This window comes from Dreissena polymorpha, chromosome 15 (genome assembly GCF_020536995.1).
Source record: "Dreissena polymorpha isolate Duluth1 chromosome 15, UMN_Dpol_1.0, whole genome shotgun sequence".
Classification (NCBI taxonomy): domain Eukaryota; kingdom Metazoa; phylum Mollusca; class Bivalvia; order Myida; family Dreissenidae; genus Dreissena; species Dreissena polymorpha.
In genome coordinates this window covers 54,401,350-54,545,528 of record NC_068369.1, presented here as the reverse complement: position 1 = coordinate 54,545,528, position 144,179 = coordinate 54,401,350, and the positions used below count along the sequence as shown (strand labels likewise).

The 144,179-nt window shown below is 34.3% G+C and overlaps 3 protein-coding genes and 2 long non-coding RNA genes across 5 annotated transcripts in view; all 5 read left to right on the top strand.

The window, feature by feature from the left end:
* LOC127861092 (uncharacterized) overlaps positions 1–4,714 on the top strand; it is a 7,247-nt gene extending 2,533 nt beyond the window's left edge. The window contains exons 3-12 of the mRNA XM_052399469.1: positions 384–713; positions 911–1,213; positions 1,336–1,644; positions 1,803–2,105; positions 2,304–2,570; positions 3,156–3,287; positions 3,542–3,569; positions 3,757–3,788; positions 3,941–4,044; positions 4,362–4,714. Coding sequence (XP_052255429.1) covers positions 384–713; positions 911–1,213; positions 1,336–1,644; positions 1,803–2,105; positions 2,304–2,570; positions 3,156–3,287; positions 3,542–3,569; positions 3,757–3,788; positions 3,941–4,044; positions 4,362–4,562 — 2,009 coding nt within the window. The 3' untranslated portion in view covers positions 4,563–4,714. The remainder of the gene's footprint in view (positions 1–383; positions 714–910; positions 1,214–1,335; positions 1,645–1,802; positions 2,106–2,303; positions 2,571–3,155; positions 3,288–3,541; positions 3,570–3,756; positions 3,789–3,940; positions 4,045–4,361) is intronic.
* Positions 4,715–29,027: 24,313 nt separating this feature from the next.
* On the top strand, positions 29,028–38,685 carry LOC127860978 (uncharacterized). Its single transcript, XM_052399311.1, has 12 exons — positions 29,028–29,131; positions 30,685–30,984; positions 31,397–31,726; positions 31,938–32,237; positions 33,259–33,564; positions 35,456–35,761; positions 35,937–36,209; positions 36,445–36,570; positions 36,768–36,795; positions 36,956–36,987; positions 37,179–37,456; positions 37,959–38,685. The coding sequence occupies exons 1-12, from the start codon at positions 29,068–29,070 to the stop codon at positions 38,124–38,126; spliced, it is 2,511 nt and encodes an 836-aa protein (XP_052255271.1). The 5' UTR covers positions 29,028–29,067; the 3' UTR covers positions 38,127–38,685.
* Positions 38,686–51,463: 12,778 nt separating this feature from the next.
* On the top strand, positions 51,464–72,740 carry LOC127860979 (uncharacterized). Its single transcript, XM_052399312.1, has 11 exons — positions 51,464–51,596; positions 53,066–53,368; positions 53,783–54,112; positions 54,328–54,621; positions 56,479–56,784; positions 69,431–69,703; positions 69,934–70,059; positions 70,275–70,302; positions 70,465–70,496; positions 70,689–70,966; positions 71,504–72,740. Exons 1-11 carry the CDS (start codon positions 51,533–51,535, stop codon positions 71,669–71,671), a joined length of 2,202 nt encoding a protein of 733 aa, XP_052255272.1. The 5' UTR covers positions 51,464–51,532; the 3' UTR covers positions 71,672–72,740.
* On the top strand, positions 64,896–67,419 carry LOC127860980 (uncharacterized). Its single transcript, XR_008039995.1, has 3 exons — positions 64,896–65,680; positions 65,989–66,082; positions 66,472–67,419. It is a non-coding gene; the product is annotated as an uncharacterized LOC127860980 (long non-coding RNA).
* A 34,559-nt stretch (positions 72,741–107,299) lies between the features above and the next one.
* Positions 107,300–109,490, top strand: LOC127861279 (uncharacterized). The gene is made up of 4 exons (XR_008040149.1): positions 107,300–107,433; positions 107,886–107,957; positions 108,144–108,281; positions 108,958–109,490. It is a non-coding gene; the product is annotated as an uncharacterized LOC127861279 (long non-coding RNA).
* The last annotated feature ends 34,689 nt before the right edge of the window (positions 109,491–144,179 follow it).

Genomic DNA, 144,179 nt, shown 5'->3' with positions numbered 1-144,179 from the left:
TTTAATAAAAAAAAAATTAATAGTAGCGGGTTTTGCAAAACGTATCTGTATTGTATATGCCAATGGTCGCTTGCTTGCCATCAATAGATGCCTTTACAGGGGTCCCTTTCCAAGTTTATGTCTCAGAACTTTTATATTTCAGATAACATGTGTAAGCAGTTTACTACTTTTGCCACCCTCATATCATTCATTTACGCTGAAATGATATTTTCGTGTTTTAGCGACGTACTTTTGTAAAGAAATAATTAATTAAATGAAAGCATTTACTTAATCTGCTGTTTCAATTTACATATGTTTGTTTACCGTTTATGTATATATTAACATCAAATGTAAGTTTGATGACATAGTATACATTAGTATAGAAATAAAACATATGTTTTTAGAGCTGACAGATTGCGGACACTTGTACATGCGCACACCCTGTGTCTTGGTAGGCAGTCAAGCAGAACTCGTGTTCATACCAGCACCAGCGGTAGTAGGCTTTAATAAAGGTTACGTTCTGTACTGGCTGGAAACAAGGCCTGCATCAACCGAAAGGCGTATTTTTCCTGGTACAGGAAAGTTGTATAAACAACAAAATGAAAGTGACTCGACATATGTGTTAATAATCAGCAACACCCACAAGGCCATGGATGGAAATACGTACAGAGTTCAGTGTACCTATAACACATCCAGAAACACATACACAGATCCGATCACCATGAATGTTTTTCGTAAGTTTTTCTTTCAAAGTTTGAATAAGATTGTGACTAAATATTGTTAACATTTATCATTTATTATGGAAGTCACCAAGTGTTATAAAAATAAACACAATATTAATTTCGCATCGCATATATTGTGCTCACCTAAAATGTCAATATAGCTCACTGATACACTCATTTAAAGAATTGTGATTATTCTGTTATAACAGAAAAACCTGATGCACCTGCCCTAGGTCCGCTACATGATTTTGATAACTGCAAAGGATGTCTCCTTCTAGAATCTAACAATACATCGAGAGAGATTTATTGCAAAACATCAAAGACAGACCGCACAAATGTTTCAATTGAATTAAACGGTCAACCGTACCAGAATATCAAGCACACTGATGAGATGTACATCCCGATTGTGAAGATGGTAACGGACAAAGATCATTTGACAAACGTCACCTGTTCAGTCATAAACTGCGCTATAAAGGAACCTTTGGTCGCTTCTGCTCAGCTATATGTTGCAAGTATGATAAATGATATGAAAACATGAATTCTTATATCATGTTAGTATCGTTAAATGTGACATCCCGTAATAACACCTTATTTTAAAATTCAGTTTGATTTTTTATTATTATTGTGTTTCCAGAAAACCCCGGAAAATTGCATCTGAATGTTCCAGTTATATATAAAGGAATGGAACCAAACATTACGTGTACCATTAAAGGAGGCCGACCAAAGTCCAATCTGACGTTTCACATGTATTCACATTCAGATGTTATTTCATCAACTCAAATAGACACATTTGACAACGAATCACGAACGTACGAAAGTACTGCGACTGCAACGTCGGTCACAAGCAATAGCTGGAATGGAAAAGAAATAATGTGCCTCCAAAAACAGCCGTATAATCTCTCAGAGTTTGTTTCAGAAATGAAGACTACAGTTCGATATATGTGTAAGTTTTGTATTAGTATTAACAACGGTACCATTTTGCCCTTAGAGTATTAAGTTACTAAATTCACCTTTATATTTCAGTATGTTGTATACGAGGCATTTCAATTGTTTTATCATGGTCAAAAAACGTTTGTAAATGTAGTGATTTTTAAAATTTAGATCCGCCATCAGAATTGTTAATCCAGCTTGACAAATCCAGCTTTTCAAAAAAGAAGGACTCGTATATCATCGATGTGTCGTGCAATTCCACTGAAACAAATATGCCATGTACCATAACGTGGTCACCAACGCAGGACGAGTTGGTTTATCTCAAACCGCCTACAAATGTTTCCAAAGGCAGCTTCATCACGTATACAGCTCAGTTAAATGCAACGCGTCAGATGAACGGTCGAACTATAACGTGTGCCATGCATTGTGCGCCTTTCGAGTCTAAATCTGTTTCCGAGGTGCTTTATATTCCATGTAAGTCGGGCGATTATAAAAAAAGGATAAATTTACATTAACAGTTTGACAATTTAAGATGTTTTAAACAAACTACGTCTGTTTAAATTGTAGTATTCACTGAAACTTTATTTTGCATTTTTCCTATTCTTGTAATTGAATCTACTCGATGTGTTTGAAATTAATATGTCTTAACGTATTTATATATATTTTGAACAGTCACACCAATGGTCCTCATAAATTCATCTCAAGTTACGCCGAGAAAAGATGGTTCATCGTACTCGATTACGTGCTATGCCGACAGTTACCCACCGCCAAACATCACATGGAGGTACACACAAGACGGAACTGAACACACGGAATCCTGCAACAAAGTCATTAAATGTCCTGTCCTAGTCTCTGGTTTGCTGCAAGGGGAGAAACGGAATTATGTGTGCATTGTGGAACATATGTTTGGAACGCTCAATGCATCTGTCATTGCGGACGGTATTTTGAGCTTTTGTTTTATGATGAGCAATTTAAAGGAAACTTATTTACTATCGCTTTTATTGTTGTAACCTATGATATGTTTTCCTCCATCCGTTTTCATCCGTTTTCCTCTGCAGAGAATTGGTTCTGAAAATGTCTCTTAGGTCATATCGATATTGAAAGAACTTTGTGTTTAATACGGAGATATCGGCATTTAGATTGACGTTTTATTTGTAGACGAGATCAAAATTTTATGTTTTTTCCCTGAAACGGTGAACGTCGTTTTACTACTTAAAAGTCTATTAACACAAATAGTTAAGAGAAGTTAAAATATAGGTTTACTAAAGATCTGTTTCTCAACCATACTTTCCGTAATTCTATATCTTCATTCGCCAAACTGAAAATACTCGAAAATAAATAAAATATGAATATGAATTTATAAGATGAAATGTAAGATGTATGCGTTTTTGCGAGATTCCTTCACCAGAGGTCAAACATCTTTTGAAAAACTTGAGAAGTGCCATTACAAATGTAAGCTTTACACCTATACAAATAAAAGGTACTAAAATTAAGTTATTACGATTTATTTAGTTTGTCTTTCAGGAGAAGAAAGTGCTATGGTATCGAAAGAAAATCGGCCCTCTTCAACAATTTTAGTGGTATCTATTGTGGTGTCGTGCCTCTTTCTGGCTGGGCTAGTAATCGGTATTGTAATGTGCATCAAACGGAAGAGACGTACGTATTCATGTAAAAGAAAACAGATTTTATTTGAAAATATTATGCAAAAGGAAAGGTAATTTTCATGTCATGCTTTTACCAGATATGCACTATATTAAAGAATAATTTGGTTCCATAAATCCCGACTATGCTCAATATAAAAATATTGTTCATATACGCAACGAAGTTATTTTCTATATAGCGGAACCATTTGTTGGAGAATAGTGACTATTACCGAAGAAATGTAGAAAAACAGTATTCTTTATTTACAGGTAACACGTCATCAATACCAAGCCGTCGGTAAGCATGCAAATTGTTTGGAAATGCGTATACAAGATTCAAATCATTGCAGCGTGTTGAATACGATTATTTAACATGAGAAAAAGTTCACTGATTCGTATTTAATCTAAACCGACTCTTTCATTTAACAATTTTTACCAACGGAACTGCTCACGTACATATATAGGCATATCTATATTTTTTCCAGTAACGGTGATCCTTCTACGAATGACTTACAAGGTAGGCTCTTTATCATTTCTATTAGAAACATTGTAATAACTGCTAAATTATAAAACCATGATTACCAAAAAAGCAAATGTGTAGAAAAACTTTGTTTGATTCGTTTTGATTTTAAGGTGAAAACTTACTGCCATAGTGCCGTTGTGTTTCAGACAAGAATCGCGAATCTTCCGTAGAATATGCTGTTGTTTCTAAATCACGGAATAAACAAACACCGACTCAGTCAACAACAGAGATACACCCATCACAATCAAACGTAATGTTATTATTGTATTCGCATGAACATACACAAATATTTTTTTTCTATTTGTTGCTTGTATTATGTTTTTAAAAAATAAATATCCGTTCTTTAACATTTATTTTTAATATTGGGATTATGCAACTCGGTAAACATGATCAGGACCGACACTCTGGTTATCTCCAGCTTGTAAATTACGACACATAACATACGACACAAAATTTAACATCAATTTGATTCAACACTTAAAATCAAAGTGATACAACACTGAACAACAACGTGATTCAACACAGTACGGAAGTAATGATGACTACTAAACAAAGTGCATTTTTTAGGAATGTGCTGAGGGACAGCTTGTCTATGTCGAACTTGACACTGAGTTATTGGAAGCTCGCTCGACATCGGGGTCGAAAGTGAGATCTCGACAAGAAGACACAACTCGGCAAGAAGAAACGATCGAATATGTGGACATTGACTTTGCAAAGAAATCGGAGCCTCCAGCCGATGATAACATTTATGCAAATCAAGTTTCATAGCATTAAATATATGAAGTATTGACCTTTTGACGAGATTCAATGATAAAATTTGCAAAGACAAGGATTAAATGTTAAATAAAATGTTTGGTAAAAAAACTTCTATAACTTTCTGAGTGGAAATGTTTGCAATGGAATAAACCTTATGACTTTTTTTCATTCGTTCAATGATTCATGCAGACAATGCTGAAATGAAGCATGATATATTATGATGGGGAACAAAATAAAATCAAGATGACGCGTAAATGGGTCTATATCTGTTGAAGTAGTTCGTGCCAAATGTTTATATATAGTGGTCTCCCTCTAGTGGTAATCATCTTATTGCGATGAGTTTACTGTTTTACAACGACGAAGCGAAGACTTTCTTCTTACATATACTTTTCATTAGTCGGTCTTTAACTTAATAGAGGACGTTTCTAGTTCACCAAACGCTCTGAAGTTAATTGTATATACACCTTAACGCCACTACGTTCTTGTCGGTTAGACCCGGTGGAGAGTGAAATACTGCTTTAAATATTATTGAGCATCGGTCTAACGTGTTACACGGCCTAGGCACGAAGGCAATGTGAAAATCGTAAGACTTCCGGTTGTTCTGACGTTTTTACGGTCCGAAACCTGTATGATTTATTTAAAAAAAAATATGTATTTAGGGGGGTGGGTGCCTATACGGGCGCTTACCGCGTTTAAGTGAGGTGAGTTGGAACTTACTTCCAAGATGACGTCGTTTTCGTGTTTTTTTTGTGAAGGAGTAGCGGGTATTTTCACCAGGTAAGCCACTTCATATGTATATTTCGTTAACATGAATACGTTCGTTCGGCTTTACAGTGTTTGCGCTTCCCTCGCTTCTTTTGCTTCAAGATCATAGGCGTCGGGATAAAAAAGTTATAGAAGGAAAACCGTCCACACATATGTTGTGTGCTTACGTGACGTTCGAGAAATTGGATGTATTAATAGCATTTTCTCTTGTAATACACAGTATTGACGCATGTGTACAGTAAAATATACCTAAAATCACTTAAGCGATTTGGGATTTTAATTTGCTTTTTCAAACAGAAATGCCGATATCTCAATAAGGGAAAAGAATATTCCAGCCGATTTCCTAACCTTAGCAGTAACAGCATAAGAACAGAAATACAATTAAGATCCGCTATACACTACTTCCAACAAACACATTCAGGACAAGTGATCACTCGCAATTGGTATTACAAACCAGTAAAATTCTCTTTAGAGTCGGAGTAACAATATATAAAGACAAATCATATTGCGCTTAGGTAAACGTAAATTAAGGAAGGGATAGATTGATTTCTATTTGTTTAAACGAGGTTAACGCTCAACTTGAGATTGTAAATTTGTAAAGTGGATGGCATAATGAAATACTAATTTATCAAAAATATTAATACATGTATTGTATGATGATCGTGAGATTAAAAGAACATATTTAAAGAAAGCAACAAATAAAATGTTTCTCTTATATTACACTTTTCTCAATTGTCATTCGATTTAATTAAACTGTAATTTTGTGACCCCGTTAAGAAATTTCGAAGCAAGTAAAGTCGTTAATAATTTTTTGGCTGTTATGGCTGGAAAGAGAACGGCATTACACAAATAATAAAAGTAATAAATGGTATAAAACGTCGAAAAATACTTGTCTCGACATTGACGTCGTCATTTTGATCGTCATGTGATTGCCCCTCTGTGCCGATGTTGATGCAGATAAGCTGTTTTCTTCCACTTACTTTTAATAATAGAAATGTACAGGACTTATCTGATGTTGATAGCGATAATATTAATTTTGGTAATGAAAGTAATACTCCTTTTAATAATGATATAAGTATTGCAGAAGTTAAGAAAGCAATATGGAAAGCTAAACGTGGGAAAGCTTATGGGGTGGACGAGATACCATCTAAAGTACTTTTTAATGATACATCCATTTATTTTTTACATGTGTTGTTCAATTTATGTTTTGATAATGGAATTGTACCATCAATTTGGAGTAAATGTATCATCAATCCTATCCCCAAGTCTCCTACGCTAGATCCTAGAGACCCGGTGCCATATCGAGGAATTGCCCTTGCGTCTGCAATCTACAAGTTCTACTGTAGGATTCTTGATGATAGATTAAGCTCTTGTATTGAAAAAAATAGTATTTTAGTAGATGAACAGAATGGCTTCAGGAAAAAACGTAGTACTGTTGATCACTTATCTTCTCTAACAAGTATTATAGAAACCCGTAAACAGCATAAATTAGCAACATTTACTGCCTGTATTGACTTTAGAAAGGCGTATGATTCAATAGATAGAACACAACTTTGGAATAGATTACTTAGTAATGGTGTGTCAGGAAAAATGCTACAAGCAATCAAATCTATATATAATTCTGTATCTTCCTGTGTTAGAGTTAATTCGCATAGAACAGATTGGTTTGAAGTAATATGTGGTTTAAGACAGGGGTGTATTTTGTCCCCTATTCTGTTTAATATATTTATAAATGATTTAGCATTGCTTTTGAAATCGTTAGATATTGGTGTTAAAATTGATGATGAGATTGTATGTGTTTTATTATATGCTGATGATATTGTACTTCTGGCTGATAATGAACAAAACCTACAAACACTATTAAATGTATTAAATGAATGGTGTATTAGAAATAGCATGGATATTAATGTAGGAAAAAGCAATATTGTTCACTTTCGTACAAAATCTATGCCGAGATCTAATGCTGTGTTCACATGTAATGACCAAGTGATAGAATATGTTAATCAGTATAAATATCTGGGCTTAGTTTTGAATGAGTTTTTGAATCTTGATGTTACTGCTAAGATGGTAGCTCAGAGTGCTAGTAGAGCTTTAGGCTTACTTATTGCCAAAGTTAAAACAATTGGTGGTGTACCATACGATGTCTACACGAAGCTTTACGACTCAGTTGTTTGGCCTTTCATTGCTTACGGGGCGGCTGTATGGGGGCATAAATCCTTTTCATGTGTAACAGCTGTCCAAAACAGGGCAATGCGGTTTTATCTAGGAGTGGGTAAATACACTCCAAATCTTGGTGTTTCTGGGGAAATGGGTTGGACTCCAGTCCCTATCAGCCAATGGAAAGTGGTGGCAAATTACTGGGCCCGTCTTTCCACTACCAATTCTTCTAGATTAAACAAGCGCATAGCACTCTGGGCTAGCACCAAATCAGAAAGATGTAAAAATTGTTTTTTCTTTGTGCGAAAGCATCTATCTCATTGCAATCTTAGACATCATTATGATGTTTCTAGACCTATATCCAAAGGTGTTCTTGTTAAGAACATTGAACAGTTTATGTTAAATGAATATAAAGTAGATTGGCTACAGAGAATTAACTGTAGTAATGGTGTATCAGGTGGAGGTGGAAATAAGCTTAGAAGCTACTGTACATTTAAGCAGAACTTTGATGTTGAGAAATATTGCAAGTTAATAATCCCTAAGAGTCATAGATCGGCCCTGTGTAAATTTAGATGTGGTGTTGCTCCGATTCGCCTCGAGACAGGCAGGTATGAAGGACTGCCGGCTGACAGACGCTTCTGCCCATTTTGTAGAGATAATACAATTGAAAATGAATGTCATGTATTATTAGAATGTAGCATGTATAATGATATCAGATATAATCTTGTGGAAAAAGCTGTTGTTTCTACTCCAAATTTTATGAACATGTCGAATAGCGATAAGCTGAAATTCCTTTTTTATCAATGAAGGATTAACAAGAATTTTAGCCAAAACCTGCTTTTTAATTTTACAAAGAAGACAGTTCTACATGTGTAAATAAGTAGTAGTGTTGCTTATTTTATGTAAATAGCAGCGATAGTATATTTATTATCTTTGTTATATTATGTACTTGTGTATAGTAAGAAATTCTAGTCATAAGTTGATGGTATATTGAGCGTCTTTGTGTATAAAATATATTATATAGGATTAAAGATGATAAATTCTCTTTAACGCTCAATTATAGTTTTTTAGGTTTTAATGTAACTAGTGGTTTATAACACAAATGTTTCTTATTTTTTAACCATCTTAAATAACTGTTTTATTAAAATACAGAATGCCGCTGTAAACCAGTTCACTTAGGTAGTCGCTCTTTTACATCATTTTTCACTATGCGCATTAGTACCCAGTTTTACAATCACTAGTGTTTTATCAACTACAATATTTTATTACAGGCGTTTAACATAAGGTTAACAGGGGCAATATGTTTTTTTTATGATGTATGTCTATGAAACATATATTTGTAAAACAGAAAAGAAAAAAGCAATAGTTTTAAGTGTAATATTACACACTTAAATGTCTTTTACAAATCTATAAGATTGGCCATGCATGTTGGTAAATTGTGTTATTGTATGTATTATTATATTGTACATGTCATGGACTAGACAATTAACTTTGAAACTCCTCGTCCATTGGTGGTTACAATTAAATCTGAACTTTGCCCTATGAAACCGTTGTCCCATAATGCACTGTTAATTTTACACTTCCGAAAATTATTGTACTTAAAGTGATCAAATATTTACGATGCAAAACTCTTGAAACTTTATTGAAAACTGACCAAACAGTTTGCTAACACTAATTTTAACCAAAAATCTTCGCACCTTCTATAATTTGGTCCGATAAAGGTAAGATTGTTATTAGTTTGGCCATGATAATAAATGAATAGGACCAATTGGCAACTGGCTTCACTGTTTCAAACCCGGGTTTCAAACACTCGTTAACGGTTATTCGGTCCCACTAATCCGCTAATCATAATAATGATACATAAATGGGGGCAAATTACTGATCACCTGATAACAAAAGACTAGTATATTGACATGTGACAAACAGGACCCACCTCATGCAAGTGACTCTCAAGTGTCCTCCCTCTTTCCCCACTACGATTTTTCGCAACCGCGATATATTTCAGATATTGACTGAAGCATTTTTTTTCAAAGTCAGGAATTGGCGAATTTAAGTGCTGACGAAATCGTCATTTTTATAAAAATGACGAAATTTCGTGCTGGCGAAAATAAATGATTTCACAGTAGTTAGAATAGATTGAACTACTTGTATCTAGCCGTAAAATAGAGCAGAAGTAAATATTAAGTCTCAATATTGAACGCGGAGAAATGCAAACACATTTAGGTCATATAAGAAAATGCACAACAGAGAAGAGATTAGAACGATATCCGCTTTTTGGTAATTATTTCTTGCAGTTAAAAAATCCACTGCGCTTTGCTGTTAGCTAGTTAGTTAGAATTGATTGAGTTTGTTAAGTACTGAGTTATTTATCAGATGATTCGTTACTTAGTTAGCTAAACCTGTAGTTAGTTAGTAACTTCTATATTTAGTTATTAGTTTATTAGTTAATTTTAGTAATATAGACACGCTTGTTCCAATATCTATCATTAACTTTTTACATTAATTGTTGCTACATATTTTCCACATGACCATATGATATCTTTTATACATTGTGCGATGGAGAATAACCTTGCGAGACTTTTTAACTTTTTGTTCTGTTCCACGTTAAAACAAACCATTTTATTGATCGCTGAATAACTTTACGTATCGGGTAAATACCCCGACAAATCAAGCTAATTGATATATAAACGCAGACTAAACTTACAACAAACTCAACATAGGAAACTGTATGCCGTTATTAACTACGTCAACATGGTTGTGAGTCTTTATCTGTCGTCGATAATTACAACCCTCTGAGAACATCAGAAAATACGACCGCCATATGGTTCAGATACACGTTAAATTTGACTAATTTTACTATTATTTTACTAATGAAGTTACTAATGAGACTTGGGTGTGCAAAGTTCTAATCGGGTAACGTTCTTGTTTTTGTTTTGATGATTCCAATTTGAGATGTGATCTAGACGATTCATACTTCGCGAGCAACCTTGTCAATTAAGGCGAACAATCTCAGCTTATGTGATGAGGCTTTCATGCACAGTTTACGATACATTTACTAACCGCTCCGCCAGGAAACACATGGAACAGTAGCTGAGGGGTTTAGGACGCTGTTTCTCTGATACCATGCAGCTCAGTGGTCATAATAGCGTACATAGCATAATTAACTGCAGCATCATATCTCTCCAAATATAAACAACTTAAAGTATTTTTTCTGGCACTCAACTTTCAAACAGCAATTAGTCCATGAAATCATCCGGCAAGTCAAAACACCAGGAAAAACGAAAGTACCATCATTTTGACGTCTCACATACAAATGGAAATGTCATGGAACACCTCACAAAAGCAGCTCTCTCTGGTAATCTAAGCACCTCGAAACCCAGCCGCAGTCACGTTCTCCGCCCATTTTGACGTAGCACGTGGCAAGTGTTAACATTTTCAACCTGAACGTATACCACGGAATTGACAAGTTGAAAAATAAATAAATATTAATAAAATGTTAAGTGTGCGTATTGCGTTTAAATTCCGTTCTATTTTGTAATAGTTTTTTGTTGTTTACATTTTTACACTAGACAATTGCTTCGAAAAGTAGTTTAGTGGTACACAGCAATAAGAAGTACATGTCTAATATATACATGTATATATAACTATTGTAAATTTATTTATAATGCATAATTCGTAAATTTAAGTCACGATTTCTCGCTACATTATTTTTATTTTGTTTAATTACGTGCGATAAAATATTCTTGTTTGTTGTTTATTTTCGAAACTTTTCTTTTATATAAATATTCCCAGACTCTAGCGGATGTTATATGGTCATGTGATATCGGACTCGTCCGATATGGCATGTGAAAAGGCTCGGCAAGCTTTGTCTTTTCGAACTCCATATAAGCGTCGTCTGATATTACCTGATGTCAACAGCCACCAAACATGTATGCTCAATTTATTTAACGGCCACGTAGTCAGAATTAATAGAACTGATTTAATTATATAAATAAGTATATAATAGCAAATGAAATCGGCATCATAAATAAGAAAGGCCTTAATTTTCTTATTGTATTAAAGGGGCATATTGCCTTAAATTCACCCTAAAATGATAGATTCCATGTTTTTAATCCGATACTTATTTAGAAGCAATATTTGAAGGATGAAAACGTTAAGAAAAAAACAACAACGATGCCACAACTTTCGTTTCGATACGCCTTCAGTGGCAAACAATGGCCTACCTTCTGTATTGAGAGTTTTCGACTTAAGTCCCTATGTTGGCAGTACACACAAGTACTTAATCTTCCTTTCATTCGTAACGTGCCTGCTGAGAGTATCCACGAAGCAACTTTTTATCATTTGAAAAAAATTATTTATAAGCTTTTCAAAAACGTATATTTAAGCAACCACTTACATAATAAATAATTATACATTTTACACGATAATAAACTTTTTGAAAATAAATACCGTATAAACGTTTGATATGCATCTTTACAACCCTTTTTTTAATTTGATGGATAGGTCATTTTTCAGATGCGCCATATATCAAAAGCAGTTGTCTTTAGATGTGCGAATATGCAAATTGAATTACGTTTTACTTTGGAGACAACACTCACGCCGGGTATGCGAATACTTCGTTGACGGATGGCACTTCACTAACAGAGAACAACAAAAGCCACGCGCGAGAGGTGAGTTATTCAGCTTTTTTGTATTTATGTTCTGTTTATTTGGTTTTTAGACACAGAACATTGTTTGGGTGATTAATGGTTTAGCACTTCGTATTGCGAAGAAAGAAATTCGCGGAAAAACGGTGAATTATTAAAAAAAACGATAAAATTCCATCGATAATCAGCATGAATTGAATGATCAGTACATATTTTAACAAAATAAACATACTTGCAAATAAATCAAGAACGTGCTTACTATTCGAAATAAAAGATCAGTATATCCAGTAATGTTACAACAGGTTACATTTTAGTTTACTAATGTATTTGAGAAAATTCAAATGTTTTAAGAGTCGCATGCACATTTTTCATCTGCACTTCGTTTACCGATCATCTAAAAAACAATGGCACTTCGTTTCCCGACATCTAGACACTTTTTTACAGATATAACACACTCGTTTTTTGTGAATCAAAAATGCAGAATTCGCTGTGGAATACTGTTAAAGTAAGCAGACAATAAATAAAAATATATGTACTTAGAACGCAAATAAAAAACGAATTACCGAAGCATGTTCTTATCCCTTTAAAATATGATTATGATTTGGTACAAATGTGAAAGATAAATGTTAAACAAATTGGATATGTCCAATGAGTAAAATCTATATGACCATATATTTTAAATTACGTTCTAAACGGTTGATCTAAAGCATTTATCTTTATGTCCAAATGAAGGTACTAAGGCGATTTACTTATATATTAGATAGCATGTCATGAATAATCACTCTGCTTAAACTGCCTCTCAGAGATTAATATCAGCAGCGATGGAGGTCCGAAATTCTATTGGAACTTTTTGGCTCAATGCCAGTAAACGAAAATAGCAATAAAAGAACGGGCGGGGTCGATTTAATCACACGACAGTGGTGTAAAAAGTTATGCAGACCCGTCTTTGTTTTTAATATAAACACAACACATGCTGCATATGAAGTTGCATATTAGTGACACAATTATTTATTACATGATGAGTGAATCGGAGCTGGCCCGGCATGGCCCATGTTCAAACTTGGCCTAGACACCATCTTAATACAACTTCTTACCAAGTTTGGCAAATATTGGATGAACACTACTTGAATTAGAGAGCGGACACCATGCTGAATGTTTAAAACGCACTAAGTGACCCCGTGACCTAGTTTTTGACCCGTCATGACCAATACGGACCGACCGACAGACAGACCGACAGGCAGACAAGTTCTATCCTATAAAGCACCCTAAACTTCGTTTGTGGGGGTATACTAAGTACTGACTCCATAATATGTCATTTAAACATTTTATGTACGCATTCCTTTTTTCCAAAATCAGTTGTTTTTACGATTTAATTTTACCCGTGTTTCTTTAAACTCAACCAATACAGTGATTTAGGGTCAGGTGAATCGCACTTCGAGCAAACGTTAGCGTTGCGTAAAGGGAAGTGCTCCCTATAAGCAGGGCTCAAAATTAATGTAGTTTTACCATTCTCTTTTTAATTTTGTTGCTACGCATAGGTATCGTCTTGATGATGCGATTCAAATAAGCACAACCGACATAGGATTTTATGAAGAACAAATGTGTATTTGCCTCATCAAGACCCCTTCACTACCGTTATCTAGAGCCCTGCTATAAGTAAAATTAAACACGATTGTGTTGATCCGCATTATCCGTTGTATTTTTATTTCTCTGAATCTCAAGTTACCAATAAAAAACAAGTTCATTATGTACACATTTATTTAATAATAAATATTATCTTATTTGAAAATTGCAATTATAATAAACATAGTATAAATTAATAGTAATGTGATTTTTGAAAATTATATTTTCAAAATGTTTCGTATGAATAGCCGTAATATAAATAAATGCATTAAAGGTAGAAGATAAAACTCCGTTATTAGAGTGCCCGCTTTGTTGAAAGTCTCCGTAATCTGAAGTGCCCTTTATCGGTAAACAAAGTGCCTGCAACTTTATGTATGCCACCTATTACAACATGCACTATCTTTGTTTATATTTCATTGAATACTATTCAAATTTCAGTATTTGAAGCACAGTGATTACTCTACATGCTGGAATAGCAAACAATTTCTTGCAATAATTATAAGTAGTTTTATTTTGTTAAAATGTTTACCGTTCATCCAGTTTATGCTTTTTTCCGATCGAATTTTCTATTTTTTGGGCAAAACTGTACCATTCTTCCGTGAAATTGTGTATTCCCAATACAAAAAGGATACACCATTTATCAACTCGACCACGTGTCTTGTCTTAAAAACTAATCTTTAGGATATAACTTTAAATAAAACAGAGGAACTTACCTCTCGCGCGTGGCGTTTGTTGTTCTCTGTTAGTGAAGTGCCATCCGTCAACGAAGTATTCGCATACCCGGCGTGACACTTCTTCTTCGAAGTGCGATTTCATGTATTTTAATACGCTTTACTTTGTTTGTTCAAGTTCGAAATCCGACTTGTAATACTCTATTTGTAGTCAACTCTGCCTTCATATTATTCATATGATATTTTATGTGCCTGTGCAATCCGCAGAGACTAAGGGGCGACACTTTCCGCTTTTATGACATTTTTCGTTTAAATGAAGTCTCTTCTTAGCAAATATCCAATTTAGGCGGAAAGTGTCGTCCCTGATTAGCCTGTGAGGACTGCACAGGCTAATCTGGGACGACACTTTACGCACATGCATTATGCCCAGTTTTCTCAGAACGCGACTCATATGAATGAATGCTCTTACAGTAATCACGCGTAAAAAGGATACGATGGTTTTAAAAGCGGATAACACTCAGTTGCAAATAACGTCTCGAAAAATAAATACAGATGACCTACATCTAACAGAAAAGGGACATATAAATAACAAACTTTGATAAACGTCATTGTTTTTTTTTAAATTTCTATTTGTTACCTCCGAAAAACCTTAATACATGTAGAAATCTGCTGGTTCCATCAAGTTGTAAAAAGTATTGACCACGCCTCGTGTCCGGTAAATTATCTTGGTTGTGTTCAACGCATAGATGCCATATATCTATATAAAGGCGGCATGAAACATTTGAAAACACTGAACAGCAGGACGCGTTGAAGGCAACATAGATTACTGTTATAATATACGTATATTGCTTATGTTATAACTGAAACATATTTTAAAGTCAATTAAGAAGTCTAACGGGCAAAGCAAACCAATATTTACGCAAAAATATATCAAATAAATTGCATCGAACATTTTAAACCTAAACTAGTGTAGCAGATTCGGCCTCGGATATCCAAGTAGAAGCAGTGCCATGCGGTGTGTGACGCTGCTGCTTTCATTTTGTGCATTGGGACGGCCGGAACACGAAAATATTCGCACGAAAGGCATGTGTTGCCCTGGTAAGTTTAGTACATTGCATGATAAGTTTTATGTTAAATATGGGGCAAAAATAGTTTAAAATCGCCATTGTAAGATTTTTTAATTGAGATAAGGTAGATTATATGTGTATATTTTCATATTTTAAATGGTTTTTATGATACATAAAACTATTTTAACTTGAGACCGGTGAAAATGCACATGCACATCAGTAAAGCTATGTTTTCATTGTAAAGATTTAATAAAATTAAATTTTCAACGCATTTTGCTTTTTTGTGATATATACTATATTTACTTAATTGTTGTGCAATGTATTATAATGTTATCATATTTTCACGTAGCTAAAGAAACTTCAGCGAACAGTTTATATAGTACATGTATTGACAGATAGTCGCGCCAGTAAAAAAAACATCATAAAAAGCGACACTTAAAGTTATGGTAGCCAGAACTAATTTCCACGAGGATTAAATATTTTAGAAAAACAAATAGTTGTAACATACTTGTTAGAAATGTGCCTGTTCATCAACAAACAAAGAGGGCGGAGTCTAAAGCAACGAATTTGAAACCAAAGCGTGTAAAACGTTTTTTATTAACGTTATCGGTTTTTTCGCCGATCATATGGTCGCGTTTTTATCTAGTTATCACATGATGTCTTCTATGAATAACAATACGGTGCAATAATATGTGAACAACATCAGCTTAATTAGTATACCTTATGTCATTTATTGAAAAGTAAGGTTATAATTTGACTAAAGTCATTAGTAAGCGTTCCGATATTACCGCGTACGTCCGAGTCGGATTATAATAGAGCAGTTAACCCATTTATGCCTAGTGGACTATCCCATCCTTCTATATGGGATCAATTTATTTCCAAAATTAGGGATGTCTAGTATATTTATTTCTATATTTAGAATATTTCTTACAGAAATTACTTCAAGCAAACAGCGCAGACCCTGATGAGACGCCGCATCATGCGGCGTCTCATTTGGGTCTACGCTGTTTGCCAAGGCCTTTTTTCTAGACGCTAGGCATAAATGGGTTAAAGTTCGTATTAGAGGGACACATTTTGTCTGGAATTATATGTTTCATATACCTGTTCGGCTTAGCTTGATAGTTTAAAATAACCGGACGAAAATAGCTTAAACATGCAAAAACAGTGATTCACATAAGGGATCGCTGCATGGACGTGTGGATTTAATAGCTAAGTACAACATACTATACTTTGCCTGCATTTATTTAGTGTATGTATACGAACTACGCGTTGTGTAACAAATTCTAAAGAAAAAAAAACAACATCAACTCTCCAAACTGTTTCCTAATTAAGAACATGTAACTTTTTGTTTATAAATTGAAAATAAATACATATTCCTAATGGAATAATATTATGTTCGTATGAATATTACAGTCCAATCTAGGCACTTTTAGTTAAACATACATGTGTGTGACAAAAATGGAGATTTTTTTTCAAACTATTTGCCATTCTATAACAATGTTCTTTTTTAAACAATTTATTTTTAAATGCAACCCTTTAATTTTGTTATATACAACGAGTTTCTGCGACATATTAAAAGTGGACATACTTAGAAAGACATTCGGCTTTTCCGAAAAAGACACGTCCGTTCATATATACTTGCAGACAAAAGATGCATTTTCACGAACGTGTGCTGCGATGTCGATCTCAATATAGACGACGACACGATGAGTTGCGTGATGCCGACGACCAAACAAGATAAGACAGATAAGACGACAAAATTGGGACTTTCCATTGCAAGTCCGTCGTTTTACATGGTCGACAAATGCCCGCAAGATGTCAACCACACGGTCTGTTTCAATTTGTAGCCTTTTAGACTTTGGCTGTACTTGTTTTGTTTTCGGTTTCTTAGTTTTATGGCGTTTGCAAACCATTAAATCTCCGTTTCACGCTTGCAATATTGACGTTAGTTTTGAATGCCGATCCTTTAAAGTCATAAAAACATGGTCAATCGTTTGCAGTAAACATAAAAACACGCCATCGATTTATTAAATTGCGAACGGCTTTAAAAGGCAGATTGAATAAAATCAAGAGTTTCTGCATTCCGTATGCACATTTTCATTTTAATAGTATATCAAATATCAATTGAAAGCACTATTTTTCCGTCAAAACGACATCCCTACTGACTTCTGGCAGAATTGAGGAATCAAAACTATTTTGTTTTTGGGCTTTGCAAAACTGATATGATCGGCATTGTTCTAACTTCTCTTAAATTGTTTGTACTACACCTTTATGCATTTTTGAAAGATACGAACCATGTCTGCGTAAAATAAGTTCTTATTATTAAAATGTTTATTGACTGAAGCAATTTTGGCGCCTCAGCGGATACCTTCGTTTTATTAGACTGTTAGGTTAGATAAGCATACAAGATTGGTACCGTCATGGTCGATACAACATACGTCCTTGTACGCTCGGCATTTTGATGCTCGACGGTTGCTTCCAACTTATTATTCCCAATCAACCAATGTCATACAACATGTTTACTTCAACTTATTTGGATTTAAGAACTATTCAAACTCGTCGCAGCTTTAGTTGAGTTTTTCACTTCGTCCAAAGCTATCACCGCTTGTTTTTGATTCTTGGATTGTGATTGCTTATATCTACCACACTACTCCGTTACCGTTATAATATTTGATAAGACACATTTCTCGATACTAAACAAATATTTTGATAACACCTTAATTGAAAAGGAATTGGCTTTATTAATAACTTAAAGCACAGTTGTAATACAATAAGATGCTTATAACCACAATCCTCGTCAAGTTTTGTGTCAAATTAATAGGCAAGGTGTTGTGGAAAATGCGACTGGATGAAGTGTTTCACAGATCAGTATGTGCCGTTCCACAATGAACTAATTATAAAACAAATCTTGTGTAGGCGGACAATTTCAACCTGGTTTGAGCGGTACAGACAGCCCATTATGAAATTGGAGCACACTTTACACTTATGAAGTCTGGTGTTCTCACGCCCATGTTGTGTTTTAAGTTGATAGTATGCTTTATTCCAAATAGGTTCATGGGGAGACTCCGTTAGGAAATCAGACTTTAGCTGACCTAGTTTCAGTGTGGTCACCGAGCCGACGTCGTATACATAGGTCGCAATACTTCAGCAAGTGTCACAATGTCTCTGACGGCCAGACTTGGTCGGTTGCAATATCATGTCGATTACCCAGGACTTACGATTCCCCACAATCCGTGTTCGATTCCATTGATAATTATTTTGTAGCTAGCACCGATAAGGACTGCGATGTCATCTTTGAATATAGCGGCAACTAAACTGAGCTTGAACCTTTGCTTTGTTTTAACTTCACAAACTATTCGCCCGAAGGATCTTGTACGCTCTCGGACGCACAGTTAATAGAACACTATAACCAATCAGACGACAGAGCGCGTTGTGAACGAGGCCTAATTGCACGTTATGGTGCTTTCAGGAATATTGCATGTGCCCGATGAAGCAATCATTCCGAAATTGAAGTTTCCAAGAATATATGTCTAGACATCCCATCAGCAATTTCCAAATCGGCTGTCGACAGTTTCATGGTTGTCCGGGATTTTAAAGACGTTCGCCAGTCACAAGACACAGACGATAACAATACAATAATGTTCAATGTTCAGATGTTGTATATATATTTTTAAATTGGAAGATTTCTTCTTCCGAACTCCGAAACCCATTATAACCCCACAAACAAAGCTTGAATCTGGCTGGGTAACTTGAGTCACCATCACGGAAAGAGTAAATGACATCTTGTGTTTCACGATTGCATTAAAAAATGCGTTTGGTATCTAACTTGCTTACAAGTTCAAATGTTTGTTCGATTTATACAGCAACACAATATTCAAATCAGATTTCTATGTATAAAATGAATTAAACGTGTATACTAAATATATATATATATATATATATATATATATATATATATATATATATATATATATATATATATATATATATATATATTTAAATTATATACATGCGTTGTCAATAATGATAATGGAAGTAAGATATAAAGATTAATATAATTTGGGCATATTCAGATCAGTGTTTTGACAGAAGTCGAAAATACGGAAAAAACATCAAATGCACACATATTAACCGCCTGTATAAGTAAAAGGATGTGAATATGCATACACTAGGTGTGCTAGAACTGTATAGAGAATATATAAACACGAGACAAAATTTATATATAGAGTGTTCCTTTTATCAGAATTGACAACCAACAAAAACTTAATTGACGTTTTAATAACTTATTTTTTATAATTTATCTTTTGTTCAGGGCTTTAGAAAGTGCAAGCTCTTTAAGTGTCCCTTTGGATTTGATAGTTATGACGGAGAGTGCGTCATTCGTAACAACATGCATTTTGGTAGAGTAAACGTGGTTTAGGTTTTGAAACTTCAAGCAGTAGACGTGGAAGCAAACTTTATTGATCATATCGTTACATACGTGAAAACACAACACATGATAAAATTTCCAAATAACAGTTGGATTGAAACCTGGAGATGAATTACAATAATTTTATCAACGCAAGATAATACTTACAACAATGACCGAAATGGCTCTTGCATTTTGTCGTCTCATTCAATACTATATTAAACAGCCTTAACTATTCGCATCTCATATTTAACATTACACATCTTCTGAGGAAACCCTTGGTGATGTATGATGCGAATGGTAAAGCTCAAGTGTTCTATTGCTCATTGTACCCGTTTGATCGTTGGCAATTAAAAAGTGACAGTAACAATCTACACGTTCCCGCATGGGACCTTGCAGAGATGCGCAATACCTTGTGTTGTAGACATCCTTATCAAGGCATCACGTACTCGGATATATTAGGAAACAGTGGAGACGCAATGCTTCCTAGTCGACCAATGTTTTTTTCCGAAGCTGCTGCTTTGTAAGCAAATTGACTTAGACGAGTCTGAGATCAGCATTCTTGCTCCAGACAACGCTATTTCGGTCGGCGAAACAGTGCTTTCCAAGCACGAACTTCGAAAATACATCGGCGAAGATGGACATATCAGGTACCGAGTTTGCATCAGTGACGCTTCGTTTCTCATATATTATGATACGTCATCGTCGTCGTCGAGCAATGTACATAATGTTTGCTTGATAAGGTTTGTACCTTTTTTGTGTTTTATTGGGTTAACCATCCTCTTACATAGTTGACGTAGGTAAAATTAAAAAAATGAGATTAAATAACTAAATTCATAGTGGACATAAGAAGACAAGAATGCGCTTGCATAGAGGATGAGTTTAAGTAAACGTTAACTTATTTATCAGAATAAGAGTTAACATCAAAGCAGTTTATTAATGTGGAACAACAAAACATTCCAGCAAATATTGAAATCTATTCTTAACACGAATGACCAGTCGTTACAACAGTGGACAGCATTTATCTGTTGATAATCTTACTAAGTTATAATGTATACATATCGTGAAAGTTTAGCTTAGTTTCTCGAACATAGATGTTGTTTAGTTATGTTTTGGTATGTGTTAATTGCTAAATTATGATGTCTTTTTTTGTATGCGACATATATCAAGTGTCTTGTTTGTATGCCACAACTGTATGAGTACATTTTGTTACATCATTGGCTTATTGTTTTTTAAATAATGTTTCTACTTAGTTCTTAAATAGAGTAAGATGAATACTGAATACAAATATTTTAGATTATAACGAACTACAACGCAACACCAGAGAAACGTTATGCTGTGATTAAATTATAAATTAAATATATCTTATACAACAGTTTTCATACCATTGATTAAAATATTTAGTATCTGTTAAAAGGATCATGGGTATACTATTTTAGATTGGCTAATACTGCGTTCATATGTTGATATCAAATTCGAATAAATCATTAACGTTAACTTGTATAACATTATCGAGAGATGCTGTATTTATGCTGTCTAAGTCAATATTTTTTTTATGAAGCAAAGTTTATTACAATGTAACAATACGTATACTTAAAGAATACAAGCTACTGTTACATGTATTGACGAAGACTTTACCATTCGTGGGCGATCAAGACTTTGTTCCGAGAAAATAAACTTATCCGTTTAACAATCCGTATTTTATTTTGCCTATCTTTTTTCATGACCAGGGTTTGGAAGAATATTAATTAACTTTCTTGTAATTGTCACGTCAATGCAGATTGAATTTAACTCTAGACTGTAGAATGTACATAATTTGTTCATCAGTCTGCGTTAGTTGATACTGTAATTGATGTTGGTTATCGAAATAAATGCATCGCAAACAACACACATTCAATGGCGCGACATTTTGAAATAATTGTTTTTGTGACAAAAAACATCACGTCCGAGTGAAATTGTTATTTGATTTATACATGGTAGAATGTATTTTAGCAAGTTTGTTATCAAAACAAACTTTTCGTATTTACTATAAATTGTATATGTCACATATTACACAATGTGTATCCACTTGTAAAAGAATTTGTCCGGGTTTCACAATGTTTAATATAACGGATACAACATATGTAAACAGTTTATTAATTCGCATTCATATTTGAAAGGAGTCGAAGGACAGTTCTCAACTGGACAACTATCTTTAGTAAATGCGTTTTGTGTAACGTTTTGTTTATGGATTTATTTAATGTTTGTTTTCCTTACGTAATACGGTTGAATACCACCTGTTGGTGTTCCACAGATATTGCTTGAATTGCATCTACAAGGTCATGGTCGTATTAAAGTGTTGTCATGTATGCATATTAATTTATTGGTATGTAAAATATATTATTATTATGATGTCAATACTTTTATAATTAAATGTAATACAATTGCACTTCAAACAATGCTATTCTTATAGGTTACATAGTGCAACGAAGTGACGGCATAGAAGATGAGTTTTAGTTTTTATGCAATAAATGGATGTCATCAGAATAAATGAAATATAATAACGGTATATTAACTTGTAACGACAACACCCGAACACATATTGCAATTTATTAATAACACAAAAGATCAGTCGTCACATCTGCAAACTACATGAATATATATAAGTAAAATGTTAAAAAATTATTATGTTTACATATTTGTTAAGTTTCGGTTAGTTTTACCCAACATAGATGTCGTTTATGTGATTTGATTTAACATATTATATTGCCATTTGTGTATGCGAAATACATTTAGTGGCTTGCGTATTTATATGTAACAACTGTTTTAGTACTTGTTGATCAACATTGGTTTCCAGTTTTTGAAATAATGTTTATATTTCGTGATATCAAACATGTAATGGATACTTTTAAACATTCTTTCTGTTACAAACAACAACTTAACTAATATGAACATGCTTATTACAACGTTGGTAATACAACATTATGTATGCCTTCCATCGGTGTGAATATTTTATTATATGTAAACCAATGAAAATAAGTATAATAGTTAAAATTATCTTATACTGAATAAACATCTAATAAGACATACTCGAATTAATAATAACAATAACATTTATTCCATTCTTTAGATATATAATGTTTTTCATAATTTTTAAAACTTATTTCTATCAAGCAAGATTTATTACAATCTAATTATACATACTTTTCAAGAACACTTGGTAATTGTTACGTTGACTTTAGAGAGACTTAACCACTCTTGAGCGATTTCGATTTTTGTACCGAGCTCATTAATATCCGTTTTTTGACGGTTATCTGGTATAATATTTGCCGATCATTGTCTAATGTTCGCATTCTAATAGCCAGGGTGTTTAAATATTGATTTATTAACGTCTCATTTGCTGTAATCTTATAAGATCAGAATGTATTTATCACACTCAATACATAACGTGTACATAAATTCTGTATCATACTGTTTTAGTGGATTCTGTATTCTGATAAAAATTATGAAAATGAAATGAATCATAAACAGCAATTATTCTTGAAAAGCACACTTACTGTGGAGGCATTTTTAAGGATTGTTTTCGATACATCTTTCCGTCCTACTGACATGGTTGATTGATGTTTACATGGTAGAACGCATCAAAAAGTAAAAATGTATTTTAAATATTTAGTATTGCTTGAAATTCTCAATTTCAAGTCATATCAAGACGGCAGACAGATTACACTTTGTTTATCCGCTTGTATAATGAGTGTTTAAATGTTAAATCAAACCGATAAAACACCTTAAAGCAGTTAATTTAATAGAATTTATAATCGCCCGAAAGTTTAACAACAGTTCTAAACTGAACAATATCTGTAGACAGGGACCTATATATATACAAAGTTGTTTGTATAGGTTTTATTAAAGTTATTTCGTTTTTATAAAACGTTCAATATTAAGATTGTTTGCAGCTCTGTGACTATGTTATCATTTTAACACAGTATCATTCAGAAATGTGCTTAGACATGTATAAATTAGTGCCTTTTGAAGTCTCATGAGCTTGAATTTATAGCAAAATGTCTCATTCTTTTAAAACAAACCGCTTACACGTTATGTTCATTAGACAAACGTTATGCGATTGCATGTAACACATTTCTTTCTCCCACCTATTATTTAAAAAATTGTCAATGATAATGTTCTTATTAAAATGTTGTCATGTACTTAATTATTGTAACATCTAGATGATCCTAATGATGTTGATTTTCGTGTAATAAAATGTAGTTTTGTAGCACATATGTTGTTGATCGGCATTCCAGTATTTAAACGATCATCATTAACTAGCTAAACGACAACACACCATACCAATAAGCGACGGCGATTATTCAATGAAATTTTTATTCACCAACGCCTAATCTCTAAAAGTGAAATGCTATCACGAAGTGGCCAATGCAATTGATGCAACCTGTGTCGACGTAAATTGTATCTCGGAAAAATAGCGTGGATCGAGCTGTATTTGTTACTAAAAAGGTAAATCAATTATTTTAGTAAACATGAAGGTGCTAAAAAAAGAAGGTTTCTGCTCTACCCGCATTGATTTGACCCAAAGGAAATGCAAAATTAGGAGAACATTAATCACAAAGACTACTTCAACAACAACAAAAAATTATCATACGAACACTCACTTCATTATCATCATCTAGAGATTACAAATACGCATGCATGAAACATGTAATCCTTTTTGTATGAAATATCATGTACAATTTGCTCTTATGTTTGCAGTAAACTACACAATGTTGTTTTGATTTGTTTCGGGCAGCCATCGTTAGCCGCGTTAGTCTAAGCATGATATATTTCACAAAGGCATGACATCATCTGGAATGGAACTATCGTCTTGACTAGACGCATGCGTTCAGTGGTTTATATCAATTGCCATGTATCCCCGATGCATCGCTTGGCGCTCACATCATCTCGACAGATATTGTCTCCATAGATCCAACCTTTGAGTATCTTCATAACGTATCGGTTACTTCACGGTTAGATAAATACAAATTTCTGAACCTACGTTGCTCAGGGCAGATGTGAATACACGAAGAAAATCGACCTGTACACAACGTTTGGATGTTTCAACCAAAATGGTATCGCAATGACAAGTACGTAGACAACAGAAAAGAACAGTGCTTCCTGCATGCCCCATTTTTGACTGCTCAAACCTCCATTCCCGCCAGTTCAGCTTGTTTGTGACGATGGGTAACGTTACACCAACGAAGCTATGAACAACATGGGCACAGATGCAATGAGATGCAAACGAGGCTAGTAGCCTTTCCTTTCTAGTTTATCCACGTTATTCGTTCTGACTCAAACATCAGACTCGCGGGAATCTTTACAAGGTTTTTGTGGTACTAAGAACAAAAACGTACGCGCCATGCCTCAGCAGCGACAAGCTGACATTGACGGTAATCAGCAGATAGGTAACTAGAAATAAGTGCATTCGTGTCTTCAACTATTTGTTTAGCCATCGAGCGAAACGTTGGTGTTTTGTTCCTCGTAACGTTTCAAAATCGTTTCATAGCAGCTGGCTAAATACGTCCTTGACATCGTTGTTATTCGTGTTGTGCACACAGCTTCGTTGATCACTTTCACAGAAATCTGTTCCTATTTGTACACGGATTCATACATGTAGTAGATATAGATCAGGAACATCATACATCCGATATAGAATCTTTAATTAAACACATTCACAACAAATATTATGGGAAACCGGATTTTAAACAATTGCCTAAGCGGGTATTTGTTCAATTCTACAATCGGAAAGCTGAATCCCAAATTCAAGTGGTCAAAAGTTCATATTATTTGCAGTATCGGCTACTATCTCCCTAGCTTTCCTGTTGTTGCCAGCGATGAACACATGTTTGCTGCTTGTGTCGTAGTCATTTTGCATTGAGTAGACTCATATGAAGTGTACTCTTCGGAAAACATTTCTGGATTTATTAAGCCTGCGATGTTAGCTCTCTTTGATTTTTTTGACGTTTTATTAGAATATTTTCTTTAAGCAGCGTAACGTCCATTAGCAACACGTGTACGTTTTCGAAATGAAGTGATGGATTTATATAGTATTGATGAATTCCTGAAAGGATAAAATATCACAAAGGAATTCGTTATTTGCCGAAATCATATTTATGTCTCTATACTATCGAGTACGACCTCTTATCCGGGGAAGAGACTAGGCGCTTAGCAAGCTCACTTGCAAAATATCCGATTCCAACTATGATCATTCGTCTTTTTGCTCTGTGTCGACCATTTCTGAAATAATGACACATGGTTTTGTTCTTAAGAAGTTTAACCATTTTCAAAATCGTTTCGTCAAACGAAGAATTTTGCTGTAGCTTCTCATACTGAAGCGCCATATTAAATTAGTATAAATAACGAATATAAAAATACTGCTATTACTATACTACTTTACAACAAGAACTGCTACTTCTACTCCTACTTCTGCGATGACGAACACTACAGACACTTCATCAAAAACCACAACAAAAACCACACCCATTCCATAACAACAATAACTACTACTACTACTTATGTTACATGTTTACAATTTAAGTAATATGCTCCGCACATTTACAAGAATGTGAAAACTTAGAACGAGCAAGTAGAAAGACAATACTCAAACTCTATAGGAACACGAATATTTTTAAACTAAAAGCTATACGATTCGATGTCAGCTAAATTACAGTGGTACGGGGGACAGAAAAAAGAACTTTGAAGTGTGTATTCGAATCAATTGGTCAACTAGTATTGGTGCAATTTAATATAATAAGTAATCAACTGTGACTCACATTACGATTATGTTGTAAGTAAGGCTTAATATAACGAATACTGTAACTCTTGTTACTGTTTGTATTCGCCTGGTTTGTTTTCGAAATATTCTAAAATTTTGTATATGAACGTTATAAATAAAGCATGTTCATCGGTTCTATTCATTTACAAATACAAAATTAGGTTGAATTAGGTTGAATTTGAATTAACAGTTTCTGCCTCTTTGTTATAACGAAAGACTATACAACTATATAATCAAATGTATCACTATATAATTTGAAAAAAATAGAGTACATGTGTTACATTTTTTTTCGCAAACATTTAATTTAATTTAGATGACCGTTTTGTGTTAATTGTAGTCATAGAATTGTATTGATTGTGTCAGTTGAAGCTTATTTGCTACAATAAAGGATTGTTTATTACAGACATAGCCTATTTCAAAGTCCTAAAAATATTGTATGGCGACATAGACTTTGTAAGCTTCGTAATTTTGCCTTTTAAAACTGTATTTCGGCTTCTGCCTGCATTTCAACACGATAATATGATTGTTAAACTATGGGAGGCTATGTCTATATGTAAATATATTTAAATTTATAATATGCTTGATTCCATTTTGAGGATTTTGACTTGATTTGATCTGATCTACCTACAGTTAAACATTTTCAAATTTTTGCTGGTCATCCGACCCCTCATTCATGAGGAAAAATGTTAATAGGTGCATACTATTTGATACTATTTCATAGTATATAACGTTGTTTTAATTTAGTATTTTTGTAATATAATGGATAAATATCATGTATGTGCGTTCAATTATATTATTTTGTGTAAATCTCGTGATAATTTCAATTAAAAATCATGATAAACGTTTATCAATTTGCTATTTTACTATCAAGGCACGGTGGAATAGCTTGAAATAACAGTATTTTTTTCTCGTTGATTAAGGTGTGTTTATATAAACGTTTTAAGCAAAAGAAAGCGTCTTCAATAGAACGTCGCCTATGTATGATACATCACATCAGACAAGTGTTATAGGTTAAGTATATGTATGAATTAAAGGAAATTGTAAAGTGGCCGAAATAAGGAAGTCGAATTGTTCGCTAAGTGGTAGGATGAAATGCAATATGATGGAAGGCATTCGCAGTGGCAGTGCCTTCATCGTAAACGTTTGAAATAAACCTAATCAGCCCACAACACTTGTTATGTAAATGGGATGGAACTGTTATTTATGACTGGACAAACTGAGTGAAAAGCTGTAATTGGCAGGAATATTCAACTTTTCTGGGTCATGTTAAATGTTTTCTCAAAGTGCATAGTAATCACTTTTTGTCAACATAAAAAGGAATTTTGTCTAGGAAACGACCCATGTTCATAGTAAGTGAAAAGGTTCTAAATACAAATTACCGTTAAGACAAAAAGTAACTTCTATAACAATAGGTTGAACTTATATAATAATATTATTGCTATGAATTTTCACCCTTACATAAATAGTGTAAATCCTCGTTGTTCATAGTCAATCATGTTACGTTATTGAAATAACTTATTGAATAAAACGAAGTTTTATGCGACACAAAATATCATAGCATAGAACGACAATGCATAGCATATCGAATCACATCAAAACAAAGCATAGCATAACCTAGAATAATTTTAACATGAAATCGAATTTTAAAGCTTAGCGTAGCATGACATAACACGAATAGCATAGCATTGTGAAGTAGCCTATTGTAGACCCCAGTAAAGAATAGAATGTTTCACCGCATGTTGGTGTCTTCACAACTGTGGTTTTCAACACCAAATTACGTTACGCCTATACACCTATATGGGTATGTGTATTTGTTGTATTTTTATGGATCAAAACAAGCTTCATGATGAGTGTTCATGGCTGTAATTGATTTTGATATAAATGATTTATTTATTTATTTTTGTTTGGGGGGGGGGGGGGGGGCGCTGTTATGATGATGAGGGTTATGATGTGACGGCGACGAAGGTGGCGACGATTTAACGACAACGAGATGATGATGATGATGATTATGATGACCATTATTACTGTGGATAATAGTGGCGATGATGATTATGAGTGATTATGACGTACTTAGTTAATGAACACAATAGTTGTTTTGTAACCAAATTGCAGTAGTACATAGTATAGCATATCACGTAACAGCAAAATTCACCATGCCTGTCTATGTGTAAAAAAATGTGTTTGTAACTCATCTCATTCATGTTAAAACGTACATACGTTTACTGATGTTACTTTCTTCGCTGGCTACGCATCAAACTCTTCCCGCGTTAACCAAAAGATCCGGAATCCATCAAGTGTATACAAACCGTTCCGCAATTATGCATTGTTAGTTGAAATGTTTAGGAGGATCGTCAGAATCTAGAGGTTTTTATTTATTAAAAATGAATTCAGATAAAACCGTGGTGTGTGGATTTGTGGTTCTTGCAGTGATACTACAAAATACCGGTATTGTTTTTTAAGATATTTTAAAGTAAAGATTATGATTTCGTTCAGTACATAATTGTCTCGAAATGTTCGTCGAATTTATCAATAAAAAAACATGACATGGTTCACTAACGATGTACTCATTTGGCAAATTTACTCTTTTTGTTTGGAAACTGCTGTCAATATAAGACTTTTTTGCAAACAATGAACTATATTGATGTAAAGTTAGTATGTCTAATAATTTAATTAGAATAACATTGGGTATGGGAAATGAAGTTGTATTTACTAATTCATAATTTTTAATTAAACTGAATAGTTATGAAGTATATTTTATTGGAACGCAGCTATACATTTTACATTTCCATCATAAAACGTTATATTTAGAAAAAAATCTTATCGGCAAACGTATTTTGCCGACTCTGTTATCACGTTAACGGAAATGAATTTATGTCAAGTGATTTCAGAACAGCTTTTTCATTAATGTTTTATCTTAAGTGAGTTGTAACTACCATGATACATACTGTTTACTAGTTATTTATCGTTTATTGCGCACTATGTATTTGTAGCTTTATATTTAGCGCACGTATTGAAAATGTAATGAACAATTATGTACCAAACAGGACAATACCTGTGGTTGTTTCCGATATTTAGATTGGCGAAGAGAATACAACTATGAACTGCAGATTAAGCTATACGCCGCAAACATGAGATTGACATTCTACATCTTTATTTTTTTTGTTTTGTATTTAACATTGTTTGTAAATTACTGAGCACACGATGTTTATTGAATGAAAATTCTATAAAGCTATTTACTTATGTCGGCGTTACATATTTGAGCGACTGTCCCATGGAGGCAAGAAACAACCTTATTGGAGGAGCCTGTGAATGATTATTCTTAAAAAAAACACGAACTATTGGTTATTTCATATATTGCTTGACTGATATATGGTCTAAGAATGCTAAACCGAATTTCGAATAAGTATACATTTGTGTTTGAATTAAAAAAAAAATATGCTCCCTTCTAATCACATCTTTTAACAGGTTATATTAGAAATAATTGGACTACGTCACATACCCGAAGAAGAAATCTTTCCTCGTCAGCAAAACAAATATAATGTATATGAAAGAAATGTGTTTTAAATGTCAATAAAATTGTTTACACAGAATTTATGATAAGTATTTCAATGGTAACTTTATATAGTTAACACTTTTGCAAAATGATCAAGATTTGTTCGAAGAATTATTAAGAAATTGTGTATTTACTAATATTATTTTGTATAGACCAAACTAATAAAGAGGCAACATAATAATACATGTAAGATTGTACTATATATTTTAAAACGAACATTATATAATATATATATATATATATATATATATATATATATATATATATATATATATATATATATATATATATATATATAATAGAATGTGAGCCATAAATATTATAGTTACTCCAACAATTTTACAAAGCTTATTCGTTTGTTCATAACCAGAAGCTACGTTTAACGTATTTTAAGCTCAGTTTCATTTAAACATACACTAGTAACTTTGTTACATTGCTATTTCAGTTGCAGTACCTATGCCAGGAGATGAAGTAGAAAATGAATGTGGGCATATTGAAATTGAGGAGCCAGATAATCTGTACATAGGAAGAAACGTCACAATAACTTTCCGCCCCCAAAAAATTAAGAACGAAAACCCGGTATTGCTTAACTCAAACACTAAATATTTTAAACACGAATGTTTAAATGGATGTAAAACGTCACCATTCGTATTTGTTCTCTTCGAATGTCCGGACACCCTTAACAACGCAGACTTTTATGTGGCATATGGCTGTCACTCTGGTTATGTTCGAACGCGTTTAAAAAGTATGTTCGTTGCATGCAATGAAAACAAGCATTTATTTTATAATAATATTCAACTTAATATTGTTTAAGTTGTTATTCTTTTAATTTTGAATGAATGGTCATAAATGATATATATATATATTATATAAAATAGTTATTTTAAGCGTGTTTCATTCATAAACGATTTTGTTTCAACGTAATTCTAACGTAATTATGAAACACAAACAATCATTTGCGAATAATTACAAAACAGAGGAAAATCATGAAATAAACATGATCATATATTTGTATGGTATATAATTCTTACAGCAACTAATAGTGAACAATAACTTACAAAACAATTGTATAATGTTCATTAATCATTTTCATTTTGCGTATTGTTAAATGTTGCCCGTTTTTGTGAGTATTATTATGTTTTCTGATACTTGTGCAGCACTGACGGATTGTGGTGCCTCGTACATACGGACATGCAATCCAAAGATCGGTCAGGCAGAGTTTGTATTCATTCCAACCGATGCTGTAAAGAAATTCACAGATGGATACGTCCTGTACTGGCTTGAAACTAATCCCAAGACTGGTTTTGAATTTAGAGTCAACATTTCGGAACATAATTACGAACAACGCAATGAAAGCAATTGGGCATACGTGTTAGTAATTCATGACGTCATCAGAAAAAATGGATATCAATATCGTGTCCAGTGCACTGACAGGCCCATAAAAAAAGGTCCAGTAAAACACACAGATATCATTACCCTAGACACACGTGAGTAACATTTAGTACATACATGTATATCAAGTATAACATTAGGGAATGTATTAATAGACACTAATACAAACACTAAAATGCTTTAAACCGTGGTTTCTTCTTCACAATAAAGTTCAAATGACATAAATGGTGTATGATCATGCTAGAAATAAGCATTTACTTATATATACATGTAATATTTGCCTAAAATACCAGATTTTTTTCACAGGTTCACCTGTATCTCCTGTCCTTGGACCTCTCGTGAATATCGATGACTGTACAGGATGTCTTCATGTTAATACAAGTCGCAATACTTACAAAGACATATTTTGCACAAGTCACGGGGCAACCAATACAAGAGTCACCCTTAAAATAAATGGATACACATACCGTACAGAAAACGATGCTAACGGAACATACAGGACTATCTTCACATCCTCTTTTGATGAGAACGATCATTTGAAACAAGTTGTGTGCTCTGCAGCAACATGCGGGCAGCTCAACACAAGTGCCACACTTTATGTTGCAGGTAGGATTTATTATCTCGACAATTCTAAATTAGGGAAAAACAAATTATATTAAATTAAAATAATGGAACTACTTGTGCTTTTATTTTGTTATGCGCTTACGAAAACGTGCAGTTTAAAAGAATTTAAAAATGATCTTGTTTTTGTATCGCGTTTTAATAATGTTCTTTATTTCATGAAATGTAAAATAGACCTGTTTTATAATGTGTAATCTTATAACCCTATCCTGTGTCTCACATTTTTAAATAACGTAAGAGACGATACTTCAAGGAACAAAACTAAGTGCTTAGCACAGACATGAGTGAAGAATTCCAACAACAATTACTGACGTCATAGAACTACGTGTACACTTGTTTTACTTTTTATTTGCGTGTATCGTGTATACATTATCACCGCGAGTATGCCACTTGCAGTTGGTTATTAAGTAGTCTGAAAATTAAATGTCAAATGGTTAAAATGTAACTTTTGAGTTCATATGCTGTGATATAAATATATGGTGTGACAACAGGATAAAATGATCATCTGCACATACACGAAATCTCTTCTGTACGAAATATTATTGCTTTTTAGAACACATATTCTCAATAAAAACAATTTACTATCGGTTTTACGGTGGGGTTTAATAAATATATTAATACAAAAGTGATTTAAACAGCCATAGTTCACTTTGATATTTGCAAAAAGGTTTATGCCAATCAATGGTAAACGCGACGAGGTTATTTGCTCCTTAAAAAGGTGACCTCTAATGAGAATTCATTCGATCCAGTCCTTAACTTAGGTATAGTAGCTGGAGTATTTCTTTTGATTTTATTAAGATTGTTTACAACCTATAATAACTTTATTTACGAGTTTTTCATTTGTATATCAATGTAAACCCAATATTAATCATACTGTATTATAAATTGTGAATATCTTAAGTGGAATATGATGACTAACATTAAATTAACATAAAATTAGATGTGACCGGTTAATAGTGAAATGTAGTTAGGGACAAAATTAAGATTGAACTATTTTCTATTTTAGTTCAGTCAGATGGACCGAAGCTTAACATTCCTGTATCTGTCTTATACAAAGGAGTTCAACCAAACATTACATGTTCGTCTAAAGGAGGACGTCCAAAATCAGTTTTGACATTCTATCTCAACGGCAATGAAATATCGTCTACCCAGATAGATCAGTATGACAACACTAAGCGCACTTACAACAGTGTTGCGACAGTAACTGACGTTCCCGATAAAAATTGGGATGGAGCAGAGATACGCTGTTCACAAATTCAAATACATAACGTATCTTCGAAACATACACGCCCAATTAAAGTGACATATACATGTAAGTGACGTTTTTTTAAAAATAAATGTTATATGATAATGTACTTTAGCATAAGCTTTCTAATAATTTGACATATACTGACATTTTAAATCAAACTATTACGGTGGCGGCTGTTTACGTCGTGGGTGCCCTTATCGCTTTAAACATCTCATATACAAGTCTAGACATACTTTCATGAAACTTTACTGAAATAAACGCTCCAGTGGCCAATTTTCAAAGTGTTTGAATTCAATTTGCTTTTCTGTATATATTCATAACACCACAACTTTAAATAGCAGATAAAAGCGTCTAAAAATCTAAAACCGATTTCTCTGTAATTGCAAGGCTTGGGCCATGGTTATACACGTTTAATGTAAACACTTGCTATGGACTAAAATTAAATATATATACAATGAGATAACTTATGAATAAATGGTCAATTTACAACATCGATTTTATCATAGTTGCGTTTGTTAGCAAGAAATAGTGTTTCTTTGTAAATACCAGTAAGTTGTAAATGTAGGAATGCATCATCTGTAAATGATGAACCAAACGAAAGAGAAATTGCTGATATATTTACAGTAACACTTTCATTTTTTTAAATTGATGTTCAAGTCCTAATAAATCTTGTTTTTAGTTTGTAAAATGTGTTTTTGCTGTGAATCAATCATACAATTTCCAGCAACTGTAAATTACTAGATCAGCTTTAAGTAGTGCGAACACAGTTCCCATCAAAGACTTTCACTAAAGATCAACGGGATCTATCGCAGCTCGATCATTCCTTAACATTAGTTTGCGAATTATTCCTTTGGTGCCTCTGTGCGGGAATCAAATTGCTTTTTAGGCGACATCTCGGAAGTTAAAGAGCATGAAATGAATTAAACGTTTGGAAAAAAGGTAACATACCACTTAATCGAAATGTATCCCCGCGTGAGTTTTTTTGAGGAAGTGCTTATTACTAACGAGTTGTTTTAATCATCTGGTTTAAACGCAATTTAACAACAGCATTTTTGGTTAGATTATTTTATCGATATCCTGTGTTTCCTAGTAACATATTTGTGCTTTTTATTAGCGACTTAGTTGAGAAATTAACTTATTCGTCCAAAGCATACTGCCACAACCCTGTTATTTGTCGGCATTCCGAAGAGATGCATTTTCTAAGAAGTAACATGGCATATCATAGCGATTTTCTGAAGACGATATATTCATCGTTTTAATCACTTAGTTTTACACTAGTTTAACGTTGCTGGTCTGCTCTGATCATATAGAGCACAATAAACCCGAAACTATAAAGACTCAGTAACTTTAATATTATACAAAACCTCTGTTCGTACTAGTGAAATCATGTTGTACTATGTTCGATTTATCAAAGTGGTGTACGATTGTTGGTGTAGTGAATAATTTTTTTTATTAACTATACAATATAACAGCACAATAAAAGAACTGGTCAATTAATATAACTGTCTCCTTATTATAAATTTTATAAGGAGATTTTGCCGTTCATTTTTGTAAGAATGTTCGTACTCGAATATACGGAAAAAAATTCGGTATGGTTCATAAAGATACTGTTCGATTAATTGCGTTTGCTTTTTAAAGTCTGTATTTTTCTTCCATTTGTTTTAGAAATTTGCACAATTTGCTTATTATTGTAAGATGAAACCAACGAGATTCGACTGGTGTCACAAGATTAACTGTCGATCGTGCAAAAGAGTATGCAAAAAAGACGCAAAATAGACATAATTTCAGAATATTAAGATATTATATATATATATATATATATATATATATATATATATATATATATATATATATATATATATATATATATATATATATATATATATATATATATATATCATTTGACAATCAACAATCGTATTCTTTTTGTATATCCCCAGATATTTTTGTTTAGATCCACCATCGGATATAACAATAGTGGTTGACAACTCCAACCTTATACGCACAAGCGGGAAAGACTATCCAGTTGAGGTTGCATGCAAGTCAAGTGAAACAAATGCGAAGTGTAACATGTCGTTGACAACATCCAGTAATCGTCCAATATATCTCAAATCACCTAGAAAAACTTCAGAAAATCCACTCATTATTTATAATGCGACGATTAACGGATCACTTGGAGAACGTGATGTGACGATAACCTGTTCATTATACTGTGATCACTTTGAAAAAGTTATTGCATCTACGATCATAAACCTACCACGTAAGTTGTCGCCACCATTGTGTGACCAGTAAAAAATGTTTAATATTCGACATTGGAAACACTTCTATATATCGTGACTTTGGAATAAAAACAATTCGATATTTGTTTCTACACAACACTTACTTAAACGATTGTTATCTTTTTAATCTGATTTAAATTATAATTCTTTGCACAGATCCACCAAAAATCCAGATTAATACATCAAGTCCACTAATAATCGAAGAAGGGTCAACACAACAGACCACGTGTCTTGCGGATAGTTACCCACCTTCCAACATCACGTGGAGTTACACACAAGATGGACGAGAAGAAACGAGCTCTTGTAACGGAGCCACTTTGTGCTCTGTTCTTGTGTCAGGTTTACGGGACGGAGAGAAACGGGAATATATGTGCTCCGTGGTGCATATGTTACTTGCGTCAAACAAGTCCTTCGTTGCTGAAGGAAGAGGTTGCCTACAGTTTATTATTTTATGTTATATTGGTGTATTAATATTTTCTTCAAGTAATCAATAAATACACTTACATAGTTGAAATAACGAGATTGTCATGATATTTTAGATATAAAGGGTGAGATCAAATTTATTGAGAGTGAAAACAGGGAGTTCAAAATGAAAACTCATATTATTGATCGTATGCAAACACTTCTGTATTGACTATAGAAAACAACTTATTTTATGACAAAGCCCGAAAGTCCGAGATCACACAGGACGAACAAGGCGGAAGCATGGCATTAGTGGGCGGCTTAGTTGGATCCTGTGTGTTACTGGCAGGAGTAGCAGCCATGATCAAAGTGTGTTACTGGAAACGACGTATGTTTAAATGCATTAAATAATGCGCTATTTGCTAGTTTACTTGCTCGTTTATGTTAAATATTTGACAATATGATATTTAAAATATACAGCTTCAACAAACAAGATAAGCAAATCCCGATGGAAAACTGTCATTTGCACAAATTGTGATGTTGTAGTATGTCAACAGTTGTTGATGTTTCATGTATATTTTCTAGGGCAACATAAACGAAGAACTCATCGAAAGTATGTATTAAATAAGAAAAAACCCAGAATGCCTATATATAATTTAAAAGATAAACCAGCTATTTTGATAAATCAACAAAACCGCGTCACATATTTTAAACTCATATTTTAAACACATGTGCAATTGAATTTTGATAATAGAACAAGTACCCTATTTCAGTGATACAGTGCAGAGGTCCCATGAAATACACGGTACGCCTGCTACAATATTTATGGACATCACTATTTTACCTATTAATATTCACCTGATTTATAAAGTAGTTTTTACTATTTCCTACGGATGGAATGCTTGATATAGCGCTCTAAAATTAAGCCAATTGAATGCCTTTGCAATAATTATAATCGCTATGCAATCTAATATGCAAACACGATTAATGTTCTAGTTTCTGGCACCAATGATGACCAACTCGTTGAGTACGCTGTTGTGTCGAAGACCAGTAAAAGCACTGTCTCCGAACACGTGAATGCTTCTGTACAGAAGTCTATTGTTTCAAAAGCAAACACAAACATTCCGTCTGCTCACGTTGGCCGTGCCGGTCCAAAAACAGTGGTCTCCACGAATACCCTTACCGTAAGCACGGCGGATGAATACGCAGTCGTCTCGAAGACTTGTCCAAACCCAGCTATTGTACGCGCAAGAGGCAAAGCGCCACCGAAAACGGTATGTTATTTTTTATATAGAATTGTTATGGAAACGTCAATATTTATTTAATATATTATTGTATAATTACGAATATTATTATCATAATGAAGCGGTACACATGCTCTGTGCAAATGGGTAAGATTATAATTGTGAAGCAGAGTCACGCATAGAGTAAGGTCTTTGATAATGATGTCAAATATCTATGGCCCCCGTTCTGAGAAAACTGGGCTTAATGCATGTGCGTAAAGTGTCGTCCCAGATTAGCCTGTGCAGTCCGCACAGGCTAATCAGGGAAGACACTTTCCGCCTTTATGGTATTTTTAGTTTCAAGGAAGTCCCTCCTTACCAAAAATCAAGTTTAGGCGGAAAATGTTGTCCCTGATTAGCCTGTGCGGACTGCACAGGCTAATCTGAGACGACACTTTAAGCACATGCATTATGCCCAGTTTTGTCAGAACGCGACTCCTATATAGATTGAATTTCTAAATACGCACTTTAATAAGACGTTTATGGTGAAAAGGATGCGAGCGGTGATCAGCTAGTATACGTGGAGTTGGACAGAGATGTGCTGGAAACAAGACCTTCAGCGGCCAGACCTGTGCAGGAGGAGGCTGTAGAATATGTGGGCATTGACTTCTCAAAGACGGCGACAATTGAGAAGGACGACAACATTTACACAAATAAATGATTGGTCTGTATGGCGATATTGCATTATATTCGGAGTTGAATGAAGGGGAATAGAGTGTACGAACGTGCTCCATGAAAACGCGAGGATAACTATAGATATGTTTGAATATTTTTTACTTCGCACATCGTTCGTTCTTTGTTTTACATGCCGTTTTTCAATATGTGAATAGTCGCATATACCATAACTTTATTATAAACTTATGTGTAAATAAGCTCATCCATAAATAAGAATTGCTAAATAAAAAGGGAATTTAAAAAAATAGAATACAAGTAAATAATATGAAAAAGAAAATTCAGCCTATTTTGTTCACTTTAGATACATACGTTTTAGAATGTATATGTATGCTACAGACGTATTTATAACTGAACGGTATGTTATACGTAACATTAAATCACAGTATGAGTGGAATTAATAAATGGCAGAGTTTGAAAAATATATTTAAACATTGTAAACATGTTATCAGCATAACATACGTAATCAATGTAAAGCTTTTATTATCATATTGATTTAAGTTTGCATATTGCACGTGATCATTGCAATAAACAATCGTTTAATTTGATTCATACGCTTGCTTGACTCTTGCAGTGTGTTTGTTGACTAGCGTAAAATACTATGAAGTCCAGCTTTGTAAACTGAGGATACTGTGCGCAAAACGAAAATTAAAATGTTACTCGCAGTAAAACTGTTTTACGCGGGAAACAGAGTAATAATAGTAATAATGTTCCATATTGATATTTTGTCGCATTCATTTGGTTTTTATAGATTGCTGTGTTTGTTGGCAAATTGATTGATTGTAGGCCAGATGTGGTTATTGAAAGGAAATCAGATTTTGTCTAAAAAAATATGTCGGTCAATAATAATATATTTTACAAATGGTATAGCACAGCCGAACAAAACCAAATCTGTCTAAATCGAGTTCATGTCTCGACCGAATGGCTCGGTCGGTTCCGATGTCTTTGTTTTTTGTGTCACTGTATACACAAAACAACAAAAGCAACCGAAACGAAGGCTTAAATGACACATTTTGTATTATTCAGTAAAATATGAATTAAATTAACCGAACTTCATATAGAGTCGTTTAGTACGGAATACCGTTAGGGCCTTCGTGGTTACACATAAAATCCAGAGGGCGACAATGGGATAGTGCGATGGCGACAACGCGATAGTACGATGGCGACAATGCGATAGTACGATGGCGACACTGCGACAACGCGATATAACGATGCCGACAATGCGACAATGCGATAGTACGATAATACGATGACATCAGTGCGACAATACGATGGCGACAGTTCGATAGTACGATGGCGACAATGCGACAATGTGATAGTGCGATAATACGATGACGACAGTGCGACAATACGATGGCGACAGTGCGATAGTACGATGGAGACAATGCGATAATACGATGACGACAGTACGACAACGCGATAGTACGATGGCGACAATGCGATAGTACGATGGCGACAATACGATGATACGATGGCGACGGTACGATATGACTATCGCATTGTCTCCATCGTACTTTCGCATTATAATGTGTCACACGGTTAAACGCAAAATGCATATTCGTCGTGCTTCTAACGGTAAGTGGTACAATCAACTATTTTTAGTACACCTTTTTAGCAAGCACTTACATACAAGTAAATCTTAAAAATGCAAAGTATTTAGCGGCGGCGTTGTTTTAAATTGATATATTCATCCCGGTCTATGTTGAAATGAAGTAAAATGCGTTAGTTGGGAGAAAGTCACTGTTTACCTCTGTAAATCATAGGTATGTGAAGTTGGCTGTAAGATGTTAGCTCTTCATCAGCTGTTTAAAATAGAAATGCATAGCTATGCATTGGGTGTTCGTCAGATATTAAAAAGCAAAACACAGCTATGCTCCAGATCTTCACCAGCTTCTCATGACATAACGAATAGCTATGCATTGGGTATTTGACAGGTTTTCAAATCAAAATGAACAGCTGTTCACCAGAATTTGTCAGGTATTCAAATGAAAATTAGTGTTTGCCGCCAACTTGAGCCGGGCTGTCAAACATCATAACGCATAGCTATGCACTAGGTGTTCGATACGTTTTCAAATTACAACGAAGAGCTGTTAACAATGTGTTCACCAGGTATTCAAATAAAAAATGATGATAACCGCCGTATTTAGCAGTGTTTTCAAGTAGCGTAACGCATAGCCGTGCACTGGGTGTTCGAAAGGTTTTAAAATCAAAATGAAGAGCTCTTCACCAGGGGTTCGCCAGGTATTCAAATAGAAAATGATGATCACTGCCGTATTGAGCAGTGCTTTTAAGTAACGTAACGCATAGCTGTGCACTGGGTGTTCAAAAGGTTTTTAAATTAAAATGAAGAGCTCTGAACCAGATCTTCGCCAGGTATTCGAATAATGAAATGTTGTTTGCGGCCGTATAAAGCCGGATTTGTAAGCATCACAATGTATTGCTATGCACAAGATGTTCGATACGTTTTCAAATTAAAATGAAGAGATGTCACCAGGTGTTCGACAGGTATTCAAATAAGAAAATGGTGATTTCCGCCGAATTGAGAAGTGCTTTCAAGTAGCATAATGCATAGCTGTGCATAGGCAGTTCGATAGGGTTTCAAATTACAAGGAATAGCTCTGCATCAGATCTTCGTCAGGTATTCGAATGATGAAATGCTGTTGGTGGTCGTAAAAAACAGGACTTTCAAGCATCACAATGTATAGCTATACACTAGGTGATCGATACGTTTTCAAATTGCAATGAAGAGCTTTTGACCATGTGTTCGCCAGGTATTCAAATAAGAAAATGGTGATTACCGCCGTATTGAGCAGTGCTTTTAAGTAGCGTCATGCATAGCTGTGCACTGTGTGTTCGACAGGGTTTAAAATTAAAATGAAGAGCTCTTCAACAGGTGTTCGCCAGGAATTCGAATAATACAATGTTGTTTGCGGCCATATAAAGCCGGACTTTCAAGCATCATAATAAATAGCTATGCACTAGGTGTTCGATACGTTTTGAAATTTCAATGCAGAGCTGTTAACCAGGTGTTCACCAGGTATTCAAGTAAAAAAATTGTGATTAACGCCATATTGAGCAGTGCTTTCAAGTAGCGTAACGCATGGCTTTGCACTGGGTGTTCGATAGGGTTTTTAATTAAAATGTAGAGCTCTTCAACAGGTGTTCGCCAGGATTCTAATATGAAAATGGTGATTCCCGCCGTATTGAGCAGTGCTTTAAGTCGCTTAATGCATAGCTGTGCACTATGTGTTCGATAGGGTTTAAAATTAAAACGAAGAGCTCTTCACCAGATTTTCGCCAGGTATTCGAATTATGAACAGTTGTTTGCGGCCGTATAAAGCCGGACTTTAAAGCATACCAATGCATAACTATGCACTAGGTGTTCGTTACGTTTTCAAATTACAACGAAGAGCTGTTCACCAGGTGTTCGCCACGTATTCAAATAAGGAAATGGTGATTGCCGCAGTATTGAGCATGACTTTCAAGTAGCATAATGCATAGCTGTGCACTGTGTTTTCGATCGGGTTTCAAATTACAATGAACAGCTATTCACCAGATCTTCGCCGGGTATTCGAATAGTAAAATGGAGTTTGCGGCCGTAAAAAGCCCGGCTTTAAAGCATCACAATGCATAGCTATGCGCCAGAAGTTCGATACGTTTTCAAATTAAAATGAAAAGCTATTCACCAGGTGTTCGCCAGGTATTCAAATAAGAAAATGGTGATAGCCGCCATATTGAGCAGTGCTTTCAAGTAGCATAATGCATAGCTGTGCAGTGGGTGTTCGATAGGGTTTCAAATTATAATCAACAGCTCTTCACCAGATCTTCGCCAGGTATTCGAATAATGAAATGTTGTTTGCGGCCGTATAAAGCCGGACTGTCAAGCATCATAATGCAAAGCTGTGCATCAGGTGTTCGATACGTTTTCAAATTGCAATGAAGAGCTGTTAACCAGGTGTTCACCAGGTATTCAAATAAAAAATAGAGATTACCGCCGTATTGGGCAGTGCTGTAAAGAATCGTAACGCATAGCTATGCACTGGGTATTCGATAGGGTTTAAAATTAGAATGAAGAGCTCTACACCAGGTTTTCGCCAGATATTCAAATAAGAAAATGGTGATTACCGCCGTCTTGGGCAGTGCTTTCAAGTAGCTTAATGCATAGCTGTGCACTGGATGTTTGATAGGGTTTTAAATTAAAATGAAGAGCTGTTCAACAGGTCTTCGCCATGTATTCAAATAAGAGCAGTGCTTTTATGTAGCGTAACGCATTGCTGTTCAACAGGTATTCAAATTATTCCCAGTAAAAACCACGAATTCCGAGAGAACCCCTTTCTTTTGAGTTAAACATGATTATAGTCTTAAAATACATCATAACTGTTTATGGTGTACTTAATAAACTACACGTTTGGTTTATAAGTTTATTATACATCCATAATAAATATATTATCAGGCAACTTGATAGTGCGCGTGCATGTGGTGAGCGCTAGCAATAGACTAAGTAGACTGCGTAGGCTTGTATGTATATACTAACAGAGTGGCACTGGGTATGACTCATGCATTCAATTTAAGACCTATACTGTTACATCCTTTTGCTTTACAAAAGATATAGACATGATCTTTAATGTACTAGTAATTTATAAAAGTCATTATTATTTGCTTAAGCATATGCACATGATAAGCAGTATAAATGATCTCAAGTACCCTTCATTGTTCATGCACATGATAAATAAAATACAAGTAACGCAAGTGTAATGTCAAACGTCTGCACCTAATTACAGCACACTATTTACAAAGGTAAACCATAGTCATTGAAACGTCAGGTGGCTTAACTTTTCCACCTAGTCTAGTTTTTGTTATTAGTGGTTCAATAGAAGATTTTTTCTGTTTCTCTGGGCCATTATCATTCGGAAGTTCAATGGGAGGTAATTCTGGTGCATTAAAGAATTGTTCATTTTCTCGCTTTTTCCCCTTGGAGTGTAGAGTTCTGGTGTCTTTCTCAGATGTTTGCGATTTCTATTGATGACGCCGCCAGATTCTGTTCTTACATCATACGAACGCATTTGGGGGGGGGGGGGGGGCTGGGGGGGGGGGGGTCGGTTGCCTCAATTGTTCCTCTTTTCCATGTTGTGTTCCGTTCCATTCGTTGAATGCGAACGGTGTCACCGAGTTGTAATGGATTTATGTCACGTGCATTGTGGTTGTAGTAATGCGCTAGACGTTCTTTACTTTCCTTGAGCATAACCGCCGCTTTTGGTGTACGTCATTGGGCACTGCAGGCTGAAGCTTTGAAGACTTGATGGGTAACAGTGTTCTTGTTGCTCGATTAAACAACTGTTGCGCTGGGCTATAGACAGTAGATAATGTTGCAGAGTATTCCGGAAATTTAGCAATGTATCATAAGATCAGTGTTTAAGTGTTTCGCTTTTTTCATTATGTTCTTGGCCAGTTGTGCAGCATTTTGGCTTTTCCGTTACTATGGGGAAATCGAGCTGACAAGTATGAGTGAGTAATATCCCATTCATTTTCAAAAGCTTTGAACTGCTCAGACTTGAACACTGTAGCTTGATCTGTCACGTTTTCGGTATTCCATGTCTTGAGAAGTGTTTCTTAAGCTTTCTGATAATAATTTTGACGGGGCTTGTTCCAAGTAATCGATTTCAAAGAAATTGCTGAAAAAGTCCATTGTTACTAAGTACTCTTTGTTGTTGAATTTAAACACGTCCGTTGCTACTTTAGCCCATGGACGATCTGGTACGTCGTGTCTGATAAGCGGTTGCTTACACTGCTTACTACCGAACGACTGGCATGCTTCACACTTGATGTCGTAAACCTTTATTTCTGACGTCATATTCGGCCAATAAACACTGTTGCGTGCTCTTGCTAGACATCCTTCAACATCAGTGTAACATTGAATATGTTCTAGCGCGTAATTTCGCATAGATTTCGGCACCACTAAGCGATCTCCACGGAATATAATTCCATGTTCGCATGTGACTTCATCGCGCACTGATACATATGGCTATGCCTTCGTGGTGTATTGGACCATCCGTTGCGTATTTGATCAATCACGATTCTAAAGGTCGGGTCTGCTAGTGTTAGCTTGCGTAGATTGTGTTGTTTTGCTTGAGAAAGCACAGGATATTCCGTCATTTTTGTACTTTCAATCTCTTTTTCGTACTCCGAGATTAGAACGTCGAGTTTCGTTGAACCATGACCATGATAAGCTCTTGAAAGCGTATCCGATATGTACACGTGTTGGCCTTTCTTGTACACAATGTCATAATCGTACATTTGCAGTTTGAGTAGCATCCTCTGCAAACTTTCGGAGCTCTGATCAACGGCTTTTTGCTCATTATTTCAAGCGGCTTATGGTCACTATCTACAGTCACTTTCCGACCATACACATATTGGTGAAACTTTTCAAATCCGAATAGCACAGATAAGAGTTCCTTTTCGGTTTGCGCATATTTTATCTCCGTTTTTGACATTTTTCGACTTGCAAATGCAACAGGTTGTCTTCCTTGAAACATCACACACCCCAATCCGGTATCGGATGCATCACATTGGATTGCAGTTTCGAGCTTTGCATCGAAATATCGTAGCACAGGGGCATTATACACTGCTTGATTGATCGCGTGTAGTGCTTCGTCATGCTCATGGGACCACTGGAATAAGTTACCCTTGTGTGTAAGCTGGTGTAGTGGCTCACACATGTCACTGAGCTTGTGTACAAACTTTGTCAAATAATTGACATTACCTAATAGTCTCTGCACACCCTTCGTGTCTGTTGGTTTCGGCATTTTCATGATTGCTTCAACTTCAACACCTTTGTCCGTTAATAAATGATCAACAAACGGCATGCTTGTCTTATGTAGCAGCAACCTGTCCTTGTTTAGCTTAATGTTGCGTTCTATGCATCATTGCAACAACTTTTTCAAGTTGGTATTATGGTCTCTGACGGCTTCGTCGTATGAAGAGCCTTTGCCGTAGATTATTATATCTATGGCGCATATTCCACTGAGACCACTAAGGCTTTATTGCAAATACTGCTGGAAGTATTCCGGTGCTGGAGATATTCCAAACGGCATGTTGAGCCAACGGAACTTTCCGTAAGGCGTTTCAAATGATGTTAAATAGCTTGACTCCTCATCTAACTTGACATGCCAAAAAGCATACGTTTTCTTGTGAGGGCCCTGGTAATAAATTTTAAACCACTGGCATCAGGTAGTGGCTACTCTTCAACGCTTTGTTAAGGGGCTTAGGATAGATGCATAGACAAATCTTTCAAGAAGCTCGTTTCACAATTACAGAACTAGATAACCAGTCAGTGGGTTGTCAACTTTCGCAATTGTCCCTTTATTCTCAATAATCCAGCTGCTTTTTGAGCTCAAGTTTTAATGATAACGGCACGCTCGTACAGGCATTTTCACTGGTTGAACATTATCATCAACGTTCAAATGAAATGGCTTAGAAAATTCACCTTCACTAATGAAGACTGTTGAAAATGTCTGTTCAATATCATGCATTGACAAACAATCAGAGTTGTCCACAGGGCATATGTTTTGATATTGAATTTTTATCAATTAAATTGCATTTTTTGGATTGCTTCTGCGCCAAGTAGCGGGGTTACATCTTTATCAATCACTCAAAATTCAACATTGTACCTAGCATGTGTCGTTGGATTTTTTATCATTAATTGGCATTTCCCTTCAGCTTTGAATACTGATTTGTCATACATCCTAAATTTTGAGTCAGTGCATTCAATTTCAACTCTTGGGATTAGAGACCGTGGAATGATATTTGTTGTCGCGCCCGAATCTAATTGGAATTTAATTGTTTTTCTGAGTTAAACTAGTAACATGTTTCCATAAATATTGTTCTGAAAACAATTTCCTGCGTTTCATTTTATATGTCATCGCAATTCCCATCATCTGAAATGTCACATTGTTTCACATTGCTTCTGTGTTTTGATTTCCTGGCGTTCTGACGAATAATGATTAAGCTTTCCACATTTTCGGCACTTTACTCCAAAGGCCGGACACTTGTTTGGCATGCAATTTGTTCCACAATAAGGACATTCTTTATGGCTGACTTTGGTCAACTGTGATTGCTTTGCCTTTGTTGCGGCTTCGATTTTGTTTTGACAACATGCACATCGTCGGACACAACTGACGCACCATAACTAATTGTCTTGATTTTTGCACTTGAGACTTCTGCGCCCCTGAACATATAAATGCATTTTGTCTTCTTGTAAAAGACGTTTACGCACCTGTATGTCGGGTATTCCGATAACCAATCGTTTTAGATTACGTCATCGTTTAATTGTCCGTATTCGCATGTCTTGACAAGTTGGCGTATTTTTGACAAAACGTGTCAAATGAGTCCATCTCATCTTGTACGCACGTATAAAACAGGTATCTTTCGTACGTAACGTTGGTCTCCGCAACACAGAATGCTTCGAATTTCTGTAGAATGACGTCTGTGTCTTCACGGCTTTCGTCCCGAATGCGAATCCCTCGAACACGTCCATAGCTTTCGGTCCAAGGCATGTAAAGAACGTAGCGGCACGTAAATCCTGTGCTTTGGCACTTAGTCCTAATGCTTTTTTGTAGTTAATCCACGAGCGCTGATTTTTTTTCCAGTTTGTGGCAATGTTACCGTCCATGTTGAACTTTCCTAGAAACGATATTAACGATGGCATTGTCGCTGGCGATGCTATCGCGGCTGCTGAAGGTGCTTCATCACCTATGGCGTAGATCCAGATAATTGGCACAGATAACAAAATGTTGTGTTTTTATGAAACTGTCCGACCGGATTTATCCAATAATCAGCTACTTTTGACACCATGTTTATAGTGTACTTAATAAACTGCACGTATGGTTTATAAATTTTATTTGATGCTTTCCGGTTGTTTATAGAAAAATATCAGTGAATTAAAACTAATAATTTCACTGTTTCAAACAGTGAAAATTAACAGTAAAAATTATCGATAAGTTTCACTGTTTAGTGTGAAATGACGTCATTTTTTACGAAATGACGTCATTATTCCAGCGAAATTGTTTAGTTAAACCTTTTAACAATGTATGTAAACTGTGAAAAAAAGCATAAAATAAAAATAAACTTTGATGGATTCGGTGGAATATCGATTTTAATTCATTCGTGATCATAGAAAAAATATATTTTCACTCGTGTCTGCGCCACTCGTGAAAATATTTTTTTCTACGATCACTCGTGAATTAAAATCAATAATCCACCGAATCCAACAAATATCCTCTATATTATACATCTAATAAATATATTATCAGGCAACTTGATAGTGCGCGTGCATGTGGTGAGCGCTAGCTATAGACTGAGTAGACTGCAAACGCTTGTATGTATATACTAATAGAGTGGCACTGAGTATGACTCATGCATTCAACAGAAAGGAACAGTGCTGCATGTCCCATATTTTACTACACAAGTCTCCACTACCGCTAGTTCAGCTTGTTTCTGACTAAGGGTAACGTTGTAACGCTAACGATGCTTAGGAAAACATGGGCAAAGATACCAACGAGGCTGGTAGCCTTCCCTCTTTAGTTCATCCACGTTATTTACTCTGACTCAAACATGTTTGCCAGATTTGCGTGGAGCTTAACAATGGTGTTTGGTACCAAGAAAGAAAAAACAAAGGCGCCATGATCAGCATCGATACGCTGACATTGACGGTAATCAGCAGATAGGTAACTAGACTACAGTGCATTCGTGTCTTCAGCAATTTGTAAAGCCATCGAGATAAAAGTTGGTGTTTTATTCCTCGTAACAAAGCAGCTGACTTAATACGTCTGTGACATCGTTGTTATTCCTGGCGTGCACACAGCTTTCTTTATCACTTTCACAGAAATCTGTTCCTATTTGTACACAGATTCACACATTTAGTATATATTGATTAGGAACATCATAGATCAGATATAGAACCTTTAATTAAACACATTCACTGCAAATATAATGGGAAACCGGATTTTAGAAAATAGCCTTAACGGATAGTTTTACAACTCTGCAAGAGGAAACCCCAAAGTCAAGTGGTCGAAAGTTCATATTATTTGCAATATTGGCTTCTATCACCCGAGCTTTCCCTGTTGTTGCCAGCGATGAAAACATGTTTGCTGCTTGTGTCGTAGTCATTTTTCATTGAGTAGACTGATAGATCTGTACTCTTCGGAAAACATTTCTGGATTCATTAAGCCTGCGATGTTAGCTTATTTAAATTGGAAACGTTTTATAAGAATCTTTTCTTCAAGAAGCTTAACCTCCATTTGCAAAAAGTATACGTTTTCAAAATAAAGTGCTATGATTGACATAGTCTTGATGCATTTCTGCAAGGATACAATAGCACAAAGGAATTTGTAATTTGCCGAAATATCGAGTATGACCTTTTATTCGGGGAAGACACGGCGCTTGCCAAAGTCTCTTGTTAAATATCCAGTTCTGAGTTTGAACATTCATGTTTTGCTCTATCTCGACCATTTCTGAAATAGTAACACAGAGTTGTGTTCTTAAGAAGATTTACCTTTTTCAAAATCGTTTCGTCAAAAGATAAACTTTCGTGTAGTTTCTTATACTGGCTCGCCACAATAAATGATTATAAATAACGAATGTAAGGCATAAAAATACTGCTATTACCATACTACTTTAACAACAAGAACTTCTACTCCTACTACTGCGATGTTGAAGACTACAGACACTTGATAAAAAAACAGAACAAAAACAACTCCAATTCCATAACAACAATAACTACTACTACGACTAATGTGACATGTTTACATGTTTACAATGTTAGTAATATGCTACGCACATTTACAGGAATGTGAAAAAGTAGAACGAGCAAGTAGGAAGACACTACTCAAACTATATAGGAACACGAATATTTTTAAACTAAAAGCTATACGATTCGATGTTAGTTAAATAACAGTGGTCTGGTCTACTAGTAATGTTGCAATTTAATATAATAAGTAATCAAATGTTACTCACATTATGTTGTAAGTAAGGCTTACAATAACGAATACTATAACTTTTGTTACTATTTGTATTCGCCTTGTTTGTTTTCGAAATATTCTAAAATTGTGTATATGAACGTTATAGATTAAGCATGTTCATCGGTTCCATTCATTTAAAAGTATAGAATTAAATGAATTAGTTGGAATTTTAATTAACTGTTTCTGCCTCTGGGTTATAACGAAAGACAATGCAACTATATAATCAAATGTATCACTATATCATTTGAAAAATATAGAGTAAATGTTTTTAAATTTTATTCGCAAACATTTAAGTTAATTTAGATGACCATTTTGTGTTATTTGTAGTCATCGAATTGTATTGAATGTGTCAGTTAAGCTTATTTGCTACAATAACAGATTGTTTATTACAGACATAGCTTATTTCAAAGTCCTCAAAAACATTGTATGGCGGCATAGTCTTTAACAGTATAGGCCTTAAATTGAATGCACGAGTCATACCCAGTGCCACTCGGTTAGTATATACATACATGCCTCCACAGTCTACTCAGTGTATTGCTAGCGCTCACCACATGCACGCGAACTATCAAGTTTCCTGATAATATATTTATTATGGATGTATAATTGATAAATATGATGCATGTGCGTTCAATGATATTATTTTGTGTTAATATCGTGAAAATTGCAATAAAAATTATGATAGTCGTTTAAACATTTGATATTTTACGATCAAGGTACGGTGGAAAAGCTTGACACGTTAAAGTACAGTTGTTTTTTTTCTCGGTGATCGATGTGTGTTTACATAAACGTTTAAAGCAAAATAAAGCTTCTTCAATAGCACTTATCGCTTATAAATGTTACATCACATTAGATATAGAGCGTTTCACACTAGTGTTATTGGTTGCGTATACTGTATGTATGATTTTAAGGAACTTGTAAAGTGGCCGAAATAAGGAAGTCGAATTGTTCACTAAGTGGTAGGATGAAACGCAATGTGCTGGAAAACATTCGGGATGTTCAGCCTACAAGCACGAGTTATTTATATGGAATGGAACTTTATTTATGACCGGAAAAACTGAGTGAACAGCTTTAATTGGCAAGCTGTTCATCTTGTGTGGGTCATGTTAAATATTTGCTCAAAGTGTATAGTATTCACTGTTTGTCAACAAGTTATTTTGTCTAAGAGATGTTCATAGAAGCGAAAAAGCTAAAAAATTAATAATTGCCGTTAAGACAAAAAGTAACTTCTATAACAATGGGTTGAAATTCACAAATAAAATTATTGCTACGAATTGTCACACGTTCATAAATAGTGTCAATCCTCGCTGTTCATATTCAATCATGTTAACTAAATGCCTTTAACAATGACTTGTGCGACACACAATGTAATAACATAGAACGACATAGCAAAACACATCCAATATTATAATAGCAAAGCATAGCATAGCCTAGAACAATTTAACATGTAATCAAAAGTCAAAGTGTAACATAGCATTAGATAACATGAATAGCATAGCATTGCACAGCAGGCTATTGCAGACCACAGTTAAGCATATAATAGTTCCACCGAATGTTGGTGTCCTCCCAACTGTGGTTTTCAACACCAAATTGCGTTACGTCTATACACCGATATGTAGGTTGGAGTTGTATTTCATATATTTCTATGTAATCACACAGTTATAGGCATGTGTATTTGTGATATTTGTATGGATCAAAACAAGCTTTATGATGCGTATTGATGGCTTAATTCGATTTTGATATAAATGATTGCGGGGATGGTGTGGTAGTTATGATTATGAGGGCGACGGTGATGTCGACGATGTAACGACAATGGAGATGATGATGATGATGATGATGATGATGATGATGGTGATGATGATGATGATGATAATGATGATAATGATGATGATGATGATGATGATGATGATGATGATGATGATGATGATGATGATGATGATGATGATGATGATGATGATGATGATGATGATGATGATGATGATGATGTCAATGATAAATGTAGATAATGATGACGATGATAATACTGATTAATAATGGCCATGATGCTTATGAATGATTATGATGTACTTTGGTGTTGAACATCATAGTTGTTTTGTAACCAACAGTAGTACATAGTATAGCAAATCTCATCCCAGCAAAATACACACTGCCTGTCTATGTGTCAAATAATAGTGTAGTTTTAATTTATCTCTTTTCTGGTAAAACGTTCATACGTTTACTTATTTAAATTTATTCGCTGGCTACGCATCAATGTTAATGCATTCTGCGTAGAAAATATCTCTCTTTCCGCGTTTGACAAAGAGATCCTGCATCCATCAAGTGTACACATACTGTTTCGCAATTTAAGTTGTGGTGTCAGTATCTAGAGGATGTTGATTTGAAAATGAATTCAGCTAAAACCGTCATATGTGGATTTGTGGTTCTAGCAGTAATACTGCAATATATCGGTATTGTCTTAAAATTATTTTTACTGTTAAGATTATGATTTCATTCCGTACATACTATTCTTTAAATGTTCGTCGATTTAAAAAAAACAACAACAAAAACATGTGATTGTTTACTTACGATGTATTAATTGCACTCATTTGGCAATTTTACTTTTTTTGTTTGGAAAATGATGTTAATATAAGCGTGTATTGCAAACAATGAATTATATTGATATAAAGTTAGCATGCGTAATATTTGGAATAATTTATCATCATTTTTATCTTAACTGAATTATTATGCCGTTTATTTCATTGGAACGAAATTACACATTTTACTTTTACATTATAAAACGTTTAAGTTACCGTTCTTTCACATCGGCCAACTTATGTGTATTGACTCTGTAATCACGTAAACGGAAAAGGATTTATGTCATGTGCTTTCAGAGAGCTTTTAAATTAACGTTTATTCTTAAGTGGGATATACGAGTATGCTTGATTCACCATATAGTTTAACGATGTTGTTATGATTCTTGTGCAGTATATGAATATATTATGTTTAAATTTTTCACTACCATGATGAATAATGTTTAGTAGTTATTGGTTTTATTGCGCACTATGTATTTGTAGCATTATATTTAGTGCCCGTATTGGAAATTGAATGAACAATTATACCAAATAGGACATAAGAAATGATTGTTTCCGATATTAAGATTGGCGAAGATGTTATGAATTAAATTAAAATTAAATCAATCAATCTGTAAATTAAGGTTAATTACGCCGTAAACCTGAGCATTTAAATTCTGCATTCTCTTTTTTTTATATTTAAGATTGCATGTATATTACTGAGCACACCATGTTTATATAATAAAAATTTAATAGCTATTGGCTTAAGTCGGTTTTACAGATTTGAGCGACTGTCCGATGGAGGCAAGTAACAACCTCATTTGAGAAGCCTTCGATTTATTATTCGTAAAACACAAACGAATTATTGTTTTTTTTTTACATAACCGTGTTGCTTGACTGATAAAAGGTCTATATATCTTATACCGAATTTCGAATAATTATACATTTGCGTTTGAATCTTGTATATAATATTTCTCCTATCTAATCACATCTTTAAACAGGCTTTATTCAAAATAAATGGACTACGTCACACATTCGAAGCAGAAATCTTTCCTCGTCAGCAAAACAATATGATGTATAGTATAAAATATTATATATATGTAATATAAATATATAAATATTTTGCCTCTTTATTAGGTTGGTCAATACAAAATAATGTAAGTAAATGCAATTGGTCTAAATAATTTTTCGAACAAAGCTTTGTCATTTTTAGATATATAATAGAATGTGAGCCATAAATATTATTGTTACTCTATCAATATTACAAAGCTTATTCGTTTGTTTATAACCAGACGCTACGTTTAACGTATTTTAAGCTATTTTTCATTTAAACATCCACTAGTAACTTTGATACATTGCTATTTCAGTTGCAGTACCTTTACCAGAAGATGAAGCAGAAAATGAATGTGGTCATATTAAAATTGAGGAGCCAGATCATCTGTACATAGGAAGAAACGTCACAATAACTTTCTGTCCCAATATTTTTCAGAACGAAAAAAAGCCGTTGTTGGATAACTCAAACAATAAACATTTTAAACATGAATGTTTAAATGGTTGTAAAACCTCACCATTCGTATTTGTTCTCATCGAATGTTCGAGCAACCTTAACGACGCAGACTTTTTTGTGAGCTACGGCTGCCGCTCTGGTTATGTTCGAACTCGTTTAAAAAGTATGTAATTTTTATGGTATTCGAAGAACGCCAATCGTTGTTTTGATAACAATTCGACTTTGAACATGTTCATTTAAACAACCAAGAACACATGTATTCTTTTTAATGGTATTTAACTAAGCAGCTCTAATCCTTTGACGTATTGATGTCACGAACGATTCCTTTTGAAAGATATTATAACGTTATTATGAAACACAATTATTAGTGTACGAACAATTTACACTATAAAGGAAAATCGTGAACACAAACATAATAATGTATTTATATTTCAGCAAAGAGCATTTAACAGTAACTTAATACACAAATGTATAATGTTATAAATTTTGTAATTTAAAATCAAACATTCATCTTTGGCGTAGTGTTAAATGTTGTTCGTTTTTGCCAGTATTACTATTTTGTCTGATACTTATCCAGAACTGACAGATTGTGGTGTCTCGTACTTACGGCCATGTACTCCAAAGCTAGGTCAGGCAGAGTTTGTATTCATTCCAAACACTGCTGTGACAGGATTCAAAAATGGATACGTCCTGAACTGGCTTGAAACTAATCCCGAGACAGGAATCGAATTGAGAGTCAACATTTCGGAACATAATTACGAACAACGCAATGAAAGCAAGTGGGCATACGTGTTAGTAATCCATGACGTCAACAGAAAAAATGGATATCAATATCGGGTTCAGTGCACTGACAGGCCGATAGAAAAAGGTCGAGTAAAACACACAGATAACATTACCCTAAACGCGAGTGAGTTACATTAAGTACATTTATACATATATCAAGCAATACAATAGGGACTGTATTAATAAACACTAATACAAATATTAAAATTCTTCAAACCGTGGTTTCTTCTTGACAAAAGAATAAAACGACATCACTGTTGTATGATGATGTTAGAGATAGGCATTTACTTATATACATTTACATTTGTGATTTGCCTAAAATACCAGATTTGTTTACAGTTTCACCTGTATCTCCTGTCGTGGGACCTCTTGTGGATATCGATGACTGTACAGGATGTCTTCTTGTTGATACAAGTCGCACTACTTACAAAGACATATTTTGCACAAGTCAGGGGGCAGCCAATACAAGAGTCACCCTTAAAATAAATAGATGCACATACCGTACAGAAAATGATGGTAACGGAACATACAGGACTATCATCACATCCTCTTTTGATGAATACGATCATTTGAAACAAGCTGTGTGCTCTGCATCTACATGCGCCACCACAAGTGCCACACTTTATGTTGCAGGTAGGATTTATTAAACAGTACATATTTGATACATATACATTATTAAATATCTAATACATGCCTGTTTCATGGTTACTGCCACCAATATCAAGGACCACAATGGAAATAAGTGAAAATCATTTTTCTCTTTTTTGTGTTATCCTTGGTATTGTGTGTGCATTTCATGGTTTGCTATGTATATTGCTGTGACAATATATTTTATATTGTCTGCAAAATGTAGTAAGTATGTAATGTTCATATTTTTACCAAATAAAATCAATCAATCAATCAATTTATATGCAATAATGCTCTCGACAATTCTAAATAAGGGCAAACAAAATATATTCAATGAGAATAATGGAACTACCCGTGCTTTTATGTTGTAATGACGCGCCAGAACATTTACTCTGGCTCTTTGAATGCGGTTACGAAAACGTACAGTTTATACGAATTTAAAGGGGCCTTTTCACAGATTTTGGCATTTTTTAACTTATTCATTAAATGCTTTATATTGATAAATGTAAACATTGGATCGTAAAAGCTCCAGTAAAAAATCAAGAAAAAAATTTAAAAAAGGAAAATAACATTGCCCGGAGCAGGTTTCGAACCAGTGACCCCTGAAGTCCTGCCAGAGTCCTGAAGTAAAAACGCTTAAGGCTTCTGAGCTATTCCGCCGAATACACATTCTGGACGTATTTTATACCTTATATAAGCAATCTTCGTAGTTTCACAAAATTTAACGACAAAAACAGAACTCTCCAAATTATTCAATCGTTTCGCGTTGCAACGCTTTATAATTTTTAGGTTTTAAAATCGTCAAAAGATGCATATAATGGCTATATTAGAGCATGGTTAATGTTCAGTATTACTGTTTCCTCACAAATATCATAACTAAAACGAAAACTAACGAATCTGAAACAACTTTTTTCAATTTTGTCAATTTACCAAAGCGTGAAAAGATCCCTTTAACAATGATCTAGTTTTTGTATCGCGTTTAATATTGTTCTCTATTTCATGAACTGTACAATAGACCTGTATTATAATGAGTAATCTTTTATCCTTATCCTGTGTTCTCCCTTTTTCAAATAATATAAGAGACGATACTTTAAGGCACAACATTAAATGCCTGGCACAGAATTGATTGAACAATGCCAACAAAAAATACTTACGTCATGGAACTACGTGTACAATTGTTGTACTTTTTAATTGCCTGTATCGTATACATTGAACATAAGTGATCACATTGAGTATGCCACTTGCATTTGGTTATTAAATAGTCTGATATTTAAATGTCAAAAGCTTAAAATGCAACTTTCGATTTCAAATGCTGTGATATAAATATATGGTATGGCAACAGGTTAAAATGATCTTCTGCACCTACAAAACTCATCTTTACTGTACGAAATGTAATTGCTTTTTAGAACACATATTATCAATAAAAACAGTTTACTGTCAGTTTTAAGGTGGGTTTGATCAATATAGTAATACCTTAAGGGATTTTAACAGCCAACTTTAGTTCACTTTGGTATTTGCCAAATGGTTCATGCCAAACAATGTTAAACGCAACCAGGTTATTTTGTCCTTAAAAAGGGTGACCTCTAAAGAGAATTCATTCGATCCAGTCGTTAACTTAAGTATAGTAGTTGGAGTATGTCTTTTAATTTTATTGAGATTGTTTACAACATAGAATAACTATAATTACGAGTTTTTCATTTTTAATCCGTGTTAACCCACTGTTAATCAGACTGTTTTATATATGTGTGAATATCTTAAGTTGTGTATTGTCACTAACATTAAATTAACATGAAACTAGATGTGACTGGTTTATAGTGAAATGTAGTTAGGGACAACATTGACAGTGAACTATTGCTATTTTAGTTCAGCCAGATGAACTGAAGCTTAACGTTCCTGTACCTGTTTTACGCAAAGGAGTTGATCCAAACATTACATGTTCATCTAAAGGAGGACGTCCAAGATCAGTTTTAACATTCTTTCTCAACGGCAATAAAATATCGTCTACCCAGATAGATCAGTATGACAACACTACGCGCACTTACAACAGTGTTGCGACAGTAACTGAAGTTCCCGATAAGAATTGGGATGGAGGAGATATACTATGTACTCGAATTCAACTACATACCGACTCGTTGAACGTTACAAGCGAAATTAAAGTGGCATATACATGTAAGTGACGATTACTTTTAAAACATAAATGTTCTTTTATAATGAAACTTAGCATATGCTTTCTAATTATTTGATATTTACTGACATTTTAGATCAAACTATTAAGGTGGCGGCTGTCTTACGTCGTGAGTTGGCTGTATTGCTATAAACATCTACTAAATACTTTTAGAAACAAGTTCATGAAATTTGACGGAAATAAACCCCCGCGTGGCAAATTTTCAAAGTTTTTCAATTCAGTTTACTTTGCTGCATATTCAGGACACCATAACTTTAAATAGCAGTTAAAGAATAAGCGGGAAAATCTTAAACCGTTTTCTCTGTAATTGCAAGGCTTGGGCTATGGAGATATGTGTCTAATGTAAACACCTGCATCTTTGGATTAAACTGTCCGCTCCCTGGGCTAACATGATTAACATTAAATTTACGAGCTAAATGATACAGTCCTACACATTTCTATAGTTCAGGGGTTCTAGTAGTTTATAAAAAAAACGTCATATTTTTTTATGTTTCGGTGTTATCTTACGCGAGAGTTGATTGCAAAATATTTTATTACATGATACTAAAATTGACCCGATATCGTCATAGTTTGAGAGACACATTTTATAAACGTACATACATAAGCAAACTTGTGTCTTAGATATTGTTTAAATTTTTTTTTTAGTGTAAGGTTACAATAATTCAAATATTTTACTCACAAACAAGTTCGTTCATATTACACTCATTGAGAAATATTTATATGCAATAAGATAACACGGTTTGGAATATAACTTTACATGAAATGGGCATTTTACAATATCGATAGTATCATTGTCTCGTTTTTTTAGCAAGAGATAGTATCATTGTCTCTTTTTTAGCAACATAAAGAAGTGAAACTCCAGCTGCTGGAGCAGTATTGAATTCTCATTAAAAACAATTAGTTGGTCCTTTATTTAAGGCAAGTGACCGATTGCCCAAACAATACAAAACAGCACAATACAGCACAATACAAACCAACATAAACACAAAATATGTATAAAGCTGGGGTCACCGCCTTGGAACGGTCAATGCAAGACTGGTAGGAATGCAGCATCTGTAAATGATGAAGTAAACGAAATTGAAATTGCGCATATATTTACCTTTCTCTCATTTTGTTCACAACATGATAATTTTTTGTTTTTGTCGTGAATCAATCATACAATCTTCAGCAAATATATCAAAATAGATCAGCTTCAAGTTGTGCGAACACAGTTCCCATCAAATACTTTTACTAAAGATCAACGGGATCTATCGCAGCTGTATCATTCCTAAACATTCGCTTACGAATTACTCCTTTTGTGCTTCTTTGCGGGAATCAAATTGCGTTTAAGGCGATATTTTAGAAGTTAAAGATCTTGAAATGAATTATAAAATTGAAAAATAGGTAACATACCACTAATTCGAAATGTTTCCCCGCATAAGATATGTTAGAAGTGCTTATTACTGACGAGTTCTTTTCATCATATTGTTTAAAAGCAATTTAACAATGGAAGATATTCATTTGTGGTTAGATACTATTTCCTATATCCTGTGTTTCCTAGCACAATATATGTTCTTTTTATTAGCGACTTAGTTGAGAGATTAACTTATTTTTCTAAATTCCACTGCCACAACCCTGTTATTTTTCGGCATTCAGGAGTGATGCATTTTTTAAGAAGTAACATGGCATATCACCGCAATTTTCTGAAAAGGATTTATTCATCGTTTTAATCACTCAGTTTTACACAAGTTTAACGTTTCGGGTGTGCTTTTATTATATAGAGCACAATATACCCGAAACTTTAAAGACTCAGTGACGTTAATATTATACAAAACCTCTGTTCTTACTCGTGAAATCATGGTGTACTATGCTCAAGGAAATCTGTTTATCAAAGCGGTGTACGATTGTTGATGTAGTGAATAATAATTTGTATGAACTATAACATAGAACAGCACAATAAAAGAACCGTACAATTAATATAACTGTCTCCTGATTATAAATGTTATTATGAGATTTTACCGTTTTATTTTGTAAGAATGCTGCTCGTTCTAAAAATGCATGTTCGCGCATGCGTGAAGAAGTTTTTATATTCCTATGTCGATTTCGCAGTTACAGTGCAATTGAGTTGTAAGAAGTTTAGAAGGAAGTTTAGGATACGGTGTTAAGTACTTAAAATATACGGAAAATAAACGTTGACATTGTTCATATAGTGTTTATGGTGTACTTAATAAACTACATGTATGGTTTATAAGATTATTATACATTGATAATAAATATATTATCAGGCAACTTAATAGTGCGCGTGCGTGTGGTGAGCGCTAGCAATAGACTGAGTAAACTGCGGAGGCATGTATGTATATACTAACAGAGTGGCACTGGGTATTACTCATGCATTAAATTTAAGGTCTATATTGTAACATATAGATAACGTTCGATTAATTGCAAATTGCTTTTTAAAGTCTGTATTTTTAATCCATTGTTTATGCACAAGTCAAGTGAAACAAATGCGAAATGTAACATGACGTTGACAACATCCAGTAATCGTCCAATATATCTCAAACAACCTAGAAAAACTTCAGAAAATCCACTAATTATTTATAATGCGACGATTAACGGATCAATCGGAGTACGTGATGGGACGATAACCTGTACATTATATTGTGATCGCTTTGAAAAAGTTATTTCATCTAAGATCATAAACCTACCACGTAAGTTGTCGCCACCATTGTGTGACCTGTAAAACATAACATGATAAATATTCGATATTAGAAACACTTCTATATATGTGTCGTCGTCAGCGAAAATCAGTCTTGTGTACGCTGACGTTAATGTCGGGAAAACGCGCGATTAAAATATGGTACGAAAATGCGCTGGATATTTCGTTTTTTTTTTATACAAATTCTCGGCTCATAATTTATGTCATGTTTTGAAAATTTCAACAAAAAAGCATGAATATGTCCTTTAAGCACTGGTACAATTGGTGGTTTGTAATCCATTTTTTTATTTCAAATTGTTCCCCTTGAATGAAACAGTTTCGTTTGAGCAGTTAACAGGTAGCGCCATCTGTCTCGTAGTGCAGGGAATAATCTACATGTGCGTCCCGCGTCTATGACGCACACATATCGAAATAGACGCATAGTTTTGAAATATGTGCGTCCACTCAGACGCATTGCTGAAACGAATCCGTTAACGCATGCGCGAATCATAAAAAGTACGAACCATCTTGGGTATGAGTCTCAAGTGTAGCGATGAACGCTGAGTTTAACCAAATGAGGCTTGAAGACTGCAACAAGTCTTTTGATTGGATCTAGTCGAGCCGCTGCTGAATTCTATACATAGATGGTGACGTCACTACGTTATTGTCACCTCTATACTTAGACGCATCACACACCTCCATTTGGAGACATTTATGACTACGACACAAAGAAGTCCGCGGATGAATGAAGAATTTACTTTATAAGTAAACGGTCATGTTATGATTTAAAAGTTAAGTATTATTTTGTTCAGTCTTACGGTCTTATGTTAGTATCAATTAAAATTTTCGTTAGTTTTGAATAATTTCGCTCTTTATTAATTTTTTTAAACTGTACTTTCACTTTCGGTTGTATAACAACATGTATCCTTTATTGACGAAAGTTTGCAATGAAATAGCGTTTTCAAAACCGCTTAAAAAGTTTCAGAAGGTGTGTCTGATGCATGTTTTGAATAGACGCAATGTCATTGCTATATTGCCGACTGGTATAGGAACAATTTGATATTTCAAGTGGCTCCATTTGCATTGCAAGAGAAGTTCAAATTGACTTGTTCAGTTTGTTAAATTTTGACACCCTAATTATATATTTTTTTATAAGTGCCTGATAGATTTTTTGCTTATAATAATTGAGATCAATGAAAAATTTTGTAATAGCACAGCATTGATGTTCTATGATGGTCATTTTTAGTGGAATAGTATGTTACAATACAACAATTATAACTATTGTATTAATGAATTTAGATCAGGTGTCATCTTTAAATGGGGTAGTAAATCATTATATGAGATTAGAACATTATATAGTTGAAAAAATAAATAACACTTTAATGACTTACCATAGTAAAATAAAGTAGCATGGAATATGTTGCAGGTCATAAAATGTAAAACTGAAATTGAAGAAGCTTTACAAATATTTTACACTGACAACACTGTTGGTTTTTCAAAAAAAATCCTTTCTATCTACCTGCCCTAGTTTTATGGGGCAAATTTAAATATTATAAATATCAATGAGTTTAATTATTGAAATATCAATATGTTTTGATTACATTTGCTTATTATTTTTATTATATTATTAATTATGAAATACTTTGCAAGGAAAATCCAATTCTGTTTTAATTAGTCTTAATTAGCTACTAGTATAATTGAAAATATCAGTGACATCCAATACTTGGATTATATGCGTATGAATGCTATATTTATTTGACAATTACATAGTACCCTTTTTAATTGGATTAAAAACAACAAAAAACTATAGTTCCACAACCCAGCCAAAGTTGACTTAAACTGAATTAATTCATCAATTGATCCTATTTAATTATATTAAAAACAACATGTGTAAGATTTTGAGAATATCCCATGTATTCCTCTAGTATTCCTCTAGTAAACCAACATGCACGTCTTACTAATGATTTACATGCACTCCTTAAACAGTTTAACAAAAATAATGAATGATTAATCCAAAGAAAACAACAAACAAGCTGCTTCATAAAAAAGTTAAATACATAAGATAACATAAGCAAAATAATCATTTTGATAATAAATCAAGATTATAGAGCTACTTCAACCAAACCATTATAAATTTTTTGTGGGATGGGGGGGGGGGGTAATGTAAGCACTAAAACTTAAACGGGGGAAATGTCTGGGGAGGGAACATCTTAGGGGGGGCGTCCGGAATTCCTGCTAAGGGCGACAGTGTTGTTAATGTGTCTTTAAAAGAAATAACTGAAGGAAAGTACTCATTGGTGTATCCCCATCCAGAAGCATTTCTGAGCATATCAATTGGAACAGCAATATTGAGTGCATTTGAAATAGATATAACTGTTTCATGCATTGCTTTTGATGAAGCCCACGTGGTCCTTTAATAGTAGCTTTCCTATTAGGGAATTTTATACTTATTTTTTACTCTACAATCTAGCTCTTTTGTCATACAATGAGAAGTTTTATTATCCAATAGATTTTGTGTTTGAATCTCACAAATTTTATAATACCGAAGTCCCATCATATAATCATCATCACAATCAGCAGCAGCATTATCATATTCATCATCATCATCGTTAGCAGCAGCATCATTGTGTTGTATTATCAGAATTCAATACAAATACAAACACAACCATTACAACTCTTACTACTACTACTACTAATTAATTAATTATCTACTACTACAACAAAAACAACAACTACTGCTACTACTACTTCTACTACTACTACTACTACTACTACTTCTACTACTACTACTACTACTACTACTACTACTACTACTACTACTACTACTACTACTACTACTACTACTACTACTACTACTACTACTACTACTACTACTACTGCTACTACTACTACTACTACTACTTCTACTACTACTACTACTACTACTACTACTACTACTACTACTACTACTACTACTACTACTACTACTACTACTACATCTACTACTACTACCACCAACACCACCACCACAGCCACCACCACCACTACTACTACTACTACTACTTCTACTACTACTACTACTACTTGGTACACCAGTACTTGTTGTCCATGGAGACGATAATGAGAACTCTCCCAGAGTATTGATCGAACCCACGCCCAGCGGACAACATTCTCTACACCATAGCGACCATGAATTAATATTTTACGCCATGTGCAACATAATTCACCTCCTAATAAATTAAGGTCATTCTCTAAACATGATTAAAGTCTAAAGAAGGAAATAATTTTATTTTTCACAGTTTGAACATTAAGGTATTTCTCTCTTCTTTTCAAAGTATCACATTTCAATTATACAATATAATACAAACATTTTAGACTTTATAATCCTTAGTCAGGATAAGATTAGAGACAAATGAATTTTTATAATTAACTTCAATTTCAGGTTAGACTAATAAATCATTTATTAAGTACTACATGTACATGGGCTAATAAATTAAACTAAGACACTCAGTGACACTTAGACAATCTGACAAAAAATAAAATCTATTGCCAATATATGAGTCTAAATTCATACATACTATCACACAAAATACATTTCATCAATAACACACATTCATATTAAATTAGTTATCTCTCTATATTATAAATATGGTACATAAAGTGTCAGATAGTAATACATAAAGTGTCGGTACATAAACGGACTGGCACGTAAGGTGTGACATTCAACATTTTAAAAATCAGTTAACAATATATGGACTTCATTGTTTTACATATACACAATCAAAGCATATTTATTAAAAATTAAAACACACTGTTCATGGCTGTATCTTTTTATTAATACATGCATCAACTATCCTGGTTATTAATACATTTTTTAAATTATATATAAACAAGAGCACCACATAATGGGTGCAAAGCTAGGCTGGAATAAATGAAATTTATAAAATTATTTTAAGAGGTTAGTGACCTTGACCTTTGACCGAGTGACCCCAAATTGGGTGTGGTGTGTAGAAATCATCAAGGTGCATATACATGTGAGGTTTCAATGTTATAGGTGGAAGCACTTTGATTTTAGAGCCGATGTAAACGTTTCAGCACGACGCGGACGTCTGACGACGAGCTGTCGATGACAAACCTAGGGTTTTCCCCGAAAACAGCCGAGCTAAAATTGAGCGCCATACTAATTAAATGGAAAACGTACAATATTATGTCAATAAAAATAAAGCTGTAAAAATGTCACCTGCCCGTCTTTGATGTTGCAGTTAGCACATTCAGCATTTTCAGTATCTACTAAATAAATATATGAAAGTGCCAAATGTCCAAGATACCATGACGTCCTCATCAAAATGTTAGATCCTTCGAACTCCATTTATTTTATCCCTGATTAATCCTCTCACACATTAGGCCTACATGTAAGATTCCTTGTAATGTTCACAGCGTTTATTTTAAATCGTTTACCTTCTCAAATTTCAGCAGGTATTTAATTATAAATATTTATTTATGATTTAGATTTATTTACTATTTCGAAGAGACAGTCTTGCAACGTCTTTAGTTAGTCTAAGTACGTGTTTAGTGATTCTTACAAACAATAGACTGACATGAAAAGTGGCTCCTTTTGAATCTGCATCCAAATATATATTACAGCTGGCCCGGTTGATGGGGCATGTTTTTGATAATAATTTATTAACATTTTTCACTTCCGTGTTTATTATGTTTACCAACGCCATGATGGAAAAAAGTCCGTTTCCCACAATGCTTAGCGCGCATTCACACAGGTCAGTAAGACCGGTGTGACACAATGCCGCTGCTGTATTATACAAACCAATTAGTATCGACCATTTAAATAGAGTGTGTTATGATATATTTGGAGTCCCTGGATGAAAACCTGCTTTGACTTTTTGTAACTTAGTCAAAAATAATACAGAAAAAATGCCTCCGAAAAAAGGTGTTGAACCTAAATCCAAAACAAACCACTCTAAACTCAAATAATGGTAGGCCAACGGCTCGCAATTCGGACGTTAACAATAATAGTATCAAGCTCGCAATTCGGATGTTAACAATAATATTATCATCGATTTAAATCAAGTTGAAATGTTGTAACAGGTTACATTCATGTAACAGATAATTTTATAGCCTATGTGAAGGCAAACAAGATAGTGATGACCCTGAATTTGCTTTTTTGGTTTCAACATGTTTTTTGAGCTTATTAAAAGTTTATTGCAAAATATAGTATTTGAGCTAGTGTGATTTAGACTCATTTTTTCACTACTTGGTATCTTTCAAAATTTGGGACCCATTCTTTTTCAAGGTGGACTCATTAATTTTGGCCTGGGACTTATTGGTCTAAAATCTTCGAGTTCAGGGATCCATAGATAGTAAATTCTAGATTATTCCCTGGTAGTTAAGATTGTCAATGGCTATTTAACACTGTAAATCAAAGTGACATCGTGTACTGATGGATGTTTTCGATCGAAGAAGGTTCGGAAATGATATTGTCACATGAATAAAATAGGTAAGTGAAAGATATATGTGTATTCTGGCTTTGTAATTAATTTTCGCGACTCGCAGATTTGACCCGGAAGTAAATTGTACGATAGCGAATTGTTTACATGAAATGGTGGCAGATTTAAATTTGACCTTTAAATAGCATGTCTCAATTTAGTAACACCAGCACTATTCGATATAAAATTTGACAAGACCAGGACATTTCGTTTTTAAATGATTTATCTAATGTAAATGAGCTTTATTTTGAACTTCTCAACCCGCTACTCAAGATTTGTTTGATGTGTTAGAAGATGATGAAAATGTAATAAACTACTCATCATTTACTTTTTATTGTTGTCTGTATACGTGTGTGTCAGTGTTCACATGTGGAGGATATCATTCTCGTCTAATATCAATCTTTTATCATAAGACAGTAACCATGCATTATCTAAATGTATCAAACCACCTATTAATTAATAAGAAAAAAGGAACTATTTGGGTATCTCTAGTAAGTTATTGTCGTTTATTTATTATTAGTCTTCTGTTTCACAGCAAAGCAGGTGTTTTACCTCGCAGACGAAAGCCAGTCACATGGTTAAGGTGTAAATGCTGTGGTCAGCCAGGTTCACCACTACCTCAAAACATACGGTCTTGGCGAACAGCATGCTCACTTTCAGTGTGACAACTGTTGCGGCCAAAATAAAAACTACGTAGTGATCTGGTACCTTCTGTGGAGAGTTCTTGTAGGTTATAACAAGCACTTAGTTATTGTGTTTCTGATAGCTTTTTCAGTGTTGAGAAATTAATTTTTTTAGCTAAACCCGTTGTTGAAAATATTTGTTTGTAGTAATGCAATACAAAATTGTGAAGCGTGTTGATACGTATTGAAAATGTTAAAATTTACTTTTTTACTATGATATCAATCCTAAAAGGAAAAATCTATTTAATTAGAAATGGGTCAAAACACTTTTAAAGTCAGTCAATTACTACAAACATACATATTCTAAATTGTAGCCTGACCTTTTTTAAAACTGTTTTTTTAACATTTCAGGTTTACACAGAAACATCACACTAAGCTTTATATCAGTAGGACATACGAAGTTAACACCAGATTGGCACTTTGGCATCTGGAATTCTAAGTGGAGGTAAATTCCTTACCACAGTAGATCTATGGTGTATGTAACCTGCAAGATCCTTCTTGATAAACATTGTTTGCATTTCCATAGGTCTAATCAGTTGTATAGTTCTGCAATGTAATAAAATATTATGAAAATAATAAAAAAATACATCAAAATAGCGTGTAGGTACTTTATGTCTTGTAACAGGAAAATGAATATTTATTTTAGTAGTTTCAGCTGTTTAATTGGTATGATATTCTTTATAGGGCAAACAAAATCCCATGCAAAATAATCCTATAAACTTTGTAGTTTTCTATTACAACAACAACAACAACAACAACAACAAAATAATAATTTGATAATAGGTAAACTATATTTTGCATTTATTTCACTATAAAATGGTTATCTTGATACAGAAACTTCAATGCAGAAACATTGTTTGATGTCGCAGCGTCTCTGGGGTTATCGTCAAGGACGGGCCACAACATTCCCCAGCTTGCGGGGGACACTTCGAATCCTGTTGTGTTTTACGATTGGAAGGATTATCTTTCGACATTGTTTCAACCCATAAAGAATGTCACCAAATTTCTCCAATTCCATGTGTCAGCGGAAGATCCGGGTGTTGTGGAGTGCAGGGAATTTAGTGACTCACCAATAGTCAGAATCACTCTCAGGAAGGTCTCAAAAGTGAATGTTAATGTAAGCTGTGACGACCTGCCATAAGACATGTTTGCGAACGGGCTTGATCTGGACTGTCAAGGGTACCATTTGAACACATTCGTGAATTCTGTCGAACAGATGAAGCCACAAACTTTACATGTCCGAAACCGGCTACTGGTAAGCGACAAAAAACAGACTTTGCTTCCAAAAAACAGAAGATGCATTAAGAGGCACATCTGATCTTCTCTGATTATGCCACAACAGTTACATACATAATGTATCAGTGATTATTTTGGCCAAGGTATTGGGTGATATATTTTCCCCCAAACAGTGCAAAAAATCCTCTATTCTGAGGAAAGCTAATACATGTACATGTATATGAGTGCTAAATCTGTCAGTTGATACAGGTTTTGAAGTGTTCAATACAATAGTTTTGTTCTAATTGCACAACCTTGTTTTCAAGCTTTTTGAATCTCATTTTTACAAAACAAAAATAAATTTTTAATGTTACTTTGCAATTATTTTCAACTTATGGACACAGACTGCCTTTCCGAAAAACCGGAAAAAATCAATGTGAGAATTTGTATTTATTAATGTTTTACCATGAAAATCCTATAATTTTGTCTGTTTGCTTTATTGTTTCCATAGTAACAAAAACAATTAATTGACATGTATAAAGTATTGTTTATTTGGTCTGTTTTACAATATCAGAAATATTGATTAATAATGATTATTACATTTACTGAATCATTTAGTATCCAAGTGTACTTTCAACCAACACTTTTCAATGCTGTTTTTTCCATTCTCTTGTGTTTGAGGTTACATTATACTTGAATACACATGTTACTGAATTGAAAAGGAAATTGTTCATGGAACACAAACAATATTGATTGTTATTGTTTAACTTGTTACAAAACAGTGCAATTAATATTGTGTTTGCCTTTAAACAAACACTGTATTGGTAATACAATTCATATATTTATAAAAGGCGTGATTGTGTGCTCTGGTATTATTAACATGTAGATCGGTTACCATAGCAACACAAATGGTACATTTGTCAGTTTATTGCATTATAATTATGTATTTGACTAAAGAAAGATTATTGTTATAATAAAATAGTTTGCTTGTTGTTTGAAAAATGTTTTCGTTGTTTTTTTGTGTGTATTAAATGAAAATTTTTCGTGACAGTAAAATGTAGGATTGGTCACTTTGGAAGGTCATACAATTAGATTTGAATGTGATAAATAAAAAATCTATATCATTTTTGTGAACAACAATGTTTAGAGAATCTAAAATTGCTAAAAAGTCAATATGTGATTTAAAAAAAAAAGACTGATTTTTCAGCTTTGGTCACATATCGTGACTTTGGAACAAAAAAAAAGACAATTCGATACTTTTTCTACACAGCGCTTACTTAAACAATTTTAGCTCATCTATTTTTTGAAAAAAAAAGAGCTATTGTCATCACCTCGGCGTCGGCGTCGGCGTTGGCGTCCGGTTAAGTTTTGCGTTTAGGTCCACTTTTCTCAGAAAGTATCAATGCTATTGCATTCAAACTTGGTACGCTTACTTACTATCATGAGGGGACTGGGCAGGCAAAGTAATGAAACTCTGACTGGCATTTTGACAGAATTATGTGCCCTTTTTATACTTAGAAAATTGAAAATTTGGTTAAGTTTTGTGTTTAGGTCCACTTTATTCCTACAGTATCAAAGCTATTGCTTTCATTCTTGCAACACTTATTAACTATCATAAGGGGACTATGCAGGCAAAGTTATGTAACTCTGACTGGCATTTGGACGGAATTATGGGCCCTTTATACTTTGAAAATTGAAAATTTTGTTAAGTTTTTGTGTTTTGGTCTACTTTACCCCTAAAGTATCATAGATATTGCTTTCATACTTGGAACACTCGAAAATAATCATAAGGGTACAGTAAAAGAACACGTTGCATAACTCTGGTTGTCATTTTTACGGAATAATGGCCCTTTTTTGACTTAGTAACTTTGAATATTTGGTTAAATTTTGTGTTTCGATCCACTTTACTTCTAAAGTATCAAGGTTATTGCTTTCAAACTTCAAATACGTTCATGCTATCATGAGGTTACTGTACCTGGCAAGTTGAATTTTACCTTGACCTTTGAATGACCTTGACTCTCAAGGTCAAATTATTAAATTTTGCTAAAATTGCCATAACTTCTTTATTTATGATTAGATTTGATTGATACTTTGACAAAACTACTCTTACCTGACATACCACAATATACTCCACCCAAACCATCCCCCGTGCCCTCCCCCCCTAATACCCCCCTAAATTTTTTTGTTTGATCATCTCACAAATGACCACCACACCCTCACACTATACCCCCCCCCTCCCCTCAAAACTTTTATTTTTTTGAAACGGTTAAAAAACACAAATATTTATTTTTATTATTTTATGTTTGAAATACCGTCCAAACCATCGCACCAAAGAATCCCCCCCCAACCCCCCCCCCCCCCCCCGAATTTTTTTTGCATTTTTAACCGCATTTTTGGAAGATAATGGAATAAATGTCCACACCCCACACTATACACCCCTCTTCACTCCACCCCTCCCTCCTTTGTGATTGAAAATGAGAGTCCCTTCACCTTTAAAAAGAAAATAGATGAGCGGTCTGCACCCGCAATGCGGTGCTCTTGTTAATCTTTTTAATCTGATTAAATTTATGATGCACAGATCCACCAAAAATCCAGATTAATACATCAAGCCCACTAATAATCGAAGAGGGGTCAACACAACAGACCACGTGTCTCGCGGAAAGTTACCCACCTTCCAACATCACGTGGAGTTTCACACAAGATGGACGAGAAGAAACGAGCTCTTGTTTCGGCGCCACATCGTGCTCTGTTTTTGTGTCAGGTTTACGGGACGGAGAGAAACGGGAATATATGTGCTCCGTGGTGCATATGTTACTTGCGTCAAACAAGTCCTTCGTTGCGGAAGGAAGAGGTTGCTAACAGTTTATTTTTTATGTAATGTTGGTATATTAATATTTTCTTCAAGTAATGAATAAATACACATACAATTGTTGAAATAACGGGATTGTCATGATATTATAGATATATAGGGTGAGATCAATTTTATTGAGAGTGAAAATGAACACTCAGTCTGGTATTATTGATCGTATGCAAACACTTCTGTATAAACTATAGAAAACAATAACCTATTTTATGTCAAAGCCCGAAAGTCCGAAATCACACAGGACGAACAAGGCGGAAGCTCGGCATTAGTGGGCGGCTTAGTTGGATCCTGTGTGTTACTGGCAGGTGTGGCAGCCATGATCATAGTGTGTTACTGGAAACGACGTATGTTAAATCCATTTAATTAGGCGCTATTTGCTAGTGAATACTAAATGTTCATGTGTACTTGCTCGTATATGTAAAATATTTGACAATATAATATTTAAAATGTACTGCTTCAACAAACAAGATAAGCAAATCCCGATGGGAAACTGTCATTTGCACAAGTTGTGATGTTGTAGTATGTCAACAGTTGTTGATGTTTCATGTTTATTTTCTAGGGCAACATAAACGAAGAACTCATCGAAAGTATGTATTTAATAAATAAAAAACACAAGAATGCCTACATTTCATTTTAAAGATAAACCAGCTCTTTTGATAAATCAACAAAACCGCGTCACATACTTTAAACGCATTTTTTAAACGCACGTGTAAATGAATATTGATAATAGAAAAAGTTCCCCATTTCAGTGATACTGTGCAGAGGTCCCATGAAATACACGGTACGCTTGCTACAGTATTTATGGAAATCACTATTTCACCAATTAATATTTACCTGATCACTAAAGTAGTTTAAACTATATCCTACTGATTGGAATGCTTGATATAACGCTCTAAAATTAAGACGATTGGAGGCTTTTGCAATGATTATACTCGCTGTGCAATCTTATATGCAAACACGATTCATGTTCTAGTTTCTGTCACCAATGATGACCAACTCGTTGAGTACGCTGTTGTGTCGAAGACAAGTAAAAGCACTGTCTCCAAGCACGTGAATACTTCTGTACAGAAGTCCATTGTTTCAAAAGAAAACACAAACATCCCGTCAGTTGACGTTAACCATACCGATCCAAAACCATTGGTCTCCACGAATACCCTTACCGCAAGCACGGCGGATGAATACGCAGTCGTCTCGAAGACATGTCCCAACCCAGCTATTGTACATGCAAGAGGCAAAGCGCCACCGAAAACGGTATGTTTGTTTAATAGAATAGTTATTGTTAATTATTTATTATTTTATAAAAACTTCAATATTTACTTGTTAAGACTTGTTTAAGAAAACATATTTATTTAATATAATATTGTATTATTATGAATAATATTATTATAATGAAGCGGTACACATGCTCTGTGCAAATCGGTAAGATTATAATTGTGATGCAGATTCACATCTAGAGTAAGGGCTCTGATAATGGTGTCAAATATCTATGAGCCGCGTTCTGAGAAAACTGGGCTTAATGCATGTGCGTAAAGTGTCGTCCCAGATTAGCCTGTGCAATCTGCACAGGCTAATCAGGGACGAAACTTTCCGCTTTTATGGTATTTTTAGTTTCAAGGAAGTCCCTCCTTACCGAAAATCAAGTTTAGGCGGAAAGTGTCGTCCCTGATTAGCCTGTGCAGTCTGGGGCGACACTTTACGCATGCATTATGCCCAGTTTTGTCAGAACGCGACTCCTATGTAGATTGAATTTCTAAATACACACTTTAATGAGACGTTTATGGTGAAAAGGATGCGAGCGGTGATCAGCTTGTTTACGTGGAGTTGGATAGAGATGTGCTGGAAACAAGACCTTCAGCGGCCAGACCTGTGCAGGGGGAGGCTGTAGAATATGTGGGCATTGACTTCTCAAAGAAGGCGACAATTGAGAAGGATGACAACATGTATACCAATAAATGATTGATCTGTATGGCGATATTGCCTTTTATTCGGAGTTGAATGCAAGGGAATAGAGTGGTACGAACGTGCTCCATGAAAACGCGAGGACACCTATAGATATATTTGAATATTTTTTTACTTCGCACATCGTTCGTTCTTTGTTTTACATGCCATTTTGAAATATGTGCATAGTCGCATATATCATTACTTTGTTAAAAACGTATGTGTGAATAAGCTCATCCATAAATAAGAATTGCTAAATAAAAAAGACATTAAAAAAAATTAAATACGAGTAAATAATATGCAAAAGAAACTTCAGCCTATTTTGTTCGCATTTGATACATACGGTTAGAATGTATATGTATGATACAAACGTATTTATAACTGAACGGTATGTTGAACTGAACATTAAATCACAGTATGAGTGGAATTAATATTGGCAGAGTTTGAAAAATATATTTAAACATGTTAAACATGTAATCAGCATAACATACGTAATCAATGTAAAGTTTGTATTAGCACATAGATTTAAGTTTGCATATTGCACGTGATCATTGCAATTAACTTTTGTTTTATTTGAGCCATACTGTTGCTTGACTCTTACAGTATGTTTGTTGACTAGCGTAAATTTTAAAATACTACGAAGTCCAGCTTTGTAAACTAAGAATACTGTGCGCAAAACGAAAATAAAAATGTTACTCGCAGTTAAAGTGTTTTACGCGGGAAACAGATAATAATAATGATAATAATAATGTGTAATCTTGATAGTTTGTCGCATTTATTTGGTTTTAATAGATTGTTGCGTTTGTAGGCCAATTGATTGATTTTAGGCCAGATGTGGTTATTGAAAGGAAATCAGATTTTGTCGAAAGAAATATGTCGGTCAATAATAACATATTTTACAAATGGTATAGCACAGCCTAACAAAACCAAATCTTTTTTTATCATGTTCATGTCTCGACCGAATGGCTCGGTCGGTTCAGATGTCTTTTGCTTTTGTGTCACTTTCATACACAAAACAACAAAAGCATTCCCATGTTGAAACAACGAAACGAAGGCTTAAGTGACACATTTTGTATTATTCAGTAAAATATGAATTTAATAAACCGAACCACATATAGAGTCATTTAGCAATTTAGCGTCGCGAATCAACAGAGGCATTATAATGTGCCACACGGTTAAACGCAAAATGCATATTCTTCGTGCTTTTAACGCTCAGCGGTACAATAAACTATTTTTTAGCAAGCATTTACATTCAAGTAAATCTTAAAAATGCAAAGTATTTAGCGGCGGTGGTGTTTCAACCCATTTATGCTTAGCGTCTAATGTGTTCAACTTCTCAACTGAAGTGAACATATATTTAATAAGTAGTCACTATTTATTTGGATGAAACCTCAAACAATTAGTAGGTACATGTACCTACTAAATCTGCAAGCTTATATAATATCGAACGTCCAGCTATTTATGTTTACTTAGATTGTGGCTGCATTTCGCTTGTAACAAAACAGTACGCAAATATATCAATTCAAAATGTACAATACAATCAAGCATATAAGAATGAATGGATTAAGATAAGTATGGAATGTAATTAGAAATGAGAAGGCCTAATAATTAAGCTATCATTGTTTCTTTAACAGTCAACTTGCAAGTTGGAACAGCTAATACGCCTGTTAGAAGAGTCATCAAGCATCGTCTTTTTGTTGCGTGTGTTTTTTCCTTAAATAGCGCTTCATACAACTCAACGATTTGGCAGCTAAGGATTTATTTGGGACACACTTTCGGTTTAGGTATCTACCAAGGGTGCGCATGAATTATCAAACAACTTTAATTATTTCGCAACTAAACGACTTGATCGTGTTACTTTAACATAACACACATTTGTAATATATGAAGAGTAATACACGTGTGCACCAAGTGTCAATTTTTCAGCGCCCGCATTGTTTCACTGAGTGTAATTGTATATTTATTTTGATTAAGTATACATTGTTTACGGCTGTTTATTTTGCGTTTAACGGTTAAGGGTTCAAAATGATAATATTAAACGGTTCGGTCGTGCCAAACACGCAAATGTCATTGTTCATCTAGTTCGAGTTAGAATGTAAAAATTGTTTATCACAAATGTATTTCTTCCTCTGATTTGGGCTATAAAATGTAGATCGCAAGTTTTCCAATGTATTACAATAGGCCGTTGGTAAGGAGAAAAACACAAACAAGTAAGCACATAAAAATGACAAAACGAAACATATTATCGATCCTTAAAAACTACTGTAATTTGTTTTAATGGGCTAAATTAAGATACACATACTTACATTTCCGAAATTGAAAATTAACACTAACTGAGCCGTACGTATTATACGAAAATGCCAAACTGATTCATATCTTAAATCGGTTCGTAGAACGAAGAAAGAGGATAGTAGAGATAGCATACTGTAAACAATATGAAGAAACAATGAATGGAGTTAAAGTTGTCGGTTGATGATAAACATAAACATACATGTACAATTTAGTTTCCATGCAAATTATGTTTACAGTCTTAATTTCGTGGAACAAAACTCCACTGAACAATTTGAATATTATTGTAAATAGCAAAATAATCATTTAAAATATGCAACACCAATAAATTTAATAGCTAAATCATTATGAAAGCAAGTTTTAATTTAAACATAATACCATAAATAAACTTTAATACCATGCAAAAACGTGAACAATAAAGCTGCTATTGTGTAGATCTGGTTTAAAGATTTAGCGTATTAATATGTATATACAGCAGAGTAATAGCACCCTTCGCGGTTTTATTGGCAATTTAAAGTGTCACGTTATCGAGCGATGGACAATTGAATTTTAAAGTGTGATGAATAATATTATTTATGTTTTTGAAAATGGTTATGACATTTAGCCAATACCATTGGGTTACCAAAAATCTCGTTGTAATGTAAAATAGTGTAATTCAGAGACGAAATAAATGGGTGGTTCAAGACCTTGTAATGATAGCAGAAAAGGACATCGACAACATCCACAGTGTTCAAGGTTTGTTTTAATTAGTAATCCTTGTAAGAAGCCAGCATGCATATGTACTTTACTGCATTTATGACTAATAATAGCAAGAACATTCCGGGACATGAACTTCTAAGTGTTTTAAATGTACACAGCAGCTTCCAAGCGGATATAATCACGGGTCGTCTAAAGACGTCTTGAACACCAGACAATTGATCAAAATCGACGTTCTTGTTTTAACTTTTTTGCATTCATTGCCCAGTTTTCAATGTTTAATAGTCCCAACAAGAGTTGTCATGGATTCTATACTAACACGTTCTTGTACACAATCACATACCAAGCTGGTATATTAACGTGCCGTCTTCATATAACACTTGAGCGTATTCATTCATAAGCTTGAGACCTTGTATTTTTTTTATACGATTAAGCCCTTATACTTGTTTTAATGTTTTCCATGAACTTCAACATTAAGTGAAAATGTCAATATCCTAAGGTTCCAAACAATATATTACTAGAACTTTGGAATAGCACTTGCTTGTAGAGAAATCGCAAACAGCCAATACTATGATATCGTCACTTGCTGTCTAAGTTAGTCACTTAATACGTGTCCATTCAACAAGTTTATATATTTTGTTAACTTGTTTAACGTCCATTACAAGTTTGTAATAGTCCTTAATAAGAGTTGTAAACGGTCCATGGACTAATATTTCTTTCAGAGTGGAAAAGCGCGTAACACGCTTTTATATTCACCTGCCGTTTTAATTCGTCACGTGCAGGTAATTATGAATTCACTGTTCCATGACGCGCTTTTATTACATAGTACCGCACAACAAACAAGTATTGAAAAGTTCAAAAAAAGAGTATTATTGTATTATGTACTAACAGGTGCTTGTATAGTGCATACACATCTAGCAAGCTGATAAAGGCAGGTGCCGTCACGTGACCATTTATCAAATTTAGCGTTTGTAATATCGATTTAACGAACATGTTTCAATGGCAAATGTAAAATCCAGAGTATTATCAGTCTATGGGCATATAGGTGTTTGTAGAGTATTCACCCCGCTTTTCATGCGTACGTAGTCGCATGCCGACATAATTCTCCACGTTCGCGTGACTTAATTAATGAATGAAATCTTTAGGTGTAAAGACACACCTTCGCATTGGACCAATGAAATCACTCGTGTGTTTAAAATGTCGGTTAGTTGAAATGTATGTAAACAAAGGTTTCAAACGGCGCTGGGCAGTTAGTTTTGATGCATAATGCTACGCCAAGCACGGTAAGAATGTTTTTTCATACGTTTTATTGAATTATGGTATGGACGTCCGTGAACTTTGCAGGGAAAATGTCCTTTACTCCGTGAAAATTTCATTCATTTATCCTGTCTGATCGATGTTAAGTAGGTCACACGAGCTGTGTATCGTATTATTTCTTAAAGGTTGATCCAGCATTTGTAAAACTATTGCAAGACATGCACATTTCCAAAAAGGAAATTCATTTCTGAGTTGAATAAGACCGAGATCGAGAAAATCGCTGAACAATTGATGAAGTTATAGCTGTTCAAAGTGATGCATCCCGTTTTCGGGTTATTTTTGAGTAGGATACATATAACAAGGTATCCAACTCAAAATTGATAGTGAAATAATTTTTTCAGAAAAGTTGATTGTTCGTTATAATATGATTATTTATCATTCAAAATGATGTTTTCACTAATTAATATCATAGCCACACGCTAACCACCTGTGCTTACAAGCAGCACTTTTATAACATAGTAACCCCAGCGACAAGGAGTTATACCAGACTGTGGGCTAACGCGTGCCTGTATGGTACATACATTCTTTTTATTCGTCTTATTTTGTCAAGGGCACAACACCGGCATATCAATCAGTAGCAAAGACGCGTTTATTTATTTCAATCTATGCCAGGAATTGTAACTACAAATAGTGATATACACAGTTGTCTTGAGCAAAGATCGTCATTGCTCGAAAAAGTCTATACACATCTACCCTTAGATGATGCATTCTCAAACCTTCTTTCTTAAGTGTGTATTCTGCTACATTGATTGCGTGTCTTTCAGATGATTGTTCAGATGTTCACGAACAGTTAAATAGTCCAAACAATTGGCGACTGGCGCTGAACGTGTTTAGCTTTTACGCGTTCTTTACTATTGTAAATTTGTATTGGGGCCAATGCCTTCATACTCGTCGCCTTATGTTATTCTGAAGCATGCACTTGATACCCGTTTATAATAAAGAGGACATTCCTAAATAATTTGCTATATATATTTATAGAACTGGATCGTTGATATTGTAAGGCATCTATTGCTTTATTGTCCTTAACATGGTCATCGTAAACAGATTCTGAATGCACAACACATGATCTATGTGTGTTCATGTTTAAAACATGTATTGAGAAATGTTTTATCGCACTTGTCTTCCTAACGATTTTCATGGAATGATGTATTGACTGACCTCAATGTTATTTTCGCAAACGTAAATGGTTCGTTTTTGAAAACAATCTTTATAGTTCATAAGCATGTTTTCGTTAAATCCGCCTATTTGTTTCATTTAACAATTAGTTTAAAAGATCTAACATTTGTCCTCCGTTTATATTTTTGTCATACAGGAAGCGCACTAAAATCTTGCCTAAGAACATAATTGATTTCGTTAAATACAGTATGGTTTAACATGACAACTCGTACAATATACATCCTAAATGGCTCATCAAACTGCATCTAGAATCTTCCATTAAGTACGGCGATTGTGTCTAAACGATTATATTGCAATTAAGAAGTATGTGGTTAACTCTTAAAACTGTACAGTTAATAAATCTAACTAATTACGCATTGTTTTTTATGTACAAGTCAGATAATGTTTAATTGTTTCACTTAGTGTTTTTTGTGTGTAACTTTTTACGTCAAAATATTGTGTTTGATGTTTTAAACATATTGTACGTTACTTACTGTATTGATAATGCTTCATGGTTAAGTCTGGATGGTGAAAGTTACAAAGAGATCTATAATAAAAATAATGTAATAACTATGTATTGGGATCTTTTATAATGTTATAATGTTTTAATTTATACCTGGAGCTAATCATTTTTTTCACATAGTTGTATTATGTAGCAATCTTCGTCCTGAATGTAAAGTACTAAGCTTTATCTGTAAATACAACGTTTAAAACCCCATTTCAATCAGATTTCATTCCAAAAGATTCCACTGTCAACAATCTGCTTCATTGTTTGTAAACTTGCAAAATATGTCCATAGGTTGTTCATTCACTCTGTTTGGTAGTTCATTCCTGTGAGACCTATCAATGTCGTTGATATTGACTGAGGAACCACTGTCTTTTGCGATCTTAGGAATGACATCATCAGTTGATACTTTTGGTTTCTCATTTATGTTGCTTATCAAAACACAAAGCCGTTTATGTATTGATTAACATTGTCCACTTCTGAGTCACGATAAGCTAACTTTTCTGTCACTGCAGCTCAGGCCACGGCCGGAATTTAATTTATTGACACACGGAGAGTTTGAACTATTAGCTGTATGTAAAAGTATGTAATGAATGAAGCGCGATGGCCGTGCCCTTGGCCGTGTCCAGGATTGACTGTAGAGAAGGCGGGATGGTAACAGTGACTAAAGTCTCAGGGAATGTCCCTAGTGTATAGTTATGGCGTATTTATGGTTAACTCATGTTGTCTGTTTAGGTTCTGATCACTGTAATTTTAGGGTCGGTATTAGATGGATTGGATATGGGCTCGAAAAGAGAAGAACAATAATTCCTCGTTGGTATGTCAATATCAGCCCAAACCACTACCCGAGCTGTCAGTGTATAACTCAGAAGACTGTTTGCTTTTCTTCTCTGCTTTTTCGATGATTTCTTGCTTAGGGGAGTTAACTTTTCTCTTCCTGGAGTTTAGCCTTGTACTCTGTGTTTTACAGCAATTTTTGCTGATTAAATCGGATAGAATACCTGTGTCTGATTTTTCCTTTGCAAATCTGAACATTCTGTTTTATAAATACATTGAGGTTTTCAATAAGTTTACAGTTATATTCAAATATTTCTTGTAAGAATACGTGCTCGGTACCTTGTCTAGACCCCATCCAAGGTGTTGATCTAAGCCGGACTCTCTTGGCCCCAAGACGGTAACATTATTCATTTTAGTATTGCGACCTCTTAATTATAATTTATTATATAAATGTTCAGTTAATTCCGAGAACAAACAAGTTTATGAAAGAAACGACCCAATCTCTCCTCCGAAACGAAATCAACCTACATGTGGAGTTTAAAGCCAAAGTTTTCGAAATATACCAAGGACATGAAATCCAACTTCAAGCTGGACATACGGACGAACGGCAGGCATTACGAACCACCTTACTCCAGTATAATATCCAATAATTTGATTTCCAGGTATCGATCTTGTTTTGTACATGATAGTATATAACTGATGTCATGGAAAGATATTATTTCAATATATATATATAGATATGTGTGTGCTATTCTATAATGATCCGAAATTAAATATCCGAAATTATGACCTCTGAATAAGGAATTGGCGTCAAGTTAGTTCCTTATTCGGAAGCCTGTATTTCGTACAATCACTGTCGGCTATGTTATATTTAAGATGTAATGTGGGTTATTTAAGCAAGATTATGTTATATGGACGTATTCTGTCGCATTTCCTTTATATTCTATGTCACTATACACGTTGAAAACAAGTATATGAAGAAGATAATTACAAAATGGTATTGCCTTTCTCAAACATAAATTAAAATAAACCAAATTGTATAAAATGTCGATGTTGGGTATCAACAACATTATTTGCAGTACATCTCTACTATGTTGCATTTAATAATAACCTTGTTCCTTATTCGGATTGAAAAAAGAATTAGGAACTGGTATCTTATTCATTATTCAAATCGAATACGGAACTGCAATTTTCATACTATACAAACTATTAAAATGAACCAAAGAGACCAATAAATCAATGAAAATAATTGAAAATTCAGGTATCACAATCAATAATTGCAGTGCATCTCTACTATGTTTCATTTATTGATATCTTAGTTCCTGATAAAGATCGAATAAGAACTGGCATTTTCATACTTAACAAAATATTAAAATGAACCAAAGATATCAATAAATCAATGAAATAATTGTACATGTAAGTTGGTTATCAAAAAACAATAATTGCACCAAATCTCTTTCAAGTTTCATTTAATGATAGCCTAGTTCCTTATTCGGATTGTATTCAAATCGAATAAGGAACTGGCGTTTTCATACAAATAAAATATTAAAATGAACCAAAGAGACCAATAAATCAATGAAACTCATTGTAAATTTAGGTTTGGTATCAAAAACATAAATTGCAGTACATCTCTACTATGTTTCACACCCCACATTATACCCCCTCTAACCCCCCACCCCCCTACCCCCCCACCCCCCACCCCCCCTAAAAAAATAAATATTTTTTTAAACGTCTTATAAATAACCACAACCCACATTATACCCCCCTCTCACCTCTTACCCCCCCCCCTACCCTCCCACCCCCACCCCACCCCCACCCCCAATTTTTTTTAACATCTAATAAATTACCCCACCCCACATTATTACCCCCTCTCACCCCCACCCCCCTACCCCCCCACCCCCACCCCTCCCCCCATCCCTCCCCACCCCTCCCCCAATTTTTTGTTAAACATCTTATAAATTACCACACCCCACATTATACCCCCCTCTCACCCCCTACCCCCCCGCCCCCTTCCCTCCACCCCCACCCCCCCCATTTAAAAAAAAAACATCTTATACATTACCACACCCCACATGATACCCCCCTCTCACCCCCCACACCCCCTCCCCCCCCCAACCCCCCACCCCCTCCCCCCAATTTTTTTACAAGGTCAAGGTCACAGTGACTCGAAATAGTACAATGGTTTCCGGATGATAACTTACATTAGGTCAAAGGTCAAGGTCACAGTGACAAAAAACGTATTCACACAATGGCTGCCACTACAACTGACAGCCCATATGGGGGGCATGCATGTTTTACAAACAGCCCTTGTTTTTCTGTACTTGATTGGCATCGGAAAATAATATAATAAAACTTATCATTTCTAATTTGTCGAGCTGTGTTTGGCATACAAATGTAAATGGTATGTTATTTTTTAAATGTATTATCAAACAATCGAATACTATTTAAGCCGTTTCCAGCTTTGTTATGCACTACGAAAAAAGGTTAAAGAATTTTATGTTATTTGTACGCTTCGGTTTCCTATTTTTCTAATAGAATACACAGTATATATAAGATACAGCCATCTGAATCATCTAAACGATACATAGACTTATAATTATGCAAAAAGTAAGTAAAACTTTATTCAAGCTTTATTTTAATGTTGTAGTAATCATTCAAATCGACATATTTTATGCTTATTGGTATGAACATTAAATCACATTAACTACTTTAATACATAGTACAGTGATGTAAAATCCACGTGCTTTCGTACGAAATAAAAAAAATATGTTTATTTTAAATAGTTCATATATCAAATTAAGGATGTAGCTTGCATAACGCTGTGTTGCAAAGCGCATTCTTATACCTAGAATTCGAAACTTTATTATATTAGAATATGTAAAACGAGTTTTTTTACTTATCGATGTATGGCTGACATTTTTTTAATTTAAATTGCGAAAAACTTTATAGAGCAAGGAGACGAATGTTAATCTTATGAGAATCTATACAAATATGTTTTTGTTTTGCTCTACTGTTATATGGTTTGGGGTTCACGCCTTTTTGTCATTAAAGCAATGTGCGAACATACTGAAACTTTGACGAACAAACAATCTGAGTTACAAATACAATTAACTCTCGTTCAAGTTTCGTAGTAAACGTCCGCGATTTTAACCTGGAGTTTTTATGTTTTTTATTAGGTTCAATGAAAGCGTCCGCAATTTAAACAGTACGCGAAAACCGGTATTCAACGGCATATGAGACCTCGCGTGACCATGCTTGCTGTTACAATCAATTTTGGTTTTGCTTTCATCTCAGATAACATTGATTAGTAACACGTTAGAATTTGGTTTTGGTTCCATTAGAATCGGTGTGGTAACCTGGAGTGTGTTCCAGCACTCCTATACAATTTACTAGACGAGCGAAAGTTGGGATGACTTTTAAATTATAGCTTCATTTTGCTGTGTTATTTTTTACGTAGAAATTCATTTCAATTATGAGTTGTTTTTGTGAAGTAGGGGGAGAAACCGTTTTAGCATTTGGAAACCCAACCTGTACGGTATAATGGCTACAAATCAAACTCACATGCGCAATGAACCAACCTCTGAGCTTACCAAACAGAACTTTAGAATGGGTGGAGCTATCGTGCAATAAGGCGGGATTCACACTGTGTGTGTCATATATGACGTCAGGTCATTTATGCTCAGTCACCGTATAACTTGAAATCTTAACTTATGAATCTTTACTCAACACTAATACCCTTTATGTCCGACGCTTGTAAGAAAGGAAATTGGCACCCCTCGAATTAAGTAGCTTTCGGTTAGGACACCGGTCATGTCAGAACACGTCCCGACATAATGCTTGAAACTTCGACATTGAGTTCTCATATCACTTGAGTACGGAGACGGTCGAAATAGTGTTTCCGCTTGAGTTATTTTAAAGTTCACACAACTTAATAAGTTGTTTCCAAGAGTGAGTCTCGTTGCATTTTCTTATAGAATACGCTGCATTATCTTCATTCGTGATGTACGCAATCAAGCTTTTTATGTTTGTTGTTGGCATATGTGTTTTTGCAAATATTGAAACTCTTTAGTTTTTTTTGCTTATGCCCAATAATCACGTTTTAAAATGGTTTAGTTTGTATAGATGGACTTGAGTTAAAATTCATATTCGACTCAGAATTGTAACAATTCTTACGTTATTATATCACGTTGTTTATTAACGACTGTGTTTAAACATTATCTGGGAATGAAAGCGTGATGCTTATTTTGATCTTTTAAGTTCGATGAAATAAAAAATAATTGTAATAAAAACACACCTTTTTACACATACTGAATTTAGCAATGAAATACTGATAGATTTTCAATAGCATTTTCTGAAAAATGCAATTCATTAGTGATCACCAAAGACAGTACTACGACTTTTGTGTGTGTGCCGTTTTATAAAAAATTAAACGATAAATTGAGACACCTTTAATTTCCGTTTTCAACATTTATTCTCGTAATGTTAAGTTTGAAACGAAATTTTGATAAAGATATGAATTGAGTGTTTTGTTTTATAATGAGAACATTCAAAATTGCTCTTAAAACATCACTTTGGTTTTTATATTTTGTGTTTTAGTTACTTAAGATTTGAAATATGAACTAATATTTGTTGACATTCGTATTTAATGTCGTCGAATAAAAAAGAACGGAAAACGGACAGATGATATATACATTACATATAAATATGTAATTTTCTTTTTAATCATATTGAGTATTTTAACCCGATTAAACATTGGCAAGTGACGTGTCTGTATTTTGTATCTACAAGAAAAAAAACTTTTGTCATTTTCATCATCATCAACAGCCACAGCAAAATCGTCATCTTCATTTTATTTATATCATGGTACTGATAATCCTAATTATTCTTTACTAGTATCACCATCATCTTTATTATTGTCTGTGCCATCATCATCTCAATAATCTTCATTGGTATTATAATTGTTACCACAATATGTGTTGTTTTAATTGAAGACAACATTGTAGAAAGAAATATGGTTTTAAGTGTCTTATAATAATTATATTATTATGCGATAGTGTGTTTTGACTTCATGGCTGAAAGCGAACAGGGAAGTGATGTAAAAGATGTATCAAAATTGACAAAGCGATGGTAGCAGATAAAAGGCCTACAGAACTATCAAGACCCTAATGTAGACCCGTTCAGCTCTAGGGGAGTGTTTGAGGAGACGCTTATTTGAACATCTTAACCGAGAGTGACACAGTCCTCAACAGATAAATGACAATTGCAGCGACCTCAATAACTACCTGCTTCAATCAGACCCAAGTCTCCTTAAGAACGATCCCAGACCAGAAGCCGACGACGAAGGTCTGAGCATACTAAAGGAAAAGGTGAAATAGGCAGTGCGCAGTCTTGAGCCTGGAAAATCTCCGGGTATGAACGACGTCCCTCCCAAGCTGGTTAAGCAAGGATGACAAAGGAAGACTGCAGGAATTACGGAATTATGGAAGAAGACCTTGGAGGAAAAGAAGTGGCCGAAGGGGTGGACCTAGTCTCTGGTTGTATCTCCTATCGGAAAGTGGCAACTTCAAGCTTCTTGAGAATAACCGCACCATCAGCCTCATCAGCAAAGTAACGCTACATTTATTCCTCATCCGACTGAAAGAAGACTGGCGGAAGAACAGACTGGATTCAGAGCCGGAGGAGCACAGCGGGATTCATCTTCAACTGCAGAGTCATCAATCAGAAACAGCTGCAACACGAAGACGCAAGCGGCGCAGTACTTCTCAATGAACGTATTGGTGACTTCTTCAGGAAATTAGTGGGCGTTCTCCAACGTAGCAGACACTCACCAACAAACTTTTTAAAGGGACAGGGGCATATGGGATGGAGGTCTGCAAGACGAAGTAAAAAATCATGGTGAGCACCACGTTCACCACCAGTGCAGAAACCAAACTGAACATCACCATGAATGGCCAGATGCTGGAAGAAGTTTTCAACTTCGAGTACTTGGTAGCAAACCTTTAAGTGATGGTACCTGTCGGCTGAGATCCGAAAAAGAACCTCCTACGTGACCGCAACGATGACTAGAATTGTACAGGCTTTTGATTAAAGTCGAGACACGCAATTATGTCCGTGAACATTGATTTATTTGTTACAGAGGTGAAATCGTATGATGCAATGATACTTGCTTAAAAATTCGAGCATATTCAGTCTCAAATAAGTAATTTCAAGATCGACGTTGTTATACTGTTCCCTTACAACGAGATATTGTGGATTTTGAACAATTTAATTTGTATTGCTGTTTTGAAAAGATAAAGACTATATGAAATAGAGTAAAACAATCTAATGCTAAAATACATACACATGGCAGAGCTACATCACCTTAGTTCTTGTTCTCGTTTTTGCACAGGTGGTACATTAATATAAGCAAATGGACGGAGCACACTGTGGAACCTTACTGGATAAATATTAATTAGGATGATCTTGTGAAAATTTAAAAATATTTAAACATTAGAAACACTAATAATTTAGCACAGTTTAGCAGAATATGAAAAACCCACAACCTAGCGTTTAAACCAATTGAACCCTGATCTGTGAAAAAAGGGTTTAATGCAGGTGCGTAAAGTGTCGTCCCAGATTAGCCGGTGCAATCCGCACAGGCTAACCAGGGACGACACTTTCCGACAAATCGATATTTGTTGCTAAGAACAAACTGTCTTTTAACAAAAAATATCATACAAACGGAATGTGTCGTACCAGATTAGTCTGTGGGAACAGCACAGGCTAATTTAGGGCGACACTTTACGCAAATGCATTAAACCCCCTTTACACAGAGCACGGCTCAATTAAATTGCATGTAGTCTTCTTATTCTCCACTATTTTATGGAATCACTAGAAATTATTTGCATTGCAATATTTATTGAAACCAGCTTCAAAATGTATAAAGGGCGTATGGTTTGAATAAAGACAAAAAATTGTATTTACTATTTGTGTTCGTCTTTGTACACGTCATTTGAATGTGAAACTGAAACAAATGTGTTTATACGAAATATGCAATACTGAACAAGTACTGTAAGACTTACATACTAGCAGCGTTAGAAACAGCAGAGGGCCTCTTTTCGAAATACGAAAGTATTTGATTTTTGTTTTCATCGTTGATATCATACGCACGTCCTTTGGTCAGAATCTCGTGCGTTGATCACTGTTGGCAAATTGATAATCAGGTATGCACGTTGCAATGTGTTTGACACAAGTAATACTGTGGCTTTTTCTGCCTGTTTGCCGAGTATCAATGTTAATGTTGCATTGTATCATATTGCACTTTTATATTTATTACATGATGACCTCCCATGACTTATTATTATAACTTAACATTTAAACATAATTTATTTCAAGTATGTTTAGTTCAGTGAGACAGCTATTGATATTGAAATATAGTATTGATTCATGCCATAAAAGGACTTGTTCACATTTTTTTACATTTTTTAAGTTCGTCATTTAATGCTTTAAATTTAAATGTACAACAATAAAATAACGTGCTTATGTATATAGCAATATTAAAATTATAGAGATAACAAGTTTAAACGGCTTGTACTCGCGCAACTGACTTTTAAATTAAACCCTCTATAGCTTGAACCACTCAGACGCCCGGGCTGTGCCAATGTGAAATAAATGTTATAATTTAGTTTAGGTAATCCACGTATTTTCACGAATTTAAACAAATAGAAAAACTCCATTCAATCGTTTTGCGTTTACAACGCTTTATAATTTAAACAACTTAAACTGATATAATTCATATACAAACTGTATTTTAACTACGAGTTTACGCCATTGGTGTAATTTTGTTCTCCTTTGTACAGTGTGTCTTTTTTAATGTGTGACTAAAAGCTGGAAACATTTTGTTTCGACAATATGTGAATAAATCCTTTTAGGTAGCTTTAACCACCTGTAATATCTTGTTATAAATACAGTTTAATATCCGTATTAAAAATAAATCAATATCCTGTAATATGCATGTCCTGTACTTTAATGATATAATATGAACACGGTCATCTTAAAGGCGTTTACGTTAAATTTCAGCTCCGATCGTAGCATGCAGTAATGTTACTAACCTTTAACAGACATCTAATGACGCAAAATGTAATAGAAACTGTAACTGTTTCAATTAAATTATTTTTGTGACATTGTAATCACGGGTTATTTCTTATATTATTCCAGGTTTATCACATGAACATAAGTTTGTATAACTTTAACAGTTAAAACCTAAATTCCAACAATGAATAGACAATCCAAAATTTTTAAATAGGAATTAACATAAATGTCTATTTGGTGGGTTATAACTTAAGTTGAGTATTCGTTTTTTTATTATTATAAATTTCAATAACTGCACATTATTATTTCAAACTTACTAAGGTTCAAGGTAACAACGTGTGTGCCCCACACTTAATGTTGATAACGCAATTGTCAGTTGGGCAATTGCCTTGTGCGCTTTATTCACGAAAATAAAGAAGGTTTCCGCCTGGTCACACTTCACGCGGTTTGCTTAACAAACGCGTAAATTTAGCTCACGGGTGTTTTAAACCATGTGTGATTCTCAAAGATTCGTTTTTTGAAACCGACATGTGCTGAACTTAAATTTCGTAAACTTTCGATTTTTGCTGTACAGTTTGTAGATATACAAAGCAGTGGCCCCAGTTGTATGAATGTATGATTCATGTCGTATGTTTTGTTCCTATTGCTCATGTGCTCTGTTGTATAATTTAGTAATAGATAAAAAAGCATCATACTTTAATAAGATGACCGCTGTCCGCTTAGCGCAGTAGTTGATACACGCGCTCTCATCAAGGCGACCCGGTTTGGTGGTTATTATACCGGACAGGTGGGATTTCATCGCGGTACTCCAGTTTCGCCTTACAACAGAGTACCATACCAAAGATTCTACATTTTTCAGTAATAACTAACTAGCTGGATATAGAAGCTTTCCTTCAAAAGACGTCCAAACTTTCGTGATTCTACTTAGATAGTTGGGTCAAATATAATGCAGCCACAGCCTTATAGAATTTGAAATACACCCGTGCTTTAGATGACAAAATTTCTTAAAAATCTTATGTAAATGCTGAATTAATGCATGTCTCTTTTTTGTTTTGACAAGATCAGTCCATTTCCAATATGATTTGCTATGAACACTTTTTGCATGCAAACCATTTTACATCGAGTTTTGTCAGTTCAGAGAATTCCCCATATGCATACCCCACTAGACCGAGTGCTGTCAGGTCAGATCATTCCTAATATGATTTGCTACGAATACTTTATGCATGCAAACCACTCTTCATCGAGTTCTGTGAGTTCAGAGCATTCCCAATATGATAGTATACAAATACTTTTTGCATGCATATCCCACTAGATCTAGTGCTGTAAGTCCAGAGAATTTCCAAATATGGTATGCTACGAATGATTTATGCAACCATACCATCGGACGCAAAACACTGGCAATTCAGAGCATTCCAAATATGTTTTGCTACGAATACTTTCTGCATGCAAAACACTCTACATCAATTGCTGTTAGATCAGAGAATTCCCAATATGTTTGCTACGAATACTTTATGCATGCATACCACAGGACGCATAATGCGGTCAGTACAGAGCATCCCAATATGATTTACTTCGGAATCTTTATGCATGCAAACCACTCTTTATCGAGTGCTGTTAGGGCACAGAATTCCCCATATGAAATTCTACGAATACTTTACGCATGCATTCCCCACTAGATCGAGTGCTGACAGTTCAGAGCATTCCAAATATGATAGTCTACGAATACTTTATGCATGCATACCCCACTAGATCGAGTGCTGTTTATTCAGAGAATTCCCAATATGGTTTTCTACGAATGATTTATTCACCCATACCACAGGACGCATAACACTGTCAATTCAGACCATTCCCAATATGGTTTGCTTCGAATACTTTATGCATGCAAACCATTCTACATCGAGTGCTGTCAGTTAAACGAATTCCCAGTATGGTTTGCTACGAATGATTTATGCACCCATTACACAGGACGCATACCAATGTCATAAATAATTTATGCATTCAAACCGCTCTATATCGAGTACCGTCAGTTCAGATTATTCCCAATTTGGTATGCTGCGAATAATTTATGCATGCATACCACACTACAGCGATTACTGGCAGTTCAGAGAATTCCCAATATGGTTTGCTACCAAAACGTTATACACGCAAACCACTCTACATCAAGTTCTGTCTGTTCAGAAAATTCCAAATATGGAATTCTTCGAATACTTTATACAAGCATAAAGGATGCAGCCTACCAAGGCTCACATGCAGTGACATGAAGATGAGGACATCTGACCATGGTTAAGGATGCTGAACGGCGGATACAGTCTGGAGGAGCCCAAATGCAGAACCGTCAAGATGAGGACCTCTGACAATTGTTAAGGATACTGGACGGCGGATACAGTCTGAAGGGGCCCACATGCCGTGCCGTGAAGATGATGACCCCTGACAATGGAAAAGGGTGCTGGGCGGCGGATACAGGCTGGAGGGGCCCACATGCAGAACCGTGAAGATGATGACATCTGACAACGGTAAAGGCTGCTGGACGGCGGATACAGTCTGGAGGGGCTCACATACAATGCCGCGAAGATGAGGACATCTGACAATGGTCAATGATGCTGGACGGCGGATACACTCTGAAGGGGATCACAAGTAGTACCGTGAAGATGAGGACATCTGACAATGGTTAAGGATGCTGGACGGCGGATACAGTCTCGAGGGGACCACATGTAGTGCCGTGAAGATGAGGACATCCAATGATGGTTAATGATGCTGGACGGCGGATACAGTCTGAAGGGGCCCACATGCAGTGCCGTGAAGATGATGACATCTGACAATGGTTAAGGATGCTGGACGTCGGATACAGTCTGAAGGGGATCACATGCAGTGCCGTGAAGATGAGGACATCTAATAATGGTTAAGGATGCTGGACGTCGGATACAGTCTGAAGGGGCTCACATGCAGTGCCGTGAAGATGATGACATCTGACAATGATTAAGGATGCTGGACGTCGGATACAGTTTGAAGGGGATCACATGCAGTGCCGTGAAGATGAGGACATCTGACAATGGTTAAGGATGCTGGACGTTAGATACAGTCTTGTGGGGACCACATGCAGTGCCGAGAAGATGAGGACATCTGACGATTGTTAATGATGCTGGACGGCGGATACAGCCTTAAATTGCTCATATGCAGCGCCGTGAAGATGAATACATCTGACAATGGTGAATGATGCTGGACGGCGGATACAGTCTGAAGGGGATCACATATAGTGCCGTGAAGATCAGGACATCTAACAATGGTTAAGGATGCTGGACGGCGGATATAGTCTGGAGGGGCCCACATGCAGAACCGTGAAGATGAGGACCTCTGACAATGGTTAAGGATGCTGGACGGCGGATACAGTCTGAAGGGGCCCACATGCATTGCCGCGAAGATGATGACATCTGACAATGGTAAAGGATGCTGGGCGGCGAGTACAGTCTGGAGTGGCCCACATGCAGGACCGTCAAAATGATGGCATTTGACAATGGTAAAGGATGATTGACGGCAGATACAGTCTGAAGGGGCCCACATGCCGTGCCGTGAAGATGATGACCCCTGACAATGGAAAAGGGTGCTGGGCGGCGGATACAGTCTGGAGGGGCCCACATGCAGAACAGTGAAGATGATTACATCTGACAATGGTAAAGGGTGCTGGACGACAGATACAGTCTGGAGGGGCCCACATGCAGTGCCGCGAAGATGAGCACATCTGACGATTGTTAAGGATGCTGGACGGCGGATACACTCTGAAGGGGATCACAAGTAGTACCGTGAAGATGAGGACACCTGACAATGGTTAAGGATGCTGGACGGCGGATACAGTCTCGAGGGGACCACATGTAATGCCGTGAAGATGAGGACATCTAATGATGGTTAATGATGCTGGACGGCGGATACAGTCTGAAGGGGCCCACATGCAGTGCCGTGAAGATGATGACATCTGACAATGGTTAAGGATGCTGGACGTCGGATACAGTCTGAAGGGGATCACATGCAGTGCCGTGAAGATGAGGACATCTAATAATGGTTAAGGATGCTGGACGTCGGATACAGTCTGAAGGGGCTCACATGCAGTGCCGTGAAGATGATGACATCTGACAATGATTAAGGATGCTGGACGTCGGATACAGTCTGAAGGGGATCACATGCAGTGCCGTGAAGATGAGGACATCTGACAATGGTTAAGGATGCTGGACGTTAGATACAGTCTTGAGGGGACCACATGCAGTGCCGAGAAGATGAGGACATCTGACGACTGTTAATGATGCTGGACGGCGGATACAGCCTTAAATTGCTCATATGCAGCGCCGTGAAGATGAATACATCTGACAATGGTGAATGATGCTGGACGGCGGATACAGTCTGAAGGGGATCACATATAGTGCCGTGAAGATCAGGACATCTAACAATGGTTAAGGATGCTGGACGGCGGATATAGTCTGGAGGGGCCCACATGCAGAACCGTGAAGATGAGGACCTCTGACAATGGTTAAGGATGCTGGACGGCGGATACAGTCTGAAGGGGCCCACATGCATTGCCGCGAAGATGATGACATCTGACAATGGTAAAGGATGCTGGGCGGCGAGTACAGTCTGGAGTGGCCCACATGCAGGACCGTCAAAATGATGGCATTTGACAATGGTAAAGGATGATTGACGGCAGATACAGTCTGAAGGGGCCCACATGCCGTGCCGTGAAGATGATGACCCCTGACAATGGAAAAGGGTGCTGGGCGGCGGATACAGTCTGGAGGGGCCCACATGCAGAACAGTGAAGATGATTACATCTGACAATGGTAAAGGGTGCTGGACGACAGATACAGTCTGGAGGGGCCCACATGCAGTGCCGCGAAGATGAGCACATCTGACGATTGTTAAGGATGCTGGACGGCGGATACAGCCTGCAAATGCTCACATGCAGTGCCGTGAAGATGAGGACATCTGACAATGGTGAATATTGCTGGACGGCGGATAAAGTCTAAAGGGGCCCACATGCATTGCCGTGAAGATGATGACATCTGACAATGGTAAAGGATGCTGGACGGCAGATACAGTCTGGAGGGGCCCACATGCAGTGCCGAGAAGATGAGGACATCTGACGACTGTTAAGGATGCTAGACGGCGGATACAGTCTGGAGGGATCCTCGTACAGTGCCGTGAAGATGAGGACATGTGACAATGGTTAAGGAAGCTGGACGGCGGATAAAGTCTGGAGGGGTCCACATGCAGTGCCGTGAAGATGAGGACATCTGACAATGGTTATGGATGCTGGGTGGCGGATACAGTCTGGACGGGCCAACATGCAGCGCCGTGAAGATGAGGATATTTGACAATGGTTAAGGATGCTGGACGGCGGATACAGTCTGGAGGGGACCACGTGCAGTGCCGTGAAGATGAAGACATCTGACAATGGTTAAGGATTGTGGACGGCGGATACTGTCTGGAGGGCCCCACATGCAGTGCCGTGAAGATAGGGACATCTTACAATGGTTAAGGATGCTGAACGGCGGATACAGTCTGGAGGGGAGCACATGCAGTGCCGTAAAAATGTGGACAACTGACAATGGTTAAGGATGCCGGACGGCTGGCATTCCTTACTTTGTCACTGAAGGGGTGCAACACATTAAGGACCATGCATCCGATGTACTGTTAAGAATAGTCGTCAACATTGACAGTACATATATGAACGTTTAATCCAATGTGAAAATGTTCATTGATAATTAAACTGCTTGCTTAAAACAATAAAGTGCTCGCTTATTGTGTGATATGTATCCGTGTTTATCCTAGCGCTATACAAATTTATAGACAAAAAATGGTGTCATATACCTGTGTGCTGCTATTGCCTACTAATGTCGCTCCGACTGCATCATGACGGAACAAAAATTATCATGATCAAGACTGCATCATTAAGTTCAATTACTTGCTGGTTTTTGGTATTTGGTAATGCAGTCGGATTTAAATGTGTCACGAGAATGTGTGTGTTTGTGTTTAGATGGATAATAATTAAATTTGAATGGCTAAGTGTTTGGAAAATACCGTTTGAAAGAGCGGGTATAAAAATCATCGTTACCTCAAGATGGTCTACTTAACAAAATTCAAAGTACTGACAGTACTGGTGTGACGATGCTTTTGAGAGTTTATCTACATCACCACAATCACCACAAGTGTGTATGTTGGTACGAAAAAAAAATTGTAACAATAATTTTGCGAAAAAAAATTGGGTACGAAAAAAAATTTGGGTACGAAAAAAAATTTGGGAACACAAAAATTGGACCGAAAAAAAATGTGGGGATGTAAAAAACAATTGGTACGAAAAAAATTTGGTACGAAAAAAAATGGATACGAAAAATTTTAGGTAAGGAAAAACAATATTGGGGGAACTTGACCCACAGTCGCACATTTTCGGCCCTTTCCGTCAAACATCAGATAAGTTCCTCGAAGGCAATAGTATGAAAATAATTTCGGAAGCGGTAATGAGGTCCTACCGACGCGCGTCAAAATGTAAGCGAAATATGTACACAAGTCTGTCAGGAATGTTTAAATTAACGAAGAAAATCGTGTATTGATGTAAGTTTTTTGAAGAAATGTGCAGAAAATATATTAAACAAGTGCTGTGTTTGTGAAACACAATGCCCCCTGCTGCGCAGCTTTGAAGCCATAAAGTTTACCTTTGACCTTGAAGGATGACCTCGACCTTTCACCACTCAAAATGTACAGCTCCATGAGATACGCATGCATGCCGAATATGGAGTTGCAATCTTCAATATTGCAAAATTTGACCTTTGACCTTGACCTTGAAGGATGACCTTGACTTTTCACCAATCAATATGTGCAGCTCCATGAGATACGCATGCATGCAAAATATCGAGTTGCTATCTTTAATATTGCAAAATTTGATCTTTGACCTTGACGGATGTCCTTGACCTTTCACCACTCAAAATGTGCAGCTCTATGTGATACGCATGCATGCCAAATATCGAGTTTTTATCTTCAATATTGCAAAATTTGACCTTTGACCTTGAAGGATGACCTTGACCTTTTACCACTCAAAATGTGCAGCTCCATGAGATACGCATGCATGCCAAATATTGAGTTGCTATCTTCAATATTGCAAAATTTAACCTTGACCTTGAAGGTGGACCTTGACCTTTCACCAATATATATGTGTGCAGCTCCATGAGATATGCCTGAATGCCAAATATCAAGTTGCAATCTTCAATATTGCAAAATTTGACGTTTGACCTTGACATTGAAGGATGACCTTGACCTTCATTTTTCACCACTCAAAATGTTCAGCTCCATGAGATACACATGCATGCCAAATATCAAGTTGCTATCTTCAATATTGAAAAAGTTATGGCCAATGTTAAAGTTTTCGGACAGACGGACAGACGCTTTATATTTGACATTTGATCTTGAAGGATGACCTTCACCTTCACCTTTCACAGCTGAAAAGTTGCAGCTCCATGAGATGCACATGTATGCGAAATATCAAGTTGCTATGTTCAATATTGAAAAAGTTATGGCCATTAAAGTTTTCGGACGGACGGACGGACACACTGACTGACTGACTGACGGACAGTTGAACTGCTATAGGCCACCCTACCGGGGGCATTAAAAGCAATGGCGATATTTTTCTCAGCCACATAATTGTTAATACTTTGATATCATAAAATGAAAGTGAAAGTAGAACTGTCAAAAATGACAACCTGTCAACGTGTTGTTTTTGCTGGCACGAGAGGGCGATTACACTCAATGTTACATATTTAAATTTAGGCCATGTCAAAATCAAAGTGTCAAATACAAATGAAAGATGTGTTCATTAATTATTGTCCAGTTGTTTACTACTGCTGTGAGTTTTTATATAATATAAATGATGAACATCATGTGAGAGAAAATTCACATTATCATTGTATATCAGGTTTAGCAGCCTTTTAGATAACAAAGTTGGCTAGTTTTCAATGTCGCTTCTGGGGATCAAACCCGTAGGGCTTTAAGAAGATTCTGAAATTTTTCGATTCCTCGAGAGAAACCAAACCTAAAATTAAGTCAAATATTGCCGACTCGGTTTCTTTTAATCGGTTCATGAGAGATAATGGAGCTTGATTGGTCATTGTCGGCTCTGGTACTACTTACATGTACCCCGGGTACTCTTAAGTATACTTACAAGTACCCCGGGTAATCTTAAGTATACTTAAATGTACCACAGGTACGGTAAGTATACGTAATTGTACTCGGTCCATATTAGACTGTACCCGAGTTGTATTCGCGCCCAAAATCCGATGTCGTATAACGCGCAACCGATTATCTTAAACAAACTTCTCTTAAAAAAACACTGCATCAACATGCTTTTTGAGTATGTTTTCCGATAATATAGAGGCCATTCTACAGAAAATTGACATAAATGTGTATATATAATTAATACAACAAAATAGTCGACCACGACTGATTTAGGGTTAACTAAACTTAAGAGTACCCGGTGTACATGTACGTAGTACCCGAGCCGACAATGAACAATCGAGCGATAATGGAAGGTGCAACATCTCTCACGCCCCCCTAGCATCGCCTTTAGCAGTATTCAATTCTCAACAGGAAAGTGCTGGAGTCATTGATCCCGAGGGACAAGATTTTTTTTTATTAATGTTCGAAATAAATAATTTGATTAATGATAATTCTATTATTTGAGCCAGGTCACAGGAAAAGCGCAGTCCAATTAGTATCCAATTAAATTATTTTTTATTGTCAGAAAGCCGCTTTTAAGCAAACAGCTTTCAAGCGACTGCAGGCTGACCTAGATCCAAACTGGCCACAATCGCCTTAATGTCTCTTTTACTGTGACACAGTTCATTTAACTTAAAAATGATAAAAAAGTACTAACATAGAGTTTGAAATCAATGTTGAATTTCAGGACAGCTTGGTGATCTGCAAATCCCCGATGAAATGTTGATATCGGGTATCATAGTCATTCAATAAGTCGCAAAATGCTCGTAGACAATTTATAAAGCAAAATGTGACTTAAATTGATAACTAAAAATACCAGTATTCCAGTTTTGCCGTGTCAAGCTGTTACGATCCAGAAAGTCCTTCATTCACATCGAGTATATATCCTTCGAATTCCATCTAGTGTTGTCATAAGCGGAGATTTAGTGAATAAATAATTCATATATCCTAAATGACATCTTATAAATAGCGAAACAAGCCAATTTATGCTGTAAGAAAGTTTTGACACGAGACTCTCATGGGGACGGCCATTGTTAAATGTTGAAACACGAACGACAACTCTGCTAAGCGAATGTAGAATTACCGAAATCCCCGCTACAAGTCAAAATTTTTCAACAGAATTGGGATATTGTTGTTAAGTTTCTGACTGTACCGCTGCTTTATAATATAAAAAAAGCCCCAGATGAATTGTTGACACTTTAAGATCTTTATAGCGGGGATTTTGGTACCTGATCGTGCTTGTGCAAATATGCACCATGAATTCATACTGGGAATCCCAATAATAATGTTTATATTTTTAGTTTTTCACGATCAAACTTGGATAAAAACAATGTTTCATCTGTGATTTCAGTGTATTTTGTAATATTCTATATTAATATCCGCAGTATTTTGAGAAATAATCAATATTAAGGGCGATTTCTGGGGATTTCGGTATATTTCTGGGGATTTCGGGGGATTTTGGTAATTACGGGGATTTCGGTATTTCTACGACCCGAGCATTATCTCAATCGGACTGGCTCGGTCTTTAACATAGGTCGCCATTGTGAAGATTTATTTGATGGTATCATACCTTAGACGATGCTGAAACAGCATCGTCAATTATGTGCCATAAAAAGTTCTTTCAAGAAAATTTATTATTCTACAGTAGACACGCTAATTATTGTGCAGCTTTTGTGGAAGGTACACAGCATTCGTTTTAAAGTAAAGTATTTAGTCACTTCGCACCAAGCGCTTAATATCATAATAAAATGCATGTTTTACATGCGTAGTAGCTTCTACCGAAATACAGGTCATTTTCGTTTCCAGTTGTACATGCATTACATTATTTTCGGCGGTCATAGCCTTTTTAACACATTTTTGCATATGGGGTTATATATGTAACATATGATATAGTGAACAGGCATGTTATAGATAAACTTTTCAAAACTTGATACAGGTATAGGAATGCTTAAAAGAAGTACAGTATAAAGGTAGACGTAACTCAATGTAATATCCGACACCAAAACTTATGTCTTCAAACGTTTTAATCTCAATTCGTATATTAATTACTCGTTTTTTGTTCTCTGTCTGTGATTAGACTTTGTTTTTGCTCATTTGTTACGAAGGTTCTTGGAAGACGCACTTAAATCATACACAATTTACAATTTCATACGATAATTTCAAAGTGCATCCCATTTTCACGCTTTGCGCACTGTAACCTATTTAAACCAGAATACCCACTGAACCATGATCAATATGATTAATTCTTTAACTTTCATCACTGAAATCCTTGTGCTTTATAACCCAATTGCCAATAGTCGCAAGTAGCTTTGTGTATTACTCAACCACGGCTATTCCAAACGAATAAAAGTACTCTTACGAAATCACATTTTAAAATTATCGCCTACTATTTTTGCAATTAACTTTGCGAAGTATTTATCAATAGAATACATTCGCCTCACTTCGCTTAGTATATATTCTACACCCAAGTTTATATAGTCGTTAAATGGTGCACTTAAAACAAATTCATACAATTCACTGTCTCTGAAATATTGATGTCACTTTATAATTTGCTGTCATTTCAAATTCATACAAAGCATTCGATCTTTTCAATGATAAAGGTTAATGGAGTCGTGGTAAGCGATATGAAAATTTTCTAACGCACCCTGTACTCAAGATGGCAATTAATAAATATATAATATTTTATCATATATCAAATTAAAGTTTAATACCGTGATGGTATATTGTATATAACTTCATTTTGAGTATCCTTTAAAGTTTGGGATATAAGTATAGGTAAACTACAAACAGAAAAATCTGTGTATTTAAAAGGTATGACATCGAATCAAGATACTTTTGCGTAGTCTTAATAAGCATATTATAAAATACATCTAGGTAAACCTACACGATCAAAGAATAAACTAAACCTACATTCCTCAATCAAAATTTAAGCAAAGCATCATAAATGACATCAGTGGTCTAATAACTAAATTTAGATGATGCAGTTTAACAAATCGTCGATTTTATAATCAGTTTAGCTAATCGCAGATTCCGAAACAAAACAATTCTCTATTTAAAAAAAGACAAATTCGGTTTTCCAATAACAAATCTCATTTGCTATGTGTAGCTTTTTAACGAAAAACAGGATGATTATATGATATGGTTATAAAACTATGGAAGGGACATAATCATTGTAAACTACAGACACAGACTTTTAATTAAATCAATAACATCATACATGGTTAGTGATATCCTAAAAAACTATGCTAAAACCCATGGAATGTCAAAGTCAAAGTCAATATGCAAACATAATTTTTTCGAAATGAGTTGATTGAAAAACTAATGTACAATTATAAAAGTTTCGAATGGAATAATGATGCATTCTAATTATCAAGTCATATAAAAAAGTAATCATCAAATTAATACTCATCTCTCACATGTGTAACATCATAAAGAGAACCAAGTCATGCTTGGGCGTATACAAATTTAAGTGCCAACTAACGATTACTTGGTAATTGAATTTTTGTTATTTCAGTTATAATCTTTATAGTTTTTGAGCGCTTGTATCGCTAGCACTTTTGCATTAAGGAATAATCTAGAGCGCTTCCTTCGTCCCAAAAATAAAGACGTGAATACATGGTCGAGTGGTTAAGGTGTTAGCCTTTTAATGGAGAGCTTCGACTATTGTTTCGGTACTGTCCTTTTTCAGTTTTAACGTGGATTGGTCTTGATAATCTGAGTATGTCATGCAGGGAGAAGCAGGCTGTGTCCATTTTAACAGTCAACCGTACGAATGTACCCTATAGCGATTGCGGCTTCATAACCGATAATTTACGAAATAGAGAATCCATAAATAGCATATAATTGCATCAGACTCTATCTGATAGTAAAATGGTATAATAAATTGACATTTTGTTAACACACGGACCATTGTGTTCATATTTATTTGATCCGGATTGTGATAGTTTGTTAACCTATCACTTTATGTTCTTACTTACGTTTTGCCCGAATTCATGTTCGACACAAATTCAGTTCGACCCAATCATTTTCCGATTTCCCTATGTATCTTTCAGTTTATTTAAATTTGCAAGGCTCGACATGAACGTTAGTCCGACTGTCTGGATGAATGATACAAGTCAATATATTGCTTTTCTCTAAAAAAACTGGCACAAACATGTTTAAAATTCCAGTTATTTGCCTAGAGGTTTCTTTCAAAACTAAATGTTTGACATTTAAACAATCAAGTGCGAAGTATAACACGGGCGATGAATCTCCAATTGAAAATCCGAATATCTTTGCTGTAAGTTCCCTTGCACTTTATTAACATCAGTGTAGTTCATTGATGTCAGCTTTTATGTAAAACTTTTTATAACAGTTCACACAATTTCTGAAGTCCTAGTTAGTTGGCTTTGTTTATAGATTAATATGAATATAATGTACAATACATTGCTGTCGAACTATGAATTCACATCCTAAGTCTTGTTACATTATGATCAGCTAAAATGGAATTCTAAAAGTAATTCACTTTCGTCATAGGTTTGTTTGTATTATATCCAAATATCAGGAGACAACATGTATGTACTCAAGTACTCGGGGCCTAACTAGTTTATGTAATGTGAATCTGCTGGATACTAAGGGGCCTACCCAGTACATGTCAGTTTAGCATTTTAGGTACCTAGGCGCCTTCGTAGTTACTGTCGTATTAGCCTGCATGTTAGTTTTAAGAATTTTCTTAATACGATATTTCCAAACAGTAACATGATGGTCACTTTTCCCGCACTATCAGCAGCTGGAACATCGGTCTACCTTAAGGATAAATAAATATACCGCATGTTTCAGAAGAATGCCTTGAGTTTTCAAAAACACTCTTAAGTACTGTGTTTTTGGTTTGTGTTTTTACAAAAAAAATTGTAGAAGGGGTTACAGCCCGGACATTTTGTGTTTTGCAAAAAATTTACATTGACTATTTAGTGTTACCTTGATCTTTTACATACTTTTCGCACAAATACAGTGTGACTCTTATGTCAAGTTGACAACACTTATCAATTAGCAAATAATACATGTCTCTTTGTATTTTAAAGGGCGATTTGGGTGCAGATTCCGGTTGTGTCGCGTGCATACGTTAATCAAAATAGCATACAACACTTAAACCTTAGCCTGACTTTTCCTAGTTCAAAACGGGGGCATAATTTTGCTGAAAGGCTAATCACAGTCATATGTTTTGATCAGTTTCTCTGTAGAGCTTACAGAGATATCTTCGTAATTCAAGCACAGCTTTCTCTGAATTTTATTTCGCATGCAAACATAAACCAGACCTGCTAAACGATTATTCGTTGAACGTTTATTTTGATACCTGCAACTATATGTAAAGTGTTGTATTGTTATTATTAACTGTAGTAGACATAAAGCAAGGGGCAACATGATCGTCAATTGCAGGTCAGAGCTATGGATCTTTGTCAGTTACATACTATGCTGATTCAGAACACCTGTGTGAAGGTCGAGGTGTATACAGTAGTAAAACAGAGATATTTTGCATGTGTAACTTATCTAGAACATTACCCAGGTGCCGACGCCTGTGAATAAGTGAGTAATATAACTCGAATTATTCGATTAGTTGTCGAGCTTAAACATTAAAGCTTTTATTTTATTTTATTGAAAATTTTAAACATGAAACAAAACGGGCAAATTTGATGTTGCCGAAGTGTATCAATTATTTTATACATGACTTGTTCATCAAGCGTATGAGTATTGATTCATATTTCAATGTGATTTTGCTAAAAATGGCAAGCTATTCACAACCAGGATATATTTCATCGACAGAACTGATGTATCGTTGACTCAAATCAAGATGCTACATTAGAGATTATGAAAAGGACAACAATCAAACTTATCGTTTCAAATTCATGAAAGCAAGTAACTATTTCTAGATCTAACTGAAATAAAATTCTTGACAGATGTCAAATATTAAACTGAACGGTCTAGTAATTTCAACGCAATGTTTTAGATCATTTTCAAAAAAGTTCTAAACGCCTTTGAACAACGTTTAAAGCTTTGGTTGTTGATGTGAAATAACCACGTGGGATATCCAACTTATCAATTTCATTTTGAGAATCTGTTAGCTAAAATTAACACGTGCAAAATTGTACGCTGACAATATTGTGAATGACTCTGAGTTACGATATAGTTATACTAGTCCTTGTCAAATTAAGATTAAATCTTTATCTTCAACTCATCGTTTCTCGCACATGAAGTGAAGTGTCTTGCATTAAACGACAATAGCTTTAATAAACCTTATTTGGAACGTAGACAATAATAAGGTACACACAACATTTAACTTTTGTGGCAGACTCAAATAGAATTTCGTATACTGACAAAAGATTAAAAATAGCTTTATATCGAGTGACAAAACATAACTTACGTCATTTCATTTCTACCTCAAGTAAAAACAGCACTAAACAAGTACATGTTTGTACTGAGTTCCTTATTGTTAGCGTAATGTTCAATATTTTACACGCTAAACACAATTCACCAAATCATACATTTGCATAATTTATTTCAGTAAACTTCCTCAAACGTATTAATTTTTTGAATATCTGGAACGTAAGCACGGGTTCATGGGCAACTGAAATCGACAATAAACTAAATTCCTTAAAGAACAATACTGAACAACTATTTGTTATTTAGATCCCATAGTAGTAGTTTGTTCGCGTTATTTTATTGAATATTTTACGTTATGCCGCATCGTTAATTCCTATCACAGTAGGCAGTACTACTCGATACCGGAAATTAACCGCTAATTATGTGATTTGAATGTGTAGTTTGCAACCCGTCCCAAAGAATTGCACATTAATGTTTATATGTGTGTAATTATATATATATACTTATTACAGGTGCTACAGAGTCTTCTGTTTTGAAACCTCTCGTACATACCGAGAACTGTACAGGATGTCTGCTTGTTGTGAAAAATCGCAATAATTACAAATATAAATTGTGCATACGTAGCGGTGGAACCAACGCAAGAGTCACCCTTAAAATAAATGGACACTGTACATACGATACAGCAAATGATGGTAATGGAGCATTCAGGACCATCTACAAACCCTCTTTTGATGAGACCGATCATTTCTCTGCATCAAAATGCGTCACCACAGAACCGCTCATCACAAGTGCCACATTTTATGTTGCAAGTATTTGTTTGATTTATCTGCCACCATGCTTTAAACAATTCTTTATACTGAAAACCAAAATATCTTCAATGAACATTATTAAAGTCCCGGTGCTTTTTTTTAATGAAAAGGCGATATGTTAACTCTGGCTCTTTGAATGCGCTTACGTAAACATACAGTTTATGAGAACTTCACAATGATCTAGTGTGTGTAGGCGTTGTATTCATGTTCTCTATTTGATGAACTGTAAAAATAGGCTTGTATTATCATTGGAAATCTGATATCCATATCAAGTGTTCTCACTGTCACAAATAATGTAAGAGACGTTACTGCAAAGTGCAACACTAAGTTTCTGACATAGATATGAACGAACAATGGCTAAACAAATAATGCGTGATAGAAATACGTGTACTATTGTTTTATTTTGTTAATAACTTTATCGTGTACATAAACAATAAATAATCACCGCCCGAATGCCATTTTTATTAGGTTTATAAACAGTCGGAAATTTAAATATTAATTGTTAATGCAATTCGATTTCAAATGCTGTGATATAAAGATATCGTATGACAATATGATCAAATTATCTACCGCAAATAACAAATAATCTCTTTTGTACCAACTGTAAATATTTTAGACCACATGTCATCAAGAATACATAATTTTCTATGAATTTTAAGGTGGGTTTGCATAAATATATTAATACTTTAATGGATTAAACAGCCATAGTTCCCTTTTATTTTTTAAAATAGTTTATACCATAACATTTCGAACATTTTAATCTCCTCAAGTTAAGTTGAGCTCTAATTTGTTCGATTCAGTCGTTATCTATGTATAATAGGTGGGGAGCTATTTTGACTTTATTTTATATTGTTTCTTTATTTTTGACTATTTAAATGGTATATGGAAACTGATAAAATAACCTAAACCGGTTGATATTGAAAGTTTGTTAGGCAAAAAGTTTACTTTTAACTATTTCTATTGTAGTTCAGCCAGATGTATCAAAGCTTTAAGTACATGTACCTGTCATTTACAAAGTGTCTTAAAGAGGACGTCCGGGATCCGTCCTGACATTCTATATGAACGTACATTTATTTCTCAAAGAAGGCGACTATGAAGACGTACGGACGGACTTATATAAATAAGTGATTGGCGTGTATGCTGATATTGAACTATATTCTGAGTTGAATGGAGGATAAAAGTGTTTCAATGTGTTCAATGAAAACGCGAGTACAGTAAGAGATATTTCTCGTATTTTTACCTCGCACATTGCTATTGCTTAGCTATACATGTACTTTTTAATTATGCACACAGTCGTATATTTCATCACTTTGTTTTAATCTAATGTATAAATAAGCTCATACAAGAATAAGAATTACTGAAATTGAAACAAGAAATTACAATACAAGCAAATACTATGGAAACAGATATTTCAAACAACTGACCGATGTTGTTCACTTTCGATGCCAAGGTTTAAAATGTATATGTAAAATACACACCTTTTTATAAATGTAAGTTATGTTGAACTGAACATTTAATCACAGTATAAGTGGAATTAATACATTACATAGTTTTGAAAAAAAATATGTTGTTAAACATTTTCAACACATTATTAGCATAAAATTCGTAATAAATGTTAAGATTTATGAGGCATATTTCATAAAGTTTGCAATTCGATTGAAATGATACTGCGACTTCACAGACTAAATGTTACATTGTTGCATACTATTTTGTGGAGTGATGATGTATGTTTGTTAAACTATTGACGCCTGGTAAAGTTAGATGCAATATTTATTTTGCATTTAATTTGTAACAACTGTAAATTTTCTTGTGTTCGTAATCTTGAATATCAACACTGAAGATATGTCAAAAAAGTTTAACAAGAAGGAAAGTCAAACAAACTCGTGAAAATGGTCTCAAGTTGTTTCACGCTAAGAAATGATAACACGTGAAGATAAATAATGTACTCTGTATTGGTTGTCTAGACGAATATTATTAATTATGTTTGGTAAATACAATTTCATTAATTCTTAAGCTACCTTTATAAGGTTAATACTATTTATTAATTTTGCGCATTGGTGATTGTGACGTTGATATTCTTTTAATGTTTAATATCAACGAACATAATTTTTGAATGTCCAGAGTTCGCTGACATATAACTACATTAAAGAATTTACGTTACATATGATTGAAGGAAGACAACTCTAATGTCCTTGAACTGCTACAATTTCGTAATTAGGTATACAAGTAAGCAATTTCTGAATATGTATTGTAGGTTGGTTCGAAAACTATTTGAATGCTTTTTTATGGTCATCAAACAGTTACTAAATATAATAATGTTCTAAAAACAACACATCAATAATTTATTAAGCACAATACCTGTTGAAGGGAAATAACTCACCGATAATATAGTCAAGATTGAGTGCTAGAGTATGGGACGAATTTTGAATAACAATTGCAATCGACAGCTTATTCATTTTAACTGAACGATATTCAATTCTGGTGTGGTCTTGTGCTGTGAGAGGAAGCCAAAGTATTTGGAGCAATGCTGATAATAAGTCATCCGTATTCAAGGGTATAGCGGTCTGTAAAACCAGTTGTGGTTGTATATGGATTGATGACAATTAGCGATTTTAAGACCGTGAAATATGTATATATGTGTTTCGTTTTTAATCCACCAAACAGGTGGATTTATTAGCATTGACATGGATGAGCGATCTGACATTATGTAATGATTTCATGACTTCGAGTTGTTGATTTGGACGTAAGAATCTTTCGTAAATGATGCATGTTCAATTCCAATCAGACTGTATTGGGACAAGTGTGTTGATTGTTTTTTTTTACATATTAATTATTATTCCATTATTCAATTATTATTATTAATCTAAAAATAGAAAACGGCAGAAGCGGAAATGACGCTACCTGAACTACTTTTTTCAGATTTTAATATTTTAAATTTGAGTTTTTTTGGTAAATGAAAAATACTTAACATTTTGATGATTTGTTTAGTGTAGGTTTGTAATTTTATTCTCGTTGCACGTTCAACGACAAACATGTTTGGGAATAATTGAGCAATTGTTTAAACAAAAAAATCGGATGGCGAACGTTTACATTATTTTAAGTAAACAATTGAACTAGGTCGGAAGACGTATGCAATTTGATATATTTTTATTTAAATATTGAATGTGAATGCACGTTTGACAACTTTTCATTCATTGTATGCTGTATTAGTTTAATATAGACTGTAATGATTTCAAGAGATATACCAAGTATTTTTTTTAATAATTATACTTGTAACTGCTTACGGAAATTAGTATTTAAACTTTAGACCGACACACTTATTGTCTCTTGTGCATACGTGGTTTCAGCTGATTTAAGGCAGCCTACTTTCGACATTGGTAGACGCGTATGTAAAGTGATTGAACATATTTTACTATTCAGTGGAGTTAAATGGCGCTGTTGATTAAGTGACAATTATTTTGATGATTATAAATATACAAAAGTTTGAGTCATTTTAAAGATTTAACTCAAAAGTGTCTCGAAGCAAAAATGACATAATAATAATTGTACATACAAACGTATTTAGTTTTTTAATCAGTTTGTTTTAGGTGTATGAAATTAATTATTTAAAGATTCAAACTTCGCATGACACATTTCATTCGATTTCTTTACTTGTTGGTTTTATCATTGTGCGTGTTTTTAGTTTTAGTAAATTTCAACCTGATAATTAAAGATAAAATATCGATCGATTCGTCTGATTTAACCGTCTCTTAGTGAAGATAAGTGTATAACAAAAATTCATCATTAGTTTAACAAAAATAACGAGGAAAAAGTTTGAAACATATAAAAGAGACTTTTATGGACATCATGAACTAAAGTTTGAATACTAGTGTACCAATACCTAAGGAAGATGCATTTATTGGATTTTATATTGGTTCTGGTACTAATTCCACGCATAAGTAAGTAACATAAATATATTAACTAGAATGGTATAAATGATCTTTAAAACATATTGTTCAATTTCAATCGAAAAATGTATTGTTTAAAACAATTTGTTATCAATATAGATCATTCCAAAAACAAGTTAACTTCCCTAATATTCCCTGCCTCACTTCCGGCCATATCCTTTGGTTAGGCGAATTTAAGTAATCTGGAATGCCAAATATATATCATTTACATTTAAGGAAGCTTACCGTATGGATGAGTATTAGGCTTAACACGATTTAATGACGTCTATGCCATATTATAAAAGCCCATGTATTTAATTGTTCTGTTTAAATTAGGCATTATTTGTGTGCTGCATATAATACTCCGCTAGAATAGGCTTCCCATTCACTTGAATGTGAAGAAATACAACTGGAACACTATATTTTGTTTCTATTTATTAACTTGACTTTGAATATTTTATTGTTGGTATTGGTTTCAATCATTACTTATTTGTATGCACGTATACTATTATATAAGATGGTGAGATTTTACATGTTGAAAAAACAAGAAGCAAACAATAAACAATAGTTGACCGTTCGTTTCAGATACTTCGATGGGAATTTTTCCTCGGACAATCTTTTATGTATTTTTTTCATTATTAAATATATATTACAGAAAAAAAATGTTTGCATTTAACATTGACTAGATCTGGATATATGATAATACAAATTTAAATGTTAATAGATCTAGATCTAAAAGCTCTTTTTTTTCTTTATTTAGTATGTTGCGTTGTTTTTCTTGTAATAAGTATTCGATGAAGGTCCTCTTGTACCGTCAGATTCTCGACCTGTCTTTTCCAATACTTCACAAACGCCAATGAAAGCAATTCAATTGTATTCTTGACGATCGTTATTTTTGTAACAAATATCGTTTACAGTGCACGAGTTCAATCTTTTTCAGAAATATTGATGACGAATATGATATCATTAGCATATGATCAAACTATAAACTGTCCAACAAATACAAGTTTCTAAAAGAAAAAAAAGATGCATATTGTCCTATAAATCCTTATATTGCTGACGTTATTCGTAACTTTCTATTTTTCTATTTGATCATGCTGTTGTTGGTTACGTTATAATATTTTGTAATTGCATGGTTACTTTATCTATGTAATAATTTGTTAATACGATACGGCTACCGAGATTCTACACGTCAGCGTAACGAACGTGAACGATCAAACTCAATCATCCAAAACGGTTACTGAAAAGATCAACCAATTGACATCAACAAAAAGTGGGACCGCTAAACAATTGCATTATGTACAAAATGTTTATAGTTCCTCCTCGACCATAATCATTATTAACTGTTTTTATAGAATAATACAGAAGAATATATACAAGACAGCCCTTTTCGTTTGACTTCAAATGATAGTGTTTTCAGAAAGAAATACCATTGCCACTCAATTCTCAGTTTATATTTAATAAAATATGGTACAACACATTAAACGTGTTTTATTGTAGCCGGTTCAACTATCAAAGAGCCCCTTCCAACGAAAAGACGCGTTATTCAAACTTTGTCACCATCTGACGCTTTAACTACAACTGGAAACTTTATCACAACCAAAAACAACGGACAAGAAAAAAACGCCAACGGTACAAGGGGGTGTTCTCGTCCAAGTGTTTATACATTCGCTTGATATAATTCGATGAATTCAACATTGACATGACAAACATATTGATAACGTTAACAGTTTTAAGTCATATTTATCCGACCTTCATAGAAAATTTATGGATATTGAGAAGTTTATGCCATGGTTCGTGCTGTTGTTTTTTAAAGCCTCGTCTGAAAACTATGCAAACCCAGATGCAACACTAGAATACAGTTCTGTTTAAACATGAGATAATATTGGTTGGAAAGATATATTATATTGCTAGTATATACCTACCTATATGATATGGATATCGAATTTTATCAAGTTTAGAATGACTATTCAACAGTTTATAATATAAAATAACCATCTTAACCATGCGTTATTTTTCGGTTATTCACGGGTCTCAAATGCCAACGTATCATGCAGTAATGTAATGTCAATAAAATGTTTTAGACAAACGTACCGATACAACATATACCACGAAACGCCAACCGATTTCTAGCGATGCAAATAGAGATAGCATAGGTAAAGTGTATACAGATTAAATATGATTTAATATTTTAATTGGTATAAAGTGCGTATTTATGGGATATTGTGTTGTGTCTGTCAATATTCAAAATTTTGCCAAATATATATCTTAGTATTGGTCGATTTTCTCTTTAAATATTTAATATTAAAGCTACAATTGGAATTTCTTGTTTATTTTTGTAGACACAAGTGTCTTGAATCCGAGTGCTGCAAACAACGGATTACAAAACGTGATTATCGCTGTTGTGTGCGCAGCGTCTGCGGTGATCATAGCAATCGTCATTGCCGTGTCATGTTTAAAGCGTAAACGCCGATCTGTTGGTATGTTGTACGTTTAAATAGAGACCAATTAATGAATAATCAATATTGTCAAATATAAAAAAAAGATGTTAATGTACTCAGGCTTGTATTATAAGATGTCAACATGTGAACGTGTTTGTATGTGTTTGAATACAAATAAATAACAATACTTCATATGCCTGTTATAGGAAACCACATACACCTAATGTACTACATTAAAAAATGAACATATGTTGTTAAGCTTGCTTTAACTTCAAAAATATGATTCGATGTTTTTATTTATATGTAAAGTCAAAACTATAAAGTGTTCGTATACTTAAGAATATAAACATGTTAGCATATGAGCGACTAACGTTTGTTAACCAACCGATATATAACGATAATTTCAAAATTATGTCAATTCTAATATGAATGTGTAATATTTATTCAGCTTTATGGAGAAATATATTTTAATATGCTTTGCTCATTGTTTTGACTTCGCTTAGAATTGTTTCTAAGTAGTAACACATCGCTAGAAAAGTTCTATGTGCATATGAATAATTTCGTGTTAGAATACTTTTCAGCAAGTTGCCATATAGTTTAATCATGAAGCTTTGTGTCTACATTTAAACTTATCATTAAAAAATCACCAATATTCTTTCTTAAACACATTTAGTACACTTGGACTAAGCTAAGCAAATTAATTTTTAATGTGTAGCAAACGACCCACTTCAAGATACGCCGTAAGTGTTTGTGATTTGCATGCATAGACAACAGTAAATTTGATGCCTTCGTCTTACTCGTGTACATATTATTAATTGCCTTAAGCATTCATAGGGCATATACAACAAACTATTCCCTTCACATTTGGTGGTTTGCGAGTGTTTGATATTATGAATTGTATTTTACTTCATATGCCTAAATAAATTGCTTTTGTGTTCTATGTAGACAATGCCTTGCACACAAATGTTGTCTTTGTGAATAGCACTGGGTGCTACAAGGAAAGCTCTCAAAAATAGCATGGTATGCTTAGAGGAAAACAAAATATAACGTGTGTCCCTCTTCAAAAGTAGGCTTTCAACATTCAATTCGTAAAAACTAAATATACGTTGAACCCTTGCATTTGTTCCCATTCCATTGTACTGAAATACAAATGAAGTTACTTATTGTATATATCTCACTTTTAAATATCCATCCAAACGTGTTGCTTATACGAACGCGTTAGTTATATCCTTGAGATTATTTCCTTCATCAAAGTTGCATGACTCGTTCCGTTTCTGTGGACTTGTTGTTCAAATTATTTATTGAAAAATGCGAATAATACTTTTGCACGGGTAACACGCATGCGAATTATGTCATACATAACAAGCAGAATTATGTAAAAAAAATAATATATATATATATACTTAATTTTAAATAAAGTCGCATTGCATGCACTTTGATAAAATTAGATTGCATTTCAAAAGCAATTTGTTACAAACACCTATATTTTATCATTTAAGCATACAAATTGTATCTATAAGCAGTAGTAAAATGTATAAAGTGAATTGTTATATATATAAACACCATTGTTATTTACACACAGCATTGTTATGCAATACATAAGTGTTATGTATAAACAGTATTAATGAGCAGCATTGTTATATGTCAAATAGAAGTTGATTTTAGATATAACTACATACTTCTTATTAAGTATGCTTAAAGGGGCCTTATTACAGTTTTTTGCATGTATTACAGTTTGTAATTAATGCTTTAAGTTGCAAAATATAAACATTGAAACGAACTAACTCTAGTAAAAAACAAGAATAAAATAAATAAATAAATCCTAAACTTGGCTCGAATCACTGATTCAATTTTTCAATTTACAAAAACGCGAAAAGGTTTCTTTAAAACCGAAATTATATATTTTACATTTGGACCCTTTGTATACACACTATTATCGTTAATGCATGATTTCGTTTTAGTTGGGCATTTATAACTGGTGGTTTATGCGTGCGATAACAATAACAAAAACTTGTTTATGGGACTTAAAAACAATTTCAAATGAACAAGTGATTTCCTTTTCTACTTGCTTTTGTGTGTTTCAGACGCGAAGAACAAGTGTCTCAAAAGAAAGGTAATTAATTGAAGTCAATTGAATATGTTAAATATATTTTCCTTGTTTGATGATGATAGTAAATGTTAAGTGCTGTTCCTTCACTTAATCACGCCATCTAAGTTCCTGTTCTCAATTGTTTCGTCTAACATTAAAACTCTGATTTAATAACATTTAACTATTATTCCATTTACATTTTGTTTGCATTTCAATACACTAAATAAATGTATACTTGAAATTAAGATAACAATGAGGTCCGTTTGGAATACATGTATTGTGATGACTTTTTGGCTTGTTGTGAAGAAGTTTAGTCGCCATTTTAAAACCAAATTGTTTCTCAATAACCTTTCCCAGCCAGTTACCCAAACAACACACATTTTGTGTGACGACCTGCATATCTTGATATCCGCTCAATATGATTTTGCCTTAGAACATGTAATTTATATAGAAAGTATGTAATTTATGTAGAAAGTATTTTATAAAATTCCGATTGGATAATCGCATTACATGTTTTAAAAGTAAGGTTTTTGGGATTTAAATAAAGGTGGAAATCTTCTAAATTTAATCAGTTTTCTTTCTTTTTTCGAATATCTACTGAATATTGCAAGATAATTAGTTTAAAATGTTGACAAAGGAAAAATACGCTCGGGATATGTGTGAACAAAGACTTGCTATTTTTGCTTGAAAAATACGTTGTGAGCATGCCTACCTTTCAATAGCTTAGGACCTTTGTAGTCAAGTATATAAAAGCTCTATGACTTTTTGCCGAAACATCAAGTGTTGTCCCAAAATTTCGTACTTGTAGACGAAGAACAATCGGACATGTACTTATTTAATGATCGAACGCTAGCATTTCGACATGATCGGACTGGGTACATGATTGTTTGATTAGCGGTATAATTCATGCGCATGACTTTGTTTCTTTTCTTTTTATGTCGCAGTACAAAATGCGTTATCTTAGACAACCGTACACACCTAACTGCATTTATAATGTCACCATACATAACTCAAACAAAACATGCATTAAAAAATTGATGCTGTAGATTTGTCATTCGCATTACTCTCTTTATACATAAATTAGACAATTATGATAAACTGTGTACGAGTAGGTGTTTCTTTCATTTACAGATGGGCATGACGTCATAAGTGTTCATTATGAAGTCGTCCCTGACGACAATACAGAGCGCGGGGCATCACCAATGTACACATCTCTCCAGGTATTATGTAACATTGAACTGGTTGATACTATTAAGTAATGTAATACATTTTAGAACTATTTTTAATTTTCTTACATTACGCATAAATTACTTGATATGTCAATTTCAAAATAAATTTACGTTAAAATTTTATTGTGAGTCGTATCCTTTATTCTAGTAGTATCGGCATTCCTGAAAGTATTGTGACTTAAACGAAAAAAAAACTCAAGAAGTGCTGGAAAGCTGATGTTTTTTCTCCTATTTTAAGAAGTTTTACATTATTTTATGCTTATCCATTACTATTACGACGATCATTCTCATGATTTGCGGTGTTCCTTGGAAAGTAGGTCTTGTCTGTTATTTTAAAATTACGTAACACATAATTATGTAAGTTTGCTTATGGTTTGTTAGTAGTTTTATCAAATGTGTTATATGGCGCTTATGTTTTGAAAACAAAAAGTAAAAATATAATAAGAAGAACATGAGCAAGATTTTCATTTTTTCATTAAGATATTTTTGATAGAACAAGCACATGCGCATAGTAACAAACCTTAGCAACCAATCAGAAAGGCCGATATTATGAGAAACATTGTATATGATTCAGATTACTACATAGAGCTAGGTCTAGCTAGAATTTTACCAACACAATGCCGATTTAAATGCAGTTTTTGTTGTTTTGTCCAAGAATACACATTTAACTACAGATTGACATGTCTTTTAATCGATCCACTCCCAACAGTCGTGTTTTCATTAAGAAGGCCGATACTACGGATAGACATGCTACCTATCAGCACTAGTCTACTTTATTTCACCACCTGGATTGCCAAATGCTAATGTACATGTAATATAGAAGATTTAGCGCATTAAATCACGTAATCTTGGTCCTTCCCATTAATTTACTAGTAAGGAATTTTACTCAATGTTTTATAAAATCACGGTTGTCGTTTGTTTTTTATGTTAAACTTTTGCTTAATATACTTTTATACTTTTACTTATATATTAGCAAGGACCTTTACATCAGAAGTTAGATATGTGTGTAAAATAGTCTTACGTTTATACAGTATCATAAATTTCTTTTTAGAATGTACTATCATATGTGACCATTATGATGACAATGTTAACAATGTATTGCCAACAATTTGTAGGGTGCTATTCGTATTCATACAAAAACTCTTAGTACAAGTGAGAAAATATGTGTTGCCAAGTGTGAGTTGGAAAACAAAGTTGTAATCATTATAACGTTTTTATTGATTGGCATGTGTTGTAGAAGCGATTCATCACTTACCTGAAATACAATACTAGCGAATGAACGACATAATTTCTCTCTTACCTGGAAAAATTATTTCTGTGTTTTCTCCAGACCAATCAACAGGTGGCGGAAATTCATCTGTACACTGGCTTGCGGGAATCAAGTCTCTTGTCCCAAGAAACGTCTACTTATTATTCAGTGGCCGAGCAGGGGAATTACGTTCCAGGGGAGACTAACACCCATTCAGATGACAAAACTTATTTTAATGTAGCCTCAAACAGGATACATATTTAAACCTTTATTATTTTAAAGCGACCTAATTACGTTTTGGGTTTAGCTTGCACTGAGTGAGTTTTACAATAATTTTTTCTCTGTATGTCACAGACAATTTACAATGTACCAGTCATGTCTTTTGCTAGTTAAACACATTTATCTACGATTTTACGAATTTTTATATAAATATAATAATACAATTTATAGCCGTATTCAATTCTGAAAATTGAAATTTTGAATGTTGTATTGTATTTAATGAAGGCTTAAGCTACATTATTTTGCCATATTCTCTTCTAAGGTAAAACATACATTGTTTATTGTTATGTTGTATAATATACCCTTTAAAGATCAATTATATTGCCATGATCACGTTTGAGAAAAAAATGGATCTTTTGATTATTTTGTTAATTCATATTATGCATAAACCTAATGCTATACTATTTTACCATGTTACCCATGACATGAAAATTGAAGGGATTGTTAACTGTTACAATATACAGTAATATACAACTGTTACATTATACAGTAATATACGTTAAGCTTAATCATTGTAAAATGTTCACTACTGATGTGAACATGTAATGATTAGCTGTTGTTTGATGTAATTTACAATTTTAAACTTAAGTATTTTACAATGTTTAGATATGATGTGGAAATGGAATCGTTGATTTTTGAAAATGGAATTCTGGACTGTAATCTTATATAATGTAAACTTAAAGCTTTAAGCGAGTATATACGATTTTGTCAAATATTTATGAATTTATATAAACTGTGTAAAAAACGTATTATATATATTTTTCAATATAAATTAAAATAAAAGTTAAGAAGAACATGTGTCGAAAAATGCGAAATAAGCCAGATATTTAATTCTGAAATTGAAAACGGCTGTACAGCCGAATTCGCCAGCATGTATACCATACATGTACGATGTGCATCTAAACTTACGAGGGGTGTTCCAGAAGTTCGTGGATTTTCGCTATAACTTTCATTTGGTAACATAAATGGACAAACAAATGGCATGTTAAGAATATTTCGTCCTTTCCAAATCTACTCTCCAAATATCATGGAAATACATAAAACAATAAATATATATCAGAGATTTAAACATGTGCACAATGCGCACACCGACGCATGTGTTACGTTTCTGTTCAACGTCAATGACGTTATGAAGTTAACAACGGTCAAATCTTTTCCACATAATCACCTCCAACGCGAATGCACTTTATGTGTCGGGAAATCCACTTGTCAAAAGTGTCTCTATACCAGTCAGCGTCAAAAGACGACACGATTCGCTTGGCCGCAACTGTAAGTTCCTGTTTACTTGCAAAGCGAATACCGCGCAACTGTGATTTAACTTCCGGGAAGACGCGGAAGTCCATAGGGGCCAAATCCGGGCTGTATGGAGGACTTAGGCGCTATAACGTGACATTTGGCGTAAATTCTGTTTATCAAAGACATTTAAACCAAATTTAAATTCGCGTAACGCTCATACTTATAATAAAATACACGCGTGCGCCGCATGTCGTTACCGAGGTCTCAATGGCAACGCGTTTCAAACGCGCTTTATGGAATTCATGCATTTTTAGCTTATCTATAAAGTCCTTGATAATTGGTTTGTATAATATGTAAATTTCATTGACTTTTACCAGAAAACTAATAAGTTATAGCGAAAATCCACGAACTTCTGGAACACCCCTCGTAGTTTAACGGTTTATAATACAAAGACGAATGCTTCGGTTATTGTAGGAAAATATGTACGTCACTATCGGCTCGGGGCGCTAATTTGTCTTTGCTGCATTTTATGAAATTCGGATTTAATTTATAATTTTTCTTGCCTATTTTTTGTTATTGTAACATATTTTATCAATATATTACAATTAAACACATATAAACAATCGTATATACCCGCTTTAAGTCTTTAACCATGTTAACTGTTGATGTGTATATGGAATTATTGACTGTTGAAAATGGAACTGCTGACTGTTATTTTATACTTTATATATTGTTAGGCTCCTGAATGTTTACTTGTTCACATCCAAGGTAAAAAAGCATGTTTGGCTATTGTATTATTTTATATAGAACTTGAACCTTGATTATGAACCAACTTCTTTTCGTTTGTAATAGTGGATTTTGAAATTTTTTATTTTATATAATACAATACTTTAGATAGTGTAGTTTATTAATATTATATAACTGTTTAATATTAAAAGGAGTAAACCTTTTCTAATATGCAGTACAGTAAAGTTTTCTATTTCGTGATCAGTTCTAGGCTAAGTGTGAAGTTCGGAGCTCCATAAATCTGCTTAAACCCCTAGTATTTTTTCCATTGACCTTCAAAGGCGGTGACCCCTATGTTGTATATATTTGCGTAATGTTATGTACATATGTGTCTTGTCTAGTCAATTTATTTTGTGTCTCTCTGTAAATAAAGAACCGCATGGTGTAATAATGGTTTCTCTATTTTCGTACAGCTGAAGATTCACTTTATGAGTATTTGTAATGATTATAGTTACTTTAAGTAATATTTTTGATTTGTGTTACTTATATATATAAATCATAAAGGGGCTCTGAACTGAGCTATAGTGTACTTATTCTACTTCAGCCACTTGCTTAGGAGTAAATTTGTAATCATTTCATTACTCTGAATCAGCATGATACTTTAAACCATCATAGCGCCAGACTCGATTCATTGGTTTATTTGCAGAAATATAATTTCACAGTGCAGTTCTCAGAAACCAAATCAATTTCAGAACTTGTTTTGTAGTTGTAATTTTTAAGTAAATTGTTAAATTTCCTGTTGTTAACAACTAACGAGACGTTGAGTCTTTAATCAAATGATATTTGTTATAAATATAAGATAACATTTGAAAACATGTCTTCGAGCGCCTAAGAGGATAACATGCAGGTTTACTCCGTGCATTTAATCGCGGCTGAAGAATTTGCTTATTTAAACTCTAAACCACGTGTTGAAACATCAGTTATTTTAAAAAAAGAATGCTAGGGTTGCATTGATTTTAACCATTGTTTTAATCATTCAACTCGTTGTAGAGTTATATGTTTCAATGTTTTAAAAAATATTTATTTTAAAACTAATTTTATATATTCTCAAAACGAAGAATTCATTTCAAATTAATATTTCATTCTGACTTATTTTGAGTTCTAACGCATTAACGTTAACCATGCTAATTGCAAGTATTTGCTCCACTGTTACATATTAAAACGAAAGTGTATTGAATGTATAAAAAAAATGTTTCCTCTTGCGATTGCAAAAAATAATTAATTTTAATTTTAATTTTTTAATTACAAATAAAAGAAAGTAATATAATAACGACCGAAATAACAATACCATGATGTATACAGTTGGTGTATTAGTTTTATTAACACGATATAAGTTTGTATGTGTTTTTTTTTGTTACATGTATTTAGATACATTTTATATCCATTATGTTTACATCAATTACTTACCAGGTTACCAAGACCAATAACCTACTTAATACATCGTCAAATATGACTGACTTGTCACTAGTATTGTTGCTTTTTTCAATTTGTAAGATTGATAATTGTACACATGTTTATGTAAGTCTCTCTTGTATTTGATTTTTTTTATTGAAAAACTTTTAATATCCTCTAGCTCTAGCTTACTGCACGTAACTAGAGCAAGTTGTGTCATCCTATTAAATTATTAATTGCGTAGAACATGCTATGAAATATAACTGTCATGCGACCAGCCCAGCTCCATAACAGCCATTACGTTCACTCAGTCTTTTATGAGCTATACTTACCGCTATATAGTCAAGGGTTTCGTAGTTTCTCTCGTGGTTCAGTTCCTTCGAATCGAAACTCTATGTGTTATTACCAATATATAACCCCTTTCCCGTCAGCCATTTCGATTTAAAGTCGAACTGATTTATAAATCGTCTGTTATTCAAAGGTTATGAATGAGAAGTATTCACATCACATCACATCACCATACCTTGCGAAATATCTAACCTTATCGTTAACCGGGAACATGTCAAATAAATTTTATAAGGGTTGATTATATGATATCAACATTCTGCGTGGAAGGCATGTTTTCACAGTTGTAATGCCAATGTCATACTTAGAATTAATACTAAAATTATTGGCACGATAAAGCTCATGCACATATATATTAATTATAATTATGCTATAGAAACGACACAGGTCAGACAAGACAAGACAAGACAAATATTTATTCAGACTTGCACAGTGTACATCGTCTAAACACTAGATATTTCACATACAATTATGTAACAGAGATAAACATAGTAATAATATAAACATAAGGAGCATCGTTTACGTTTAAGAAAAGTTAAAGAGATAAACATAGTAGCAACAATAACATAATCAGCATCGTATACGGTTACGAAAAGGCAAGGTAATATATGGAGGATTGCTATATAAATTAATTAACAACATTAGTAATATTATTTCTTAAAATCAGAGCTTCTTTTACAAATTTGGCTAACTTAATAAGTTCAAATTCATTCGTTGTATTTAGCAACTGGTGGAATTTGTAAACAGAAGGCCTCTTGTAATAACATTTCTTTAAATAGTTTTTTCTAATATCAACGTATAATGGACATTTACAGACAAAATGGTACTCATCTTCAATATCTAATTCGTTACAACAAAGGCAAAAACGTTCATTTCGTGGTATATTTTGACCAGCATATCTTCCAGTTTGAATTCTCAGTGGTAGGCTGGAAGATCGAAGCGAAGCTTTGCGACATAGTGTCTTAGTGATTTAGGTAATACATCTAAATAATTTTCGTATACAAATGTTTACTTAAACACACGGTACATATCTAAAACAGAGCTATTTTCAATGGATCGAAACCACTCTTGTTTATAAGTATCAATGACAACAGTTTTAAACTGTGGTATAACTATTTTAACATCGACGGAGCTTGGATTATTAAACACGTATGAAAAGCCGTAAGTGTCTAACAATATTTTAACATTAGATACCCAATTAGAACGACCATTTTGACAATCATTTAATGCTTGTATATAAATCGATTTTAAAATTATATTATCAGTTTCAATAAGTTTAAACCAATATTTAACCATTTTAACATATCTATGGATAAATATCTTCCTAACTCGCCTTACACTACAGCATTACATACAGTTTGCTAACGTTTAACAATCTTTTACAAAACTTTAAGTATATCCTTTCCAATTCCATTTTGCTTTACCCCATATCTCACATGCGTAATTCAGTATGGATCCAACAAAGGCATCGAATAGCTGGAATTGTGTTTTTGGTTTTAAGTCAAACTCTTTACATTTGTTAAATAAAATATTCATAGGTTTAAGTGCTTTTCCACATAAATATTCTTGATTTAAATTAAAATTTCCAGTGTAATTAAAAACAGTTCCCAAATAATTAAAATCATTTACTACTTCTATTTGCTGACCTTCAAATGTCCATGTTTCAGATGGCAATAATCTACCCCGTTTGCGAAACACCATTATTTTAGTTTTATCGGTATTAACCTTTAATCCCCAGCATTTACAATAATTTGAAACAAGATCCAAGTGTTTCTGCACTTCCGCCGGCGATTTACCAATTATAGCCATATCATCTGCGAAAAGTAACAAAATCAATACAATGTCATCAATACTTAGGCCGGAAGAGACGTCATTCTGTAAAAACAATTCTAAGTCTTCTACAAATAAGGAAAACAACAAAGGGGACATAACTTTACCTTGCCGTAATCCTACAGCGTAGTTAAAATAGTCTGAGTATGATGAACAATTCTTAACACATGAGTTAACATTTTCATACATACTTTTTATTATTCTAAGCAATTTACCTTCTATGCCGGCCTTGTATATTTTCAGCCATAATGCATTACGGTAAACAGAATCAAAACATTTCATCATGTCAACGTATATTACATAAAGTCTTTTATTTTCATTTATATATTTTTGAACCAGGGACATGAGAATGTATATAGCGTCAATTGTTGAGCGCCCTTTTCTGAATCAGAAAAGAGACGTTCAAATTAAGCGAAGTACGTGAAAAAAGGCATGCTTTACTATATGTAAAACAGGCATTTCATAATAATTAGGCTAACCTTTTTAGTCCTGGAATAAGAAGTACAAACCTAGTATGTAATCCTTGCAAATTGTATAATTTGCATAAGTACACACCAATATTTTGTGATGCAGCATCTCAATTGCTAAACTTTATTGTTTTTAAATGGTGCAATATGAATCAAGTGAAATAGACAGAATCTTTTGTTAATGACTCATGTAACCATAACAGACACAAAATATAATGCCGATGTGATCCATGTTGTAATTTCAAGCCAATCAGCATGTTTCAGGATTTATCACCTTCATAAATGAATAGAATCTTATAGTGTATATGAAAATTAGTTAATTTTAATTAATATGTGTTTACATTGGTCGTTAGATGTGCCAATAGTGGTTGACAACTGAAGTCTAATTTCTGAAAAAAAATCTGAGTACTTCGAGAAATACACGAATATAATTATATTGCGACAATAAATGTATCCCTAATGTGTCGATTGCCAGTCCAACGTCCTTTGATAAATATGAGTCTGTAGCTGCCTCTGTGACCATATACATACCACGTAAGTTACCACCACTGTCATTATTGTATGTGTGTGATCCGCACACATATATACAATATTCATATTGTGATACTTTGCTACCAATTGTGCATTGAGAACACAATTCTAGTGACGATTTTGATTAAAACAGTAACACTTAATAAAAACGAAGATTCCATATCATGTCAACCGAAATATGTTTCATTTAATTATCTCTAATCTCGTATATACTCGAAGAAGGTAACAAGCTTGTCTCGTAAGCAGTTTTTATGCGAACTCGTCAGTAATTTCAATAGAAAACATAAACCACACTTTTTTTTTCAAAGCTCACACAATCGAGATCAGCACGGAAGAAAGAACGGAAGCTTGTCGTTTGTAGGAGGTATTAGAGGTCTAAGCGATTGTGTGTTACCAGAGACGACGTAAGCTTTTATCCTATGATTTTAAAATTAAATAGTTCGCCATTGAACAGCTGTGTCAAAACATACTCGCACGTTCGATGCATAAGTATAAGATGTATACTCGTACATAACTCACTAAATATGCTTATAGGTTTTAGCTAAATAACATCGAAAAGCTTAGCTTTTTCGTAAATGTCTGTGTAAAACACGGTCTTTGAAATTAAGCGTGTATTGTGTATACCATGATGATTATTTTTTGTAATGCAGGCCGGGTATCTACTTACAGTAATCGTGACACTATGAGTTGGACTGTTCATTTGCGTGTTAATGCTAGCATTAATAATTGTAATTAATATTAGTTAATCAATAAAATAAAAATAGTACCATGTACGGTCATTGAAATATTTTAACATAAACATACACTTTAAACTAAGTTTCAACAAGTTTTTCAAAATAAAGGTAACATTCACGAAAGTATTATATAGAAAAGATAGCAATTTGTATACCAACATTAAATCATTTACAATAATAATTAAATACTTTCCTTTTTTGAGTTCTCATTGGTTTGAAATGCAGACGAAATATACAGACCATAATAATGCTGTTCATATAGTGTTTTACATGTTTCGATTAATAAAATAAAAAGTCAAACCTTTTATTAAACCTATTAATACAACTTCAAATATTAATGTATTGTTTAACATAATGCTGGCGATGGTCAGCGTGTATACGCGGAGTTGGACAGAGATGTGCTGGAATCAAACATTTCATGGCCAGTCCTCGACAATGCGGACATGCGACGGCCGTAGAATACGTGGACATGGACTTAACAAAGATGGAGGAGACGGACCAAAATATTTAAATGAATAAGTAACGGCTGCATCGCATGCATAAATAAATATAATTCTGAGTTGGACAAATGAGTGCATCATCTTGTTCAGAAACAGCCGGGTCGTCCAGAGACGCAAGTCAAACATGTTTCTTTATTCGTTAATCATGTTATGAAATAATATACTTAATAAGTGTTTCATCATGGCAATAGTTTTATTTGTTTTAAGTATCATATTAACAAGCCACTTCATACATGCATATCGTTGAGCTAAGAGAGAAAACATTGTTTCGTTATATTACTTGCAAATGCAAAACAGTCATCTGAACCATACTCTTTCCTTTTCCAACAAACGATTATACATTTTTACCAGACACTTCTGCATAACTTAATATTAAATCACATGTTAAATTGGTATCAGCAGATAATCCAACAGTATGTGTGAATATATTTGTATGACCATTGCATACGTAACACATGTAAAATTACAAAAGTTGCATGCTAATATTTATTGTTTTAATCTTCTATCAACTATTTGACTTTTCATTTTGAAAACAAAAAACAACAACATCGAAAACTCTGTTTTTCGGTACTAGCCGTTGGGACTCGCATACCGGCTGAATACATACCGGCTGAATTTGAACGCATACCGGCTGTCGATTTATTATTATACTTAACATAATTATCATCATCAAACCTTCAAACATACATCACATACTACAATCTTTCTAACAGTCATCATACAGTGACATTCTATGTAAATTAAGCCCGATACATATATCAATTATTCAATTCAATATATAATGTCCATAATATGAAATATTAACACATTACTATAAAAACAAGATAAGTATTGATGCAAAGCATCAAAGGGCGTCGTGAATTTCAGTGTAAAAGGCACTCAATGAAGTTACATGGAACGATTTTCTACTGTAAATATTAATATATTGGCCGATTATTTTAAACAAAATAGAAAAAGATACTGGTATAACCATTATCTATGATTTTGTGTTGTAACCCCACAATATTTCATAGTTCATTTTATTTACATTGGTTTCCCTTTTTTTTACTGGCATCCGTGTGCAGTTTTCATTAATGGAACAGAACTGTGTAGGTTTGAAAAAATCTGCTTCATCTCGTACGCGTAATTTCATATTTTTCTTAACTTCAAGGGGAGATGATTCTGAACTTATTCTTACGTTACTCATTTACGATAGGGGTTGAGTACTCATTGATATGAAAACATATTAAAAGTTTTAATGTGTTTACGAACCCCCCCCCCCCCCCCCACCTTATCACACATATATTTCATGGGCATAATAAAAACAAAAAATGGTTACAATAAAACAGCATGTCTACATCAAATCAAAAAGTTAACATAGAACACAAATAAAATAATATGATTCTACTGGGGCTCGAACCTTGGGCCTCTCACATGTTAAGCGAGCATGTAACCACTACACTACGAAACCGCTTGAAAAATCACCTTCTTACTGAGATATTTATAAGTGACTGTACTGTAACGGTTATCAATAAAGCAATAAACCGTGTAATCGCTGTCGTCTTGTTTAATTGAAGAAAATACGCGTTAACCAAAACTCGAACAGCAAAAGTCTGCGCTATTGTTAGAAAAAAACACAAAATAAATATATTTTGATTATGTTTTTGTTATTATACATAACAAGAAAGTTTCACCGGTTCGCGTATTTGCTCAGTCCCTGTGATATTTTATTATTGCCCACTCCCTGTGATCAGTTATTAATTAAAAGAATCAGCTTTGCATTATTGGCAATAAATGTTGTAGTTAATGTAATAGGCACAAATGCAGTACTTATTTACACTAATTTACACAAAAATCACCACTATGCAAGATATTCTGACAACACAAATATATAAAAATATATACATTGATCCGTAAAATAATTTCTCCTCCCATAAGCGAAACAAAACGTATTACATACGAGTCGCTGCACTTCAGTACGACGCCAATAACATGTATACCGTGCGAGTTCCCAAAGCTGAATGACAAACCTTCCAGAGCGCTTCAAGCGGCAAATTCATGCTGAAGGGAAAGTAATTTTCAACTCATTCAATAAATTTCAAACATCGAAAATTATATTTCACTTACATCCCTCCTTTACCTATATAGCAAACAAACAAAAACTCTGTTTTTTTGGTACTAGCCGTTGGGACTCGTACACAGGCTGAATTAAAAGAACGAGCTACTAGACGTAACCTAATTGTAAAACAATACAATATTATAACAATTATTCTTAATATTTACATATACAATTACAAACCTAAACACTAAGACACCCTTAGCTTGTCATCTATCGAATCCTTAACATAACCATCCTTCGCGGACTCACTGGACCATCGTCCGTGACGCTTAAACAAACGGTCAGGAATACCCATGTTAGCTGCCGCCGTGGCTCCACCCGATCTCAATTAATGCAAACAATAACATTTTACATCACTTACAAGAGGTGTGATAGCATCAATTAGAAGTTTTCTTAAACTGCTATTTGATACGTTTTTATCACATCGCCTTATTTTAAAACCGTCTTTTGTTTTTGACAGTTGAGAGACGACAAAACATTCTGAATCACTTGATATCTTAGCCCACACAAAATATCTTTCAAGATTAACTTCTGGGCATAAACCAGTACCAGTTCTAGCTCAAAGCACCCATGCTCCATCCCGATACTTGTCGATCTTGGATGACTGAATAAAAAGATTCATATACATTGGGTAAATAATTATATCACATCTCTTTAAATTCAACACCATATTGCTTCTTAAAAATGCAGCATAAAAAAGTAACAGTGCACAAACTGTCCTTTGATTAAACACATTATTTTCTGTAAACAAACAGTGAAAAACTTGTTCAAGTACAGATACAGAAGATGGTTCTTTTGTTTTCGAAGGTTTGCTTAGTCTCCTCTTAGCAGCCTCTAACACATGTTTAACTAAATTAGAATCGGTTGGTGAGTGTAAGTCCAACAAGTCATGATACCACTTTATACTATAAAAATCATTCACAATAGGACTTGGTGAGTGAGCAGTATGAATTAAAGGTGTACCATATAAAGCCACATGATACGCCTTGGCGGGCAAAGATTCCTCACTGGTTAAGTTATTACTCAAAACCCAATCGCACCACCTTTTAAACCCCCTTTTGTATGCCTCTGATGTTTTCATAGCTCTTGATCTTTGAGTTACTCCGGCAGCAAGGAAACTCCCCCCACCAAGACCTCAGGCAGCGCGTTCATATCATCTGCATGTCTCTGAAAAAACAGATGTAAACACACAAATTTATGTTAATAAAAAGTTCAACACAAACTCATACATTCCGATGTATACTACTAACCCGACAGCCGATGCCGGCACGTCGTACCGTGCTTATACGCACGTTCCCACACCTGGTGTGTAACAAGCAACTATGGCTTCTATTAAGGCAAGCGCCTTACCCGCTGAACCATCAGCGCATACTCATTCACGAGTAAAATTAACAACATACATGTATTAAAACACACAAATTCGTGTTAATAAAAAATTCAACATAAACACACACATTAATAAAAACAGACAAATCCATTCCAATTTATATTACAACCACGACAGCGGATACCGACACGTCGTATCGTGCTTACACGCACTTTCCCACACCTGCTGTGCAACAGGTTACTGTAAAAAAGGCAAGCGCCATAACCGCTGTACTTCTCAGCACATACTCATTCACGAGTAATCTCCCTTCTATGAATTTGGGGCTAAAACACAATTAGTTATATAGGGAAACACCTAATCCATGATATGGTTGTTATAATAACCTAAATTACCACCCTCGGTAAATAACACATGACGATTTGACCTTAAAACTCAACGAAAAAAGCAATCATTCAGGTTTTCTGTACCAAATATGCCAACACCATTTCTGCATGGTGTATATGAATCTTTATGTGTAGGCAAAAAGATAAAATCTTCAACAAATGCACTAAAGTCGCCGAAATTATCACATATAAGTGGCCAAAAACTAGCCGATTCCCATTCTGGCGCAACCAAAAATCCTTTCGCTTTACAATACGCCATTTAACTAAAAACTCTGGGAATTAGAGGCAGATGCCTCACTGTATACTACTTTTGAGCAAGCGCCAGTGGTAACATTATAAAGAAGTGAAACTCCAGCTGCTGGAGCAGTATTGCATTCTTATTATAAACTACTAGTTGGTCCTTTATTAAAGGCAAGTGACCGATTGCCCAAACAGTACAAAACAGCACAAAACAGCACAATACAAAACAACATAAACACGTATAAGAATAAAGCTGGGGTCACCGCCTTGAAACGGTCAATGCAAAGCATTGGGGGTTTAAACCGGTTTTAAACATGCAATCTTTTGTTAAGCAAATTGAGCGAATCTCTCCAAAATGCCAATTGCTCCACACTATCGATTGACAACTTAACGTACGCATTCCACGTGCTTTCTTTCGCAACATCGATACTCAAATATCTAGTCATTATTTGAGCTACAGGGCCAATTACAATACTCATATAAATAATTTGACCAATACAATTAGCTACCTGTCTTACTGGCATATACTCAGAGCCTAATAAAATCTTGATGGTATTCATAGCCTTGCTAATTCTTCTTTCAGGAATTCTTATTTAAAACTCTCTCATATTAATATTAACACCCAGTCACTCCATTTCCTGTACTGGTTCCCAGATACACGTATCTATGTTAGGGATAAACCCAGAGAGAAGCAAATCATGCTTTATGTCAGACGCAAGCTTTTTCGTCTCCTTATAATTATCATGTGTACCAAAACCATCATCCAAAACATAATAACTCGTTTACCTTCGCCCCGCCACTTTGCTATAAGTGGCCTTGTAAGCTTAGTGAAAAAATAAGGTGCTACACCCAACCCGAATGCAAGAACCTTGAACCTAAAGTAACTTACTACATCATGATCATCTTCAAACGAAAACCCAAGGTAAGCTGCATGTTCCGGATATATATCCACAAAATGGTAAGCAGAATGAATATCAAACTTTATCATAAATCCCCCTTCTTTAACAAACATCAAACCTAATCTCAAATCCTCATATTTAACAGATTGTTTCCACACGTGTTTATTAACCCATCTCAAATCAAGAATGAGACGCTTTTTACCATTACTTTGAATGGAAACAGATAGTGGAATAACAACACGAGGTGAGACATCGTTTTTTTTCTACCAAATCCCGATCTAACAAATCTGTGATTGCTTTCCTAATAAATTCCCTATTATGACATGCTGATTTATTGTTTTTAAGCAATACGCTTTCAGGTAAAGAATAAAATGGAATCTTGTAAGCACGTTCTATAGAATCAATAATAAATTGATTGGCGCCAATGTTTTTTCCAAAATTGGATATGTTCCCTCAATTTATTTTTAACAATAATGTATTTCTGTCCTTGCTCGTAAATAAAAAATCATTGGTTTATCTGTCATCTTGTTCATAAATGTAATACTCCTCTTTAAATAAAGCACTTTCGATCGCGGGTGGGCTCGCCTCAGTGGCATCACTACTTCCTGGCCTGAGCGCTCTCCGGCTGACCTATGGTAGTTGGGCACGTCCGCCGGAAGTGACTGAACTGTCCACACGTAAGCATGACCCGAGCTGGGGACCCCATCCAGAGTAGCCACGAAAAGAACCAATCGACGGTGGAGTGGGCCTCTATGGTAACGGGTACGGCGCCGGACGTGTACCTATCTGTCCGTCAAGCAACTGGCGGACTGCGTCAGAGTGTCCATACATGACGGCTTGGTTTTTCTTCAACTTCGCCTGCATAGCCTTCTTCTTCTTTAGAGCTTTAGAATCCGCCCTATCAATTCTCGACTCGCCATCAGAGTAACTCGCGAGGGGGTTCTGTTCGTACTGTCTTACAGTTTCCCACTCGTCCTCTGGCGTATCCGCTATCCTTATGTGTTTATTTCCCGTGTGAAATTTATTGGCAACCTCCGATAAAACTTCCTTTGCGTAGTCGCTTTTCTGGTTTTCAATTGCCCACATGCATTGTTAGTTTTGACATCACAACTGAATTCATATTGCTTTTTTGTTTCCTTCAAATTTCCATTTAATGCCTTTATTTTCTTGTTTAGACGACACTGGTAAACTAACTTGCTGTTTCAAAGAAGTTATATCTACTTGCTGTTTCTTTAATTCTAACAAAAATTCCTTCACACTGTTATTTATGTTTTCCGAACACGTGGCTCGGTCCATGTCGTCCATTGTTTTAAAAAACTCTAGCATAAAAATAACATGTTAACCGTGCCAGTTCCCAGAGCTGAATGACAAACCTTCCAAAGCGCCTCTAGCGGCAAATTCATACTGAAGGGAAAGTAATTTTCGACTCATTCAATAAATTTTAAACATCGAAAATTATATATATTAATAACGCCAGGACTTTAATGGAAAAGTACATGTACAAGTACAGTGTACGAAAACTAGAAAAAGAAACGTACTGACAAAATACACTCAAAATGAAAATAGTTCATAAGTATAACAAACTTACATTATTTATCAATTAAATAAATGGTGCATATTGTATAATATATATGTACCTAATATACGAAGAACTCATTTAACTTCTTAATTATCGTACATGTTCTCTAGTACCTTATATGTCACAGCATAGAAAACAATCCAAATCAACTTTAACAATGTATTCAGGAAGTAAGCAGAAAATTCAATACCGCGGTTAGCTAGCTTCGTTTTGTTTATTTACAGATCAATTTACGGTTGATATACCTACTACTTACCACACAATGTGGACGATTGTTCATCGCGCGAGGTCACGTGTTTCGCGGGCAGAATGCCAACCACCCAACCTCAGATAAAGTTAAATTGAAGATGGACAGAAACTTAGAACGTCTTGTAAAGGCGCCATGTTCAGTTATCTTTGGACGATTTGTGTAACGAATGTATGAATTATTTAACTACATTATACTATAAAGGTTTACAGATGGTAGAAGGGAGACAACTGATCGGTTATAAAAATTCCTCAATGTCGTTTTAAAGTGTACATATAACCAATTTTTGAATATGTTATTGTATGTTGTTTCGAGAACAATGTAGATATTTTCCATAGCCATTAAACAATGTATAAACAAAATATTGTGCTTTAATACGACACATCAGAACATGGGCACAAACTCGGTTAAAGGAAACTTACCCACTGATGATGTTTGTTTTTTACCCCACTGTTAAGTAAAGTAAAAATTCAGTGCTTGAGCTTAGGTGATATTCGAGTAATCTTACATCAAAGTAGATTTTATTGCTTGTACAGGTGTGTGAGTGTTTGTATTTAGGTTTATTAGGCACTTCCGCGATGTATATATGTGTTTTGTTTTTTTCCAAAACAAAACTATGATGTATTAGAACTCACACCGCTCAGCGATCTGACATTACGTCATGACTACATGACTTCGAACGGTTTATTTTGATCTTGGAATATTTCGTAAATGATGCATGTTCAATTCCAAGTCGGCAAAATGTACTCAAATTTGTATTGATTGATTTGTGCTTATCTAGTAATCTAAAAAGATCAAATGGTAGAGGCGCTATTGATGCTTTTATTCAATAACGTTAATAGCGTCATTGATTACCTGGATGAGTAGGTAGACTTATTGCCCTAGATTTAAGAATTTACTGTCCACGAATTGAACAAATGTTCAAAGCCTACTTAGATATATTAAACATAAAAAAGCATACGTTTATAAGTTAAATAACATAAAACTATTATGATTAACATTTTTAAAATCGTAATTTTGTAAAAAAACAAATGTATTCATTTTCTTTGAGTATTACGATATAAGTATTCCCCTCGCGTCTACAAATGCCAGAAGGCATAGAGCGAATGTCGTTTTCTTCTTTCGTCTTCCCGTCCGTCCTTAGGTCCGTGCGTCCGTACGAGGTTGACCTGAAATGACGTGCTTTCTCTTACATAAATAGATAATTCCGAAGCTCCAACGTATTGGCTGAACCAAAATAAATCGTTTCTTTTATCATCAATAATGTTTGATATTTGTATGAATTATGTATTTGAAAACTATATACACACCGTAATCACCCGACATTTTTTTACGTTTATATTGGCTTTTTTCGAGTTTGACTTATCCAGAAAGTCCATTTTTTATTAATCCTAAGTGACATGTTTCGTCTGAACATAAATAGCGCTTGCTATAAAGCTTTAAGGATATTTGCATGGATATTATGTATTTACACAATCAACGCAATCACATTACTCACCAAATTTTGAATGTGATATTAACAGGTACTAAATCAATGAAACAGGCATTAACTCGACATTGCGTAAGACATCTTTCAAAGTTTGTTTCAACAATTTAGGATTATATATTTTTACTTCACTGTGAAAACGGCCTATAATTCTGAACACGACTTCTTTGCTACATCAATAGTATTTACATAAGCATTTGAAGGGTCCACTTAAACACCAATACATCTTTTATTCCGGATGAATATAACAGCCAATGTTTAATTAAAATACTAAAACGCCATAAACATAGTATTTTTGATAATGATTTAATTTGTTATCAAAAATAATAACATTTGGTCTGTATGTTATAAAAGTGAGAATCTTTTGAAACATCGCGAGGAAATATCGGTGACAACAATGTGTTTTTTCTTCCGGGTTCCGAAGATGTGTTTTGCTTTAGGCTTTGGTTAAGAGTGTCATTTCACAAACAGATAGATAAGTGCTTTGCTCGAGAACATTAATATCCCTAGCTTGCAGCGGATAATACAAACTGCTGTGATACAGATAACCCTTACTTTTACATTTTTTTCTTCGGCCTTGATGAGATAATTTTACATCATTAATGTACACAAGTAGAAAGTGATGTCGTACACTTTTATGTACAAAGTATGAATTTATAAATGATATTAATTGGTGTGTTTTGTACTATATTTGTTTAGATAATTAACATAATTTATAAGAATTTATTTCTTTGATAACTAGTTATCTGTCACATCAAAACATGAACATATAAAAACATCAAATTAAAATACAATCAAAAATAACAAAAAACAATCTTTCAAACATCTGTGTTCCAAACTATATCGGTACGTTTCATTAGCTTCCTTCGCCAGATCCCGGTCTCAATGTCTGTGTTCGCTTCTTCTAATTGTATTACATAATGCTTCTTTTATTTAAACATGTTCCTTCTATATTACATTTTGCCTTATTTCTTTAAAATGCCTTATCGTATGTTTACTTAAAAAATACAGCCACCCACTGAATCGTAAAGTTAAAATCCTGCAAATAATATGCACGGAGAAGAACTATACAAGACCTGGTCTTTCGTTCTTATCTATTTTCGGAATATGTAAATCAATTGTTACTATGTATGCATACTTTGTATATAATATGATTGTTCTTGAAATACATTTATAATAATAATAATTTGATAGTGGTCGTAATTGTAAATTTTAAAAAGGGCATTTAATATATCAATTACTGTGATTAAATAAAAGTACTTATACACATTTCGCCGCTATATTGTATCTGCAGTTTGTTTTAAATGTATCTGCTGCAAGTTTGGTTTTTCGACGACGCACAGGCTGCTTGTGGCAAACATTAAGCAATCCCGAAACAACAACATCTTAATTAAGTCTCACGTTAACATTACGTTCAATGAAACATGTATTGAGAATAGAAGTCGTAAAAACTATATTCATATTTAATATAGTATTCATTGACATTTTGACCTCTAGGAACGCATAGTGTGTTTTATTAGTTAATCTAACACTGTGATGACCTCATTTGTTTGACAAAGTATACAAGTAACTGCTTACGGAAATGATCATTTAAACTACATCCTGACACACTCTTTGTCTCTTCGCGCAAACTTAATGTCAATTACTTTTATACAGTCGACTTTCTTTGGATTTAGACATGTTTTAAAACTGGTTTACCATTTAGTAGAGTTTAAGAGCGCTGTGGATTAAGTGACACATATTCATTTGCGAAAACAATAAAATACAAAGTTTGTGTTTATTTAAAAAAAAATATTCCAAGCCAAATTACCTAAAAACAACATAACTGTTTTATGGTATTCTATCAATAGTGTTTTCTCATTTCACTACATTCTTATTTAATGTCGAGTTTGTTGGCGGATATTAAACAATAATTATATTAAATTAACTTCTCATTTGGCATTTCTTCAGATTTCCAAAAAAAACGGGTTCGCTTCATGATTTTGTACGTCATTCTTTTAATGAAATATGTACTTGATATTTAAAGATGGAATATCGTGTATTTTGTTTGTCTAATTGAAGAAAAGTATATGGTTAATACCATTTATGATTTATAAAAATAACGAGGGACACGTCTGTACAAACATCTGAGAAGACGATAGAAGTGCATGATTAATAACAACTAAATTAGGCGTTATATTATACAAGTACATCAGGAAGATGCATTTATTGGATTTAATATTTGTTTCAGCTCTACTAACGTGCATTAGTAAGTATCAAAACTAGAATATATACAAAGAAATGTATTAATGCAAACAATTACAAACAGTTGGTTTCTTGTTCTTTGATGGAACTTATTCCCGATATTTTTTAAAGTGTAATTATTCCTACATATGTGCGACACAAATATATGAGACTATATGCGTGTTATTGATTGTATTGCTGATCCTGTGCTGTGTATGCTTTGCACAAGTGCTTCGGATTAGCGGTAATTTTATAAACTCAGACCCCGCTGGTTATTACTTTGGAATTAATATGACATGTGTAATTTGTCACCTGTTTTAATTTAAAATACTAATATATGATTTAAAAAATGTCTCCCTTCATAAAAATTATTTTTAAGATATGTTAAATCATTTGTTAAAACGTTGCTTTCAAAACAAGAATCATGACCTTTTTTAATTGACACGTGTCTTTAATATCATATCGCTTTGTTGCATATGCGACCACACAACCAGGTGATATAACCTTATTTTAGTTTAATAAACCCTGCCTACTTTCTATGTAAGAAATGTAACAATAAGATTCTGACCTCGTTAACTAAACCCAAACAGTATACTCTCCAAAATTAATATTTCTTATAACCGAAACATATCATATCATATGAGCATTACCACCATGATAATGAAGCAGATGTCTTAATATAAAAGCTGCAACGGAACAGAAGTTCGTAACACGTGGAATAATATGTTAATTTAGAATATCACGGATGCTATTCAAGTACCATAATTTTGAAATAAAAATTTATGTCAACCAGTATTATAATACTATATTGGAAATGCTTCAACCGGTTGAATTATTCAAGCTGGGATTACCGTCTTGAATTTCAAAGCATTACTGTTTAAACCGATTTAAAGGCTAACGTCACAATTATCACTTAAGATCGCACAATTTATAACACGTGTGTGACATACATTTACCAATAATGATGTTCTGAGTCAAGAACTAGGTGCGGTACCTTTTGATCACATTTTTTGGCGTATTTTGTAATAAGATATATATATTCAATGTAGTAATAGTAATAGTTTAAATATACTGGGTAAGTATTGAGTAATTAGTATGAACTACAGTTATATAGCAAACATTAGTTGTGTATAGTTTTATGATGTTCCCCCGAACAACTCTGCTGCTATTTCCTTACACTTTCTTGCATGGTCAATGTCCAGAAGCTTATGTTTGGAATTCTGAGACATTTGTGGGAAGCATGAAGCATATCCTTGTTTCAGACACAAAACGAATGTTTTAGTGACACATTTGGTATCAGTCAGTAAAATATAGATTCAATAAACCAAACTCAATAAGATCGCCGTGGCGTAGTGGATATGGTGTCCGCCTAGCGATCGGGAGGTCACGGGTTCGATTCTCACTGTGGAAGCGTTCTTTAGATCTCCCCCATAGACACCAAGGAAACGGACTCGAGAACGTTTCGTATAAGCTTAGGCTTGTTATGCAATCGAGCTTAAATAAATAGGTTTAAAAAAAAAATCAAATAAAAAACCAAACTTCATAAAGAGTCACTTAGCGTCGCGATTCTAGAGAGGTATGATCATGTGTGACACGGTTGAACGCAAAAATGCATATTCGTCGTGATCTTAACGGTCAGTGGTACAATAAACTATTTGCTAGCAAGCCCTTGCATAAAAGATTATCTTAAAACGCAGATTATTTAGCCTTAGTGGTGGTTTGCATTAATATATTCCTAAGAGGCGGTAACACATGATAGTCAAGATGGCGACGTCCATGCCGAGACGGTTATTAATCGCCGTATTGCGTATGATCATATAGTGAAAACGACGAAAATAGTTGCGTTAGGTTCGACCTTTTAATAGACGTTAATACGAACTTGTATACAACATAAGAAGTGACGTCGATAGTGAACATGACGTCGCGTGCATGTTAGCGGATTAACGTCAACGTTATGAATTCCCGACACGCCGTTTTATACCCTTGATTACTTTTGTTTATTTTTTAAATGACGCTCACTTTCCAGCCATATCAGGAAAATGGTAATAAGCGTTTATTTCGTATTTAAATTCGCTTTATATCTCGACTTTACTCCCCGCAAATTTTCTAAGTTGAGCCCTAATTAGGTCATTCCGCTCAGAAATTTCGCAGCGAGTAAAGTCGAGATATAGAACGAATATTACTATGAAATAAACACCAGTTACTTTCTTGCTGATATTGCTGGAAAGTAAGCTGAATTCATAAAATTAATACAAGTAGTAAAGGGTATAAAACGGCGAAAAATGCCTGACTCGGCATGGACGTCGACATCTTGTCAATCGCTTGATAACCCCCTCTGTATTCATACCGGTGTATATTGAAATAAACTTGAGGTATAATAATCATTAGATACTCTTTGGTGTTCATGTTTGTGAATTTTTTCTCCATTTTTCATTGGGAACGAGTCTGTTGAACGGACACTTAAATAGGCCAGGAAAAGGCATTCCGACTAATAATTGCTGTTGTTTTGCAAATGTGTTGTTTGATCCTGAATGCACATTAAACAAACCGTTGATCACCTGTACTACACGCGTTGTTACAATTGAAACTAATGGATGTGGGGCATTACGCCTTGAACACTCAGCGTAAGCGTTCGTCTGATGTAATTGTACTTTTATATTTAATTCAGACATGGCGTACATGCCGAACTTGTAAAGGTTGATAATACGTCATTGATTGACAGCTTAACATTCAATATTCAATGGAACGGGACAGGGTAAAACAATCAAACTGTTATTCTTATGATGTCCAAATAAGATTTACACGAATTAAAACGTATAGTTTTAAGATATTCAAAAATATATAAAGCAATTCAAAATTGGTAAACGAAATGCTTTTAAACGTGGATAAAATACATATGAAGTAAGTGAGTGTATCTGAATGTATCCGACAAATTAAAGACAGGTTTGGACGGCGAGTCGGCACATTTATCTTAATAAGTCAAAACAAATGCCATTTTCAGTTTTGCTTAATAAATCGGGATCCCTATACGTGAGACTCGTCATTTGTGTACAAGGTAGCATTCCCGGCCGTTATCAGATAGTTCTCTGTGATCAAGATTAATAAACCATGAAATATACACGTGTACATTTTCAGAATATGCGCTGCAATAACGATGTAATTGCAATATTATTATCATTGCATTGACCGGTTGAGGGGAAAAGAGGGACGACGATTTAGAGGTCCTCTGCCTTTCAGGTCTTTTGTGGGCTGATATGAGTAGCTTGTTCATGGGAAGGGACGACCATTTCTCACATTTTCCATCCAGATTTGCCGACGATGTTCTCTAGGGTTCCCTAGAACAGAGTCAATCACAGTGAGTCTTGTCTGGTGACGTGTCAAAACCAAGCCAGCTTTCGTCGCATTAGGGTCCCTAGTAGGATTTTTTGTGGGCAAAGGCGTGTTATTGTAATGCTCAGGACCTAATCGTTGGTCTTGTGCGGAGCAGTTTTTGGAGACACTTATGTTCAAAGGTCTGTATCTAGCGTTCTGTGTCCGCGTGAAGCGTCCATGTCTCACAGTCGCACAGTATTATTGAGCATATGAGGAGCTTGCAGAGCGTTACTTGGTGAGGAAGCTGATGGAGCTGCTTGTTCATCATCTGATCAATATAGCCATCGCTGCAGATGCCATAAAGATTCTTATTCGGACCTCAGCGGTGCTGTTACCATCCTTGGATAGGGTTGTTCTTAGTACTTGAAGGTGGTCTCTTCTTCCAGTTTCTCACCATTCATGGTGATATCTGCGCTGGTGTTTTCGTGCTATTGACCATGATCTTTGATTTTTCTGTGCTGACCCCATCCCGTATGCTCCTGCTCTTTCGTATAGCTTGTTGGTGAGGTCTTGGAGTTCACTGCTTGTACCACCCATGAGTTCAATGTCATTTGCGAAACTCAAGTTGGAGATGAGTCTGTCACCGACGGAGATGGAGGTGAGGTGGTCTTTGGGAGCCTCCTACATCTTCTCAAAGAAAACGTAAATCAGGACAAGGGAAAGCATAAAACCTTGACGGACGCCCACTGTTGCCTTGAAGAAGCCATGTCCATTTAGAAATACTACGCGGCGGGTGTTTCCGTGGAGTTCTTGGATGACTTGTACAAGCCCTTCGTCAATATTGAACCGACGTAGTACTACAGCAATTAAATATTGCATGTCAAATGAAGCAACAAGGGAGTTCAAATTGTTCAGGAGCATACTTGTGGTATAGTACGGGTATAATTATATTAAAGACACATTCTCATATGAGGGTTTCGAGAACAAATATGAAAATATGTATGCAGTTTGTTTGTGTTCATACATATGCTATTATAAAACAATAAGCTATTTATAACACATAATATGAATTGTTTTAAGTAAGTGCAGGAAGAAAGCAAAGATATTACTAAAATTGAACTACTGATTTCACAATAGTTGGGACAATTCGATCGAAATGACATTGCGACTTAACAGACTGAATGTAACATTGTTGCATATGTGTCTTGTTCTGAGAAAATTGGGCATAATGCATGTGCTTAAAGTGTCGTCCCAGATTTGTGCAGTCCGCACAGGCTAATCAGGGACGACACTTTCCGCTAAAACTAGATTTTCGTAAAAAAGGGACTTCATTTAAACGAAAAATACCATTAAAGCGGAAAGTTTCGTCCCTGATTTACCTGTGTGGACTGCACAGGCTTATCTGAGACGACACTTTACGCACTTGCATTTTTCCCAATTTTCACAGAACAAGACACATATTATCTTGTGGAGTGTTAGTGTATGTTTGTTTAAGTATTGACGCCTGATACAGTTTTGTCCAATATGTATTCTGCATTTAGTTTGTAACAGCTGTTTTCTTGAGCTCTTAATATTAAATGTGAACACTGAAGATATTTACAAAAAGTATAACTAGCAGGAAGGTCGAACAAACTCGTGAAAAGGGTCTTACATTTAAGTTGTTCCACACTCAATAATGATGATTGTTGACACATGAAGATTAATAATGCACTCCAAATTGATTCTGTAGCCACAAATTATTAATTATGATTAGCAAATACAATTCAATTAATTTTTATGCCACCTTTATTAGGTTAACACCATTTATGAATTTTGCGCATTGGTGATTGTAACGTTAATATTATGTTTATGTTTAATATCAACGAACATAAATTTTGAATGCTATGAAGCGGCTGACATATAACTACATTAAAGTATTTACGTAACATATGGTTGAAGGGAGACAACACTAATGTCCTTGAATTTCTTTGATGTCGTAATCAAGTATACGTATACGCAATATCTGAATATATACTGTAGGTTGGTTCGAAAACTATTTTAATGTTTGTGTATGGTCATTAAACAGTTACTAAATAAAATAATGTGCTAAAACACAACACATCTATGTTTTATTCAGTACAATATATGTTGAAGGGAAATAACCTACCCTTTTTCAGATTTTTACATTTTTAATTTGAGTTTTTGTAAATAAAAAAATAATAATTCTTTTTGCTTATTTGTGTATTGTATGTTTGTATTTTTTTTTGTCGGTTGCAAGTTCAACGACACACATGCTTGGGAATAAATTAGCAATCATGTAAACAACAAAAAATCGGATGGCGAAAGTTTACATTATTTTTAGTAAAACATTGAGTGAGGTCGAAAGTCGGATGCCATTTGATTTATTTTTATACTAGATGTTGAATTTGAATGCACGTTTGACAATTTGTCATTCATAGTAGGCTTAATAAGTTTAATATACACTGAAATGACTTCAAGACATATACCAAGTATTTGTTTGACTAATGTTTCTAGTAACTGCTTACGGAAATAACCATTGAAACTTCAGACTGGATAACTTATTGTCTCCTTGCGCATACGAGAGGTCAGTTGCTTTTATGCAGTCTTCTCTCGATGTTGGTATACGCGTATGTAAAGTGATAATATTTAACTATTCAGTGGAGTTAAAAGGCGCTGTGGATTAAGTGACAATTATTTTTGCTGATATTGCCTTTAAGCAAAAATTAAAACAAGCTATGTTATGGTATTCAAACAATAGTTTTGCTACAGACTAATTTAATTATATGGTGTTAGAATTACATTAAATAAAAATTAAAACTGTTCACTTGGAATTTCATTTTATTTATTTAATAAACTACTCGTTCATTAAAGCGGGTATATACGATTTTGTCAAATATTTATGAATTTATATAAACTGTGTAAAAAACTTATTATATATATATTTCAATATAAATTTAAATAAAAGTTAAGAAGAACATATGTCGAAAAATGCGAAATAAGCCAGATATTTAATTCTGAAATTGAAAACGGCTGTACAGCCGAATTCGCCAGCATGTATACCATACATGTACGATGTGCATCTAAACTTAGTTTAACGGTTTATTTGAATTCCTGCAACGATATCTATTCATACGACACACGAACACTATCTCCGATCCTAATACAAAGACGAATGCTTTGGTTATTGGAAAATATGTACGTCACTATCGGCTTGGGGCGCTAATTTGTCGTTGCTGCATTTTATGAAATTCGGCTTTAATGTATAATTTTTCTTGCCTCTTTTGTGTTATTGTAACATATTTTATCAATATATTACAATTAAACACATATAAAAAATCGTATATACCCGCTTTAAATTATTCCACATTAAATTATTTTTAGTAAATTAGTATATGATATTTTAAGATTGAATACCGTATATTTCTTCTGATATAACCAACTATTGAAGATACATATATGGTGCAGGATACAATATCGAGGAAAACATCTCAAAAGACACTAGAGAGCATCATAAACAATAACTTAATTGGGAATTGAGTTATAACAGTCCGTCAGGAAGATGCATTTATTGGATTTAATATTGGTTTGCGTTCTTCTTCCGGCCATAAGTAAGTGAAACAAAAATATAAAACAGTAATGGTAATACTTAACTTAAAAATATATTTTGTGCAATTTCTTTTTGTAATCAATGTATTCCCAAAATTATGTAACTTTCATTAATGATTCACTTTGTATTTGCGCTGCTCACCTCCGGTCACTTTATTATTGAATATTAGGTGTATTGAAAGTATAATAAGATGCCAAATATATGTCAATAAAATCTGAAATAGTATACAGTCATTAATTTAATAAAAGTGTTTAATACGTATTAACGACTTTATAAAGCTTAATTGTTGTATTGTCTTTATTTAATTGAGTTTTATATCATATGATTTTGTGTGCTTCAAATACTACTCGGCTAGAATTGTTTTCGCTTTAAATTAAATGTAAAGAAATACAAATGGAAGACTACTGTTAATCAACTTCAGTCACTACATTTCGCACATAACCTAGAATTAATTTGGAAAACCTATTTTTGTAATTTTATTATTTTAAATCATTCTTCTATTTGTGGGTACGCACATTTTTACCGTTAAATATGGGATTTTAGTTGGTGATACAGCAAGGATCCCAAAGAAAACAATAATTTACGGTGAGTTTAAAATACTTCGATTGCAAGTTTCACTAATTCTTTACTGTTGAGACGGAAACGTTAGGGACTATATGCGGCTTTTTGTTATTAGTCAACACATTTTGCATGCACAGTGTTTTATTCAATCAATAACCGAACATCGGAAACACTTTTCGAACAAAACGGCAATATACTTTCCGAAAATAACGTTCTGATTTTACCTTAAATAAATGGGTATAATATAATATAATAACAACATACCGTATACTATGCATTTTGGGAAGGACTGATTGATGATAGACACATAGATAACCAGCAAATATAAAAATATTAAAAATATTTTATGAAGACTTTAAGTTTCTGATGGGTTTTAAATCCTGAATGGATTATACTGAGCTCTCCAAGTCGGTGACCGCAGTTTAATACTTCATTCTGTTTTGCGTTGTATGTATCGCCCTTAGTTAATGTGGTTATTTGCCGCCTGTCTAAATAAAAGACTAGCATATGATTGAAAGAGTTTTTTCCTTGATAAAAATATTTAAAATTCATTTAGATCTATGTAAACACTTTTTTCATTTAAAACAAGAATCATGACAGTTTTTTACTGGCATTTATCTATCAAACCTTATCGCTGTGTTTCTCTTGCGGTCACACAACCATGTGTTGACATCCATATTGCCTTATTCAATTTAAAAAACCCGACTTCCTTTTTTATTAAAGTAACGTGACATTGAGACTCGGGATCGTCAACGTAAACCGAAATAGTATCTTACTGCTCGATTAGATTTTTATAACCGAAATATTTCATCTGAGCACAACCATCACAATGACGATGAAGAAAAGGTCATTAAAGGACATAACAGTTTGGCAATATGAACATTTTCAAAATCATGTCAAAGATTCGAAACTGAATGAGTGCAACACTTTCAATCAAGCAAAATAAACACACCTGAAAACGAAAAAATTTAAAATATAGGTTCGTTTATAAAAATCATCAATCAAAATCGCAAACAAGAATAAAAAGCATTGCCTCTAAAGGTCCTCGGTTAGTTAGCTAAGTCAGCGCCTTAAACAATAGTTTTTTATTGTTATTACATTGTTTCAAACTATTCCGAATTGCGTTGTTCAAAGAATTTAATGATATTTTTACAAAAACGAAAACCTGTGAACAAGTTCCTATTAGAATTTAAGCTGCAATATAACAGAACTGTTGCAATACTTTTAATGTTGAATATGACGTATGTAATTTGTTTACCTCAGTTTTTAAAGGGATCTTTTCACGCTTTGGTAAATTGACAAAATTGAAAAAAGTTGTTTCAGATTCGCAAATTTTCGTTTTAGTTATGATATTTGTGAGGAAATAGTAATACTGAACATTTACCATGGTCTAATATAGCCATTATATGCATCTTTTGACGATTTTAAAACCTAAAAATTATAAAGCGTTGCAACGCAAAACGATTGAATAATTTGGAGAAATCTGTTTTTGTCGTTAAATTTTGTGAAACTACGAAGATTGCTTATATAAGGTATAAAATACTTCAAGTATATGTACTCGGCGGAATAGCTCAGTAGGCTAAAGCGTTTTTACTTCAGGACTCTGGCAGGACTCCAGGGGTCACTGGTTCGAAACCTGGTCCGGGCAATGTTCTTTTCCTTTTTTTAATTTTATTCTTGATTTTTTACTGGAGCTTTTACGATCTAATGTTTACATTTATCGATATAAAGCATTTAATGAATAAGTTAAAAAATGCCAAAATCTGTGAAAAGGCCCCTTTAATTAAATGTTTGTCAGCCAGTATTTATTTCAGGAAATGTCTTGAACAAAATGAAATTTAAATTATTAAAGCAGAAGACATTTCTAATAAAACTGATTGAAAAGCAAACCTCACCTCACACTAAGCCCAGTAATGGTTACTCAAAAGAGATTGCACAATTGAGAACACATAGGTTACACAACAAACACAAATTAACCAGTGTTGAGACATTGACAAGTTCCCTCAAAAGAACTGCAGCCTTTTAAAATTTAAACATAAGAAGAACGTACAATGCATGTTCATTCGAAACGAGCAAACTACTATTAAAAGTTTTAATACACGGCATAAGTATTGCCTAATATGTATGGACAACATTGTTTTTGCAGACATTAGTAAATGGAGCGTTTATGCTATTTCCACGAAAGCCTCTGTCCATACTTACTTTATCATTTCTTGCCCGTGCAATATATGGGAAACATTTACTCAAGTTGTTCATTCTTCTATGACTTTCTGGTTCAAAAAGTGTTTCAAAGTTACCGATTGAGATGCAATTACATAAACTTAATACTATATGACATTACATAATTCTTATTGGTTAAATGCCTACAACGATAATGTCTATACAATGAAATACAGCCCTCGTCTTGAATATCTTTCCGGTCCCAAAAGCATTTGAGTTTGTTTTGAGGTCACCATACCATACATTTGGGGTTTCCTCCGGGTACTGCCCTCAACCCTACTACACGAGACCACACTAAAATTGAAATGTAGTTAATAGCTAATAGAAATAACAGGAAATTGCAATGAAAATGCAAAATTTCTCCAAACTTTCGTGAGTCTAATAAGTTAATGAGATAGGAGTGCCAGGCCACAGTCCGGGTCTACACATAATGCAGCCTAAGGCGCAGTAGGACTTCTTCAACTTCGAAATACACAAACTCACACGTTTAATATATTACGTCGCGGATTTAACATCTATGAACTCATTTTTATCGATATTCCAAATGGCGTTCAACACAAACAAAAACAATTTCTTAAACTTGAACGAAACTTTTTTTAAAGAAAAATATAATGTCGAATGTTTATTAACGATGAACATGTTACTTATATATTTATTATTTTTGTTAACATGTGGTCAAGATCAGAATATAGTGAATATTTCTTTATTGTTTTTCGGAAAAAGCCTTAACACCTTAAGGTTTCTTACACGTAACACATTTTTAATTCGTCTTCTTATTTTAAGTTATTTACATTTGTAGCAATATATGCTAATACCAGGCTCAAACGGTATCGCGACAAAAATACTTAACTAAACACAGTTTTAACACTTGCCAATCTGTGACATAAACAACCAAATGCTAGTTTCGCAATACGGTCAATAAGTAACAGTAATGACATTAGCGGGTAATATTGCTTTAATAATAGAGTACACGCCTTGCTTTGTTAGTAATGGTACTTACTAATTTGCATAAATCCACATATGAATGCTTCTTAAACATGTGCCATAATCATATTTGAATAATGACGCTCTTATAATTATTTCAGTCTTAACATTTATTTTTTTTATTCAATATCATACATACAATGTATATGTTCATACAACATAGTGATTGTACAAAGCAATAAAGTTCAGACATGTTATACAAGATATGCTAATATATATATTTTTTTAGAGAGAAAAGAAAAGAACAACAGAGGAATAGTTATGAAAAAATGATGAGTTGTATAAAGTCGGAAGAAAGCATACTGGACTTGTGTGTTTTGTTTTATATTCACAATGATCTTGTCAGATTGAAAAAAAAATAAACAAAACTATTTTAGAAAGATAAACTAACATTAGAGTGAAATGTATAAAAGTGGACAAAACATTATGAGAATTCAATCCGATTCCATTTTTGTTCAAAGATTTGTAATGTGTCATTACTGAGGGCTATTTCTTTCTCAATCTGAATTTTTAGTTTAAGACTATGGACAAACAATTAAAATTTGGTACTTGTTTTTTGTACTTCATTTTTTTTTTAAATAAACAAAACTATTTTAGAAAGATAAACTAACATTAGAGTGAAATGTATAAAAGTGGACAAAACGTTATGAGAATTTAATCCCATTCCATTTTTGTTCAAAGATTTGTAATGTGTCATTACTGAGGGCTACATCTTTCTCAATCTGGATTTTTAGTTTAAGACTATGGACAAAACAATTAAAATTTGGTACTTGTTTTTTGTACTTCATGTTTAAGATAAAATATTTCATCAATATAACCATAAAATTCACAATATTATTACCGTCTATTGATTTCAATGAGTTAATTCCGAAACTTACATTTAAGAAAGATAGTTTAACGTTTAGTTGCTGTTGTTTAAGAAAATATATTAATTGATTCCAAATAGGCTGGATGTGTTTGCACTCCCAAAAAAGATGTTCTATAGTTTCAATGTTTTCACCGCAGAAGTCACACAGATTTGAGTTAGATAATTTGCATTTAAAGAGATATTTATTTGTAGCTATAATTCTATGGATGTATTTATATTGAAAATTTCTCAGTGTGCTTTCAATGGCTGCTTTATATGGCATGGTAAATATGTGTTTCCAATTAAGTTCATTTTCTCCAAAAAGGTCTTGCCATTTATTTTGGATTTTGGAGTTTTCTGTAGGGTTTTTAATTTGTAGTGTGTAAAATATTTTATTTGTTTTGTTTTTTCTTCCAAGTATGTTTTCTACAAATGTTGTTTGAGTACATGGTGTATTTTTTGTATTGATTTCAGATTTAATATGTATGGGTATGCTTTTGATTAGTGTGTAGTACTTCAGAAAATTATTTGAAGGTATTCCGTATATGTAGCATATATTATCAAAAGAGTAGAAATCCTTAATTCTGTAGTCATATAATTGGTCGACATATTTAATGCTTCGTTCAAACCAATCTTTATAGAAAAACGTCTTATTGTTTGAAGTTATGTCTTTATTGTTCCATAAAATTGTTTTACTGCTGGTTTGGGTTTCTTAGTTATGAGTGACATCACTCCACGCTGATAGAACATCAGACAGAAATATGTTTTCGTTTGCAATTTCATGTAAGATAGTATTGCTGATGTTACATTCAAAGAGTAAGGAGTCACCATATTTTTTAAGGATTTTCTGGTAGAATAATTTCCATTTACTCGTATTGGTATCATCTAGGTATCTTTTAACCCAGCTGCATTTGATTGCATTCAAGAATGAGTCAATGTTCGTTAATTGGATACCTCCATTTTCTACAGATTGAATTAACTGAGTTCTTTTTATTTTATCAGGCTTACCGTCCCATATGAAATTAAATATTGCTGATTTTATATCGTTAATAACATCGTTTGGTGGATTTGGGAGAACTGTTAATACATATATTAATTTAGGAAGTGCAAGCGTTTTCAATACTGTGTTTTTTCCGATTAGTGTAAGTTTACGATGATGCCATGATTTTAAGCAGTTTTTTAAATTCTGTAATTTAGGTTGTATGTTTTTAAGAACTGTATCCTTTTCATTATTTGTGAAAGTAATGCCTAACGTTG

Coding starts and splice junctions, on each gene's coding strand:
- LOC127860978 (XM_052399311.1), top strand. CDS start 29,068: ATGAATTCAGATAAAACCGTGGTGTGTGGATTTGTGGTTCTTGCAGTG. Junction 30,985..31,396: donor TGTTCGAACGCGTTTAAAAA/GTATGTTCGTTG, acceptor ATACTTGTGCAG/CACTGACGGATTGTGGTGCC. Junction 36,988..37,178: donor GAGGTCCCATGAAATACACG/GTACGCCTGCTA, acceptor TTAATGTTCTAG/TTTCTGGCACCAATGATGAC.
- LOC127860979 (XM_052399312.1), top strand. CDS start 51,533: ATGAATTCAGCTAAAACCGTCATATGTGGATTTGTGGTTCTAGCAGTA. Junction 53,369..53,782: donor TGTTCGAACTCGTTTAAAAA/GTATGTAATTTT, acceptor ATACTTATCCAG/AACTGACAGATTGTGGTGTC. Junction 69,704..69,933: donor CTTCGTTGCGGAAGGAAGAG/GTTGCTAACAGT, acceptor TTTATGTCAAAG/CCCGAAAGTCCGAAATCACA.